The 144,179-nt window shown below is 32.7% G+C and overlaps 6 protein-coding genes across 12 annotated transcripts; 4 read left to right on the plus strand and 2 right to left on the minus strand.

The window, feature by feature from the left end:
- The first annotated feature begins 12,487 nt into the window (after positions 1-12,487).
- On the plus strand, positions 12,488-78,459 carry LOC143048018 (mitogen-activated protein kinase kinase kinase 4-like). 6 transcript variants are annotated; one of them, XM_076221441.1, is made up of 24 exons: positions 12,488-12,567; positions 17,607-18,446; positions 18,946-19,915; positions 20,845-21,123; positions 24,302-24,442; positions 32,759-32,916; positions 33,620-33,883; positions 35,069-35,168; positions 35,676-35,759; positions 43,193-43,468; positions 44,277-44,426; positions 52,831-52,992; positions 53,919-54,052; positions 56,170-56,251; positions 56,834-56,918; positions 57,167-57,337; positions 59,021-59,134; positions 64,107-64,307; positions 69,831-69,901; positions 71,001-71,117; positions 71,586-71,865; positions 73,162-73,268; positions 73,931-74,110; positions 74,658-78,459. In XM_076221441.1, exons 1-24 carry the CDS (start codon positions 12,494-12,496, stop codon positions 74,688-74,690), a joined length of 5,073 nt encoding a protein of 1,690 aa, XP_076077556.1. In that variant the 5' UTR covers positions 12,488-12,493; the 3' UTR covers positions 74,691-78,459. The 6 variants fall into 6 exon arrangements, with proteins under 6 accessions (XP_076077556.1, XP_076077557.1, XP_076077558.1 ...); XM_076221442.1 differs by having other exon boundaries at positions 43,193-43,462; XM_076221443.1 differs by lacking the exon at positions 59,021-59,134.
- LOC143048799 (zinc finger protein 862-like) lies at positions 65,237-67,255 on the minus strand. Its single transcript, XM_076222672.1, has one exon. The coding sequence runs from the start codon at positions 67,253-67,255 to the stop codon at positions 65,237-65,239; it is 2,019 nt and encodes a 672-aa protein (XP_076078787.1).
- Positions 78,460-81,475: 3,016 nt separating the features above from the next.
- Positions 81,476-84,966, minus strand: LOC143048019 (3 beta-hydroxysteroid dehydrogenase/Delta 5-->4-isomerase type 2-like). The gene is made up of 4 exons (XM_076221447.1): positions 84,814-84,966; positions 83,831-83,995; positions 82,692-82,904; positions 81,476-82,418 (listed from the first exon to the last, which is right to left on the minus strand). The coding sequence occupies exons 1-4, from the start codon at positions 84,959-84,961 to the stop codon at positions 81,862-81,864; spliced, it is 1,083 nt and encodes a 360-aa protein (XP_076077562.1). The 5' UTR covers positions 84,962-84,966; the 3' UTR covers positions 81,476-81,861.
- Positions 84,967-94,979: 10,013 nt separating this feature from the next.
- LOC143048021 (protein toll-like) lies at positions 94,980-99,045 on the plus strand. Its single transcript, XM_076221450.1, has one exon. The coding sequence runs from the start codon at positions 96,164-96,166 to the stop codon at positions 98,438-98,440; it is 2,277 nt and encodes a 758-aa protein (XP_076077565.1). The 5' UTR covers positions 94,980-96,163; the 3' UTR covers positions 98,441-99,045.
- A 1,999-nt stretch (positions 99,046-101,044) lies between these two features.
- Positions 101,045-103,463, plus strand: LOC143048020 (protein toll-like). Its single transcript, XM_076221449.1, has one exon. The coding sequence runs from the start codon at positions 101,085-101,087 to the stop codon at positions 103,359-103,361; it is 2,277 nt and encodes a 758-aa protein (XP_076077564.1). The 5' UTR covers positions 101,045-101,084; the 3' UTR covers positions 103,362-103,463.
- Positions 103,464-108,499: 5,036 nt separating this feature from the next.
- Positions 108,500-119,974, plus strand: LOC143048017 (uncharacterized). Of its 2 annotated transcripts, XR_012969714.1 has the most exons (4): positions 108,500-108,666; positions 116,070-116,351; positions 117,438-118,065; positions 118,314-119,974. XR_012969714.1 is itself a non-coding variant. In XM_076221440.1 (3 exons), the coding sequence occupies exons 2-3, from the start codon at positions 116,076-116,078 to the stop codon at positions 117,729-117,731; spliced, it is 570 nt and encodes a 189-aa protein (XP_076077555.1). In that variant the 5' UTR covers positions 108,500-108,666; positions 116,070-116,075; the 3' UTR covers positions 117,732-119,974. The 2 variants fall into 2 exon arrangements, 1 of the variants encoding a protein (XP_076077555.1); XM_076221440.1 differs by having other exon boundaries at positions 117,438-119,974.
- Positions 119,975-144,179: the final 24,205 nt, after the last annotated feature.

Raw genomic sequence — 144,179 nt, forward strand, 5'->3', positions numbered from 1 at the left:
ATACAGCTCTGAATTTAAATTGTGATTAAATAGTTAACACAGCATAGGTTTCTTATACAGAATGAATGGGGTCTAATGAACTTAATTTTTATTTTGCTTTTGAGCAATTCACTATGCTGTTGAATATTAATCCTCTCAAAAAAACAAAAAAAAAATTTGAAGAAATTCAGATTTAATTTCTGAAATCTGAAATGGGAAGAATTGAACCCCCCCCCCCCCCAATTTTTGTTTCACCTCCCCCTTTCCCCTTCCTACTATTCCAACAATGATCTCAATTCAAATTTCTAATGGAGTTTGCAACAATTACTACTCATTTAAATACATCATAAAATATTAAAATATAAAATGTCATACAGTCATGAAAAAAAAATTTTGCGTCGTATAAGACACATTTACTTTCCCGACAATAACTTTAGTTTTAGTTAATGGATCTTTAGGTTCATTACTACTAAAGTAAGGTTGGGATTGATTTTGGGGGTTATGGTCCCAATGGTTTTGGAATTAGGTGCCAAAAAGGGGCCAAAAATAAGCATTTTTGTAGTTTTCAAACAATAACTAGTGTTTAAGTGTATGAATCTCTCTGAAATGATACAAGTTTCCATACCATGAAGGGATAGTTAATATTGGTTTTAAAGGGGTTATGGTCCCAATAGTTAGGAATTAGGGGCCAAAAAAGGGGGCCCAAAATAAGCATTTTTGTAGTTTTCAAACAATAACTTGTGTTTAAGTGTATTAGTCCAGTCGATTTGTGCAGATTTTTGACAAAATTGCTCAGATTGTGGTAAAAGCATGAATTTTGGCATAGTAGTAGTATATGTCATGGACAACATTTTAAGCTATGGACCCAATCTGAAAATCGAAATTGGCGGAAGAGGCGGCCATTTTAAAATGGCGGCCGTTTGATCTCAATAGATTAATAATAGAAAATCATGAACATGATGTTAGAGAAGATATTGACATGAAATCTGGTTGATAGAATAACAGTGCTGGATCCAATTGTCTTGTAGAACAAAAGTTTTGGAAATATTACCCATATTGAATGGCGGCCATCTTGAAAAATCTTTTTGTTAAGCCAAAATATGTAGTCATTATTCGATATAATAAAAAAAAATGCATTGTGGAAGATATATACAAATGTATTTGTTTGAGCTAGATAAACAGGACTAAAAGCTAGCCTATTCCCCTGCCCTGAGTTATTCTTCTGTTTTGTAGCGGGTACAAAAGCATTAAAACGCGGACACGAAGTGGATCATAAAATGAACTATTACTCTGAAAGCATTATTCGTGCAACCGCTTGTTCAACATAGAATAACAGGAGAATTTTATTTTATACGTAGAAATAAAGCAAGAAAATATTTGTATACCCAGTGGCGGATCCAGGGGGGGGGGGGTTCCGGGGGTGCGCACCCCCCTTTATTTTTGCCGATCAATGCATTTGTATCGGGACATATGTTTTGCACCTCCCCTTTGCCCTGGGTGCCCTGGGTTAGCACCCCCCCCCCCCTTTCGAAAATTCCTGCATCCGCCCCTGATACCTGTTCTTTATAATAGTTGGCTGATTACTGGATAATTCGTTTTGTTGATATTGTTGTTCATTTGAAACAATTTTCAAAAACCTTGATTGCAGACATAATGAATTTTATATCATACACGTAATGTTATAAGAACGTCAACTGCTCAAATGTTCTCAATTGACGTTAACAATATCTAACAATAAATGAAATGTACATATACATGTTTTGTCAAACCACACTCTGTTTATCATATTCTATCACATTGTCCTCCACATAAACATAGAGTAGTACAACTTAATACTGCCTTTACACATTTGCAATTCCTTAGTATCTGTGTTCACTTTGACTTATAAGTTAAGCGCTTGCTGTAGGAAATTATTATATAGTCAAATGGTATATTCATCACAATTGACAAGGACTGTCATCTGAGGACTTCATATATATATTGATTTTTTGATAGCCATCTTGAATGATGGCCATTTTGAAAACATGAATTTCCAATATATCATTATTCGCTAATCTTATTAATTCACTGTTTGCATTCGTACTTTTTTTACTAATTTATATTGGATATTCAAAAAGAGGTCAGATAAGGCATGCACATGTTTACAAAATTAAGATATCAGTATCAAAATTTCTGTTACTTACAAGTAACTTTTTAAAACTGAAATTACGTATATATTATATAATTTATGAGCGAAAGCTTTTTTTTTGAAAAGATCAAAATTGTAGATTTCGAAACACTGGAACTAGATATAAGAAAAACATAATGGGCAATTGGAGTGGAAGGAATGTGTGAAACGGCAAGAGAGGACATGTAAGGGTTTGCAATGCCAAGTAGATACAAACAGAACAGTCATAGACATTTGAGCTGGCAATCACTCTTTTGATGCAAGCATACGAAGATGTTGGGTTTTGAATAGGTTTTCCTTTCGCTCAATTCGAAACAGTTGAATGAGGGCTATGGAACTGCAGAAGCACTCAAGAATCACAAGGCAAAATGGCACAAACCATGTCAAACAAATTTTCAGACCTCAAAATATTTTATCAGCAAAAGGGAAAACATACTTCTGATGTTGAAGATAAGTTGCCAATTGAAAGGAATAAGTAACCAGACACTGTAAAGTGGAACTGGATCAAAAAGAACAATGACTGCAATGTATTTTTTTCTGTGGTGATGTATCTGAAGATCTCCATGATACATAGACATTTTCAAATCGACAAAAATAGGGCGAGACTGTGCACTTGTACTACAAGACATATTCCATTAGCCAAAGTAAGAGCTGGAGATGTCAAATCACTAGTATCATGCTTGATGATTGATGAAACTTGACAACATAGCAAATAGGCAGAATAAAAGACACAAAAAGAAAGCCAGGAATCTTTTATCCTTGGAGTTGTGCTTTCCTAAATAATGAAATACATTGATGGCACACGGTCTTGAAGAAATATTGTACCAATCTCCAAGCTTGCAGATCACGCTAAATTGTACAGTAAACGCCTGGAAGATCTTAGAGTTATCATGAAAGGAAGAACTGATACAACGCAGTTAACAAAATTGGAATGTAACTGCTATAGGATATCTATAAGCATACAAGCAAGATAAATTAGTACTCTTGATTTTCAACAAATGTAATCGTGAAGCTCTAAAACAGACCAAATAAAAAAAAGTAAAAATGAAGGCATCACCATAGCCATAGCAGACAAAATATATGCTTGATACTAAGAATAACTTTACAGGGACACTCAATAACAGCTGTTGACACGAATCAGTTCAACAGACATAAGTTTCCTTAGTAAGAATGATACAGGATGGCCAAACATCAAGACACAGTCCAGAAATATCGTTGAGTGGCAGACAAGACTTACCATTTCTCAGCTATAAAAGTTCAATTGTGCAACTCGTCGTTGAAAGGATACAACTGCAACTTATCAGTCCTCAGATAGAGAGTAAGATGTCTCAACGATTGTGGAACTGATTCATTTGGAAAGCCTACATTGAATGTACCTTTTTATAGTAACAAGCTTAACTCTTCAAACTTTTCTAGTTACTTTGACTATGAAGAGGCCTTCATCATCACGACTAAAAGACATGGCCTGTTTCAGAACTTCCCCAACATATTCGTTGAGAATCCGGAGAAAAACGCAACCTTTCATGTGTGCTTGCATATCATCTATGGCAGCTTGTATTAATCATTCCTTCCATGACAACTCATATTTACTAAGAACGTTTACTGTACAATTTAACAATATCATCAATTTCAAATATTAAAACAATATCTGTTCCATAGTGTGAGCTGTCACTGTTTTCTATCAATTTGGCGAGCCCGATTCCATGGATAACAGATTCTTGACTTTTTTTTCTGTGTCTCGACTTCTGTTTTATTGCCCTGTCGTGCAGTTTAAACAAACATTTAGCATGATATCTGCTCCTGAAATACTAATCTCCAGCACTGTCTTGCTAAAAGAACAATGACTAGTAGTTCAAGTGACAGTCACATACTCTATTGTCGAGCCTCCTGATGATAGTCAGATACCTCATCACAATGAAAGAAAAAAATTCCTGCAATCATATTGTTCTTGTTAATTCATCACAACCGTGGCTGGTTATTTTACTGTTATTTTCAATCCGTGACTCATCTTAGACTTTTTTTTCGTTTTTCCTGACAAAATATATTTGTGTATGATTTAATCAACATGTTAATTTATATCTAACTTGTCAATTGCAGTAAAACTTGAGTCAAATGATTATCAGGATAGGATCTACCAACCTTGAAATTTTCAATCAAATCTGGAAACGTGAACATTAAAAAATCATGCAGAAAAAGCTAGAGATTTGGACCAAATTATGTGAGGAAATCCATGTAGTGTAAAATTTATAAATTGCATTGGAGGTTCTAATTCAGCAAGACACATGGCTACAATAGCTGCAGTAAACAAAATATGGGGTCAAACTGCAATTTTGACATATATCTTAAAAGTTTCATTTTTTTTAGCAAGTTTTAAACTATGTGCATGCAAAAATCTCTTTTGGGTCATAACCCTCTGAAGACTACTACCAGTTATTGCACCAGTTTTTTTTTTTATTATTATTTGCAACAAAACTGTATTGCAAAAAAAAAATTAGCACATCCCCAGCTTCAAAACTTGACATTTCATCATCTAACAACTCAAAGAATTAGAACCCTGATATGGTTATTATTTTTATTTTTTCATCACTAGGCTTTCGTTTTCTATCATCCATGAACTTTTACACAAATCTTCTGCTCTGTGGATGCTATAGAGAAATAAACAACTGATAATATTACTTGTGTTGGGCTACAGAAAGACATCCTAGACACCTTTTGGTTCATGGGCCAAATGTAACATGAATGTTGACTCAAGTCGCAAAAAGAAGGCTAATGGAATTTAAGAACACTTTGTAATACATAAAACTAGAATAATCATAAAATTCAATAAAATACCGGAGAATGGGCACCATTAACAATTAAAATGAGGGAACGCACTTTGAGGATATATGCAACAAATCTTATAGAACGCCTGGGTTAGTATTATAATATTAAAACGAAATATTTCACCATGCCTTAATGTAGTTAAGCTACAGGCCGATACAAGGGACTATTCTTTTCAGTCCTATAATATGCCAGCATAGAAGGGATCTTATTAAATACACAGGACAAATTAGAAAACGTTACGAAAATAGCAGCAAAGATGATTCCTAACATCTCCCTTCAGTAAAGAACCAATTAGTATGACTTCAAACCTAAACCAGATCAAGCTAGAACCCCTTGAATATAGTCTATGATAATAAAAAAAAAAAGACCGATTTTATTTTGTTCAGGCATACACCATCCTACCGAGATATCAACAGAAAATCTAAAACAACCAATAAAATCTTACACAACCAAAAGAATTATTGTTCAGAAAAGTACATGCATCAACCCTTTCTTAATATTCCCGAAGAAAGAATCTTTGAATAATCAGCTTCCTATTAAATACAATTATAATAGGAGCCTTAGTGACCGAGTGGTCCAAGTAGAAGACGGAACAATAGTTGTCGAACTAATAGAAATCCCCATCTTTAAAAGAGGGACGAAAGATATCGGAGGAATTGTCGAACTCATAGATTGAAAATAAACTGACAACGCCATGGCTTAAAATAAAAAGACAAACAGAAAAATAATAGTACAGAAGACACAACATAGAAAACTAAAGATTAAGCAACTCGAACCCCGCCAAAAACTGGGGGTGATCTCAGGTGTTACGGAAGGGTAAGAAGAAACCTGCTCCACATGTGGCACATCGTGTTGCTTATGTTATTTCAAATTCGGTAAATGGTAGAATTCGGTAGGTCACATTCGTGAAAAGGGAAGGCTATTGTTGTAACGACATAAGGAACATATCCGATGTCATCTGTGAAACGGTTATTCCATAACGGTCAACCAACTCGTGATGGCGTTCGTAACATTAACGAAGGGATGATTTCAACTTCTCCATTTGGAACTCTTGGTTTAATAGCTTCCTTGTGAGCAGCAATCCTCTATCAAGGAAATCATGATAGGAAACACAAGCCCGGGAATATCGTATCAATTGGGAGATATATACTCCGTATGCAGGCGCTGCTAGATTGTTGCTACATAGAAATTGAAAGCTCACAAATGGGAAGCTAAAATCATCTCTTTTGTCGTAAATTTTTGTTTTCAACCGACCCTCATTGTCAATTTCTAGATGTATATCAAGATATGAGGCAGACTTTACTGTATCTTAGTATTCTTTATCTCTAGTTCGATGGGATAGATTCGTTCAACATAGTCACCAAATTGTGTATTATTTTGTGAGAGAACATCATCTATATAGCGCAACGTAAAGTTAAAGGATATTTTTAACTTCAGATCTTATCAATTTTAATGCCTATGAAGTTTAAACTTTTATTTAGTTGCTTTGGGATGTTTTAATTGACTGTATGTAAATGTTCGTTTGTGACACCAGGTACTGGCTGGTGAATTTTTATCATTCATAATTGAATAAAACTCTATGAGGTATCACTAGCCAGGCAACATCGAATCTCGTACGATACAGGTGCACTCGACTCCAATCTAACTTAAATAGCATTGTCAGTTTTCAAACCGAAGGTCGGTGGTTCTATCCTTGCACTCCGGATTCCTCCACCAATGCATTGTGGATATTATATTTCACAACATGCAATTTCCTGAAGAAAAAACGAAGTTGTTCACAGAAATTTTAAACTACATATACTTGTTAAACGCCAATAAAAACGTTCCGTCCGAATTCCATAAAATTCCCCGAAGGTTTGGCAATGTTAAAGGAGCACTAGCTACGAGATACATAAAAAATCTGAAGTATGATTTTTGGGTTCAATCATTAATGAAAGTTAAATAGTGAAATAATAATTTCCTGTTGTCAGCTAAAATGGTTCAATTTTGTCAAATTAAAGTAATAAACATTGATAATGAATTATTTACTTGCAAGTGAATATTTCGACCTCATTAAATCCGTATTCATGTGAACTTCAAATTAACCCCGTAGAAAGAGATAGAATAACGCATGCATTGTCCGTGTACGGTTATTTAAAGGAAAAGAATGTCATCATTGAAAGTGAAACAAAGGTAAATAATTTCATTGACTGATTCGATCCACAAAAAATCATTCTTATAAAGGTAAAAACGACGATAAACATAAATTTTTAATCTATAATACAAAATTTATCAGACATATAAAAATCCCAAAAAATGTTTTACATTGTTATAAATAAAATATGAGAATTTGAGTCAAATCTGTGAGCATGAATTTGGCAGCTAGTGCCCCTTTAACAGCGGTATCTAAATGTTAATTTAAAATACGGAATAGGTGAAATGGACTATTTTAAAAATTCTGCTCTGTATATCTTTTTTTTTTCTAAAAAAAAAGGGGGGGGGGGCTTGAATACCCAAGTTGAATCATGCCCCTCTATTATAGGACAGATACGGTGGGCATTGGTCAACATAAATCAGTCAGTGTCGGATCCAGAGGGGGGCGTAGAGGGCGTACGCCCCCCCCCCCTTTTGCTTGGACTTTTTTTTTTTTTGGTAAAAAGATAAATAGTTCTAGAATTCGTGAACTTTGCCATTTCCCGTGGATCTAATTTTTAGGAGACAATTCTTTACATATAAAGATTTTTTTCGCAAGTATTTACTGATTATGTCAAAAGTAAAATTACAAAATACTGAACTCCGAGGAAAATTCAAAACGAATGGACAACAACTGTTATACTCCTGGCTTGGTACAGGCATTTTCAAATGTAGAAAAAACATTTCAGAAAAATCTTATATATATTTCAGCATAACCTGTATAGTTTTTCAAGACATGAAATAACCTTAATATATATTTATCAGTCACTGGCCTTCTTTTTCATAGATTTATTCACCTGGATTTTTTTTTCGAAATGCATTTATTTATTCGTGATTATTTCAATTCCTAAATGTGTGTAGGCAAGAACAAAGGTTAGACAAATTGTTATAAATTGAATGCTGAAATATTTTTCTGAAATGTTTTTTCTTTCAATATTTTTTATAATTTTTTGCAAATTTGACATATGTATCTTAATTGCACAAATCTAAATTCATTTTGTATTCTATTTTGTTTTCTTCTTTTGATTTACTCGTGGAAGACATTCGTATATTAATATGTATTATTTTTATTCTTCGTTTTCAGTTAATGCTTTCATCTGTTACAAAAGAACTTTTGTTGTGGAAACAAAACTAAACCACTTAAAGTTCCATCAACAATTATTTATGTCAGGATCTGATAGGTAATCATAGAGATGGAACCAGAAATCATCAAATGAGAACCGTAAGGCTAGAGCATCGGCAGTTGGCCAGAATTACTGAGAGGCATTTCCCAGAAAGAATACAAGATGGTAAACGGAAGAAATGTGTGGTTTGTGCTGGCACAGACAGATTCAAAAAATCCCGTATTCAGTGGTGGTGTGGAACTTGCAAAGTTGGACTCTGCGTCGGCAGGTGTTTTAAAAGATATCACACCAGAATCAACTTTGAGGAATGAGAACACTGCTTTTCAGCTCGATACCGTCATTCAGTGTTGAAAGTTTTTGTCTGATAGATCATCATGCAATAAAATCTTTGAATTCTTTCATAATCGTTTTTATAAAAAAAAAATAATACAAGGATTGGCAACTTCATGATGAAATGTTTGATTTTAAAGGCTTCTCACCATAACAATAAAAAAAAAACCAGTAAAATTCTGCTCTTTATAAATATAATATTTAATGTTCCATATGCGTTCCATGTCTCATGTGTGGTCTAATTATTCAATTAACGTTAACAACGTGCATGTGCGTGTACGTCGCATGTTGACGTTACGTTACGTATAGTTTATAGTAACGTCATTCACATATGTATGGCAACGTAACGTTGTAACAAAACAACGTCCCGGCGCTCAAAGGGTTAATTTTCAATTTTGTTGGGTAAAACATATCAACCAAACATTTGTATAAAAATGGCTTGTTTGTCCTTTTTAACTCGTCTCGCTCGTATTGTAAAATTAATCGAATAGCGCGGCGTGTATCTTGTTTACAACAAGAAATCTGTGAGTTTATGCTTACTTTACATACAACAAGCGAGAATTTTCCATGTCTATTTTTTACTGACAAGTCCCACATCAAATATATCAGTTCATAGCTTTTGACCCATACTATCATTTTATGATAGACAATTAATGGGGAGAATACAATATAAAAAATGTCCAACCCTTACACTTAACAGCAACTATAAAATATACATGCCCCACGTCACGAACAGTTTAAAAAGTGCATTTTACACTTATTTTATGTTTTTAGCCAAAAAAAGGTCCCAAATTTTTTTCGCATCGCTCCGCTCGGCGAATTTAAAAAACTTCGCCCCCCCCCCCCTTTTTGCAAAATCGTGGATCCGCCCCTGATCAGTTCATTGAACATTTTCGTTACCAAAAACTACTAGACGAGTAACACATACCTGAATAGATCTAAAGGTTCTAAACATAAAACGATTCGTTTTTATGAACCATTCAATGCTTTAAATTTGACATTTTATGCAAAAACATATTTTATTAGCGAACTGATATTTATAATAGAAATCGTTAATGATTCTTTTCCTTTTATGTTCGCCTCAGCAGATTTAATTTTAGCATGTATGGTACGTAAGCAAACCTTTAACTGGTATATGTCCTTGTTTTTATAATATAAGATTAGCACCTTTTTTCCGTCGGCAGATGTCCTCATTCATTTTAAATCTTTCCAACAAAGACCTCATATGTGACAGTGTAGCAAAAATGAGGAGACTAAAAGCGCTATTCAGATCTAAATCTTTAACTAGGTATGTTATAACTTGTTATTACAATTTATTTTATTATAATGTAGAATACCGTATATGCATGTTTGTCGCTCATGTCGTCTTCGGAAGTTAAGTGTTGCTATTAGAGACATGTTGTATTATATATTTCTCTGCTTTTATCTTTAGTAATTCAACGCGTGTAAATAAAAGAATGGTGTACGTTCTTTAACATAACATGTAAAACATCTATATATTTTTTTAAATATTCACGCAGTGCTTGTCGTTTTTTATCAGTGACTTTTCATTTAGTAGTAGTAACAGGGAATTTCTATACTAACATAGAAAGTCCCTGGTAGTTTTAAAGTAATTAGTTTATTACAGTGTCACAATCTAACATTATACACAATATATTATACATAAGATAAAATCAGCATAAAAACATATTAGATTCCTGCCGAAAAGACATGAGACACTTTTACCTAATGCTCATTAAATGCATACACATTTTTCAAAATTAAAATAAAATAAAAATACAAAACAATTAACTTCTTAGATCAACATTTTTTCACTTAAAAGAACAAAAAAAGTAGAATCAGAGACATATAATACAATGTATTATATGTATCTGGTAGAATTGATATAAAAGTCTTTATAAATAATATACTAATAAAAAAATAATTAAAAAATTAAGCTCTTTAAAAGATATGAATTTATCTTTCTCCCCTTAAACATCAAATGCAATGTTTTAGCTGAATAATTATCATAGTTACTGATACGGAATATGTTTTGCACGTTGTTGAAGGTCGTTCATTGACCTACACTTGCTTATATATCACATCCACGTCATCTGGTCTCTGGCGTATAGTTGTCTTATTGGAAATCTTACTAAAGATCTAAATATAGATGTTGACGACTATAACACCTTATATGTCTTATATCAGTCCCGGCGGCGTCCGTTGTTCCAATGTACATACATAGATAGGCACTGGGTCGTTGTGAGAAACGATACTGTACACAATAAATAAATTATATATATAACTGAATGGTGTACAATACAACACCAATAATAAAAAAAGGAAACAGTAAATATAAGACAAGGCAGTTGAAAAGGATATAAACCAGATATCATAACAATATAGTACTTCTGTTACTGCACTTATTGTGCAGAAAATAGCATTAAACAAAATAACTATATATGAAGCTAAAATGATGAAGAATAAAAAGCAGTCAGTAAAAAATCACAGGAAAATACAGTCAGTACTTTCAAGCATTAAAAATTACTGATAATGAAGAACAAAAAACAATACCATGCTTGCTACAATAAATATAACTGAAAAATTGACAAGAATGATACTTTAAAACATTTAATATTAGCTGGGTCTAATAGATAAATTAAAGTTATCATTACATATTATTTTCATCTTGTGTTGTTCTATATTCATCACAATCTTTTTGGGGACTGTTATTTATTTTTTTTTGTTATAAATGGATAATTATTCCTCTGATAAATTAACAAAAATACTTGATTTTATCATCTTAATTCCGAATAAAAAGAAACACGTGAAAGGGGCATGCATTAGCTGTCAAATTCATGTTCAACGATTTGACTCAAATTATCATATTTGAATAAAAACATACCCGTATGTCCAAGTTTAAAAAAGTCTAAAATAAACTTATTACGATGATTGGTCTAGTTAATATTTATCAGACTTCGTATACATGAATTCTAGTTCAGACGCCATGCCAAGTTATCAAGCATCGAGATGACATACGAAGACTGCCAACGGCCATATAACCAGATAGAAACATAAATATCTAAATAGAAATAGATAGAAATTGAATTTTTCTTGATCTGCTTGTTTAATTTTAAAAAGATATGTTAATCATCGTTTTTTTACATGTATAAGAATGAATTTTTGTTGGTCGATGCAGTCAATCGAAATGTTTATTCATGTTACACTTTCCTTTGTTTTCTTTTTATAAACTGAACACGTCTACTGATTCATGCATCTGCTAGCCCGATAAAGGGTTAAATTGTTATGTGAATACGGATTCAATGATTTCGAATTATTCACTTGCAAGTGAATATATCATCAGCAATGTTTCTTTGTTTATTTTGACAAATTGGACCAAACTGGCGTAACAGCGATATTTTTATTTCACTAATTCACTTTCATAAATATTAAACAAACATATACAGTCATCTTTATTTTCATGAATACAATATGATGTTTTGTGATGACAATTCCGCTCTTTATTTTATATAGATCTATAGTTTACAATTCAATAAAAAAAAAATGCATGAGACCAAGGACTTGATGACTTGCACAAGCACTTGTCTCAGAATTTTTTTAAATTTTTTTTATACCTTAAAATAAGAGATAAAAAATTCTGAGATAAGTGCCTGTGGTGACTTGTACTTAATAAATCATTGATGGTGAGACTTTAATAAATATTGCATCAAAAATAGGTTTAGGTACACTGAAATGTTTTTGTTAAATTTGTATTCAACCAATGCCAAAATTTCTTTTTTGAAATGTTGGCATAGGTGAATGAACCCCAGAAATTGTTTACATAAAAACACAGCAAATGGGTAAATCCCTTGTGTTGCTAAAAATAGAAATCACGCGTGACTTTCCGTGATAATCTGTCATGGCGGCTGATGGGACAAAGTATCCCAGGTCAGCATCGCCAAATGAGGATTACAACCCTTTGCACGACGAGACGTAAGTGCATTGCTAGTATGCAACCTCTCATAATGATAGTTGAAGCATTTGAATATTTATTTTTGTACATCTTTGAGAATTTTTCATGAATTCGAATGCTTAAATCGTCTGTTTTACCACATTCCTGAACTCGAGAAACGGGCCAGAAATACTACGTATTCTCGTATACTATGTACGGCATAATGGAATCGTAATCAACACATGCATTATCACAATGAATATATAACCACTTTGTTATCAATGAAGTATACTCAATTTGTTAATTAAACGCAAACAATAGCAACAGACATACAAATTACATATACATCTTACAGTGCTCTTAAGATTTTTTGTGCATGGTCACAGGCACTTGTCTCAGAAAAAAAATTCCTATATACCTTATTATAACACAAGATACTTAACTTGCATTTTAGAAAAATGTCAGGTGGTGACGAAGTTCTGTTATATGCCCCTTTAAAGGCTGTCAACCCCGCTAAAACTTGTTATATCGTAAATCTAAATTGATATATCTTTACAATGGTGTATAACATGCCTACATTTGTTGTCGGAATCATCCGTAGCAATCCTACCAAAGTATGTCAATCGTAATAATTTTGCAAACCGCTGAAGAATTGGCAATAAACGCGTCACGTCTCCTTGTATATCTCGGTTTCCGATTGGTCAATTCTATGGGAAAGTCTAAATGATTCTCGGAGTTATCTGATCTTGTTTCATTTCATACGTAATGTCAAGAGAGAGTCTGCAAGACATTGACGTCATGGGAAAATTTGTAACTTATTAGACATACCACAAACAACACTTATTAGATTTTTCACGGTATATTATACAACAGTGTTCCAGCTAGGTTTTCAAAAGGGCAGGGTGCCAATCCTGAAAAAGGGCATTTAACGCGCGATATGATAATATGAAAAGGGCATATTTTAATAAAAGATGTTAATCAAACATTTGTGTTTATTCATTGAATCACAGGTTATGCAAGAACAACATCAGTAGCCCCTATAGAACTCTATCTTTCTACTTTTAAGGCTGAAAAACTTGTCAACCAGCTTGTCACACAAGTTTTTTTATCATTGCTTGGCACAGTTGAACTTTATAAGCAGTATGTTTTGAAAGGTGACCTGTTTTATACTGTTTCTGTGGTCTGCCACATTTTACCAGTTTCACCTTTCTACCCCTGCTGTGCTTAATGGCAATACAGCACAAAACAACTGTGCTCAGTAAATTCACAATTTTAGGATATAAAGCAACAGTGAAAAATTGTATCAAAAATAAAGAATACAGAAAAAGATGACCAAGGCACCCTACCAACACTGTTACTAAGACCCTCTTTAACTTTTCCCATAACTCGAAATAAATACCTAAACATATATATTCTTAAGCAAGATACATGTAGACATATTTTAGAATATGTAAATGGGTTACTCAATGCTAGGAAAAAAAATCAGATTGAGTTATCTTTCTTTATTCGGGTGTGCTCCTTCTTTGGAGGATTATAAACAGTACGTAAATATGATGTAAAATGATCACAATATGGCGGCTGATTTTGTTATTTTCGTACCAAAAATGAAGGCAGTCAATGACAAATACGTCTGAATTTTCTGTTTATTTTACGGAAAACAAGAAAAACAATGTCTTCAACGAGTTTATTATGGTTTTCCAACTTACTGTCATTACGTTTCCTCCATGAAACTACGGTAAACATCGCAAATTATGCCCAAGTTGTTGTATGCACATTTCTTCAAAGATAATTGCCGACTGACCGATTTTATTTGAATGACTTAATGTTGATGATCATTAATGACCCATCCGATAAACGGATTACCTATAACAACAGATTATGACACCAGTTGTAACCATTGATCAGAATGGGGTCGTAAACACAGTCATACACTTTTCCCCAGGTAAAATTTAGTAATAAGCGTATCATATCAATACGCACAAATTAATATGCAATCGATCTTCAAAAAAGGCAGGGCGCCCTGGAAACTGTAAAAAGGGCACAGGGCGCCACTGGGAAAAGGGCGGGCGCCGCGCCCTCTGAAAACGGCCTAGCTGGAACACTGTACAATTTTACTAACTGTATGATAAGTTCTATTCATACGAAAACTAACAGTTTTTTTAAAACAATTTTTATAATAAATTATTTACTGCGGACGTGTATTGTCAATTCTTCAGCGGATTGCAAAATTATTACGATTGACATACTTTGGTAGGATTGCTACGGATGATTCCGACAACAAATGTAGGCATGTAATACACCATTGTAAAGATAATTCAATTTAGATTTACGATATAACAAGTTTTAGCGGGGCTGACAGCCTTTAAAGCGGCATATAACGGAACTTCGTCACCACCTGACATTTTTCTAAAATGCAAGTTAAGTACCTTGTGTTATAATAAGGTATATAGGAAATTGTTTTCTGAGACAAGTGCCTGTGTGCATGGTCTATTCTTAAACTTTAGGGTCCCAACCCATATAGAGCTACAAATGTATACTAAACTATCCTTTACTCCAAACCTTACCCTACCCCATACCTAAACCTAACACTAGCTCTAAACCCTAAAACCTAACCCTTAGTTCTAACCTAGAACATTCCGTAACCTAACAATAACCAAGAACAAACCATAGCTCTGAATCGAAGTATAGTGACCCTTAAAGTAAAAGAAGGCCAAACGTTGATGAGAATTTCACACCTTCATGCAGTCGCCGCATACAGTCTTTTCTGGAACTGTTGGACTGTAAAAACAAAAATCAGGTAGTCCACGGAATCCCTATTGGTGGTCGTGATGATGTCTGACTACCAACTGAGTGAAAGCAGGAACATATATCATGTATATTTTGACTGGACTTGACATTACTTATTGTAGCTAATTTCATCGTCAGGTCATAGTTAATAAAAACACAATACGGAAATGGACATGTGTTCAAAACATATTCGTTATTAAACTTATACATGTTTTAATTTCTGATAAATATCAATAAAATGTCATTAAAATTAATTAAGTGTTACAGTGCTGCAAGTGTATATGTATCTAACTTGTAATCTGTCACTTCAAATTTGTTATAAACCCATTCATTTCATCACAGAATGCAAACAGGATATAAAAAAATGGTGTGGATTGCATTCCCACATTCACAAAAGCGTATCATTTCCATTGTCATATATGGGTAAAACTTTCCTGTTGACTGTGTGAAAATTCGATGAGCTACAAATGTAGCATATTAAAATATCTGACACATGGTCATGATGGTAGTTTCAAAGATGAAAGGAGTAATCCACAAGCATTTAGCAAATTTATGAAAGTACATGCACATTTTACTTTCATAGACAATAATAGGGAACATGTACTGCCTGACCTTAGGCTTTCAGTAATGTGCAAAATTTTATAGAAGAGAATAATTTTCTTTAATATCTATACTTCTGTGCTACATTGTATATAGGGAAGTCTGGCCCTGTAAGCGACTGCACTATGAACTACATGTAAGCTGAAAAATCCATTGTTCAAATTTTGCTTATTCTCAAAGCATTTTTAAGTAGAAATCTAATAAGGTTCACTCTAACAGTTGTGAGTTTAATAGAATTATATGAAACAATGCAGTCTGCGACGTTAAGCGGTAGTCTGAAGCCAGTGTCTAGTTTAAATAAGCTCGGACTAGTCAACATACACTGCTGATAGTCCGACCGGTCTAGTGCTTATCTGTGTGCACTTTCTTAATCGTTACCGTAAGTTAACGCAGAATGTCAATCAACGCCATCAATATTAATAAACTGATACTCTCTTCCTTGCAAAAATTCCGTAAACCAGTTTTGACGGTCTCCCTAATAACCGGTTGTTCAAAATGTTTACAAAACAATTTACCTGCGAAATCAATTACATGGTGAAAACTTCAACCCTGATTGATTACAACAGGTAACATTATTAGATAAAACATCAACCTATGTTTTATGACCCCAATAAATGGCCAACATCTCAAGATTGAATACCCAATAAATGGCCACCATTGGATGTTGACCATGCAAGAGGGTGGACATAATTAAGAGAATGTCACAGGCTGTACTGTACTTAGTAGTACAATTGATTGAGTTAATTAATATCTCGGGTGAGGGTCCTTTACAGCAACACAAAATGTGGAAATTTTTGGGATGAGTTAAACCGCTGGACCAAAAAATTAAAAATAAGTGACATTCAAAGGAAGATCTGAATAAAGTTTATGAAATTGAGGAAGAGAAAAGTATATATAAAAAATTCTGGGGACAAGATCGTGAATGGTTAATCCATCAGTTGATCCATCATCAAAGATGGTTGCCAGGGGGGACAACAGTTAATACAGGATTTTATGGACAATACATACATGTACAGATACATTTTGTACTTCTTTGAGAGAACTACTGAATGGATTGCAACCAAATATGGCATATTATGAATTATGAGGTGCTGACTAAATATTGTTACTTTGAAGCCGATCCATAATCCAAGATGACTGCCAGCTAGGGGACTTCATTACCCAATTTGAAATACATACAAATGGCTCTAGAGGTACACTGAACGAATGAAACCAAACATGGCATAAATGTTTCTTATGCAGTGCTGATTTAGTGTTCAAGATTATTTTTAATTACATTTTAAATTACAGGGCCAATATTAAACCAAATTTGACATCAATCATTATATCTGCTTTGATTTAAATCTATTTTAATTTTTTTACATGATTTCCAAAACCAAAGTAGAATCAGGTGAGTGAGGGGCTCTTGAGAGCTTTTAGCAATGTTTAGTCTAAACAATCGATAACACTGAAACCAATTCTTAGGTGGGGTGTTGACATGTTAATGACATGATGACCTTTAAAAAGTTTAAATTTCTGAGCACATTCATTAAGTCCTTGTTTTACTGGCACTTTTTCAATATATGTCTTTTTACGATGTGAGGTTTGATAACTAAATATATTTGAATTATGTTAGGACTTCTACAATTGTTTACATACATTTTTTTACACATGAATGTACAATAATAAATGATCTGTTGTATTTATATTTTAGTGAAACTAAATTTTTCCACCAACAAAGTCATGATGCAGACATTAGTGAAGAAGAATTCGAAGATCAGTTCAATTCCGTTGAATCTCTACCAGACAATATGTATTCCAATATGGTGTATGGCACAACACCACCCGCCCATCCAAGGGGTGCAAAACTTGAAAAAAGCAAAAAACACTCTAATCAAAGGAAAATGTCATACAAGGAGTATATGGCTACTAAAAAGAAACCTCAGCCAAAAACTCCAGTCAACATTATAAAAGATCAGTATGCAGACAATCCGGTATTTTGTAAACTCAGTGGAGTTGATTCCGATGACAACCTTGAAAGGGATTTCTCACAAGATTCAGAAAAGTTGAACAAAGATAACCGAAGTACTAAGAAAAAAATTCTGAAAACTTCAAGGAGTTATGATAGACATTTGAAGGCTACTTCTGGTGACTTGTCAAATCTAGATACAAATACGGCAGATGTTTCTTTGACAACGTCTGGTAGATTTTCATCGACCAACCCTCCAAGGATTGACTTGTCGGGAAGGTTTTCTTCCTTAATAAATAGACCATCACCTCTGACAATAACTTTGACAAATTCGCTAAATTTATCCAGTAGCTTGAACAGTTCTTGGGGTCCATCAAAGCCTGATAGCAGAAGATTATCTGTAGTCTGTCCAGATTGTCCAAAGGACAGAAGTGATTTCTACAAAATCTTCTCTGCTCTTATTCAGATGGGCTCTCAACCTAAGAAGGAGAAAGATCATAACAGAAAAGATAAATTTGGAGCATATCGTCGACAAATAAGCTCTGAACAAGAACTGTGGCAACAGCATTTTGTGGATTATCTCTGGTTAGTAGAAATGTTACATGTATGTCTATTCAAGTGAAAACCACTATTTCTTTAAAAATGTTGTAATATTGTTCATGATGTACAAAGAAAACATTTAAAGATGTCAATAAGATTAAATTGATAAACTAACCAGTGTGAAAACAATATGTGACTAAAAAAAATGAATTGAAATTTTAAAATACAAATGTTAAAAAACTGATTAGTTAAAATTACCATTCATCCTTTAATTTCTTGATAAGTTGAATTTAATTGTTAACTAGAACTTTTGATAAGTATAACAATGTTACATTGCCCAGAATTTCATGTTTTTAATAGATTTATTTGTCCTTACTACATTTTTGGTACACACACACATCTTCAACTTTGTACAGTTCAAGCAGTTGAAGTTGCCTATGATACATTTACATGTTATTAAATGTGACTTATTTCTTAGATTATCTTGTATAGAAATATTTGCATAGCTTTTTCAGGGTTTTACATGTGCATGAATGTTTTACAGGCTTGAACTACGAATGGAACACTTAGGTTATACTAGTTTTAAAGACTTTGAAGATAATCTAAAATTAGAGAAAGCAAGAATTCCACAAGTTCTGGAAGACATCATGAACTTTAAACTTGACAATAAAGATTTTATACAACTTTGTGATATACCTGTGTATAATAAAGATGCCAGTCATGACCTGTCCTCGCCCGAAATACTTTCATGTGAAAATAATTCTATAACCACGGAAACCATTAGTTTTCAAAAATTGGCAGTTAGCCAAGTGGAAGAATTATTAGACAAGTTAGACCAGTGTGAACAATTATTTCCTACTTCAAGAGCATTTGCCAAAGAATATCCACAGTATGGTAGTAAAGAGTTTACCTTACAGGTAAAATCATTATACCTGTGGTTAAATATTACCAGAGATCTTTGTCATAAAATGAAACAATTAGGTAAGATGTTGGGTGTTCAATACATTCCAGATATTGACTGGCCAATGATGGACTTTGAAAGTCCACGATGGCATGAAACAAAATCAAGTGTGTCTTTTCATCGTGAGAGTATACCAGAAATCCGTGAACCAGATTCTAGTGAAAGTGAAGACGAAGGTATTGCGAACAACAAGTTGTCTCCTGGCGATTCAAGTCATTCCACAAAACGTGTTACATTTACAATGGGTTCAGGGAAAGCCAGTCCCACAAATGATGTGCCAAAAGATACTTCTACCCCATTAAAACCAAGTATTAGATATTATTCTACATCGTCCACTGATTTGTCACGAGTGTCAAGTGAAGCTAGTATAATGGACGATTTTGCAAAGACAACAACATTTGTGTATAGGAAGTTTGTAGATAAAACACTTAAACGAATGGGTATGAACAAAATGTTGTTAAGATTCCGTGAATTGTTTGATAGAACGTTACAAAGGGCTCAGGAAGCTTTGCAAAAACCATCCACACTGTCTGCTGAAGGACAATCACCAAAGGTAAGTCTTATAAGTCAATAGGTTCTCTCCACCTTATCTTCTAATGGACAATATAAAAAAGAAGATGTGGTATGAGTGCCAATGAGACAACTCTCCATTCAACATGTTCAAATAACAATTAAAAAATGTAAACCATTATAGGTCAAGGTATGGCCTTCAACACAGAGCCTTGGCTTACACTGAACAACAAGCTATAAAGGGCCCAAAAAAAAACTAGTGTAAAACCATTCAAACGGGAAAACCAACAGTCTATATATATATATAAGAACAAGAAACTAGAAACGCCTACAAATGTATAAATTATATAAACAAACGACAAATACTGTACATAAGATTCCCAACTTAGGACAGACCTGTGCACATTAGGTCATAGAGAAATCCAACACTGCATGCTGTAATATAAGGTCCAAATTGTTTGCTAAAGGAAATTTTGTAGTTAGATCGTCAAGTCATGCAATACAGTTTATGTGCCCTTCATGCATGTCATGTGACCGAAGTCATAAAAGTTTTAGATAATGCATATTTTAAGGTTTTTCTAGTACGATGACACCCAAGTAAGTTACATGTATACTTAACATGTTGAAGAAATTCCCACTTAATGTCATCGATAAAATGAAATACAATTACCTGTTAATCTTTGCAGAAAATATATAGATAAGATATTTTTGACAATATACATGTAGATATACATTGTGTAGATACAAGTCAGATAATGCATATATTTAAGATTTTTTTTTTGTATAACACACTTTGGAAGATATTCTTTTCTTAGTTATAAGTTTTATCAGTTTACACATGTAGGAATAACAAAATGATTTTGAGTAGTAGTTGTACATGAAGCCACAATAATTCTCTAGCTAGTTGCTTTACAAAATGTACATGTATATTCACAAATTCATTTGTAAATTGTATTTGTTGAACTTTTGCAGTCCTCAGGAGATGATGCAAACACTCAAATGTCCACGTCTCCAGCTGCTTTGGACTTCCTCTGTGTTCAGGACTTTCCTCATAATACACCAGTCCATCGTAGTTCTAGTATAACAGATTGTGGAGTATGTAGTGAACAGTTTCAAAAGATGGGTTTGCCATCATTTAGACCAAGTTATCTTTTTCTATTACAAGTGTTTATGGATGTTATTCATGAGGCCTTGAGATTACGATTGGATCAGAGACCTATGGGTGAGCCTTCTCATCTCAGTATTAGACCGGTAAGTATTGGATCAGAGACCTATGGGTGAGCCTTCTCATCTCAGTATTAGACCGGTAAGTATTGGATCAGAGACCTATGGGTGAGCCGTCTCATCTAAGTATTAGACCGGTAAGTATTGGATCAGAGACCTATGGGTGAGCCTTCTCATCTCAGTATTAGACCGGTAAGTATTGGATCAGAGACCTATGGGTGAGCCTTCTCATCTCAGTATTAGACCGGTAAGTATTGGATCAGAGACCTATGGGTGAGCCTTCTCATCTAAGTATTAGACCGGTAAGTATTGGATCAGAGACCTATGGGTGAGCCTTCCCATCTCAGTATTAGACCGGTAAGTATTGGATCAGAGACCTATGGGTGAGCCTTCTCATCTCAGTATTAGACCGGTAAGTATTGGATCAGAGACCTATGGGTGAGCCTTCTCATCTAAGTATTAGACCGGTAAGTATTGGTTGAAGGAATAGTTTTATGAGTTACTAATACAATGTTTAGAGCTTGAGTGACATCCTGAAACTCTCTTTCAATTTTCAAAGTTTGATTGTACCATCCACAAAAAAAAAACCACAATGACTGTCATGCATAGTACCAAAGTAATAAGTAGGTAATTTTAAATTTTAAATCTACTCTACTAGCATTACTACATGCATGACATGTATGTCTTGTAACATATAAACTTTTTTGTTTTGCATTTTGTAATTGTACATGTAAATAAGATAGTTATAGCTCACGAGATAAGTGAGAAGAAAATATGACCTTTTGATCATACAGGTACATTGTTGTTTAAACCACCAGACTTGTCAGACAATTATCACTTAGCTCAAAGATTAGACCAGGAAGTTTCAATTCAACAAACAATAGCCATTCTACATTCTACATGTTCTACAGTTCTTAATTTCAACAAATGACATTATAACAAAACAATGTATTATTTGTCATTTAGATATATGCCATGAGATTGTTATTTATTTAATAACAGCTATTTATGAAATTATTTTGTGAAGAAATTTGGAGATTGTATTTCATGTACAGTGTAGCCTACATGTATTTTAAAAGTAGTATTGCAAAAAAATCTATTTTTCTGCAACTTATATCATGCATGTAAAACTTTTCAGTTATATTTATAATTAATGAGGTTACTTTTGTTGAGGTTATAAAAACAGCTGATTCTGCATTTTGTATTACATCACTTCATCCATGTGAAATTTATTAATAGGATGTTTTGTGTCTTTTGAAAGTTGCCAATTGCAATGTGTTGCGTAGCAACATAATATAACATGATAAAGACACCATGAGGTTAGTTATTAAAGTCTCTGATCCTTAAGAGTCAATTGCAATTAAATTCATAATGAAATTGTTGTAAATGAATTGAATAATGCGACGTGAGCTAGCTTTTTGTTGTTGTCAATGTCCCACATAACAATACAAAATTACAAAAAAAAAGATATCTGCTGTCAAATATTAAAATTTCTGCTACTCAGATGCTGTTAAACTGACCAATATTTTTTTATTCAAACTAGATCTTTAAAAAATCTTAATTTCTCACTCTTTTTATTATACGACCGCAAATATTGAACATTTTTTGGTCGTATATTGGTATGACGTTGGCGTCATCGTAATCCGAAGACATTTGGTTTTCGCACTCTAAGACTAACTTTAGTATAAGTAAATAGAAATCTATGAAATTTAAACACAAGGTTTATGACCATGAAAGGAAGGTGGGGATTGATTTTGGGAGTTTTAGTCCCAACAGTTTAGAAATAAGGGGCCAAAAAGGGCCCAAATAAGCATTTTTCTTAGTTTTCGCACAATAACTTTAGTATAAGTAAACAGAAATCTAAGAAATTTAAAATAAGGTTTATGACCACAAAAGGAAGGTTATGATATATTTTGGGAGTTTTTGTCCCAACAGTTTAGGAATTAGGGGCCAAAAAAAGGTCCCAAATAGGTATTTTTCTTGGTTTTTGCACAATAACTTTAGTATATGCAAATAGAAATCTATGAAATTTTATAAACACAAGGTGGTTTATGACCACAAAAGGAAGGTTGGGATTGATTTTGGGAGTTTTGGTCTCAACAGTTTAGGAATTAGGGGCCAAAAGGGTCCAAAATTAAACTTTGTTTGATTTCATCAAAAATTGAACTATTGGAGTTCTTTGATATGCCAAATCTACATGTAACCGTGTATTTAGATTCTTAATTTTTGGTCCCTTTTTCAAATTGGTCTACATTAAGGTCCAAAGAGCATGAAGGGTCCAAAATTAAACTTAGTTTGATTTTTACAAAAAATGAATTCTTGGGTTTCTTTGATATGCTGAATCTAAACATGTACATTGATTTTTGATTATGGGCCCAGTTTTCAAGTTGGTCCAAATCCAGGTCCAAAATTAAATTTTGTTTGATTTCAACAAAAATTGAATATATGACAATGTATGGGGTTCTTCAATATGCTGAATCTAACCATGTATTTAGATTTTTTATATTTTGGCCCGGTTATCAAATTGGTCCACATTGAGGTCTAAAGGGTCTAAAGTTGAAAATTATTTGATTTCTTGGGGTTCTATGATATGCTGAATCTAACCATGTATTTAGATTTTGGATATTGGACCATAATAGGTAAATGTCCAATTTAAAAATTTTAAGTTTTTAAAATTAAGTTCTTAGACCACATTCATTCTGTATCAGAAACCTATGTTGTGTCAACTATTTAATCACAATCCAAATTCAGAGTTGTATCAAGCTTAAATGTTGTGTCCATTCTTGCCCTAACTGTTCAGGGTTCGACATCTGCGGTCGTATAAAGCTGCACCCTGTGGAGCATCTGGTTTAGCCATGTATTTACTATTCAAACCAATAGTTATTTATAACCAGAGTCATGATAAGCATGATAAGACTTTCAAAGAATTGTTAAATTTCTTTTATATTGAAATTAATGAATTTTCTTAAAACATTGATTGATCATGTTGATATTACTTTAAATTGGCATGTTTTATGGACAGGGCTCTCACACTACTTCAGAATCACAGGGAGAAGTGACTTTTCTTTTTAAAACTAATAGGAAGAAGTGGTGTGATTTGAAAGAGAAGTACTCCTTGGCATGCTGCGCTTCAATGTTTGGATTAACCTTACAATACTTTTCAAGTGTCACAATAGTTTAAAGTATAATATTCTTTTGTTTACAGCTTTTGAGAGAATGTAAAGATGTTCTACAAGGTGCTGTGATTGTTAAACAGTATTATCAACACATGGTGTATGCTGTGTTTGCTGAAGAGGAAATGATGGACTTGGAACAGTTTGATCAAGACCTGAGAAAAATGCTTGATGTACGTACATGTATATCAACTCGCCTGATTAAAGAGAGATTTCTCCTATGAAAATGTATGAGAGGCATGACATGACTTAAAATTTTTCAATTTACAATCGAATACCTCCAAACAGCCATTTAAGCTTCAAGGAAGTGAAAAAGGGCATTTAAGCTCATAAGTACACATTCAGACAATGCTCAGTAGAGCAAAACACTCATTGTTGATTAAATTACTTTCGTGGGTTCCAATTTCGTTGATTGAGAAATATTTGTGTTTTCGTTGATTTTTAATTTCATGGTTTTAGAAAAGTGCAGATATTCTTTTTTGAAATTTGTAATTCATTGCACATTAAAATTCATGGTTCCCCTGTTACCATGAAATCCCCAAAAATTGGTATCCAAGGAATATTAATTAATTCTCATGTATGAGAGGTGCATAGGGTCTGTCCTCTCTGGCTAAAATTCCCCATTTGAGATTTCCAAAGTTGACATGTATGTGTTTTGAAATATTAAATATGCATCAGATCTAAAAACCCAAATTCAAATACTCTTTAAAAATATTATGCCTAAAAAAATATATGGTAGTTCTCCATTGAATACATTTGTTATAAGATTTTCTTATATATGCTTAGAGGTTACTCAGTATATATTCTGTATATTGAATTTGGTGTACTTATGCTGTGAAAGATCCATGTTAATTAATTAGCACCTAAGTAAAGGTTCATTCAATATTATCTTCTTCATCTTGGATGTGCATGTCTATATTGAAAAAATTATTCCATATCTAATTATTTGAAAAGTTCATATGAAGTTCTTTCACTTCTAATAAATTTTGAAAGCTTTCACGATATAAAAAGTTCACACGAAGGTCTTTCCCTTATAATAATAAATAAGAAAAGCTTTAAAGATATAAAAAGTTCACATGAAGGTCTTTCCCTTCTAATAAATAAGAAAATCTTTCAAGATATAAAAAGTTCATAGATTTGGTGTTTCATATGTCAATGTTTGTTTTCAATCTTACAATATTTATAGTTTTTAATAGTCCTCTGTCTTTTAAGAAGAAAAGTACACTTGGTATCAATGTTGAAAGTTTTATACTTTAGTGTAGTTTTCCATACCTAAGGAATTTATTTTTATTCAGAAACAAAAAAAAATTGAAGCTAATTGTCTATATTGCTCAAGGAACAAGATTTTGAGCAGTATTATTTATAAAAGATTTCATAATTTATTTTTAGTGCTCTATGAAATCCTAATCATACATTGCTTTAATTTCTCCACTTTTTGGTAAACTAAGTTCCTGACTAAAAAAATTTACAATCAATTCAATGAAGACGTTCTTTGAAATATCACTTCTGATGCTTGCATAGGGAATAATTTAGGAAATTTACTCAGTACAAAAAAGGGACAAAGGAACATCACAGACCAAAAAAGGAAATTTACAATAGGAAAAACATCTTTTCTGTTGTAAAGGAGTAGGGGCAATAAGGCCCTTATTTGGCCCAAAACATGCAAAAATTACTGCAAATTTAAAAGTCATCATACATATTCTTAAATAAGTGAAAACTTGACTAAGTTACAAGGTATTCAGAAAAAACAAATTTGACATTGAACAAGTCACCATAGCAACAAATCATGACTTAAGTTGCATATTTTGTAAAATTTCGTGATTTTCCTTATTTTTCATGAAATTTTAAGTATATTTTATATCGAAAAAGTATGTGCGCACCCAAGAAACAACTTATACTTGGTGAGATTATGTCAATAGTTTTAATAAAGTTTTGTTAAATTATTTTGTTGTTTCTTGGCCGCGCACGATGTTTCCATAATAATGATAATGGAAATAAAGATAGTAAACTGCATAAATTCTGTATTTTTAGCTCACCTGACCTGAAAGGTCAAGTGAGCTTTTCTCATCACTTGGCGTCCGTCGTCCATCGTCCGTAAACTTTTACAAAAATCTTCTCCTCTGAAACTACTGGGCCAAATTTAACCAAACGTGGCCACAATCATCCTTGGGGTATCTAGTTTAAAAAATGTGTCCGATGACCTGGCCATCAAACCAAGATGGCCGCCATGGCAAAAAATAGAACACAGGGGTAAAATGCAGTTTTTGGCTTATAACTCAAAAACCAAAGCATTTAGAGCAAATCTGACATGGGGGTAAAATTGTTTATAAGGTCAAGATCTATCTGCCCTGAAATTTTCAGATGAATCAGACAACGCGTTGTTGGGTTGCTGCCCCTGAATTGGTAACTCAAAAACCAAAGCATTTAAAGCAAATCTGATGGGGTTTAATTGTTTATCAGGTCAAGATCTATCTGCCCTGAAATTTTCAGATGGATCGGACAACTGGTTGTTGGGTTGCTGCCCCTGAATTGGTAATTTTAAGGAAATTTTGCAGTTTTTGGTTATTATCTTGAATACTATTATAGATAGAGATAAACTGTAAACAGCAATAATGTTCAGCAAAGTAAGGTCTACAAATAAGTCAACATGACCAAAATTGTCAGAGAACTCCTTAAGGGCATACCATACAGTTACAGGGGAGGTAATGACGTTGCTAACGTAAAATGTTATTTTCGCGACGTCAAGCTGTGACATATTGGGAAAAGATGCATTTTTTGACTGATTTTTATCATTCAAACTGATTTAATTTGAAAGCGAGTGCATGGACCCCTATTTTTTAAAATGACATTTTGTTTCATTTTGCAGGGAGATTATGTGAACCAAATTTTATAAAACTGTAACTAGTGCAATTTTTTTAATGTTGATAAATATACAGCAAAAAAATAGGTTTTTTTCTCAATTCATGACCATTTGATGAATATGAATTACTTTTGAATAAAAAAATGCATAAATTTTTAGGATACTTATAAAATACAGAAATTACAAATTATTTAACAAAAAACAGTTTGTGGTTATCTTTTAAAACAAAAAAGTTACGGCTTTTTTTCGAATGGGAAAATACGGCCACAAATCCGAATTTTGAGCATATATACAAAATTTTGACCTCATTTAGCTCAAAAAGTAGCACATGAAGGTATACTTTTTATTACATATTTGATTTAATCAGGCAAAAAATAGCCTATATGGAAATATTCATCAAACTGTATATACGGGATCAAAACTGTATCCTATGCCCTTAAGGAGTTATTGTCCTTTATAGTCAATATTGAACATCTTTTCATCATTTTTGTAACTTGTACAAAAATCTTCTTTTCTAAAACTATGGGCCAAATTTAACCAAAATTGGCCACAATCATTACTATAGTCTGGCTCAGGGGGTCCTGTCTGCCTTAAAAACGTTATATTTTTTTTACCGCTATGATTTAAATCATTTGACCAAGAAATTACATTCGATAACTGTCCATCCATTCCATTTAACATTATTTATTAACTAAGCGCTCCATTGATCATCATGTACCGCCCACATTCCGATCCTTACGGAGGTTTGACATGGTTATGCCGTCCATTTTCCGTCTCCTGGAAACAACAGGGAGTCGTTATTGTGATTTTTACTTCGACAGTTTCCGCTATTTCCGTACCATTCCGTCAACCAATCAGCGAAACCGTTAACTTCCATCTTCTTCGCGTGGTTTATGTAGCAGACACGCCCATCAAAAAATCAGAAACAGTAACTGAGATTGAATATGCATGTTCACATAAAGTTGTCATTCTCTCTCTTGCTTTCTCCTCGATTTTTGTGCAGAAAAAAAAAAAAAACTCGTGAAATTAATGTAAGTAATCAGATATTAACTAACTCTTATGTAACTTTTAGCATTTATATCTAATTGCATGTGGGGTATATTTTAATGGTTTTCTTATCACTTTTGCAGATGACCTTAATGATGCTTACCTCTTTATTTTTATTTTTAAATTATATATATATTGTAGAATTCGTTCTGTTTATACACACTTTTAAAACTCTTACAGTCCCAAATAATTATCAAAACCCTATTTTTTCGAAGTAAAGTGCATATTTTCCGCATACTCTGAATACACATTCAAGACCTTATATGCCTTTAGTGATGTCTTTGACTTTGTAAACATTAAGTTTACATAGTTGACATTATAAACACATTGTTATTCTATTTTCAAACTGTACCGTTAAAGTATATGACGTCATTAAAAAAATAGTGTTATTTGTGACGTTTATGTCTAAGACGTCGAAATGAAGTAACCTGCAGGTACTTGAAAATACCCAAATAAATGGAGTTCACATCGTATCAAAATCATTACATGTATACGCAACTGAGCAATATGCCGTGAATGAATAAATTGGCGCATAATAATTCATTTATTCATAATTTTATGATTATTTTTATATTGTATTATAAAATGTTTTCACGTTTCACGTATGCCATCCATCCCGACATTTGGGCAATATTTTTTTCAATAAAGTCCAATTATTTTTACTTTGCTAATACTTGAGATTTGTCAGTCGACAGCATGGAGAACATTTCAGGCTGCATGTTGGAAATATCAACCCGGAGGAAACGGTCTACTAAAAACCTTACTAAAAACCTTACTAAAAACCTTACCCAGAATGAATTAGAATACATTAGGCATACATCTTTATAATTCGTCTTAAAAACACGACATAAGATTATTTATGTGATAGGTGTTACATTAAAAACTATTCAACTATCTAAATAAAATCAAACTTGAGAATGACCTACTCCTTGAATTCTCATTTAGATTTCCATGCAATGTTTATTTTTTTTTGGGGGGGGGGATAATAGCAAAAATCAGCGAAATATCAGATGGAGAAAAGAATCTCGGATTTTTCTTTTATTACAAACGTACCTCAATGTGGAATAATATTTTGCCAACTTAAAACAAAGTATCTCCAGTTATTAAGAAATTGACACTGTAAAACAGACAAAGTTGGGATGTAAAAGATATATAAGAATATGTGCTATAATTGCCAATGAGAAAACTCTCCATCATAGTCATAATTAGTATAAGTCAACCATTATGGATCAAAGTACAGACTTAAACATGAAGCATTGGCGCTTCCAAATATTGAATAGACAGTGTTAAACCATTAAAACAGGACAACCAACCGACTTATCTATATGAATAATGCAATTATTTTTACAATTTACTCAAAAACGACCACATTTACCCTACTTTTTTTTATATGACAATTGGCTTGAAGTTTATTTGTTTATTTTAATGAAGAAAACCACCGACGTTTTTTTATAAACCAGATCGATAAACATGCAGCAAATATGTAGTTTTTTTTAAATCAATTGCCTTAAATCAAAATGTACGTGTAAGGGTTCAGCTGATCCAGTGTCCTGCCAACTTTATAAATCTTATAAATTTGTTAAGAACTTTAACGACAGACTGTATGTTATGTTGACTGAAAGAAAAACTAGGTCCATTTATAAGTAACATACAGAAAACAGGAAATATATATTTTTCAAAATTTCCTGATACTAGATACTATTTTTTTATCATAAACAATTAGATTCTGACCATGTTTGGTAGAAATCCAGGATTGTTTCAGAAAGTTATTAAGATTTTAAAAACTTTACAGCCGATTGCATAGAGTGTGTAGACAAAGGTAATATCTTTTGTTAGCTTGCTTTATAACTGAACAGTAAGTCATTATAATGTTAGGCAAACTACCCTCCTTTAAGATTGATTGATTAATTTTTGGTTGCTTAACGTCCAGTGGCAAATATTTCATGCATATTCAGGACGAGAACAAGTTTCACAATAAATACTATAGGTTGGTCTTGAAATAATAGAGGTCATCTGGGATGATGGTCGGGGAAATGTGGACAGCCACTGGAAAATAAGGGTATATTGGATAGGGACAGAAATTTTGCCTTGCAACAGGCCACCTACGGACCCCTCAAAGAGTTGTTGCAAGGGTTCTTAACGTGCAAAGAGCGTGGAACTCTCTTTACACGAGGCATCGGATTTAACGGTCCCAATCTGACCGGAAGTGACTGCGAACTTGATACATCCCGCACAGCCAAACGGACGCCCCACTTCGGCAAGCGTTTTACTGCCGGTCAGAAGAAGACCAAGTGACCATATTTCTATTCCCCAGTCACTCTTGGGGTCCCTCCTTTAAGAGTAGACTAGCCCGACAGATAACCAATCTAATGAATTTGTTTCACCAAATATACTACCTTTGTCTTCACACTCAATGCAATCAGCTGTAACAACAAAGTGAATGTAATGTTAATTGGCAGGAAAACTAAGTCTTTTTATGATTAACATACGGACAAAAAAGTGGTTTTTTTTTTTTTTTTTTTTTTTTTTTTTTTTTTTTTTTTTTTTTGTTTAGAAAATTTACTTCTGGACACTACCTGTATCTAATGATCATAAACAAGGTTGTGTCTAAGTATGGGAGAAATACATGGTAGTTTATGAAAGTTATCAACATTTAAAAATCTTTACCAGCAGAGTGCATATTTGTGGACGTCTCAACCGCCGACAGCAGAATGCATGTTCGATATCTCTCTCTCGAAGGCTCGAAAAAAATGAATTATTAATGAAGAATTGTTACACAAATGCAATTATAATTTTGTAACGAACACATTCATAAGTCTTCACCGAAATTTACATTATTTTTATGTTTATGTTTCGAACGATGCACAAAAATAAGGAGATGTATTACGATTGCCATTGACACAACTGTTCAAGAAAGGCCAAATCAAAAAGATATAAGCGGCAAATATAGACAGCCACACGACCTTCAACAATGAAAAATAGTCGGTTTTAAAAGGTCCCGCCCCGACATGAAAAATAAGAACCAATTCAATTATTGGTATATTAGAAAAAAAAATTATGATTATCGGATAAAAACTAACGTTTTATCAAACAAAATATATTCTATTGGAGTCTCAATTCTTTCGCCTATGTATTCATTCGCAAAGGAAAAGAGTAGCCTCCGTAGCAGAACAACTTGAAAGTACTCCAGTCATTTTCTTTTAAAAATCCTGGAGAGTAAACAAAGTTCTATTGATAATTACTTTTTAGGAATTAATCTTTTAGACATACATATAAAAACGTTGAGGTGGATTCGCAATTATGGACGTCATGAAAAATGCAAATTAATCAGAGAAAGTGACGAATGTTGATTTTTAGATACAGGACTGCAACAGTTATGGTAATCTTCGGTGAAGAAAAGAAGGGGCATTTACTATATACAAGGTGATAGAACGTGCCACTAGAATATATAACAGTTTTATGCTTGGAAATATGTGAATCGCTTGGGAAAACTATTAGAAATATATGATAAGATCAATAAAGTTCCCATAATCTCTTCGTCCGTCATCTTTCTTGGTGTTCCAAGCTGTATTTTTTCAACCAATTTTCTGTTTTTTGAAACTTTAGTACCTGTATTACACTGTTACATTACATACCACATTGAACTCAAACAATATGAGAAACGGTAATATTTTTACGGAATGTTTGAAAAGGTAAACATTTTTAAAATATAAATTATTTGAAAAGGATGGGGTAACAGAATCCTAATGGCACACTTGTTTATTCACAAAATGCCTATACATGCATCTGCCTTTAATTTTCATTTTCTTTGCCAAAACACGTAGTTCATAGCTGGTTGCAAGTCAAAGTCAGCATTTTTCATAAGAGTTATTTCCCTTTGATTACTTTGCGTAACGTCGCGTGAACTTTGATGACGTTAATCTATTCTCCCAAACAAATCATCCGGAAAAACAATGGCTTCCACTGCAATGTTAATTTCCCATAGAGAACTTTTTAATGCTTCGTACACGCATTTAGACAGTTTCGGAATGACAAGAGGTACGTGAAACGTGTTGTAATTTTATTTTCTTTAAGAAAATCACTGTTTAAAACAAATATTTGCTCAAATAAAAAAATAATCGCAATTTTTTGACGGACAGCAAAGCTTGAGCCAGACTATAGTGTATCTCTTTTTAAAAAGTGTCTAATGACCCTGCCTGCCAACCGAGATGGCCGACATCAGTAAATACAGTAACAGGTGAGCGACACAGGCTCTTCTGAGCCTCTAGTTTTCATTGTTTTTGTGAAAACAGTACATATTATGACGTAATTGTCATCAGATAAAAACATTTGTTTTTCATTTATATTTCTTATTTTATTATGCATTTCTAAACATTATGTGCCAATTTGAAATAGTTATCAAACATTTTATTTTCTTTGGCCAAAACCAGGTCTTATTACTCCTTTATTTTATTGAGTTTCCAGTTTGGGTTTGTATTGTGGATATCTATTTTTTTGTAGTACAAAATATCCTTTATTTATGTTTTCCCTGATTTTAGAATAAATATGTATAACGACAGGTATTTACCTTTGTATTTTATAGGAATATTTAACATACCTACAGACTTGGTTGTATATGTTACAAAATCTCCCAGAAGCTTCAAGGAGTCTTAAGAATGTACTTGATACTGAGTGGACATTTACCAAAGGCATTTGTCCTTATATTATTGGTGGTGAGGCTGAGGCAGGAAAGAGGTTTAGGTAAGGTTTGATGAGGCAAGATAAATCAGTAGTGTCAATTTGAAAATTTTGTAAATTCATTCAGAGTAATATCATTATTGTTTTTATGCTCTGGATATTTAAACCCTTTAAAGGGTAACCATACTTTCATATGTCAAACCATTCTACCACCAAAAATATGAAACATAATAAAAATAAAAAATCACGACTAAAGACATTATATACACTTTTTACTTAAAATTTGTGATCTCCACAGTCATTGTACTCATGTGTAATCTATTGTTTATCCAACGATTAGTTTATAATTGTTACAGTAGCTTGTTTATGGTTACCATTAATATTCTGTACATGTCTTGTAGGATTTATTTAACTTGGTACCTCTTTTACTACTTTTTATCCTATTGTGTATCATGCCCTGTTCTAGCTGATGATTGGTTTAATGAAGTCTTTAGGCAGATCCTGAGGGGCCCTCCCCTCTCTCCTTTTGTGGGAAAAATTTTGTTAATTATATTGGGAATCACTGAAGGATGCTCATCCTCTCTTATGTCAGTCAGTGGGCCCATCCTTATAAAAAGTTCTGGATCAGTCACTGAAGTATTTGTATTTTATTGAAGATATAAACAAGATTATTGAGAAAATTAGCATAATTCCATTTGTAAACATTTGTTGCCAACTTCAAAATAGAAAATTATAAAATGATGATGATTTATTTTTAACATTTCAGCACTTTAGCCAGCAGTCTGTTAAATTCTATCGTGGATTTCATGGAGACAGGTATAGATGATTTCACAGCCTCTTTATTATATGACTGGAATATGAGAGACGATGCAGATGAGGATCTAGATGAAAATGGTGACGAATATGCAGATGAAGAAGATGAAAATGCCAATGCACAATTTATTTCACGTGACACAGATGATGACAGCTTAGATCCTTCAGATTGTGAAAATTCTAGGAATGATCATGTTAAAAGAATTCAGGAACTGAGGTATATTTTGGCTCTTTATTCAAAATATTGAATAAGGAAATACCTCAGTCCGTTTGGGTTAATTTGAACTTTTGGGACACAGTACATACATGTTTATCTTATGTGCAGGTAAAGATAGTATCTTTGGTTTGCTTGCTTGCTAGATGAACCATGAAAATCATGAGCTACGATACTACGTTCCTTGGGGAAGAGTCATAAGTGAGCAAAATGTAAGGTTTAACCATACCTAAAAATGATTTCATGGTTCATCTATCAAGCAAGATAGTCAAAGATACTCTATCTTATAAGTTATATGGTTCGCTACTGACCCCATACGGATCCATAGAGGGTAAGTAAAATTCATAGGGGGTGAGGCCGGAGGCCGAATCCCCTATGGATTTTCTTCACCCTCTATGGTTTGTAGGGGGTCAGTAGTTAACCGTAGAACGAATTTATCGCACACTGGACTTTTTCTGCTGCGTTATGTTGAAAAATAAACAATGATACACAACATCGATAGATGACGTTACCATTAACGCGTCATGAACCCCATATGAAATCTACTAACCCCATACGGTCTCATAGGGGGACACCACGTGACGGCGTTAAACCAATCACAACGTGATATTTTACCTGTGGTGTGATATTTACATATATACAGTCAAGCCAATGTGATGGAAACCATTAAAACAACATAAAAACTAACAACTAAACTGAATTAAAACCTAACAAACCATGATCAAGTAAAGTTAATGTAACACCTTTATTGTACAATACCTCCAATCCAATAAACCAGTTACCTTGATATGTGTCTTATTATAAAGCAATTACATACTTCATACACATAAAAAAAAACAATCATCTTTATGTTAATTTTTTTTCAAACACTGCTTAATTAAATACACATTTCATATCAATTCATCTACACTACCTAGTTTATAAAATTTGTACACACACAAGTTCATAAAATTCATACCCACATACACACTCATAAAAAGTACAAATACAGTAATAGGTCAATATCAATCTACAAATTGTTTTAGTCATAACTACAAAATTCATGACCTGTTTAGCATAATGCTTCTGAATTTGAAAACATTGATAAAAGAAAGTCCTAGTATTTTAACATTTATATTGTAAGCTTTGATAGTATTTAGATTGTGTGGATTGTGATATTTTGTATCTTGTATTTTCTGTTGTTTGTAGACATTCATTCCAGCAGACCTCCAGAAACTGTAAGAAGTTATTTAATGAAGCACGAGAAAGAGCAACCAAAGCCTTAGGTTTTGCTAAAATATTAAGAAAGGTAATAAAAAAGTAATGAATAGAAATATACAATAACTCTTTATGAATTTGGTGCATTTAAAGAATTTTCTGGATGTACTTTCATCAGGAATATTCAAACCCAAAAAAATTGAAGACCAAAGATGTTGAAGTAGAAAGCAATGATTATCTTCAGTTAGCTTATGATATCTTTTCACATAGATCCTACATTTTAAAAGTATTGCACATATAGGGTTTTTAGCAAAGTGGAATAATTTATTGTTAAATTTATTTAAAGAACTTTTATAGGTCCATTTTAAAGATAAACTGCAATCAAGGAATCTTATTAACGTTTTATATATGTTGAAAGGTACATATTAAAGGTAGCTGTTCATGAGATGAATTTTAGCTTATTTCAATATTACATGTCAGAGAAAATGTTCAAAGGATTGATTCATTATCAGTTATTTATTATTTCTAACTTGCACCTTTATATACATTTTACTATGTTGGTATACTTTTACATTAAGAGTAATGGTTTATTTTTTAGGATCTTGAGATAGCAGCAGACTTTAACATTATAGTCAACACAGCTGAATTAATGGATAAATTGAAAGAAACAAATCATGCCTTGGTAAGGTTATACTCCATGGAAAATTCTAGGACTGAAAAATAGCATTACAGAGATATTTTAAGTATTGTAGATTCATTTTTGTTGAGCCTGTGACTTTTGTCGCAAAAGTGAGACATAGATATGCTACATTCTGTTGGCGACTGCAGCGGCCACAAATATTTACTCTGTGGTTTAAGTTTGACAATTTTAATAACTTTCTTAAACTATCCTTGGTTTCTACCAAAGTTGGACAGAATCTATGGTAAGTTAATACTCCATAGAAAAATTTAGAACTGAAAAATAGAAATACAGATATATTTAAAGTATTGCAGATTCATTTTTCATAGTTACAAAGCTTTTGTGAATACACCATTTCCTGTTAAAGCATATTCTTCTTTCAAACCTAAAGGAAATTCACCTTTGGTGATCACTTAAATTTCTGGTTCTTCTTGACCCAGGAATCCACAAAAAGTAGTTTCCTATAAAATACATTCAGAATCTTGTCTATCTTTTAGGCTGGACACCATCTAATTAACTATCAATATGACCTCAGAAGACTGATGACGGTCACATAACCAGATATAAATATAAACATAAATATAAATAGACAGCAACTTGGTGCAATTGGATTTTCTAGGTCTGTTTGATTTCAAGTTTTTTCACATCGGTTGAGAATGAGCTTCTTTTATTGTATAAAAAGGTGTCACATGACATTTATTATTCTTCAGTAATAAATTCCATCTGTCATTAACAGAACAAAACCGGTCGTTGAGGGATTTTTACATGATAATGACAGCTGGTGGGGCGTGGTTTCCATCTGTTAATGACCATAGGGACGTGGTTTCTTTGTTAATGACTGTTGGAGCGTGGTTTCTTTTTTAAGATAGATGTCCCTTCAATAAACATGTTCCTATTTTCAATATTATATCCAAGTTGTTGAATTGTTTACCATATGTTTTGGTATATTATAAAATTATAGAGAACTTGATTTAGAATTCATATACTAAAAATTGCACTACAATGAGTGGCAGTATTACTACGACTGGTCTTCGCTCTTTGCCATAGAAATCGTACAACTACTCAAGTTTGCTTTGGACATTTTGAATTTATGAGAATTTTCAAAACAGGGTTCCTCAATGAAATAAACATAATAGTTCTTGAATAAGTGGTCATTATTGTGATATATGGACAGCCTGTAGGACAGTGGTATTGACCGTGACAGCGACCTCGCCTTTGACTCAGTCATTATCACTGTCTTAGTCAATACCACTGTCCTGTGGGCAGTCTATATATCATGATAATGACCAGTTATTCAAAGACTATTATGTAATTATAGGTTAAAATATTAAGTTTATACATTTTTACCTGTATAGAAATGAATTATTCATCAGCAGTGTTTCTATGCTTAAATGACAAAATTATACCAAGTTGGGTGCTAAAAACGAATTATTTCATTTTTCACTTTCATTAATGACTGAAACAAACAAATTCATCTTCTAATTTGTTTCTATCTTATTGCTAGTCACTGTTTAACACATTTTTGTCATTACAACTTAAGTGTAAGATACATGTATGTGTTATTGTTTCTAAGTAATGCTGAATAAGGCTTATCTAACAGATTAAAAATTTCTTGAAGGTCCCTCTTCTGATGGCTTCTTTTATTGTCAGAGGTCATAGGTTCAATCAATGGTCAGGCCAAAGACTAGAGTAATGGAAGTTAATACTGATCTGAAAATGTTTGTTTTATAGCTATAAATACGTTACCATCATAAATTCTGAGTGTAACCCCAATTGCGTCATAGGTCAGATGGAAAATCCCTACTAAAAATAAACGTACTCTCACTGGTCCGGACATATACCCCTGTTTGCCCATATTCTTCCATTCAATTTCCATCTGCGACATCGGTCACACGTGCACATCAAGTTTTACAGATTCAACAGAGAAGTGTTTAGTTTTTTTTGAATAGCTTAATTGCTTTTCATATATATTGTGTATTTTATTGGAAATATATTCCCTTGTTTTGTTTAAATTTCTAAACAAATTATTTGTGTTTTTTTTACTAAAGTAAAATTTATTATGGACTTTAATTTGAATAGTCCGTATGTAAGTATTCCTGGTTCGGACTATCTCTTAGATGGGTCACTACCTTTAAGTCCCCCCCAAACTACCAGTACATTGACCGGAGTTTCGACAACGGTGTCTGGTAATGCTACCTATCCGACCCTTTCACAAGGTTCGGCCATGCATTTTGGGGGGGTACCTACGTCAACTTCGGTGACTCATACTTTATCTAGGCCTGTTAATTCAGCGGGTACTATTAGTTCTGTCCCAGGTACAGCTATGGGCTTGAACTTGCCAGGTTCTAGACCCCCATTATCCTATTGTGGGTATATGCTTCCCAACACGGGCACACAACCTTTACCCTCATGGTCTCAGCCACCTTGGCCACAGTCTTACCCTTATGGTGGGTTTATGCCAAACCAACCTGGTTTTTGGCCTTATAGGGACAATTTCTATGGTCCCCCTTCTGGGGTAGCTACTGCACCACCTTTAGCTCCTGCTCTACCTGTAGCAGTATCTTTGACTTCTGCAGTAGCTCCTTCTACCACCGTACCTGACTCTCAAGCTTCTAGTTCTTTTCATGGTACTCAGGTTTCTGATCATGCATCACCTTTGGATGGTTTACAGAAGTTACTTTTGGACTTTGGTGAGTCTTTCAAGGCTGAATTTAGTACTCTATCCAGTCGTATGACTCTACTGGAGAATAGAGTTTCTTCTCATCAACCTTCTCCAGCTAAGTCTGTAGAATGTGATGAGAGGGAGGATGACGAGCTTTCTGTTTCTCCTGGGAGTCATGAAAGGGCTTTCCTCACTGATGAGGATGTTGAAAGTTCTTCTTCTCCCAAGGTATCGAAGACGGCCCCTGAGCCTTCTTCTAAGTCAGCTCAACAACCTCCCACCAAGGAGACTGAGGATCCTCCTTCCTTGAAGGATCTTAGGGATAAGGTGTATACCTTGATGAGGGATGAAGCACATATCCCTTTTGCCTCTCCTTCCAAGCCGAAGAAACCTTCTTCAACTTTTGAAGCTTCCTGTGGTATTTCTCAGGATACTGTGACTTCTCACAATTCTTTTCCTGAATCTGGCCATATGGCTTTTGCTTTACAATTTATTAATGAAGGTATCGCTAATTCTGCTAGTGAAAAGGTTGCTAATAACAATGTCTCAGGATTTGGAATGTCATCCTTTTCTGATCAGGTTAAGTACAAGGATTTTGATATCTTTGATTCTTCACTGGGTAGACTTGTTCCCAGTTGTGACAAATCTATGTCATCTTTATTGGGAAAAAAGCCAGTAGATGGTCTTCGTCTCACTCAACCTGTTTGGTCAAAGACTGAGAATCTCCTTCGTAGTGCTTCTCAAGTTCTTGGCACAGCCGAACATTTTCTAGCTGCAACCGGACATTTGCTTAACAGCGAAGATTCGGTTGTTCCAGCAGAAGTACGATCCTTCTTACTTCAACTGGATAAAGCTTTAGGTTCATCTCAGTTGCTTTTAATGGGTTCTATTGCTAATTGCACCCTATCTAAAAGAGCAGAGTTTCTTGAAAACATTTCTATCGCTGAGCCTTTGAAAGATTCTTTACTGAAATCTCCACTCTCTGACAAGATGTTTGGGTTACCCTTACAGCGGGTTCAAGAGGAACTCAGCAAAAACCCTCCTCCAGTCAAAGTTAGTGTACAAGTTACTAATGGCAAGAGGTCGGTTAATGCTACATCTAGTTCTACTAGTACTTCTGCTTCAGGTGGTCCTCCTTCTTCTGCTAAGAAAAGGAAGAATAACTACGGCAAACCGCAGAACAAACCCAATAACTCAGGAAAAAGCTCAGGTAAGCCTTCTGGTGGTTTTAAGGGTTCCAAGAAACCTGGGTCTAGTACCTAGGTTCTTGCCCCCTCGTACGTTATTGACAACTTCCCCAGGGGAAAATTTACAACAAGTTCCTCAAAAATCAATACCAGTAGGGGGGAGGTTAAGTTTTTTCCTAAATCAGTGGAAGAAAATTACCTCAGACTGTTATGTGCTGTCAATAATTCGAGGGGGATTAACACTTCAGTTCAAGAACCCACCTCCTCTGTCTGCAGTTCCAATAAGTTTGTCTCATACTCAAGACCCAGTAAAGTGTCAACTTCTATCAGTAGAAGTGGACACAATGTTACAAAAAGCTGCAATAGAGGAGGTGTCGATCTTAACTCTGTCTCCGGGATTTTATTCCCGTCTTTTTCTGGTTCCAAAGAAGACTGGAGGAATGAGGCCGGTCATAGACCTATCTATTCTGAACAAATTTCTTATTGTTCCCCACTTCAAAATGGAAACAAACAGATCCATCAGGGCTTCAATCCTTCCAGGAATGTGGACTACTTCTCTGGATCTTTCAGACGCGTATTTCCACATTCCCATTTCCCAAACTTACAGGAAATACCTTCGCTTCGTTTGGAACAACAAAGTTTTCCAGTTCAAGGCTCTCCCTTTTGGCCTGTCTACAGCCCCTTTGGCTTTTACCAAAATCATGCAGGCAGCTATAGCTCACCTACATTCCCTGTCTATTCAGATTCATTCCTACCTGGACGATTCCCTTCTGAAGGAATTTTGCTCAATCAAATTGAGGGTTCAGACAGATTTGGTCATCAATTGTTTTCTGTCCCTAGGTTTCCTTATCTCTTGGAAAAAGTCAGAGATAATTCCGTCTCAAGACTTTGTTTTCCTGGGAGAACATTTCCTAACCAGTGTAGGCCTAGTCCTCCCACCAGAGGAGAAATTTACAAAACTATGTCAGAAAATACATTTATTCCTGACGGTTCAATCAGTCACAGCACGTCAATTCTTGCAACTTCTGGGTCTATTGAACTCTCTGGCAGATGTAATTCCATTGGGACGACTTCACATTCGTCCGCTTCAGTTTTATCTGCACAAGTTATGGATTGCAGCTTCACAAGAATGGGAAGCATTGATTCCAATCACTCAGCCTTTATTTCCACACCTTCAATGGTGGTTAGTACGGGAAAATGTAATGAGGGGCCTATGTCTGTTCCCTCAAGTTCCCAGTTTAACATTATTCACAGATGCCTCCACCCTCGGTTGGGGAGCATATCTGGAGGGGCTTACAATCTCGGGAGTCTGGAGTCCAGATCTTTTGGAAAAGCATATCAATGTATCGGAAATGAAAGCAGTTCTGTTTGCACTGAATCATTTCCAAATGTCTCTAAAGAATCAGTCTGTCATTCTGGCCACGGACAACACAACAGTTGTAGCTTATCTCAAGAATCAGGGAGGAACTCATTCACCTTCTCTTTATCAGATAGCCAGAGACATTCTCCTTCTGTGTTTTCAACTCCAGGTTCATCTAGTGGTGAGACATATTGCGGGGCACCTCAATATTCTAGCCGACATTCTATCCAGATCCCTTGCTCCAGTAAACACGGAGTGGGAACTACTTCAAGTAGTTTTCAAAGCTGTGACTCTTCATTGGGGGTCACCTCAGATAGATCTGTTTGCGACCAGTCTCAATCACAAACTTCTAACATTTGTGTCTCCGGTTCCGGATCCAAAATCTTTTGCGGTAGACGCAATGAGCCTATCTTGGAAAGGAATGTTCGGGTACGCCTTCCCTCCTTTCAGGTTTCTCTCCCCAGTACTTCAGAAAATAGCAGGGGAAAATTGCAAGATCATAGTTATTGCTCCAGCATGGCCAAAACAGTCTTGGTTTCCAGACCTTCTGCGCCTTTCATGTGCTTGTCCTCTAGTTCTACCTCTGAGACCAGACCTTCTGTCTCAAATCAAGGGCAAGGTTCTTTATCAAAATCCAGAAAAACTTCATCTACACGCCTGGCTTCTCTCAGGGTTAGCCTCAGAAAGAGAGGTTTTTCTGAAGGAGCAACCAAGCATCTCACAAAGTCTGTCAGAGACTCCACTAGCATTGTCTATGATGCAAAATGGTCAATCTTCTCAGATTGGTGTAGTGAGCGGGAAATTGATCCTTTCCAAGTCACTGTACAACAATTAGCAGACTTTCTAGTTTTTCTTTTTGAATCCAAAGGATTATGTCCCTCTACTATTAAGGGATATAGATCAGCTATCTCAAGAACTATTCATATTTCTGGTGGCCCAGATTTTGGAATCAATGAGCATATTTCTCTTTTGGTTCGTAGTTTTAGTCTTGAAAGACCAAGACAAAAAACTTTAGTTCCTAAGTGGGACCTTGGACTAGTTTTATCCTTTTTAAAACTTCCTCCTTTTGAACCAGCAGAAACAATAGATTTAAGGTTTCTTTCCTATAAATGCTGTTTTCTTTTAGCTTTGGCTTATGGACGGAGAAGGAGTGAAATCCATGCCTTCTCTATTTCTGATGCTTTCCTTCGATTTAACAGGGATAAATCTTCTGTTACTCTTTTAACGGATCCTGCTTTTTTGGCAAAGAATCAGATTCCAGATAAGGGTGCAGAACCAGTTGTGATTCCTGCACTCCCTAGCGATTCTATTTCTGTACTTTTATGTCCAGTAAGAATCCTTTCTATTTATCTGGAAAGAACGTGTAGTTTACGTTCTGTTTCTAACTCAAGACTCTTTATTCCTATTAAAAAAGGAATCTCAGATCTTTCTGTTAAAACTATTTCTACTTGGATATGCAAATGCATATCTTTAGCTTATGGTTCTTCTAAGGCAGAACTTTTAAATAGTTTTAATGTTAAAGCCCATGATGTTAGGGGTATCTCTACATCCTGGGCTCTGTTTAACAGTGCATCTTTAGAAGAGGTACTGTCTGCAGGTTTCTGGAGAAATGAGAACTCTTTTATATCTCACTACCTCCAATCTATGGCTACTTTTGCCGAGAGTTTATACTCTCTTGGACCTATAGTTTCAGCACAAAGATTGAACTTTCCTCCTGTTTCTTCTGTTACAGGGGATTCAGCTTTACGTTAGATTCTGTTACTCAGAATTTATGATGGTAACGTATTTATAGCTATAAAATATTCAAATTTTAAAGTAAATTTGGATTTTATTAGATAAATACTTACCATCATAAATTATAGGTCCCACCCACCTCCCCTTCATCCCCTTTCCTTATGTTTCTGTCTTGAGGAAATTGAATGGAAGAATATGGGCAAACAGGGATATATGTCCGGACCAGTGAGAGTACGTTTATTTTTAGTAGGGATTTTCCATCTGACCTATGACGCAATTGGGGTTACACTCAGAATTTATGATGGTAAGTATTTATCTAATAAAATCCAAATTTACTTTAAAATTTGAATATTTCATTTAAGAGTAAGAAAAAAGCATCGTTCATTTGGAGTCAATAAAATGTTTCACAGCATGTTTATCTGATACTGAGCATGGTTAATAGTTATATTAAAGATTTTAATTAATTCTTAAGTATATGTGTTTATATTTATAGGTGATGGCCTCCATGAATCCAGGCTACCAGATGTTTATACCAAACAAAATAATCAACAACCAACAATTGATACTACAATTACTGAATGTTACCTGTGGTCGAGATGATGTTTCAAGGTCACAAGATGACCCTCACAAGGAAGATGGCTACCTGCTGATGGTGAAATGTGAAGGAGGACGAGACCATAAATCAGAATGTCCAATCTGGGTCGGGAACTCTGTCAAAGTGGAACCAACAGCAGAAACTACTATAGCCCTATCTCATATTGAGGTAAAGGTCAGATAAGTTCTTTATATCCAAACAGTGGCAGAACCAGGGAATAGGATGAAAGGGGGTAGCACCCTATGATCTGTGACAAAAGGGGGCACTCAGTTTTACTCTTTTCAGTCTGTACATCCATAAGTCTCTATCTGTCCGAACATTTCAAAATACTGTTCTCTAACTTTAGTTTGCCTCAACCAAATTTTATAATTATACAAAATACTAAAACTAACAGGCACAAATGAAGTTCCAATATGGGTGGCATCATTTTCACTGTTCTTGAGTTATATGGAGCTGCATAATTTTTAACGTTCTTGAGTTGTGTTGATTTATGTGAAGTAAACAGTGATTACAAATTCTGATATAATCATTCAGTCAGCTTTGCACATTTTTTTTACAGTTGAAGTGAACCTTTTTTCTTTCCCTTCTATTCTGATGTTTAACTGTTTACATATGTCTTTATATGTAAATTTGAATATGATGAGCATTAAAAAAACTTGCAGTTCGAAATCCAAGTTATAAACAGAAGGGTGTATAGAGCATGTGGCCTTGCTCATATTTGTTCAGTTTTTATTTGTTTCTACTTTCTAACAGTTTTATCATTTAATGTTAAATCCTTATTTATGAAGACATACATGAAAATTATAGTTTGTAAAGCTTGTTTCTGAATAATAGATCAGAAAAAAAACAAATGAAAACAGAATGATTGATACACCGTTTAAGAATGTTTAATGAAACTATTACAGAGAAACAAAACATAAAAAAAATGTTTTGATAAAAATAAGAAAAGAGATTAATAACACATTGTTTATTTTTTACCAAGGTTCAAGGGTTACTGTTAGTTGTGATCAATGCTGGACATTTAACAACACAGAGAAAGGAGTTTGAAGGTTATGCTGGGAAAACAGTGGAGCTAGTCAATGAACAAACCTCATGTCATCAAGCAATAGCTGAATCTTTAGCTGAGTTAAAGGTAATTTAGAAAAGAGATCAGTGAATAACGTCACGGTACCCAAATTGCACCTATTTAAAATAAACAGCTGAGAATTTCTTAAAAGTTTTCGTTGAGACTAAACAATTTGTATTTTGATTATTTGACATTATATACATCTTACAAAATAGGTGAATATATTCAGATATACACTAAACCTTCACAATTTATATCAACCGATGAAGCTTTCACTGGATAAGAAAAATGAATGAAAACGTCGCCATGCGAAAAAGTCATCCTTTAAAAATGAACAAAAAAAATATATTACAGGCATCCATTTAAAAAAAAGAATAGTGAGCATGTATTTATGTCAAATTGTTCTAAATATTTGAAAAAAATAAAACAAAACATCTGTTATTTGATTTTTAATCAGTGTTCTCCCCAGGCCGTTTTAGCACCGCGATTTTCAGCGCTATTTCAATTTCCCGCTGTCCTATTGCACTGACCGCGTCGCTATCCCGTTCAACCGCGTCGCTATATTTTTTTCGTATTTTTTAAATTTCCCGCTTATTTTTCTTTTCGGGTCACGTGATTGACTGGTTAACGATTTTTGAAAGAATTATTTCCGTTGTATTAAAGTAACTCCGCGGGACCAGTCTAATAAATTTTACAAATTGGCGTCGTTGAGAGATCAAAATAAACAAAGATTTCAACATTGACATCTATTTAATGAATATATAGAGGCATATATGAATGAAATGAGAAGAAATAAATTGACCGCATTTCCCAACGACATTCACAAACTTGTTTAACGAACTTTGAACAAACAGATTTTAACAATGATCAAATTGGCTTCAATGAGCTAGTCTTTGAAGTATTAATTATCACCCAATCGAACTTATACCTGTTTAATCAGCAATTCTACAGTAATGAATTTTACCCTTTGAAAACAATTAAGAGGATATGATTAGAAAAACAAACTCCAAGCTGATACTACTCTTGAGAAATTCACTTTCTCGATGTCCAGCTTGGGTAAAGCCAAGTTAAACGTCGTAAGGTTAACAGAACACTGCTACATTTTTTCGCTTTATAAAGATGCCGAAACGTATGAAAGGAATGGACAGTGCTAACAGAGACATATAATACATGTCTCGGGTGCTGAAAAGATTATTTCTAAATTATATAAGGGAAGTTTTACCCCCTTCTCTGACAAAGTTGTCTCGACCATTTTTTGAACCATCTACGATTATATCATTACTTTTTTTGCGTTTGCAACCGAACTGTCGAACCTGAATTGCTTGAAAGAAGCACCCCTGTTATCAAGGGATTCATTATAAGCCCGTATTTTACGATTACTTGACCATACATGGCTCTTTTTCAAATGGATAAGGGAATAAAACAAAACGAAAATTTTGTGTAAATATATATAAAATATCGATATTTGTCAACCAATCATCAATATATCTTAATTAAATATTGCTTTAAATTTAATGTAAACAGAGGATGGCTTGGATAAGGAATAGTATTTAATGCTAAAAAAAAGACACAGGTGTAAACAGGAAGTTATGTCAGCCAGTAAGGGAGATAATTTGGGAGGGAAAGACCTAAAAGAAGTATTGTCAAATCTTGACAAACTTATCTGGTGGCATGTATTCAAATGTTTATAAAATTATCAAACAAAACCTTTAAAGGTGGTAGTTGTTTCAATTGGCATACATAATGTATTTGATTGGTAATTCACCTTTGAAATAAAAAAATCTCTTTAAAATATTTTTAAAGGATTTCTTTCATATTCATAATTGGAATATTTTAGCCTTTTTTTTAAGCAAGTCTTTGATAAGATTTGAATATTATTAAAAGGGCAATTTCATTTCTTCCTTTGAAATACTATACTCATTTTTATTGAAAAGTTGTACTTTGCTAGAAATGTTAATAAAAGTAAATGTAAAAAATACCAATCTTGTCATTGAAAACTTTCTCACAGAAGCTAACAATGACTTTATTGTTGGTCCTACATGTTCTGCAACATCACCTGTAAGTGATAAGAAATCTTCACATCTAGGCAGTCTGGTATAGACCCACCATGGAAAAGACTTCTCCTTGGGTTTTATAGACAGATGATATGAGGATTATATGTATTTACAATGGAGACAAAAAGACTTTTCTTCTATCATGTCTATATCCAGACAATAACATTAGCAAACAAAGGGGTAACTTCCATGAGCATGATGAGGACATCATTATAAGAGAAAACATCAATAGCATTATATAAGAAAAACACATAACAAATCAATTACAAACCAACCGCGCGCCACGACAAAGTTACTGAGAATTGTCGAAAATCACGCGCTTACCACAGCGCTATCCAAAAATCCTGGGGAGAACACTGTTTTAATGATGTGAATTTAAGAATAGATGCAATTTGGGTACTCCTCATCAAGGAATCATGGATACTTTGAAGGTCTATTCAAACCCATTTTTAGCTCACCTGGCCCAATGGGCCAAGTGAGCTTTTCTCATCACTTGGCGTCCGGCGTCTGTCGTCGTCCGTCGTCGTCCTGCGTTAACTTTTACAAAAATCTTCTCCTCTGAAACTATTGGGCCAAATTTAACCAAACTTGGCCACAATCATCATTGGGGTATCTAGTTCAAAAAATGTGTCCGGTGACCCGGCCAACCAACCAAGATGGCCACCATGGCTAAAAATAGAACAAAGGGGTAAAATGCAGTTTTTGGCTTATAACTCAAAAACCAAAGCATTTAGAGCAAATCTGACATGGGTTATATTGTTCATCAGGTCAAGATCTATCTGCCCTGAAATTTTCAGATGAATCAGACATTTCGTTGTTGGGTTGCTGCCCCTGAAATGGTAATTTTAAGGAAATTTTGCTGTTTTTGGTTATTATCTTGAATATTATTATAGATAGAGATAAACTGTAAACAGCAATAATGTTCATCAAAGTAAGATCTGCAAATAAGTCAACATAACCAAAATGGTCAGTTGACCACTTTAGGAGTTATAGCCCTTTATAGTCAATTTTTAACCATTTTTCGTAAATCTTAGTAATCTTTTAGAAAAATCTTCTCCTCTGAAACTACTGGGCCAAATTTAACCAAACTTGGCCATAATCATCATTGGGGTATCTAGTTTAAAAAATGTGTCCGGTGCCCCTCCCAACCAACCAAGATGGCCGCCATGGCTAAAAATAGAACATAGGGGTAAAATGCAGTTTTTGGCTTATAACTCAAAAACCAAAGCATTTAGAGCAAATCTGACATGGGGGTAAAATTGTTCATCAGGTCAAGATCTATCTACCCTGAAATTTTCAGATGAATCGGACATTCCGTTGTTGGGTTGCTGCCCCTGAAATGGTAATTTTAAGGAAATTTTGCTGTTTTTGGTTATTATCTTGAATATTATTATAGATAGAGATAAACTGTAAAGAGCAATAATGTTCATCAAAGTAAGATCTGCAAATAAGTCAACATGACCAAAATGGTCAGTTGACCACTTTAGGAGTTATTGCCCTTTATAGTCAATTTTTAACCATTTTTCGTAAATCTTAGTAATCTTTTAGAAAAATCTTCTCCTCTGAAACTACTGGGCCAAATTTAACCAAACTTAGCCATAATCATCATTGGGGTATCTAGTTAATATAATGTGTCCGGTAACTCGGCCAACAAACCAAGATGGCCGCCATGGCTAAAAATAGAACATGGGGGTAAAATGCAGTTTTTGGCTTATAACTCAAAAACCAAAGCATTAAGAGCAAATCTGACAGGAAGTAAAATTGTTGATCAGGTCACGATCTATCTGCCCTGGAATTTTCAGATGAATCGGATAATCGGTTGTTAGGTTGCTGCCCCTGAATTGGTAATTTTGAGGAAATTTTGCTGTTTTTTTGTTATTATCTTGAATATTATTATAGATAGAGATAAACTGTAAACAGCAATAATGTACAGCAAAGTAAGAACTAAAAATAAGTCAGTATGATCAAAATAGTCAATTGACCCCCTAAGGAGTTATTGCCCTTCATAGTCAATTTTTAACAATTTTCTTAAAATTTGAAGATTTTCAATAACATTTTCCACAGAAAGTACTGTTATAGATAGAGATAATTGTAAGCAGCAAGAATGTTTAGTAAAGTAAGATCTACAAACACATCACCATCACCAAAACACAATTTTGTCATGAATCCATCTGTGTCCATTGTTTAATATTCACATAGACCAAGGTGAGCGACACAGGCTCTTTAGAGCCTCTAGTTCTACAACTCCGTATAGATTAAAAATCAAATTGGTGTACCTGTATAATAAAGAAGAATAGGGCTACAAAATAGACACAATATGGAAATTTTTGTCTTGATCATAAAAAAAGTAGGTGAAAAAACTGTCAAAATAGGTGCAACTTAGGTACCATCATGTTAGAACTCATGTATCTTAAAATATATCTTTAAAAACTTATGTGCATTTAGAGTTAGCAGACCAGAAGATAAGCAAGTGGGTTAGGAATTTTTTTTGTATATTCAAACTCCTCCTGCAACTTTCAATTGTGAGCCTCGAACTTCTGGAATGTTTATATATGCAATGAAACACAAACACAATTTGAAAATATTTGCAAAAATTTTAAAAGAGGGTACTAAATTTGTTAAGAACTCCCCTAACAAATTGAAAGTAGTAGTGTTATTTACTTTTGAATCACTATTCAAATGACAATCCAAGTATTGTGACCCAGTGTCTTTGGTTCATTTTAACAAACTTTGGATGAATATTTGGATAATTTGTATACCAATATTGTATGTATAATGTGTACCTCATTGCAATAAATAGACATACCACATTTGTACCAGTGGGTTTACTTAAGGAATGACTGTAATATTTTTTCTGTCTATGAAGAAATAACATAAAAAATTTGGTGCACACTGAATAACGCGCGTAGCGGGTTATTTAACAGTGTGCACCACATTTTTTATGTTATTCCGAATAGTAGTACGGTGACCAGACCCAATATTTTTAAAATTTAATCGTCAAACATACTATATGGCTATATCATATATCATTGGATTCGGAATAATTAGTACTTTTGGAATATCGATGTCGTCAAAAAGAAATGTGGTAACAGTTTTGCATAAATTAAGGTCAAAGATCAACATACTGTTTTCTTTTTTTCTTTTTGTTTCTTAACAATTGAAAGATATCAGCAGCATTTTGTGTTAAATTTCAAATCAATTGAAAATGAATTATCTCGAAAATGTAAAAAAAAGGAACATATTACTTATTAATCGGTTAATTCTGAAAAATGGCGTTTTTCAACACTTGTTCTATTATACAAGATCAATACAAATTCCGTTAAAGTTACAGTATTTACCTAGCCGGGTGACATTCAACCTCAGCAATAAAAGATAAATGTTGTTTTCAAGTAAGGCCTTCTACCCTGAATGTTTATTTTGAAAAAGCTCATGCAACCAAAAACCACTTATTAGCTCGAAGAACATTAAAAAATCCAATCAAAATGATCAGAAAACAGATTTCATCCAGGAGTATCTTCTAATTCATCTGTCAAGGAATTTCTACATAATTCTTACCCTTGAAAGGAGCAAAAATCCGTACATGTAAGGTTTTGTTGTGAACAAACACTTTTCACATGAAGATTTTCCCTAACATGAACACAAAAGATCCTGCAAGAATTCTGCTGGAATTATGCCCTTTAAAATAAACGGGGTGTAATGCAATAATTAATTTTCGCCAACCGTATTCTAAAGGTGACGAAACAGCGGGTTTAGCAATGTTTTATGCGGTCAAAATGTCCGCTTCACAGAGAGGTAACCTGACTAAACATACTTTTTTTACTGGTGGCAAGCTTGACGCGAATTTTATTAATATCGTGATGGAATGATTTAAAGAGATCATTCCTCAGATCATACATCTTCGAAACTAAATTCTTACACAAACAAGGGCTTCATCTTCGTCAGTACTCCCAAAACTCTGTAACTACAATAGTCGTGTGTGTCCTTCACTTGGGGCAGGAACATACATAAATAATGTGGCGGGGTGAACACACAGAACAATCACTTTCTACATTTGAAAATGCCTGTACCAAGTCAGGAATATGACAGTTTTTGTCCATTCGTTTTTGATGCGTTTTGTTATTTGATTTTGCCATGTGATTATGGACTTTCCCAATTGATCTTCCTTTAAGTTCAGTATTTTTGTGATTTTACTTTTCACATCCGTATCAGAGGTCTTTAGGATTATTCTGTCGCTCTTTCCCTTTTCTGTTAACTTCATGTCAAAGTATAAGGCACTAATAATCATGCGAGTATTGGCCCTTGGTGAGTGCTAAGCAAGTTACAACAGTCATTAACATTATTGTCTGAAATAACTTCGACAATTTCGGATTTACAAACGTTCCAGCTGAGTAAAGCTCACTATAAGGTGGAATCATGGGGGATTTGTCATAGTTTTAAAAAAGAAAAACTACCAAAGAAATTAGGGAGAGCCTGTTGGTTTTCTTTAACAGAAAGAAAATTCTTCCAGTTAGTATCCTTCTCCCTTCAATAATCTGATACACTTTGGTTGAAGGTGTACTCTTTGTGATGCTTTCCTTTTCAACAGACAACTTTATTGAGCTTTTCATGTCGTAGCGGTAAAAATATGTCTGCTACAGTGTGCGCTAGCGAAAAGCATTGGGTCATATTTTTATAATATTCGCCTGCAAGGTCACCATTTCTTATGCTTTTTTGTTATCATCAATACATTTAAGCAATGCCATACCACCTCTCAGACTGGTATAAGTTGTGAGTGATGGGCCAAAGGAAGGTAGGGAAAGTGCACACGATGCATCAGAATTGAATTGGTTCACCAAATCAGGTTCAACAAACGACCCATACTCTACAACACATTGCTGGCAGATTCCATCTTTAGTCTTTCAACAGAACTTAAGAAGCAACGTTTAAGGTGACTGATTCAGTACTTATTCTCTGTCATACGATACAGTTTTCAAAATTAAAAGCCATGTGTTGCCTTTTTTAACTACTAGAACCTAATCGTAAAGGACTTCCTAGTTCAAACATTTCCCAGATAACTATATGTCCATATTCAGACTTGGTTCTTAAGTTTTGAAATGTATAAAAAGAAAAAAACCCATATCAAATAAAGATACGAAAAAGACATAAAAAGACACGATAACCAACACGAAATGGGACCATAAACTATCCAAAAAAAATCAAATTGAACAAATGTTAGCTATGAAAAATCGTTGTGATACAAAATATAATTTATAGATTAAAATAATAGTATCGGTCCGGTTCAATTTTTTTTACAAGTCGAATTTCAAGTGAAAAACCCGTATCTTCAATTTGTAGTGTACATTTTGTTTCAATGCACAAGTTGAAATAATGCTTCTGAGATAAATGATTTTGAAAGTGTTGTTCAATAAAGGTTTGAAATATCATATAAATGTTGTTTATTTTACATTTTGGGTAAAAATAAATGATGAAAATAAATTGAAACGTACTCTATTAAATGCAAAATATTCGTAGTATTCAATTTTTACAAAAACTCCTCAATAACGGATTAATTTTGCTAAACTTTGTTTGAAATTTTTAAAATAATGTGTTACAACAATGTATATAATAACAAAAAGCATATCCCGAATGTTCTTTTAGAATGTAGGCCAAAAATCTTTTGAAAGTATTTTTTTCTTTAAAGTAAGGGAACGAACTTCAAAGCCCATTTTACAAAAATTGCACCGTTCGATTTTTTGACGACAAGTCAAAATGTAAAGTGTAACCTTTGAACTACCAATACTGTGATTTACAGCCGTATAGTCCGAATGACGATTAAACTCCTTAAATAAGCGACTTTTCCTTACTTGGTCACCATACTATAGACAGAAAAAATATTACAGTCATTTCTTATAATTTAATTATAAATTCCATTTTCAACCGTAGAAAACCATGAAAAAACGTTGATGATGTCACGGTCACATGACTAAATTATGTCTATGGGCTCATAACAAAATAACGTCAGCCAATCAGAAGACGCGTTACATCCAAAATTAAATTATTTACAAATGTAAAAAAATCATGTGACATTTATATAGTCATGTTCAGAAGCATTAAGCACACCAATGACATGAATCAGGTTTGGGATAAGTCAATTAGTTTCTTCATAGTTTTAACATTGTCCTAAATTGAAATATCTTTCAAATGATGGAATACTCAAGTTGATTATTTACCAATGAATATAAACCCATAATATTATTCAATGAGATGCAGTTTACAATATTTCGTTATATGTAATAATTTAGGCCTGACTTGAAAATTACATTTAACATGATTTTTAAATGATGATACTTTTAATTAATCTATATTGGAATTTGAAGTTGTAAATATTTGTTATAAATTTGAAAAACACTGAAGTTTATTTTGTTTTATTTGTACAGTCAGCTGCAGTTGAGTTACAAGAAAAAGTGGTTTTAGCCATCAAACAGGTAGACGAGAAATTAAACTTTGAAGATATAGCAAACCTAGAAGACAACGAAAAATACCATCTACTGAACCTGTACAGAGAAACTATGCTCAAGGGCTATAACTTTGGATTTGAGGTAAATTTCTTCTATAAACAAAAAGCCCTTCTGAGTAGGTCACTTTTAACTATACTGAAAAGTGAAAATTATCGATTTACTTCCTTCAAATAAAAATAAAAGGAGAAGGTTCACGAAGGGTTGAAATTGGCCCTGATTTTTTATGTTTTTTAAATTGGGGCAAAAAATTACAAATGTCACATAGAAATACTTGTGATAATACAACAAGACAAAAATAATTTTTCTGGCACTTTCCTGTACTATTTATGGAGCAATGATCCCTTAAATCAGCATAATTTGTATTAAAAGGTCAATTTTGGTACTTTTTGCCCATAATTTTAATTGTTTTTGGCATAATTAAGCTTGGCCTCCATCTACGATCCAAAAAGTTTTTATATTGATGAAATCTATATCAAAATTGGAATCTTTTGGTTACAACACATTCTGGATCGTAGGTGGCGGCCAAGGTGTTTCAAAAGCTTTTAGGTTTGAAAAAGCTACAAAATCATCATATTTTGACAAAATGTCCAAAATGGGCTTACTTTGGTGAATATCGTGTAGTCTTATGAAAAGATCTGATATATTTAGCATTTATACTTTTGAAATATACCCATTTACAAACCAAATTGAGACCTTTTTGGTGTTTTATGATAAAGTTGATATTTTAGGCCATTTTGTGCCATTAGTGAACCTTGTCCTTTATGGATCACTATGAAGTCAGAGAGATACAATTGAATTAATTTTATTGTGTAAAATATATTTATCAGATTTTCCATTAATTTTCCACATGTTGTTGTGTGCCAGTGGCTTTTTTCACATAAAAAACACTCTATCTAAAATTACTTGTTAGTAATTCTGAAATGTTCATGACTTAGGAATATATTTCATTGTAAAAGTTTTTATGGATTATAGTTGCTGTAAGCTTAAAATTTCTTTCTGTATTACAGTATCTGAAAGAGGTAACTAGGTTAGTTACAGGAGAACCCCGACAGAAACTAGGGACACGTCTTGTTAGCTTTGCCAAACAATGGATGCAGTTTGTGATGGAGAAATGTGATAAAGGAAGAGGAATGAGACCAAAGTAAGTCATAGATTCATTTATTATTTTAGTTATAGGGGCCGTAGTCAGTGATATTGTTTGCCTTAAATTAGTGGAGAATAAAGGCTTTTTCCCCTGGAGAAGAATCCCAATTTGAAAAAAAAATGGCTTAAAATTATTCCCAAAAAGACAACTTTTTTCCCAATCAGTGCAGTCTCAGTAGTAATTGTGCATGAATACAAACTGAAAAACACTCATTTATACATTTTTTATGCCTAAAATGACTATATGTTCAGATTTGAAGGTCTATTTATGTATCATTACTGACAAAAAGGGGTCTTATTTCAAAGCAGGGTTTGGCTCTTGAAAGGGGGTCTGTAAATTGAAATTTCAGTCAAATTCATGGTTTATTCTAAATTTCCCAATTTGATGAAAATTACGCATATTTTCCCAATAAAAAAGGGTAGAGGTAGTTTTGAAAATAGCCAACAATATCACTGGTAGTGGCCAAGTCGTCTAAGAAGTTTGTGAGTTCTCGCCCAACTTGGGGCAACTAGGTTCAACTTAGTTCTTAATTGACTAGGAGAGCCTCCTGCTTGGAACCCCAGCTTCCTCCACCAAAAAATAATGAGCCAAAGCAGTCATGATATAGCCAGACTGCCGAAAGTTTTGTAAAACACCAACAAGTCTATCAATTATTAGTTAATTTCACATTCAAATAAAATCTGATACTTGTCTGTTATTAATTCTAAAAGTATAAGGCTGTGTTCACACCAAACGACATGTACATTAAATATGTTTACAATTAGTTTAATGAAATGTACACTGGTTTCACATTAAATTTGTTCACATCTATACACCTTGTTTATTTACCTGTAAATAAGATTTGTTCACACTTGTAAACTATATGTCATTTAAATGTTCATTACGTAGAACCAAATGCAAATTTTTTGGACAACTTTTCTAGCAATTTGTGAACGACCATTGGAATTTAAAAGAAAAGGGGGGGGGGGGGATCATTTTCCTTGAAAAATAATGTGATCCCTAATTTGATAAAACAATGGTCATACAGATGATTAAAAAAATATTCTAAATCCAGAGCTTCCCCATACATAAAAGTTTAAAAAAAATTTACTGCTAGCATCGAAAAAAACAATGAATAAAAACGCGCGGAATCAATTCTGACTCAGAACCCCTCCCCCTTTTGAAGTTAAGTGGTAGCTTCTGTATGAAAGCCATTTTGATGATTTGCAGTAGTTTAAAGATACTAAAAATGTCTTGATTACACATTAGAAAACGTAGGCTGCATCAGTGTGCTTACAGACAAAGAAAAAGGATTGAGATTTTAAGGATCGCAGCATTTCTATCTTTTCTGTTTGTTTCTTTTTCTTTTGTTGGTATTTTTTTTCTCCAAGGAGTATTTAGCCAAAGAATGGGGTAATGTTTTTTTTTATATTTCTAAGTATATTTTAACAGATCTGACATACTAGAAAAACAAAACAATTTACCTCACACTTTTTTTATAGTAATGCATTTATGAGTGAATTGATTAAAGACTAGTGGCAAATATTTCTGTGTACGTCCAGTCGATTTGGGAAGACTTTCCAAATGAATTATTTGTTTGGAAATGATGATGCTTTATAAAGCTACGTTAAGTGTTTAATATAACAAAAAAATTTATCAAGTTTATACAAATATTTCTTTAAAGAACTTTATTAATAATTGTTATAAATTTCAATTATATTCAAAAATCATTTCTTCTTTAAATATACATGGAAAAATTAATGTTCTAAATGCCTAGTTTTGTGTACACTTAACCTACACAAGGTCTACATTGACTATCGACTGTATGTAGACAAAACATGATTTAAACTACATGTAAACATTGAGTTTTATCAATGGGAACGTAATTATGTTTAGTTTACGTGTGAGTTACACTAACACAACACTGTGTTTAGGTCAATGGGAACACAGCCTAAGTCTTCTGTGCTTAAAATATCATGTAATTTTATTTTCTTTTTTGGAACAATTTTAGAAACGATATGAACAGTGGAGTAAGGTTTTATAACAGTTGTGACAGAACATTATTTAAACTTATAAAAGGATACTGTATCTCGCACTGTTGATTTCTAAAGCATAGTATTACTTATATATTACAGATGGGCTAGCCATGGACTTGATTTCCTCACTGTAGCCTGTCAGCCTGTCGTACTTGCTGGGTTAACAGAACAAGAGTTTCAGGTATCTTATAACATGGAGTGATTTATGTCGCTTTGCTGTCTCATTGACATCTATGAAATAAGGTATGATTGACAATGAGATAACTGTCCAACAAAGTTCATATGAAGTGGATGTAAGCAATTATAGGCAACCTTAAGGCATTCAATACTGAGAAAAAGCTCTACCCTCTAGTAAGTTTCAAAAGGCCCAGATCTGAAAAATATGAAACAATTTAATTGGGAAAACTCTAGTCTTGGAACAGGCACAAAACCATTGTGATAATATATCACAACATTACCTAACGCGAATTGAAGATTGATAATATTTTGATTAGGCCTTTTCTAGGAAAAAATAATGGGCAGATAAGAAACCACACAATATTTTTTCGCTGTGTCATAGAGATGAAAGCAAATACAGTACTGTTGTAAATGAAAATGAATTTTGAGTGGCAGGGTATTATAAAAAGATTGTTCAAATCCCCCATACATTTTTTCATTGAATAGTCGTAAGGTCAATAAAGCACAAAATTTGTACTATTAAATAACATAAAAAAGAAATTGATCAATGTGTTTACAACTTACAAGAAATAACATTATATTACAGGATTTAAAGCATAGTATCAACAACTGCATATCACATGTGATAGGGTCAGCTGATCGTAATATACCTACCAGTCCAACTCATGGTGGTAAGTAAATATTTGGAAAATGGTAAAGTTCATTGTATGAATTGTGTGGTATCTTGATCTTATGACTGACTTTTCCTATAATTGGTAGTTATAACAAAGATAATATTGATATCATCGTCCACATAGCAAACATTTAATTCTTTATTATAACCATTGGTATAACAAAGCTATAATGTCAACAGAAGAACAATACAGATAAAAATTTATAAAAATGTCTGATGCTTTGTATAAACAATTTTCTATTACAGGATCCATGCATTCTTCTAGGTCATCAAGTTCTGATTTTGGAGGTGGGCGGTCCTATATGAGATTCCCATCCTGGCCAACAACTGAGTCACCAATCAAACGTTCTACATCACAGATGTCAACAAAGTCAGCCGATGGAGTTTCCTCCCCTTTATATGCAGGCTCTGACACAAGTAAGAGGAAACATGATATAGTGTTGTTGCTTGCTGTTGCATAGATATAAGGGCCTGTCAGAATAACTCAGGTTTAGTAATCAGGTAGTCTGCTCCTATCATAGACGAAACAATACTTGGATTAGAATTAGATATATCTGAGCATAAACCATGCATGTGTCATTTAATTGGCAGTCAGTCAGTTTTGTTTTAATTGAATAAGAGCTGATCAGAAATGGAGAGATTTTTTAAGAAAATTGTTTAAATGTGTATTGGTTTATACTGTGAAAAAATTAGTATTCAAATAACTGGCCTGTTTCTTTTTGAATTATATGCAGTACATTTATTAAGTTTAGAATAACTAAAACATCACAAGTCAGTTTGCTTTTGTTTGTTTATTTGTTATTTGTATTAGTTTTGATGTCCCTTAACTGTTGTTAAAAACCTTTGCATTTTTTCTGTTCACATTTCTTTGGATGATTTGTTTTATGGTTGCTTGTTATTGTAGCAAATTTTGTTATATAGTCCTTTAGGATTTGATATAAAAGAAATTAATTATTCATCCCTTTGTCTTTTAAGGATGTACTTAGGTGAGGTTAGGTAAAAATTAATAAATTAAGAAATTAAAATTGATACTATAAGCTGGTAGAGCATCAATTAAGGATAAAGATAAGCTAAAAATATTGATAGGTTATGGACCTACTTTTCGAGATATTCGAGATTTAAAATATGGCGGGAAAAGGCTGACTCACTTTTACCTTATGTTTGCATTGGTATTATTTGGGTCTCAAAACAGAAGAAAGAAATGCAGAATCCTATAAAATTTTGGTAAATGACCTTTCATGAGCTATTAAGTCTTATATGAAAAAATAAATGGGTGTTATGGGGCAAAATATTTTACATTGTATTGTATGGAAAAACACCAAGGAGTCCAAACATTTGACACAAATTCCAAAACCTCACCTAAGTACATCCTTAAAGTGTATTTATTTATTGCCTCGTTTTATCAGTTTTTATAATGACCAATGTCCAGACAAAACTATTTATTGGCTATTATTGTTTAAGCATTAAAAAAAAAAGACACATTAGATGATATCATGTATGTATGTACTGGTAGATTCCTCCATTATGTGGAGCACCCCTTGAAAGCTGCAAGGGTACAGAGGAATCCAAGTACACGACTAAAACTTGTAATAATAGTCTACTGAATTTGATCATTCAAAGAAAGCTGAACATAAGTTGTGGCAATCACTGTTTTAAGATGTAATCACAGAGCTTAACTTTCTTGTCTTTTCTCTGTTGTGTATACATATGTCCAATCACTGTTTATTGCATGCTTATACTCACATTTCTCAGAGTTTCTATCTGACATTATACAGAAAAATGTATGGTCTGTTCATGTAATAGAAATAGTTAAATAATTGATAAAAAAAAATATGCAAACAAACTGAAATTCTTATCAGATTTATCACAAAAGATGTAAGACATTATATTTTAACTGGATCCTGCTTCTTATCAAATCATTGTTTTGTTATAAAACATCTGTTTCATCATTAAAAACTTTCAAAGAAATTGCACAGAATGTGTGTGTATATTTATGTAAGTAAACTTTTTCAGATTAGAAATTTGTGTTAATTATTGGTAAATGAGAATTTCAGTTTGGAAAATAATTATATAGTTGAGCTAGCTTTGACTTGTTTTCAGGAAGTTCCAAGCGCAGCTCTATAGAATCTATGCCAGAAGTAATAGAGTCGTGTATTTACGATGGGGAAGACGGTGGTCTAATTTTAGATATATGTCACCGACGTCGCAGTAGAGGTAGATTGCACATTTTTGTTGCTCTTTCTTTTTTTTAACTGTCTTTTGTAGATAATTTATTTGGTTTTGGAGAATCTAGGAAATGGGATGATTTTAAATAAATAAACAAGGGAATATTAATATCTACGCTCTTTCACTTTGTTAAACAATACACTTATTTCAGACTAAAAGGTTCCATTTTCTGAGTGGGGCTCATCTTTAACTGAATATGTTGAGGGATGGCTTTTTTGTGTTGCATGTGCCAGTGTTTGATATATCTTTATCCTGAAAATATCAAAAAAGTGCAATAGTTTGAAAAAAAAAACATTCAAAAATTGATTTAAACAAAGATTTTTTAGAATAATAAGATTTTACGTGTTAGTAAACCTTTGAAATTGTTATTTCCAAGTTTAATCTGTAGTTTATTTCTATACATTAACATAATGAAATACAGAATCCTAGAAATTATATGACTTCCAATTTAAAATACTTTCTTAATGAACTTCAGGCAAAGTTCAAATTTATAAATAGATTGAGGGCAAGCCTGAACATTTTATATCACTCACAAGATTTTGTTTTAAAACTGTGGCTACTGTAAAACACCTTCCTTTGTCATTTGTCTACAATAAACCTATGTTGACTTTATGTTTATTGAATATTTCAGCAAGTTTAGGTAAGAACTGTCCCCACCCTGAGTTATATTACCAAATATATTTGAATGGACTTATCAAGACTAGATGCTTGAAGAAAGTTTTTAAGTTGGTATAAGTCAATATCCTTTTGATATGCTTGTGAAAAAACTGTTTGAGAAAAAAATATGTACTTCTGATATAAATATATAGTGCTATACAAGAAACCAAAAATTAGGGAATATAGAGTTAATGAAAAGATTAATATTGCTGATAGAATTATGATATTTAAGCTTTCACATTTTATTTGTTATTCTGAACCAAGAGGGCAGAAAATTACATAATTTATAAAGTTTTTAGTTTATCATCCAAAGGACAACAGCTTTTTGCAGTGTTGATGTAGCAATTATACAAAGAGCTAAAGTTTTGGAAAAGTTACAATTTAATTTGGTGTTTAGCATGAAATTACTGGGTTAAGGCTTAAGCAGCGTAAGCCCATTTCTATTTCAAATACAATGCAGTGTCCACATTAGTTTTAATATAAGCTTGTTTAATATTCCCATGTCCACAAGGGCTATATCATGTAGGCTGATAAAGCTGTAAGGTTTATGGACTACACATCAGCTTATTAAGACCAGATAATTTAACAAATAAAAAACCCATACAGCATTAATTTGACATATTTTATACAGCAATGACCAAAGTAGTGATTCAATATTTATTTATTCCAGATTCTGCTTTTCAATATATATTTAAGTAAACACGCTATCACCTGTAATGCACAATAATTCATTTTCATTTAATTTTGTTTATTGAGGAAAGGTTTTGCATGATTCAGTTATTTTGTCATACCATAACAATATGTTGCTTAAAAAAAGTGTTTTTAAAAATATACTTGCACATTAACATTGAATAGAAAAAGGGACAAAATTTGGAATGATTTAAATAAGCAATTCCAGAAAAGATCAGATTTCTATAATTATGAGATAATTGTGATCTCCCCTGATATTTCATATAGCATCCTGGTGAACACAGAAATTTGAAATAACATCTATTTCTAAAAATTACAGCAACACATAGATAGCACAACCTATAAGAAAATCAATTCAGATAGCAACACATTCAGTATTGCATTACATTACCATGATGGTAAATGGCCCTGGGGAGAACACTGTATATGTAACAGTACTTGTCCCTTTATCTTACATTTGTGATAGACTAATGATTTTGTTATTAGCTCACCTGGCCGAAAGGCCAAGTGAGCTTTTCTCCTCACTTGGCGTCCGGCGTCCGTCGTCGTCCTGCTTTAACTTTTACAAAAATCTTCTCCTCTGAAACTACTGGGCCAAATTTAACCAAACTTGGCCACAATCATCATTGGGGTATCTAGTTTAAAAAAATGTGTCCGGTGACCCGTCCAACCAACCAAGATGGCCGCCATGGCTAAAAATAGAACATAGGGGTAAAATGCAGTTTTTGGCTTATAACTCAAAAACCAAAGCATTTAGAGCAAATCTGACAGGGGTAATATTGTTCATCAGGTCAAGATCTATCTGCCCTGAAATTTTCAGATGAATCGGACATTTCGTTGTTGGGTTGCTGCCCCTGAAATGGTAATTTTAAGGAAATTTTGCTGTTTTTGGTTATTATCTTGAATATTATTATAGATAGAGATAAACTGTAAACAGCAATAATGTTCAGCAAAGTAAGATCTACAAATAAGTCAATATGACCAAAATGGTCATTTGACCACTTTAGGAGTTATTGCCCTTTATAGTCAATTTTTAACCATTTTTCGTAAATCTTAGTAATCTTTTAGAAAAATCTTCTCCTCTGAAACTACTGGGCCAAATTTAACCAAACTTGGCCATAATCATCATCAGGGTATCTAGTTTAAAAAATGTGTCTGGTGCCCCGCCCAACCAACCAAGATGGCCGCCATGGCTAAAAATAGAACATAGGGGTAAAATGCAGTTTTTGGCTTATAACTCAAAAACCAAAGCATTTAGAGCAAATCTGACAAGGTAAAATTGTTAATCAGGTCAACATCTAGCTGCCCTGAAATTTTCAGATGAATCGGACATTCCGTTGTTGGGTTGCTGCCCCTGAAATGGTAATTTTAAGGAAATTTTGCTGTGTTTGGTTATTATCTTGAATATTATTATAGATAGAGATAAACTGTAAACAGCAATAATGTTCAGCAAAGTAAGATCTACAAATAAGTTAACATGACCAAAATGGTCAGTTGACTACTTTAGGAGTTATTGCCCTTTATAGTCAATTTTTAACCATTTTTCGTAAATCTTAGTAATCTTTTAGAAAAATCTTCTTCTCTGAAACTACTGGGCCAAATTTAACCAAACTTAGCCATAATCATCATTGGGGTATCTAGTTTAAAAAATATGTCCAGTGACTCTGCCAACCAACCAAGATGGCTGCCATGGCTAAAAATAGAACATCGGGGTAAAATACAGTTTTTGGCTTATAACTCAAAAACCAAAGCATTTAGAGCAAATTTGACAGGATGTGAAATTGTTTATTAGGTGAAGATCTGTCTGCCCTAAAATTTTCAGATGAATCGGATAACCGATTGTTAGGTTGCTGCCCCTGAATTGGTAATTTTAAGGAAGTTTTGCCGTTTTTTTGTTATTATCTTGAATATTATTATAGTTAGAGATAAACTATAAACAGCAATAATGTACAGCAAAGTAAGACCTAAAAATAAGTCAACTGACCAAAATGGTCAATTGACCCCCTAAGGAGTTATTGCCCTTTATAGTCAATTTTTAACAATTTTCATAAAATTTGTAAATTTTCACTAGCATTTTCACTGAAACTACTGGGCCAAGTTCATTAAAGATAGAATTGTAAGCAGCAAGAATGTTTAGTAAAGTAAGATCTACAAACACATCACCATCACCAAAACACAATTGTGTCATGTGTCCTTTGTTTAATATTCACATACACCAAGGTGAGCGACACAGGCTCTTTAGAGCCTCTAGTATTGTATCTTCATTTCCAGACAAGAAAATATTCTAAAGAATTTTGTTCTGTTTTGAAAATTGTAGTTTCATGGCCATTTGATTTCACAGATTTGTCAAAGTCTTCATATAAGCCTATAGAACTTTGAATTCTTTGAACACATTAATTTGTAGTTCACCCATATCCACAATCCACAAAATTTGGTATACTTCACTACAATAACATGAAATATTAGCAATTTTCATTTTATATCTAGAGCAGAATTATGTTTTTTTATGGAATTAAATAAAATAAATTATGTGATCACTATATTACATTAAATATTCAGCATTGTTTTGAAACTACAATGATCAATCAATATGTGTTTGTTTGACTTTTATTTGATTTTTATCACAAACATGTATTTATATTTTTTTCCTTTTACTTTACTTTTCTGTTTACCCGAGATTTATTATGATGAAAAAGCTGGAATTGTTTTTTGTTGTTTTTTTTTTTTGCATGATCATGAGTGTTTATTGAAATATGACATTCTAATGCTGAGTTCACACGTAATTCGAATTTGATTCGCATTAACTAATTCGAATTTGTTTAATTCGCATTAGTAACGTTTCACGTCCTAACGTCAATTCTAATTCGTTAACTTTTAATTCGTATTAACAAAAACGTATTTCTAATTCGAATTGGGTAAACATAAGAAATAATTAGATAGTTGCTCTTCTGTTTTAATTCAAATTGATTCGAATTGGCTAATTCGAATTACCCAATTCGAATCAATTTGAATTAAAACAGAAGAGTGTGTGAACACGATTATCAAATTCGATTCGCATTCAATTCGAATTAAATGTCCGTGTGAACGAGGCATAATATGTGAATAATTGTGCATTATACTAAATAATAGATTTATGTAAGATATTATTTATGGAAGTGGTGAGTTTACATATATTGCATGAGCACGGTCTGGCACCTATCTAATTATATCTTATGAATTATATTTTCACATTGATCTTTCATTCATTTTTGCAAATATTGTATAAATGAACTATTTATTGCTTCTTTTTAACAACAGAACCTCTTACAAAGGTAAAACTGATTTTCGTCTTTCTTGGAAAATGTCTGGTGTTTTTTTCTCATTAATTAAAAAATGGGGAGATGAAAAATATATTAGAAATTAAAACATTTTCCATCAAATTTCCTTTTATTATGATCAGTAAATCACAACTTGACCATGAAAGCTAGCAATCATAGACAATTAATAGAAATAAACAAAACTGATAATTGATGGGATGTTCCTATATTTAGCACTTCACCAGGACTACAATATACTGGGTTACAATATATTAATAATGAAGGTTCTAAATGAAAAATAAATCCTTCTTTTGCAGGTGGATCGTGTGATTTTAGCCATGAAATAATACCTCTGTCTGAGAAAGCCACAAAGAAAATAGACAAACTGGAGGAGGACAGGACCAAGAAATTACAGGAACAACGAGTCATTGGCAGGGAAGTCAGTAAAAAGTCTGAGACAGACTACCGGATCAATGTACGAAGGGTTAATTTTAGATGGCAAAGAGGGTTAAAAATAGGTAAGGATTTCTATGTTTAGGTTTTAGCATTTCTAATGAAGGTGAATCCCAAAAAGCGCTTGTACACTTACAGGGCATTCAATAACTTTTCAGTGAACAGGATGTTTACTGTTTTGAGGCGGCTGAACCAAAAGGGGGGGGGTCAGTGGGGGCTTGCCCCCCCGAAAAAATTTTTGACCTTACATTGAAAATGGTGCACTCTGAGGCATTTTCAAACTATTTACAAATGCATGACAAATGGGGTTTCATAGGAATGATATCTGTTTTTTTAGATTGTAAGGTCAATCTTGTGATATTGCGTATTAAAATACGACAAATAAAAATATTTCAAAAATAATCTTGTTGTATTACCAGATTTTGCGAGAAATAAGAAAGCAATGGAGCGTCAGCATTAACCATTCATACCAAGAAACAACATAAATACAAGAAAATATAAACTATCCAAACATATAGCCGACTTTATGGCATGGAGTTTTCTCATTGTTGAAGGCCATAGGGTTGCCTATATTTGATACATCCACTTTATTTGAACTTTAGTAGATAGTTGTCTCAATTGCAATCATACCACTCCTCCTTTTTTATATGAAACACAAGCTGCCATTGTCTGTTCATGTGCTTAGGAAGACCAGGCTAGGGTAAGCAAAACTTCCAACTTAAACCCTTACAATTTCACCCTATATCTAGCATATTCAGAATATGCTGCACATAATTAAAAATATTTGTCAAAAAAAATCACCATAAAGGGTAGATATTATTAGTGTTTTACTAGGAAATTTTGCTTACCCTGGCCATGTTGGGCACATATACACACAGTGACAACTTATTTTAATGTAGACAAACATATTGTGACATAGTCAAGACTTGAGAGGCAATGAAAACAAATTAGATTTGTTAGATTTTTTTTCAGCACTTCAATCAAAACACAAGTATCAGAGAGTCACATTGTCATAGTCAAACTCATCAGAGTCTTCACTTTCATTGTCATCTTCCTCACTGTCATCATCTTGGAAGCCGGTTAGATTGAGCAGCTTTAAAATGTGTGACATTTTTGACCTCACCCGTCCCATTTCTTCTTCATCGTTTTCGTTCAAATTGGCTTGGACACCTGCATCCGCAGTTTCCATCACTTCTGCAGGAGCAGTTGTCACGACTTTAGCAACTGCAAGGCCCTTAAGTTTTCTCCTTGGTTTTGACTTGTACCAATTGTCAACACAATTATTGACCAGCTCTGTTGCCTCTTTCACTGGAGGTCCATTTATAGATACCTGTAGCAATCCTGAAAGTATGTTATCTTTTAATGTACTTCTTAGACGTGTCTTGATACGCTTCACTGCCGAAGCTCCACGTTCAGGCCAGGCATTGCTGACTGGCAAGGATAGTATAATTGCAGCTATGTGGGATAATCTTGGGAAAATATACCCTTTGTCTGATGGATTTCGTAAGTTCAGTAATCTTTTTAAGACAACGTCTGTTGTCTTTTTCTCCTGGCCTGCTTCAAGTACATCTTTTTTAAGCCTTAAAATATGGTACTTGAAGCTCATCCATTCAGCCGAAAGTTCATTCCTTGCCTCCTCATCTCCAGCTAAAAAGTGTGAGCCCAAATCATCTATCTTTTCATCTCCATAATGCTTAAATGTTGGTTCTATTTTATCTGGAAGGAGACAAGGATCAAACACACTAAAAGCAGCCAAAATTGGTGCTGCCTCATCAAATCTTTCATCCAAGTTGTTTATTAAGGCTTCAACATACTTGGCCATCTTTCCTGTTGCTTCCTTTAACTGAGCCTCAGTGGGTGTTAACTCTAAAAATCCAAGTCTTTCAATACCTCCGGTTTCTTTGATAATTGCTGTTTTTACTTTTTCTGTCAAATTACTGTCTTTAAGTGCATCTTTAGCTTCCAGGATGCAAGGTTGTATGCATGCATAATTGATTGTTCCAGCTTGAAAGGTTTTGCTCAGTTTTGCAAGAATTGGCAAGATTTCTTTAAGAATGAAAATGCTTGTAACAAATCTTACATTTTTCATCTTTTTTAAAAGGCCTGTGGCAACAACATCTTTCTCAAGCAATGACAAACATTGCATTATTGATGGAAAGTCATCATAACATCCCTGAACTGCTGCATTAAATGACAGCCATCTGGTTGAGCATGCCTTTTTTACTTTGTGGACAATTGAGATCCTTGAAGTTTTTGGTAGTTGTTCATTGCATTTTGCCATTTCCATCTGGACTCTAACCAAGGTTGCAGTCTGTTTAGGAGAATCTTCAAAAAATTTCCAAAGATATCGAAGTATGTCTGATGTGTCAGCTACAAATTTGCAGTCTTTGTTTGAATCTGTACATGCCAGCGCTAGTCGATGACATATGCAGTGGACTGACACAACTGTTGGATGTTCCTTTTTAATTCTAGCAGCAAGTCCATTCTTTTTGCCTGTCATGGTGCTGGCTCCATCAGTTACAAGTCCACACAAATTGCTTCCATTTATATCTTTTATACAGTCCTTTAGTACTTGGTGAAGAGTTGCACTGTCAGCTGATACAGAATTAGAAAGGACATCACGTGATTCCAAAAAGTTAACAACAGGGCTGCCAAATTCGTCAAGGTACAGGATGAAAACCACCATTTGACATTTAACTGATATATCTGTTACTTCATCAACTAAAATACTGAATACAGGTGAATTATTCACTTTATCTACTATCTTCTTTCTTAATGTGTCTCCAATCAATAAGAAAATTTCCTGCAAAGAACCTTGAGATCTGTGATCAAAAAACTTCATGGAATCAAGTCCAGACTGTTCAATTAATGAAATGAGGGATACAAACTTCTTATTTGGTAGTTCTTCCTTCATAAGCCAATATGCAGCGAGGAAAGCTTTTTTCTGAACATCTTCTCCAACTCTTTCTTTCTCTGTGATTTCTTTATGGAAAAATGACACCCTTCTTGTCATTTCAGTTGCTATGGCTTCCTTGTGATTAGCAGACTTTGCATGGTCATCAACTGCTTGTTTTTTGAATCGCTTGGCTCCTGTTACATAATGGTTTTTTCCAGATGTTAGAATATTGTGCACCTTGCAGAGAAGACAAAACATTCCAACTCCCTCCTCATAAATGAGCCACCAATACCCAGAAGACTCACAGTATGACATTTCTCTACTCAACCATTGATGTTGAAATTTGTCTCGTATACCTTTCTGTGCGTCTTGGTCATTTTTGCTGATATTGACACAGCCTCTTTCTAAGCACAATTGGTGGTTATGAAGAAAATCTAGTCTATCATCATGAAAACAGTTTTTAATAATTGGAATCACATCAGATTGAACACGTCTTAAATTTTTTTTGACTTCAGTGTGTTTGATGTCAGAACTTTGGTATGATGATGAGATTTGTGAGCCAGTTGTAGTTGAACAAGTTGAAGATGTGGAACATGTGGTTGAAGAGATTGGCGTTGAACAAGTGATTGAAGTGGTTGAAGTGGTTTCATTTTTACCATGTTCTTCATCAGTACCAACTGTAATTTGATCTGAAATGGAGAATGATATATATTAATTTTAATTTATATAAAATGATTAATCTTAATTTAATATAATTGTGTTTTAAATAAGGACATAATTCTGAAGAAAAAAACAGTCACAAAATCAAGTAGAATTTTATAGTGTAAAATTTATAGCAAGAGGGTATGATTATTATATGTACACTTAAGAAGATGCATCTACAAGTCAAATATTAATAAAATCTCATGTATGCCCTGCTTTCACTACAGGATATTGACCATAACTAAAACATACGGCAGACATATGGACATTGTTGGACATCTTATAAAAGATATAATGGAGACATGTTTTTTAACAGTCTATATAAAAAAGCGGACATGTAAAAGCTCTGTGTTGAAGGCCCTACTCATATACATCTTCTTATATTTATGTTAATACCTATACATATATGTCACCTGCAAATGTGACGATTTCAAGTTTTGAGAAAAGGAATATTATTTTCACGTGTTCTGTTTCAATAAAAACATGCATACCTGGCCGGGAAAGGACATATATGAGGGGGGATAGGTCCTTTATCAGGACTCCGGGATCAGTATTTTTAAGCCCGGGATTTCGGGATTGACCCTTTCGGGATCCAGGAATTCTTTTTTTCCAATTTCGGGACCTCAGGATTTCGGGATTTTAAGCCCGGGATTTCGGGATCTGGTGTTTTTAAGCTCGGGATTTCGGGATCAGGACCTCTTCTACCCCCTCTCATATATGCTGAAGTGGGAAAATTTCCACCCTCTTCTTAGCCAGCACTTTTAACCAAGGCTTCCGATTAAGATCAGTCTATGTAAAAAATATAAGGCAGGACCCATTCTAATGTTGGTACTTTTTTCCACGAGTGGGCTAATGTCATGATCAGCAAGGGGGAAAATATAACTGGAAAAAAAATAAGAGAGCCTTTTCCTTAGCCTGGACATTTACCCTCTTTCCTGCTTTCTCAGTAAAACTTGAGGAGAAAGGTCCAACTATAATTAAAAAATGAAAAGCATTCCTCCTATCATAGGTGATTTTTTTCGGGGTTCGTATGGATAGTAAACCCAGCAAATTGTAGTAAAACCCTGGGACTCCAAACATACAAAAAAATTGGGCAGCACCCCTCCTAGCCTAGGCACTTTTTTCAACCCCCCTTCCCTCCCCAAGAGTTAAAGGGTAGTAATAATTAATAAATTACTAGTTACATTATATAGAGGGCATAGAAGGCAAGCTTGGGCAGGTCTCATTTATATAAACATGAGACTGTACATACCTTCTTTGAAATTAAATAACTTCACAAAATTTAAAAAGTCTTACCTGTAAATGGTTCCACTGATTTTGACTTTTTACTAATGAAGAAATCGTTTATCTTTGTTCTTTTCATTTCATTTCATTTAACATTCAAAAAATTGCCTCCAAAAACTTTTCTATTTTGGTTTCTCATGAGTTATCCATTGATAACGTAGTTTTTATTTCGACGTCTCTCTTGCTTTTACCATTGACAATCTTGATCATTCAGGCGATTGATTGAATAGCGTATTTGAATGATGTAAAACGTATAAGTGACTCCGATTTTATGTAAACTTTCCGACAGACGTGATGGTCCTGTCTGTTGTAAAAAGGCACCTTCTTTATACAATCAAAGAACCCCAAGAGACAAAGGGTTAATAAAAACTTTTTTTTATTTTAATCTCTTCAAAAATATTTATTGGTTAAGCATTTGAACCGGCGATTTCCGTCTTTTGAAACGGTGACATTCCGCCGGGTGCCGGCTCTTAATGAAAACCCTGCACTTATTCTAGCTATTATTAGCTTTTAAATTGATATGCATGAACTGTTTGATCTAAAAGTTTGAGTTAAAACTTGTAGTATTAATTGGATTAGGTCTGTTTTGTGGAAAAACTATGACTGCTGTTTGTTTAACGTCCAGTAGCAAATAGTTCATGTATATGACGAAGGAACTAATAGAAATTGTACATACATGTATTTATATATTATTCTTCCATTATAGGTGAAGGTCAGTTTGGAAAGGTATATTCAGCTGTCAACATGGATACAGGTGATCTGATGGCCATGAAAGAGGTATGTTATATTTAAGATTTTAAATTTTAAAAACAATAAGAATCACTCTTAATTCGATGATAAAGGAAAGGTTAGTGTCACTACTTTTAGTGCTGAAATCAGTGTTCATTCATTGTACATGATCTTCAAAGGACAAGGTTCACTTATGGCCCGAAATGTCTTAAATATCAACTTTATCATAAAACACCAAAAAGTTCACAAATTGGTTCGTAAATGGGTCTATTTCAGAAGTCTTAATGCTCAATAAATCAATTCTTTTCATAAAAGTACATCATACTCTCCAAATTAGGCCCATTTTGGACATTTTGTCAAATTATGATGATTTGGGGTAATTTTCAAACCTAAAAGCTTTAGGAAAAAATTGGCTACCACCTACGATCCAAAATGTTTTTTAACCAAAAGATTCAAAATGTGATATAGAATTCATCAATATAAAACCTTTTTTGATCGTGGATGGCATCCAAGGCTAATTATGTCAAAAACAATTAAAATTTTGACAAAATTGACCAAAATCAACCTTAAATACAGATAATGTAAGGGGTCATAGCTTCAAAAACTATTAACGAAGTGCCAAAAAAAGTATTTAGTCTTAACAGTATAATCACAAATATTTCAATTTTAAATTTGTAATTGTTTGGTCCGATTTAAAAAAAACATTAAAAATTTAGGGCCAACTTTGACCCTTCGTGAATTTTTTCCTTTGTGCTTTTTCTCAGAAAAAATATTTTCCACAATTGAAGGCAAATCAATAGGGGCAGTGTGTTCATAGAATTGAAATCAGAAACTTGTACATTGCAATTGTTGAACATTGAACAAAAATGGGAGATTAATAATTATGATTTCAAACATAATTCTCCAAAGCGAGATACTATGTTTGGCAAGAAACCTGTTGGGTTGTAGTTTCTAAATATTAAAATCATCACATTATCAGTAAACAGTATCTTATTTTGAAATCTTTTGAAAATTGATGTTAATTAAATAAGGCCCTGATAAAATTATAAATTTTATAATTCAATATCTTGTATTATCTAGCAAGAGGAGAAAAAGTTGGTCAATTGGCTCTTTAGTAAATTTTTAAACTGATTTATATTTATTTTAGATGAAATTCCAAGCTAATGACCACCAAGCCCTGAAGGAGATAGCTGATGAGATTATAATGTTTGAGGGAATACAGCACCTCAACTTAATCAAGTATTATGGTGTTGAAGTTCACAGGGTGAGTGATTTAGGTTATAGTGAACTATTATTTAATATTACTAAGAACTTTGTATCTTTTATAAGTTTATAATTCCATGCTTGTCTATGAAATATTGTCACATTTTCCCCCAGGAAGCTACAAGTACTACATTTAATATATGAGTTTATTGTTATTTTGTGTTTTTTCCTTTGATTTTTTTTGTGACTATTTTCCATATCCTGCAACTCTCTTGAGATGGAAGATTGTTGTCATAAACAAATGGCACATGTTCACCTTTCAATGAGATTGAAGCAGAGAAACACTGTCTTGTTTGAAAAACCATTGATAATCTAACAGTATAAGTAGGAAGTAATAACTCACAGTACATCTAGTTTTATGGTGAATATCAGTTCAGTTTAACTCAGATGGTTTAGAACCTATAAAGTAAAGAAAAGGCCCGTAATTTGTTGAAATAGTTAAAACATTAACTTGTTATTTTTTTGTTAGGATGAAATGTTGATATTTATGGAGTATTGTGATAGAGGGACATTAGAAGAAGCCAGTAAAATGGGACTCCCTGAACATCTCATGGCATTGTATGCCAAGGAAATCCTCAAAGCTATTTGTCACCTTCATGAGTTCAATATAGTTCATAGAGACATAAAAGGAGCTAATGTCTTTCTGACTTCTGAGGGATGTCTAAAGTTAGGAGATTTCGGTTGTTCAGCCAAATTGAAGAGTCAACAGACCATGCCAGGAGAGTTCAATAATATGGTAGGAACCACAGGTAAGGAAGTCATGTGACATGCCAAGCTTGTCAGGAGAGTTCAATAATATTGTAGAAACTACAGGTAAGATAGGCATGTGACATGCAAGGAGAGTTCAATAATATTGTAGGAACCACAGGTAAGAGTCATGTGACATGACAGGAGAGTTCAATAATATTGTAGGAACCACAGGTAAGAGTCATGTGACATAACAGGAGAGTTCAATATGGGAGATGTCCGTTTGCGCCAAAAATGCATTCTTTTGCGACACAACTTTTTTTCTCCCTTGCTACGTTTTCGCCACATGTTTTAAAATTACATGGTATCATTTGCTCCATAAATAAAACATACAATTGCGCCAATTAAAAGAAAAATTACTTCCCTACTCCTTTATTCAGACTTGGAACCGGCAGTTTACACAGCAAATGTTACCTTTTCTGAAACATATCCTCTTCTTACTGCTGCTGCATGGGTTCTTCCCAATTTAATGTATGTAGTAGCTTGTAACTTCACTTTATTGTCAAAAAACACAAATATTGAAGGATAAAAGGCATAAAACAGTTCATAATAATTCCTAATACTAGTAATAATAAAGCCCATACTCATGGTAAACTAAGCACTGTGTCATCAACATATGTGACTAAAACATAATCTGCAAAAGCTTATGTTTACTTCTCTATTGGTATATCTTTATTAAATATTCAGCAAAGCAATAAGTTTTATTTTCTCCCAGAACATTGACTGTCTTAATGCATTTTAATTAAGTAATTTCTCTCCAGATGCGCATCTTCATGGTTAAATATCTCCAACCATATGATACTTTTTAAGCCAAAAATAAGCATAAATATATATTAATCATCAATATTTATGATAGATATGTGTACATGTAAATTGGCGCAAATGAGTTCCAAATATTGGCGCAATTGATACATTTGGAAAACAAAAATTTGGAAAACAAAATTTGGCGCAAATGATACCCCTGAAAAACAGTATTTGGCGCAAAAGGACTGCTGCCAATTGGACCACAGGTATGATAGTCAGGTGTCACACCTGTCACCAAAAATTTGTTGTGTATGAAGAGAATAAAGCTTTATTACCTTTGTTAATGAATAGCTTGATATTCATTAAGTATGAAGACCAGAATATTGGAAATTTTGATTTCGTCAAACAGGTCAATTTGTGGTATGGTTATACATGTACATGTACCATTGAAAATTTGGAAAATTAGTATCTTACAAATACTTAAAAACCACAGCATGTTTTTTATCTTTTATAATCTCATCAAATAGTCATATCAGAGTTTGTTTTTTTTTCAGCTTACATGGCCCCTGAAGTTATCACTAAAAGTGGGTCAGGAGGTCATGGTCGTGCAGCAGACGTCTGGAGCTTAGGGTGTGTCATCATAGAAATGGCAACAGGAAAGGTAAGATAACTCTTAATAAACATTGAAATAGACCAATGGGAGAGCTGTCTTTTATATGATGAACATGTCACTCATGTTTTAATCTGACAGAATAGGTAAAATAAGTTATCACAGATAGTTTATTAACATTCCTTGCAACAGGATGTCAGATTTCTCTGTTCTTTATGATGCCCAAATTTACTATCAAAATGAATTTTCTTCATTTATTTTTTCTCTCCTAAATTGATATGTTATAAATTTATTTAGTGTTTTAATTTATTTATCAACAATTCTGAAAATAGTTTTGATCTCTGCAATTTTTACTATTTTAAGTTCATAGGAATTGTGTAAAGGATATTGAGAAAAAAAATACCATTATAGTATTTTTTCTGTATAAACATTTTCTCAGTTGCATTTTAACACAAACATGTTTTAAAAAAAATGTGTCACTCGATGAGATAATGGAGCTATATTTGCTAGCAAATACCCCGCCCATTACCATGGCACATGGAATTCCCTAATGAAAAAAACACTGGCAGAGAAAAGAAAATTCCCATATAAAGAAATTTTGTGAAAAATACCATTTTGCTCATCTTATCAAAATAAAGTATATTAAATAAGGTGAAATAAGAGGTTAAATTATTAAAATAAAAGTATCAATGATAAATTTTGTTTACTTGCAGAGACCATGGCATGAGTTGGAGAATAACTATCAAATCATGTTTAAAGTTGGAATGGGTAGTATACCTAGCATTCCAGATACTTTAAGTTTTGATGGCAAGGACTTTGTATCACATTGTCTAGAACCAGACCCGGAAATAAGATGGACTGCATCTCAATTAATAGACCATCCATTTGTCAAGGTAAGGAATATGGAATGTTAAGTATTTGTCTACAGTTAACTATAATAATATATTTACTCTCTTTAATTTTGAATGTCTAGATTGACATGGAATTTCACTGGAATTCATAAATATTTAAAGTTTGTTGATGGGATATTTATTTTAAAGGGTAACATATAAGATAACAGATATAAGGACACATTCAAGTTAACAACTATAGATTACTGAAAGCCTTAATCAATTATCGAAACCCATACCACATTGTAAGCTTTTAAAGGCCCTGAAATGACAAATGTAAAACAATTCAAACCAGTCCTGATTGATGTACAAAATGATAAATAGTATACAAATATGATCTATGTAGCAACAACCACTGAATTACAGTCTTCTGACTTAGAACAGACACATACAGAATGTTTTAAAATTGAACTATTTGCAATGGATAAATATTGTAACCAATGGTGATGTGTGGAAACATCTATATTTAAACAATCTTTGTGTAAACAACATTTATTTGTCAGTCAGGCCATTAAAATACAAAAAAAAAAAGCCATTCTCTGTTTTGCAGGTTCAGATGGAAGAACCTGATGGAGATTCATAAAGGGAGATTATACCAAAGGGAGATAATCTAACCAAAAATACATAGGAAACATATTCTTCTGCAGAATGGTAGATCATGCATCATTTCACCAATAAATGAAATATGAAGTACAGTTGTGAAGATATAACCTACAATATAACTGGTACTTTGGCAAAATCATTTTAAAATTATGTAACATTTTAATTTGATATTCTTTTTCTAACTCCTTGAAGTGATGTATACGTAATAGGCTTTAGTTACATAACAAATTGATTTTTTTGTTTAAATGAATTGTTTTCACAGTAGGATGAAGTCCTCATTTCTGTACAACACATGTTCGTTAAAAAACCTGTCCCAAAACTTCAGTCTCATAAACATTAGTCCCTAAAAAAATATTCTAAAAATTGTAAGATTTGATGTTGTTAATTGCTACACATCATTTATATGCACATTGCTGATCAAATAATTGAAAACGCATATTTTCGTGTATGTCTCACTACCACCAATGAAAGGTGTATACACAAGATAGTACAAATTATATCTTCTTACCATGCATGTGGACAGGTAACTGTTGTCTCATATAGTAGACTTGATTTGTCTTCAATCAGTACAATTAATATTTCTGTGTGATATGTCATTTCTTTTGCTCAACCTTTTGTAATCTCTTGCTCATTTTATTTATTGTCTGAAAAGTCCTCCATTTTTATGAAGTTTGACTGCCACAATCAGTAGGATAATTTAGTTGTGGATAAATATTTTATTTTTTTGTTATTTTGTTATTTAATACCTTAGTTTGTTGGAATTTTAAATGTGACAATATTTTATATCTTGCAAAATTATTGAGCCTGAAGTACAATATACATTTTACAATAGTCAGTACCAAGTGTAAAAAACAAAATGGCAGTATAAAGGTAATCAATCATATTAATGCAGATAGCATTTTTGTAAAAAACAAATTGTAAAAAGAATAATCAGTGAATAAGTTTTTTATATCACTAATGTTATCATTTTGTATCATTTGATCTCGCATACGGGCATTTTTGTGTTTATGCTTCAAGCCATAATTAATTTACTGAAATTTTACCAAATTTCTAAATGTATTTATACAACGAAGCAAATAAGTGATGGAATGGCCTTATAATGTCTCCTACAGTTCAGTAATATTCTTTGATTTTTGTATTGATAAATAGGTCTATTCAGTTAAAAGCAATATTGACAATTGTACCTAACTTCAAAATGAGAAAAAAATCAAAGGTAATAAACAGCTTTTTATGTTGAATCTCAAATTAAATCATGCTAGAAATACATCCACCCAAAATTTGTCTCTAGCTCTTAAAAGCTTAATTATTTTCCCAGAATACCTTCATTTGAATGCATTTCTATTGAAAATTTTACTACTGTAAATACTATGAAATAGACACAAGATTTAATTAGCATTGTGTTTGATGTTCAGAAGATCCATAGTCCTTTGAAACAACTTTCTACATTTGTGTGCATGGTAATGCTATCTTTTTTTGTGATGATGATATTTCTATTATTTGAACCTATTCAACATATTTTATAGATGGAACATTTGTGTTTAAAATTTGTATATCAAAACATGGACTTCAAAAGTTTATAGAATTTACAACTATTAAGAATTTGAATGTAAACTGAAATGTTTGTATTTTGCCTATAGTAAGTTTTAGAGTTATGTATGGGTTTCACTGATAGAAAGATGCACACAAAATATTTCTTAAAAAGACGTTATTTTCTTTAGCTCTACCAATACTATATTTTTAACACTTTTATTTCTGATAGTTGTTATTGTTTTTTTAATTTATTTAAGTTAGTGCTTGTTTGTAATTTCTGTGATATAACCAGTTCTCTATAATGACTTTAAATTCAGAAATTAATGCAGTCATTTATTATTATGAATAATATGCATGATTTAATTTATTCTATTGCAAAAAATTTGTGATGGAAAATTACTACTGGAATTATGAATGCAAGTTTTTATTATTGCAAACTTGACTGTCACTTTTTTTGCATTAGTTTACACACTGCAATAATTTCTGAATGTAGTTATTCTTTATACAAATGAACTTGGTGGTCAGTTGCCTGATAATGCCAATAATATTAATCAAAAAATTATTCAAGTATTTTTATTTAACTGCCTTTAAATGTTGTCATAGTGAATGAAAATCTATTGCTTTTGAAGTATATTAGTATAAGATGTTGTCACAAGGTCAGAATTGAAAAGGTTTGTTAACATAACCATTTATATACAGAGTTAACTTTCACAGTGGACACCATTTACATGTGTCTGTTAAAGCAGGATGTTGGAATACTTAGGTGTTGGATTAGGCAGGTTTCACTGTATCTGTAAAATATTATCCTAAATGGCATATTCTCTCTTTGATGAGAGCTATTTTAAGCATTGTTGTTGATGAAACATAAAATTTATCAAGTTCAACTTTTAGATAAAACTACTTGAATTAATATTCTACTTGGCTATTAACAAAGATTTTTTACCCAACAATTGATAGCAAAGACAAAAAAAAAGATAGAATAAGAAACATATCAGAATATAGACATTAAGTAAGTAGAGTATCTGGTTGTGAAAGGTAGATCTTTGTCAGTAAATAGTGAAAACTTTGAAAAATTTGTCAGTATTGAATGAATTTATAGTCTTTCAAAATATCTGCTTGATTTATTTGGTTGGTTTTTGTGCCTTTGTTAGAAGTAAACAGATGTTATCATATTATAACATTTCAAGAGATTGTATTGTTGATGTAGTAAACCAATAACAAAAGTCACTCAACTTATATGTTTAGTTTGTGAATTATGCATTTGATTTTTCATTCAAATTTTTTGTTAATTAACTCTAAAAAAGATGTATTTAGAATTGTTTTTTGAGTTATTTCTCCATATTTTTGCCTGAATGGATAGCTTACTAAATAATAATCAATTTGACCCCTTATTACTTTATAGTTCTATTACTTGAGTATAACTGTCCTGAAGAAGCCATGCTTGCTGGCAAAACATGTCAACTATTTGAACTGCTACTTTGGGGTAATTTATGATTATTGTTGTTTTTAATGTCAATTTGTTCTTACTTTTTGAAAGACAACTGTGAACATGTAGCAGTATCCACACGATTGGTTACATGTTTTTTAGTGTGTGTGTGTGTATGAGATTTAGCATGTTTGATAGATAAGGCATGGATTCTTTCATTAATATTTACATCTTTCCAATGCAGAATAAATGAAATATTAAAGATTTTAGTATTTAATGAAAATCATAAGTAACTTTTTCATGTAGTTCATTATATTGTGGGAAAGGAAAATCAAATAATTCTTTTCCAAAAAATATATTTCCCAACATCATTGTTGATTGCGTCATAAGTTAAGTTACAAATTTTAAACAGATATTAGAATTTACACGAAAAATTAGATGTTCTCCATGTCTATTTTAAGTCAGTAATTGAGTTTGACCATGTCATCTCAGGTTTAAAGAATCGAATGATATTTGTTTGTTGATCATGTGATAATCTGCATTGATCATGTGATAATCTACATTGGTCATGTGATAATCTGCATTGGTCATGTGATAATCAGTGTTGATCATGTGATAATCAGTGTGGAATGTTATTTATTGATGTGAAAACACCTATTTGTTATCCCATGTATATATTGTACATAAATGTTATATTGTGTAAATAGGAGATTTTAATGTAAAAGCTGTTGATTGGTTGTCATAAATGGAAGATATTTGATTCTTATTGAGAATTAAATTAACAAGAAACCTATGTTTTATTGTTGTTTTCTTTTTTTTTAATTCACAAAACGTTTGAATTATTGACATAATTAAGTCAATAAAAGAAAGAAGATACAAAAAAGAGGGTGTCCAAGAAAGAGGAACAGACAAACCATGCACAAAATACAACTTTGAACAAAAAACCACACAGAAAAAAACATAATTGTGCAATAGGAAACATCATATAAACCATGAGAGAAGAATGGTAATCTAGAAGTTTCTGCTCCGGTTGTGACACACATCATATCCTTCATGGCAAGCCAAAAAACTGCTTAAACATCACAATATCACAAAGGATTAGCTGAATTAAATGTAACCTCTGCTTACACTGAAATCACCCCAAGTTTCTGGTGGGGTTCGTGTTGCTTAGTCTTTAGTTTTCTATGTTGTGTCTTCTGTACTATTTTTTGTCTGTTTGTCTTTTTATTTTTAGCCATGGCGTTGTCAGTTTATTTTCTATCTATGAGTTTGACTCTCCCTCTGGTATCTTTTGTCCCTCTTTGTGTTATAGTCATTAAATCATTTTTCAGGTATTAAGTGAGTGTCATTCGTGTATTTTTAACAGAGAATGCATCCTACTAGGGTTAATTTTGTGATTCTTGAGATTTGAAATACTATTTGGAAAGAAGATGTATCTTTTTCTAGATTTCATCTCACTGAATTTGGTTCCAGTCCATGTTGGTGTAAGAATCTCAGTGATCACTACCATGATACTTGGTATATGGTCATAGCAAGAGAAAATTCTCTTTAAAATAAGTTATTTGTATCTACTTTATGACATAATACAAGATTATATCTGAATGATTTTATCATTCAATTAACTTTGATTTGAAATAGATCTATGAGTCTCTTTGCTAAATTCATGAACACATTTTCTAGACTTGAAGTAATTAAGTATTATTTAGAGCTGGACATATTGTATAGATAATGGTCTATTGTTGAAGGCTATGTTAATCTCTAGATGGCTTGTGTCATTTGTAGTAGTTGGGTCACTGTCTTGTTGAGGAATACAGAACATCTCCATATATTCAAATATAAGAAAATTTTTATTGGTTTTTGGGATACGATTGCTTTCAAGCAATCTGTAGACTTTTACCGTTGATTCATTGCTGCATTCCCTCACGTCAGCCGTTTTATTCTAGACATTCAGCAACATCTCAGATTCTTATGATTGTCTTGCTTTAAAAGGTAAAAACAAGCAAAAGGATTGAACATAAACAACTTTCCTGTAATGTTCTTCTCATAATCTTCATGTTTGATATTTCCCTTGACTTATATGCGTGTTTTTAACAACACGGAAAATCAGAATTAAGCAGTATTTATATTTAGTGTTTTTATAAATTTAGAAACACGTCAGAGGGAATCCCCCAGTTTTAATAAATGCGGGAGGTCTCTGAATTCCGATAATTCTATTTCTGTCATATATAAGAACTGAAGTGGAGTTTTTCTATATTTTACCGTTATGAAACTGATATTTGATACTGTACTCTCATAAAGAAATGGAGAACCATTCATCATATCATTTAATAAACGTTCTTGTTCCAAACCACAAGTCGCGGGTTTGTTTATGTATTAATGCGCATGCGTATAGTTTTCTTGATTTCAAGGGGTATCAGATTGAGTGGTTGCTCTGGATTCCCCGCTTCATTGATTAATTTGAAACTCGTGGGATTCTTTCTATGTCTGTCTGCTATTGAGGGTTATTGTTGTTGCATAATTTTAAATCATATGCATCATTTAAATTAAAATAAATGTCCACTTCGGAAAGGTTTACACCCCTTCAGCCGAAATGGTGTCTTCCATATTATCGTTTCGAGTTGTCTCCCTTCCGGAAGTATTTTCCGTCAAAATCGAAATACAATACTACAATATTAAAAGAAAATTTAACTCGTTAGATGTCGATAAATGTCGTATTATGTTAAGAACGATCCCAATTTAAACAGAGAGTGTGTACGGAAAGGAGTCATGCCCACTGACCCAAAGGAAATTAATATTTAAAGAGTTAGAAATGGGGTTCCTCCTAGAATTAACGGTGATAAGATACGAAGTGAAATAAAAATGTACCTTTTCTCACTCTCAGTGACTGCTGTGGAAAGTAAACTGGGAATTTATAGTACAAAAATAAAACACAATAAGTACATTGCTCATACACTTGTATCCGGGATTGGCTATTTTTAAAGTTGAGTGACTATTCAGATTATTACATTTTGCATATGCAGTTGAATTAGTTTTGAAAATAATACTATCCAGCTGTACCAGGGCTGCCAAAAATGCGTGAGACTCATGCATGTTCATGCTTTTTTTTTGCGGCAGTATCATTGAATCCATTGTTTTCCTCTTTAATCTTTTCAATTTTGGCCAAATCTCAAGCATTTGCTTAATGAAAAGTTGGCAGAACTGCTATACATGTGTCAATGAAAACTATGGCAATCGTATCCCTCAGAGCATTCTGCTCTTTGATTGTTAAAAGCAGTCAACATATTTTATTCTAAAAAAATCTTTAGAGAAAAAATACTTATAAATTGTGTACAATTTGGTATCAATTACGATTAACATTTGTTATATCAAGTTTTTTTTTTTTAAAAAAAGACCACCAGGATAGCTTAAAGCCAAACTTTGTAGTTTTTGCTAGTTACATATATTTAAATGAGAATCTTGAAGAGGCAGATTATCTTGCAATCATATTCATAACATATATATCATCTGAAACATGAACTGATTACTGGACTTCAGCTATTGTAGAACTGAGTATAGGTAGGCGTCTTCAGGGGGGGGCTAGGGGCCCCCTTTCGTGGGAAAAATTTGGTTGATAATATAGGGAATCACTGAAGCGTGAATGGATAGGCCCCCCCCCCATACAAATAGTTCTGGAGCCACCACTGATATATAGAGATACATGTTGTACTATACTGTTGACAGTATGCACCAATAGTCTTCAATATATAAGGCACCTTCAATTCTAGATTGGAAATAGATACTGAAAAGGGTAAAAATAATGGTCACACAAATCAGTATCATGATTTTATTTCAAAACTCAATAGAATAGATGAAGCGTTTAACAACTGCAAATGATAATTACGAAAAATTGCATAAAATTGAAGTCTGAATAGTCGATAAAGCAGTGTAGTAAGCTAAATATAAGAATAAGACAATTTGGAATGATTGCCAATGAGACGACTCTCAACTAATGAGACAACCAATAGACACAAAAATTAACAACTGTTGGTTACCATACAGCTTTCAACAATGAGCAAAACCCATCCCTCATAGTCAGCTAAAAAAGGCTCTGTAGTGACAAACGTAAAACAATTCAAAGAGAAAACTAATGGCCTAATTTATGTACAAATTAATGACCGAAAAACAAATATGATAAAGTTTGAATAAACATGAGTTTTCATTTTAATTTGACAGAAGCATAGTACTTGAGACTTCTCGAAATACTTTCCTCCGGAGTATAAACAGGTTCATACCCTAATTGTTCTCGAGCTTTCCTCCCACTGAAATATAGATTCATGTTTATGTACTTAATACTGCAACTAACAACAGGTAGACTGACTTTGTGTATAGGTGCTAATATGTATAATATCCATTCCAATATCAATACAGGATAGTACACTAAAGAGTATGGAATTTTGTACTTTGACAGTTGCAGATGTCTCGTCTCTAAGAAGATTCTCATGAATCTAAAGGTATTCTGAACAGGTGTGTTGTCAGGTATAAAGAAAACTTCTCCACTATTGATTTTATTTTCTCTCAAAGATTTGTCAGCACAGATAAATGCCCATGCTGAATTTCCGACATAAGTCTGTTGAAATTTTGCAGTTCCATTTCCCACTTGGTAAAGAACATTCTTGTTTGTTTTTGCTGATTGAAGTCCATTTGTGACATAGTATGGGTCTAACTCACCATACATGACATTGGCTCTTAAAATAGCAGTCTTTAAATATCTTCCTGAAATATTGAGCTAATGGCAGATTAAAAGGAAAAAGCTATGAAAGAATACTTAGTAAAGTGTTATATACTATAGTAATTGAACAGATAGTCATCCCTAGTAAATCTTCAATACAAATTTAATTGCGGAATCAATAAAAGAAAACTTTACATACGAAACGTTGGTTTCAATCTGCTTGAATAAGAAGACAAGTCGCTAAGATATTTAAAAATAAAAAAAATAAAAACTAACTAAATAAGTTTTAAATAGTTAAAAAATATATGCTTATGTACCGTTTTTACATTTTTGTCCACTGGCTTTGTGAACAAGACATTCTGCTCTATACTTGGACTCTGGATATCCCGGGAAAAGAAATGTTTTCGGGACGGGTGTTGTTTCATCTCCATTGTTTATGGCATCGTGACCTATCACTACATCTACAGTACTACAGAACACTAAACGTTCAACATTAGTATCTAGACAGCTTTTGATGATATTTTGAGTACCTAAAATACAGAGCCAAAACGTTAAACATTACAATCCAGGCAACTACATTCTCTTTTAGATTTTTAAGTTAGAAGTTGTTGTTGATGATGTTTAGTGGTGAGAGCAATTAAACTTTCAAAAATGTCTAGACTCAAACAAAATTGCCATTGATTGGTTTTGGAGTGTGATCGTTTTCCAAGAACATATATATATCGACGTTATATATAATGTTCCCATGTTTTCTAAGGTTTACCAGCTGCAGGTGTTTACTTGTTAAACCTATCCTGCTGAGATAAATCCCCGTTAACATTGAGCTAACAGATTATAGATAAAGTATATTACACCTATTGTTTAGAATAAGAATCCACACAGCATTAAAAGATATATGTTTTTTTTCTCATAAATATATTCTGAATCCCAAATTGAGTGAAAACAAAAATCTATTCAAGCAGACTGAGGACAGAACTTGAAAAAAATGTTCTGAATCCAGATTGTCCCCATACCTTATAGTGTAAAATAAATTTTGAACAAAATAGTTTGATTTGAAGCGTTTAAAAAACTAAATAAAATTGTTTGCGCTATGAGCGAAAAAAAAAATCTGACTCAAACAAAAAACATAGAACCCAAACCACCCATCCCCTTTGACGTTATATGGTTGTCTCCTAAGCAGTATTTTGATTGAAAACTCATCATCTCACCTCAACAATACTGTAAGATGCTTATAAGAAATATAAAAGGAAAATCGACAACATTATGGTCAACATTATTATCAAATTTAGCTTTTGTTTTGTTCTTATGACTTTACTAAATATAGACCATACAACGGCAAACATACAGGCTTACATTATATTGGAATAACATATTTTCTATTGAAATCTTCGAATTGATAATATTAGAGCCTTGTATACAGTACATTTAAACAGCTAGAATACTCAGTCTCACAAACCTTGTACGTTGATTGCTTCCATTGCAGGAGTGTTTGGGAATGTACCAAAGCTTATAAGTCCAGCTACATGTATCACACTCTGACTACCTTTGATAGCTTCAGTGATAGTGTTTATATCTGTGATACTCCCTTGGTGCATGCTGACTGGTACATTTTCCTCATAGCCTGTATGAAACATTAAAATTGTTTCACATCAACTTTCTTATTTAATAATTTTATTTCATCGACCTGGTGACTATTATAACAACTAATCGGGAGTATATAAAACCATATATATATACACCAAACACATTTTTGGTAACAAGCCGTAACCGCATCAATTTAATCCTGATTTGAATTATCATATGCTTTAAACTATAGTGTATAAACAAAATTATAACAGAAAAACATAATTGTGTACCAAAATAGATGCAAATTTTGTTTGCAGAATGTAGTAATAAGATCAAAATTACCATAACGCTTACATGCAGAGACAAATTCAAGAAAGCCGTTGGGAATGTACTTTCAGGATATATCAGCAAAATAAATAAATCATAACTATACAAAACATCAAACGTCTGTTGCAGTGCTCTATAATTAATAAATGTTAAGAAACTAAAACAATGTATTTATTCTTACAATATAATGTGCAATAACCAAAAGCTTACTTAACACTTTCGTTTATCAAAGGTATATTTTTATGACTAAAATATGAAAGATACCAGACTTTTGATTTAGGTAACTAAATATTTGCTCAAAATTCCTGTTTGACTGTATACCTCCTTATGATGTTTTAAATTAAGTGTCCAAAGTTCATCATGTATGCTAAAATTTGAAATGTTCTTGTATGATCGATGATATTTCTATTGTTTTACTTTTGAAATGAGGAATCATTTAGACAAACATCATGCCTTTAACATACACTGTATTACTGTATTACTTCTGTGGTTCAATTTCTTCATATTTTAAACACATCTATAATACTTGGCAAAGAAATATCGTACTTAGTAGGTTTTTATGCTGAACTAAATCTAGTACTCTGATTTCTGACACGTAATTTGTTCTTTCCTGCAACATCTTGACTATGTGTTGCCCCAAGAATCCGGATCCACCCGTCACAGTTATGATGTCCATATTGGTTCTGTTTTCCATGGCTAAGTGCAAAGATCTAGAATAAAAAAAGTGGATAATAAATTTATGCATTTTGGTGATGAACATTCAAAAGCACCTTTAAGTCAAACAATTAATATTCATAGTGTGACCAAATAGTAAAACGGTCCTACATGTATTTATTAGATTTGACCTTTGTCATTACTTTGGTACATCGTCTACTCTGGGAACAGTATATCTAATGTCAATATATATGTTCCTGGTCTACATTTACGTTTGATAGAGTATTTTTCTCCAAAACCAATCTTTGCATAAATGTTACTTAGGGTACATTCAATTATGTTTTTTTTTTCTTCGGATACATCGTTAATGGATATTTTTTAAGCTGGTAGTCAAATAGTTGTCAAAGGTACCAGGATTATAATGTAATACGCCAAACAAATACAAAGTTGAATAGCATTGAGGACTCAAAATTGCCAAATACGGCTAAGGTAATCTATTCCTGGGATAAGAAAATCCTTAGGTTTTCGAAAAATTCAAAGTTTTGAAACAGGAAATTTATAAAAATGACCATATAATTGTTATACATGTCAACACCGAAGTGCTGACTAATGGGCTGGTTATACACTCGGGGACGAAACGTCCACCAGCAGTGGCATCGACCCAGTGGTGTAAATAGTTATCAAAGGTACCAGGATTAATGTGTTTGAAAAGTGTAATATAGTTGAATAAAGATTCATGATACACAAATTTTAAATTCCCGTTGTCAGATTAACAAAAATGACAAATGACCATTTACCTAGCCGTGGTGATATGTTTACCAATTTTGTTCTTTGTTATAATTAAGAAGCAAGGAACGTAATGAAAATGTATATATCAGTACCAAGGTCATTAGTTGATTTCTAATAATCATCAGTTCCTCACCATGTGCGTGTGTTACAGAACCACTCGTTTAAACATAACCATTTATGGAACACGCTATACGATTACACGACCATCCTAATGTCTTTTTATTTACCTACATTTGTAGATTGACCAGAACACTATCAAAAATATCTCGTTCTCGCACTGACGTGCACATTTTGTGTTTTGGTCCGTTTTTTCAAATACTTGAAGCAGAAGGTCTACTATATTTGGTGTATGGAATAATTGTAATGTGTGTATGTCTGTTTGGCAGGTATAATTTGACCGTGGCCTCATTTTCCTGGTTCAATGGTCAATACTAAGTTTTTGTATTTTGGTATGCTTTTTCAATTACTATTGGCAATATGAAGTCTATATTAAGTGTATCGAACAATTGTATATCTCACATTGACTTCATCGTCATGGATCTTGGAAAATGTTAAGTTTATGTGATACTTGTAGTATAATCTTTATCTTTAAGACATTCAACATAACATCAATGGCAAGGCGATAAACTTCAGCATATGTACTCTTGTTTTTTAATTATTTCAAAATAATAAAACTGTAGCTATGTCAAAATATAGTTAAAGGTGGCAGTTTCCTTTCAGTCATTATCAAGTTTTCCTTGAGAACGTTTAATAAAAGGATCGCCATTATCATCATTTCATGTGACATTATCATTTTGTTATAAACAAAAATGATATTTATGATAATATGTTTTTTATTTTGTTGTCTAGTTCCAATATTTTAAATCAATAAAATCTTTGACTATTTTTTTTTGTTTTGTACTGTTATCCTGTCATGTAATGTTGTCATAGCGGTATTTCTAATATTGCCATTTAGAGGTTGTTTGACAAGCCATGAAACCAGGTTTAACCCACCATTTTTCTTAAAAGGAGTAGGTTCAGTAAGACCCCTTTTTGGCCCCAAAATATAGCAATTTTACAAAATTGTTGAAATATAAACTTTAGTTATGTATTGGACAGTCGAATGCTTCATCTACATAAATATAGGCTGTTTTTGAAAATACAATGCACATATATCGAGTACTAGCACCATAAAGTCATGCTAAATTACTGAAATCTTCACAATTCTAGCATTTTAATTAAATTTTAGACGGTTTTCGTGTAAAACGAAAGTGGCCGCATTCGTGTTCATCCTTAATACTGAAATGTAAGTTGTATTTTATGATAATACATAACATATATAAAGGTTGAGGATGAACACGGATGCGGCCACTTTCATTTTCGACAAAAACCATCTGAAAAGCGACATGTTTTGGTATATTTGGAAGATTTTTCATATTTAAGCTTGAATCGGATGGTTTTTAACGACTAAATCAGTTCAAATCTTTCACATAAACTAATTGATTAAAATGAAATAGACACTTAAGTGTTTAAAAAGTGGTCAACATCTTTCGTCAGATGAACTTGAAATTTGAGGCCAAAATCGGTCCTTACCGGACCTACTCCTTTCGTGTACCAAGTCGGTAATTTAGCAGTTGTTGTATATGTATGTTGCTTTGGCGTTTGTTTTTGTTGTGCTTCATGGCGTTCATTATCAATGAACTAGTATATATTGTTTAGGGGCCAGCTGAAGGACGCTTCCGGGTGCGGGAATTTCTCGCTACATTGAAGACCTGATGGTGACCTTCTGCTGTTGTCTTTTCTATGGTCGGGTTGTTGTCTTTTTGACACATTCACCATTTCCATGCACAATTTTATTCAGTGTATCTGTTGTGCCGTTGTTTTCCTCTATAGTTGACGTGTTTCTTCCGGTTTTAGTTTATAACCCGTTTTCTCTCAATCGATTTATGACTTTTGAACAACAGTATACAATTGTTCCCTTTATTTAAGTATGTTTGCCAAGTGACAAACAAAACAAAAGTTGCAGTGAGTGTCCTTTTTGGCTGCAACAAAACGATTTTTTCATTTCTGACTATGTAACCAACTTTAAGTGCTCGAAAATGATAGAACTTTTTAATTTTTATTATTTTTTCCTGAATATTTACAAAAGATTTTCTTACCTAGAACCAAAATTAATAATATATTGCCCTTTAAAAGCAAATAGTTCGTTTTGGTAATGAATATCTTGCAATATGATTTTTTCCCATATTCGTGAATTACTTTAATTGGTACCGTTAATTTTATTATATTCTATTTTGTCCTGCAATACATTGGACTGAATTACATGATGATTTTTTAGAATGTATAATTTGTTTAATTCTATTAAGTTTGTTATACCGGTAGTACTCTTATGTACTAAAATTTCCCTTATTGCAAATTACTTTCGGATTTTAACAGAGCGACTTTAGCTTAATTTCAGAACTAAACTAGTTTTACATGGTTCTGACATTGTCGTTTTTCTGAAAGAAAATATACACAGAGAAAAGTGTTTTTGTGCTAATCTGTAGTATTCTTGAATTTGTATTTTCTCAAATTTTGTATTCACGAAAGTTGAAATGTAGTCTTTTAAATTCAGTAGACACAGGACATTGCCAGTTAACTATTGACTATTGCTCTTTAAATAACTAAAATTTAACTGTCGAGAGTGGAAAAATATCGTAATACACGAGTTATAGTGTAGGAATCTGTTTCTCTAATGATTTTTATCCTTCTTTTTCAAAACATTTCAGAAACTTGTGTTGTTTATATGCGACGTCATCAGAGGCATTGTCGCCTTTTTTTCATGACGTCACAATAGGAAAATTCAGAAGAAAACAAAACATTTAGACGTCATAATCAATTTCGACTAATCATTTGCCGAGAACAGATTTTTCACTAGTGAGGAGAAATATTTTTCTCACACCGATCAGGAAACGTGAAAATAGCACAAATATTAGAGAAGATATGTCAATAAATGATGTATGATGTTAATACCGTTTAAAACAAGAGAAGCAACATGATATTGAACTTCTATTATCAAACATCAAAGATTGTATTTCTTTTGTAGAAATGTCAGTGTTAAAATGTTACAGGTGTCAGCTGTTTCAATTACACTAACTAAATAATAAACTTTCAAGCTTACCTTAAAGAAATTGATTTAAAGGTTGATAGTATAACATTCATACGTAAAATATTCATATCTCAAACACAACTGAATCAAAGGCGCTTTAGAATTAATCACGACCGCTTAGTAGGAAGCAAAGATGGCATTTGTTTTTAATCAGTATTAAACATTTAGACATGGAAGCACCTGAACTCGTTCAAAACAATGACAATACCATACTGTTTATTGATTTAATCAATGTTAGTTACACGAACAAAATATCATGAAATGTCTGTCTAACAGAATATGTTGCAGTTAGGTTAGGTTCATTTAATTACATTTCCTCCTTTTTTGTGGTTCTAGAATTTGTGTTGGGACTATTTCAATGTTTGATAGTTCCCTATATTAGGCCGCTTATTTAGTTCTATATTTTTAATCATCAGAAATTTATGGTTCAAATGAAATAAACACCAAAAAAATTCAGAAACGCTTATTCTAAGCATTTGAGATCCTAGGATGTATGAATTCATAGCATTGTTTGTATCAATTGAATTGTCGTTTTCATCTAGCTCAGAACTGGTGGAGCAAAAAACGCCATGTTGAGCTTAGTAGTATAATTACAAATCAAGTGACACTGGTAAAAGGCCATCGCAATTTTTCGGCGCAAATAAAAAGAAGATCGGTGCAAATGAAAAACGACGTTTAGAACTCCGATGTTTTCCGAATAATCGTTAAATTTGTATTTCGTTTGGCACAGTGTATAAATCTTAATGCTGTTTGATTTTTTATTAGTTTCTGCTCTTATCTGTTCGGATGAAAATTGATGTGGGATGAGTGTAAATTCACAAGATATATAATTGAGAATTTTAAACGCTTTCTTAACCTGTACCGTATTTCAATGCATTTGTTTTCTACATATTGAGATTAAGTACAAAAAATGAAGGTATTTCCGTAAAAAAAACCAAATAATAACAGTAAAAACAATGGAGGTATTTCCGTCAAAACAACAAATAATAACAATACGAGTGAAGAATACAACAGTAACACATGCCATCACAAAAAGGATTAGGCAATTCAACCAAACTAAATACTTGTATATTAACTCAGATCAAAGTTGATTTCATTCATTAAATTGTACTATAAGGTCATGTATAGGATGGCATGTTCTTCTATTATTTACATATTTTTAATATACTTCAATCTAGTATTTTGGAAAACAAGGAAACCATGAATACTGTTTTATTTATAGTTGCTTGCCTGTTTTTCCTTACAAATGGTAAGTCTTTTTATACCTGGTTTGCAAAGAAAATATTGATAATACATACATTTATATAATATCTAGCAGCGAAAAAGACGCCGAATAGAAAATGCTAAACCATAGCTTGTTTATTTCAGTAAAATTTTCTATTAATGAAGAATATTTGAGAATATCCTTTAATCGAAATGTGGATGCCTAGAAATCGAATAGTCGAAGATACGGAAATATTTCACGATATCTTGACTTCGAATTATAGAGATACGGAAATATTTCAGGACCTCATTAAATACAATAAATATATGACAAACGTGACGATTTCCAATTTCCAATTGTCAACTTCCCTTGTCTAAGTAGTCATATACACTATGCATAATAAAGGCGTGTACTAGGTGTTTTAATTGATAAACTGTGTACGATTATTTACACACTTATGGACACCATTCACAAGGGTGAACGTCTAACAGCAATCATTTCAAGTTATCTGATATTTATACAGTTTCACAAACACTCATGGATTTGGCTGTTTATAAAACCTGTCTTCTAATTTCCCAATTTACTGATTGTATCCTATTCTCTACTTGGCATTTTGTCTGATTAAAAATGTTCAACGATGGTGAAACCTACTTTCTTGGAGACGCTTTACTCTGCCGACTTACTTGGTATTAGTCCGTTAGGAGTTTATACGAATTACGACCTGCTGTTGTCTCCTATTAAATATTTTTATCATTTATAAGCATACAATTTTTATGCTTACAATTACTGAAATGGTCCTTATTCAAAACAACAGTATCGTTGCGAATACACGTAAATAAAACGTTTTAGAGCTACAAAAGAAAGGCGGGAGATCGTAAAACAAGCATCGTCCGGGCTCATAATATTTTGTTTACACTACAACACTTTCCCATTGTATATATATTACTAAAAGTGGCTATTAGATTAAGCGTAACCCATTAATACCACAGGAAACAGAAAAGCTGATGAAAGACAAGTTGACAATTAACATTTTCTACAAATTCACGTTTGAATTCCTAAATAATTTTTTTTAAAAGAACAACATATCGTGTTCCTGTTGTTCCTTCGTTTTACACCTATTTTTAACGTGTTTCTCTAGGTTTTAGTTTGTAACCCGGATTTGTTTGCTCTCAATCGATTTATGACTTTTGAACACCGACATACTACTGTTGCCTTTAGAGCTATAATTAAAGGTAGCACATATTTTTTCCAGTAACAAATACAGCAAAGTCATCAAAATGCTTTGGGTCCTCCCTGAAGGAGTGTCGGATAAAATGTAGACATAGCCATTGTAAAGGGATATGTATCATTGGTAAAAAGACCAGATTAAGTTGCCATTTGCTCCGTAAAAGGAAGCATGGTATGTTTATATATGTATTAACTAACAAAAGACTCATTACTTGTTACAAATTGTGATAAGTATTATTTTTAAACGTTCTATTAATGATAACCAATAACTTCTTGAATAAGACGACTAGTAATCGATTTCCGGTGAAATTATTCTTTTCTTTTCAGTCTCGAAGAACCATAATTTTAAAGTAAGAAAAACAACAACTAAATAAAGATGATTAAAAACAATCTAGGCATATACTTCAGATACATATGTGTAACAATGAATAGACTTATTTTTTCAAAAAGATTTTATTAAGATTAATGCATCTTCTCAACAACACTTGTGTATAACACACATTTATCTCACCCAAATACACTTAAAGCACCTTTCCACTGCAACTTGGATAGAACACAAAGTTCTCTCACACAACCACCCTCACTCTGACATCATTTTCCCGTGGCCACCTTGGATAGAACACAAAGTTCTCTCACACAACCACCCTCACTTTGGCATCATTTTCCCGTGGCCACCTTGGATAGAACACAAAGTTCTTTCACACAACCACCCTCACTCTGGCATCATTTCCCCGTGGCCACCTTGATAGAACACAAAGTTCTCTCACACAACATCCCCTTACTCTGGCATCATTTACCCGTGGCCACCTTGATAGAACATACAGTTCATTCAACGAACCATTCTTACAACATTTGCCTGCAACAACTTGGATATATGTTGCACTCTTAAATCTTCTGCACGACTGAACTTGGATAAAACAAGGTTTTCTCAACCGATAAATAACCGCATCTTTCCCTCACTACTTGGATAGAACATACTGTTATCTCACACTACGACCAGAATAGCATTTCTCGCAACCGCTTGGATAATGTTCTCTCACTCAACCACTATAAAGCACATTACCACCACCATTTGATAAAATCACAGAATTCTTTCAAAGTTTCTCTATTGAATTTCACCTTTACTAAAAATTAAATTAAGATATTGCCGCAAATATAAGTAAGAATTAAAACACTAGATACATTTGATTGTAGTGAAAATGTGTAAAAATATTGCCAAATAATTAAGTGAGGAAACATTTACTGTGTAAACGGATACAGTGAAATTACCTTTAAGAAACATTTTTGTAAAGTTTTATTCACATATCTTTTTACTTTTTATTTTTAAGGGAACAGTAGTATATTGTAACCACAGCATTTATGAACTGTGGTAGTAAGTGTATAGCAGTCAACAAATGAGAGAGAAAACACAGATACGTAATAAATTTGACAAACCAATTTGTTTACTTTAAATACAATGTTATGTTTGGCATTTACCATCAACTTCAAATTCTCCGATTAACAAAAAAACATAACATAAAGAAAAGACAGGTATGACATAACACAACCATTTATAAAGTTTTGACTTGTGAGAGACACATGGAGAAGTAGTGCAATTTTAAATCGCCATCTTCATATTCTTATTAATGATTGGAACAACAAAATTAAACAATGAACAGTACAATAAGAAATGTATAATGAACCAAAAGGTACACTTATAAAATTTACAATGAACCAAAATGTACAATTAGAAATATACAATAAACCAAAAGACACACTAATAAATAGATATTGAAAATCAGCACACGAGAAGGGAGTAATTAAAAAAAATTGACAACGTAAAAAAGATAAAATAAAAAGAGTAAAAATAATTAAAACGAATAAATTACAGTCACAATGGCTATTTTATGCAATATCGTATAATGAACTATACTATGCCGCTTCAAAGAATCCTTAAAAAGTAAATTCACAAAAATACTGAACTCAGAAGAAAATCAAATCGCAAAGTCCCTAATCACATGGCAAAATCAAATGACAAAAGACATACAAAACGAATGGACAAGAACTGTGTCATGTTCCTGACTTGGTACAGGCAAGTAAAGTACACGAAAGAAATGAAATCATTTTGTCATTAGATGATAATACCAATAAAGCGTTATATTATTTGCGCAATGAGTATGTATTTGTATGAAATGAACTCATCTTATATACCAGGACTAACATTAAATACACCAGACACACGTTTGTGCTTCAAAAGACTCAATAGTGATGATTGAATTACAAAATTTAAAAAGGTCAAATAAAGATCGAAGTTATAGAGCATTAAGGGCACCACAACCATTACTTTATGTATTGCCCAAAACAGATACGGTTATTTAATCCTAGGGTAGAAAGGTATTGTAAACTGTTTATTCATCATTATTACTATATCAATGATAATTCATGTCAACATAAGAAGTGTTGCTTACTTGTCTGGTTATACCTTCGGGGTAGAAACTTCCACCGGTAGTCACACCGATCAAGTGATTGTAAATGATCTCATCAAAGATACCAGGCGTCTGTAATAGTCTCATCAGTGAAACTCGAATAAAAAAGTCAAAGAGCTTGTAGGATCCGAATAAAAATTCTGTTAGGTGATCGCCAAAAACAGCCAAAGTAATCTATTCATGGGGTAGAGAGAAAATCCTTAGTATTTCGAAAATTCAAAATTATTGTTACCAGTGACTTCATTATCATAACCATATCAATGATATTCATGTCAACATAAGAATTGCCGACTACTTGATTAACGATGCCCTCGGGGAGGAAACCTCCAAAAGCAGTGGCATCAACCCAGTGGTTTGTAAATTTACTCATCAAATGTACCAACAATTGCGTATGCCATGTGTAGAATACCTTATTTCGAGTCCAAAGTTTATTGTATTTTCATTTTTTGAATTAGCATAAAAAATTGATATTACCAATATTTGGCAAATATACAAGATAAACAGTTGTAACTATTGATTTACTACATTAAATGATATTGCTAAATAGTTTTTGTTTTATATTAGTATTATACTAGTCTAAACAACAAAATAGATTTCTTAACATACATTTGTTAGGCTGCACTTCTGATAATTCTATCATAATTGCAACTGTCTTGGAATGTCAATAAATCTTTAACAAATTAACCAAATGAGTTGTTTGAAAGATGATTTGTGAAAAATCTCCCAAAAGCTATAAAAAAAGAAGAATATATAACTAATTGCAGGTTTTTAGATACATTGATCTCTTAGACGAATCAAAACACAATTGTTTTGTATGATGTTGCTATCAAACCCAGATCCAGGAATTGATAATTGGACGACAAAAATAGCTAGGAAGACATGACGAAGATACCTCTATTTGTAAAGCCAACTATTCATATTATTTTACCCTTTTATTTGTCATCTAGATAAGGAAACAGAAATAGCAAAAGAATGAGTATTTAGTAATAATCGTAGCAAATACATTTCTATTTCGATATCATAACTAGTCAATCGTGAAAAAATAAAAATAATTCAAAAAAAATACTAATAATTCACTGAATGAGTTAATAAGGTTATAATGACAACAAATTGGCCAAAAAAGGAGTAACGATTCGAAAAGAGACTACTATAGTCTATTAATCAACAAAACAATATTCACTGGTAAACGCCTGTGCAACATATGTGCACAAATATCTGTGTTAGGATTCCGACATCAAACATGACTATAACACCAGGATTTTGGTAGCAAAAATACTTGGTTGACAAGGAGAACCACATATTGATAACAAATTTTTCGTTGAATAATATAGTTTTACATGAACTTTTAAAAAACAGGTGTGGAAATCAACGAGGAAGACTATATATTTTTGATATCATTTAGTAAAACTGGTGATTTGTGACATTGTATTCATGATCTGGTTTGTTTCAGTAATTGTTCCTTTAATTCTATGGTTATATCAAAAACGAACAATTAAATTTCTAGGCAAAACTGAAAGAAAGGACCTTAATTCTTAGACAATACTGAAAACAAGGTCATTATATTCCTAAGCAATAATGGAAACAATGTCATATTACACAACAAAGACATATCGAATCAGAAAATGAAAGAACGACACATCAACATTTATGAATGGGTTTTGAAGCCCAGAGAAGACCAGCTAATTGTCATTTGAAGAGGTATGAAGTCTACCGTTTTAAGATATTTGACATGAAAAATGTCCGGAGCATGACATAACCATTCATCTAAGCACAACCAATTAAAACGTGTAATCATTTGAGCAATCCTGTTTTTGATATTTATCTAAAACAAATATTTTAAGGCTCACCATTTAATTTTCACAAATTTTAGCCCAGAATGAAATTAAATCAAAACCTGCTCGTAAAATGCAAGTTTGTTTAATTTTGTATTACTGTCTAAACAAGTTTGTGTTAAATAAGTATGCAAATTCACGCATTTGTCCTTATTGAAGTTTATGTTATTGTTATGATGTAAACAAAACCTGTATAAGATATGCCACATACCTAAGATATGATAAATCAGAGTATATGTGAAGTGGAAGGGGATTTTTCTTAAACATTTTATCTATGTACGGATTAATTTAATTTGTTTATCATGTTAATCTCATTTATTCAATAGGACAAACGGATATGCCACATTTGAATAACTTTGTAGTCTTATCTTAAACTAGAGGAGAATCGTAATGAGGTTTGCTGACCAATCAAATTGAGTCTTATTGAAAGCCTTAAGATAAACTCTGTCAAAACATTCAACACATAGAAACCACATTATGAACTATACAAATCACAGCAATAAACGCATCCAAACAGTAGCAGATACCAGAAACTTAAATGATGTTGATATATTGACATTTCTATGGACCAATTTTATTTTTATTGTTTTAATTGGAAATGATGAATTTCATGAAATTTAACCAGTTATTTCTTTTCTTCTTTGGGATATTGCACGTGCTGCGATCTGAAAATTATGAGATGTGGGAACCAAAGCATGCTAATCGGTCAAATTATATGAGATGTCCAAAGAGTTTGTGTACAATAGATCCATTGATAACTACCTGGACTAGAGAGGAATGCTGTGTCTGTAATGCAAGGCCAAAGTGGGAGGTACCATCGGATAATACTGTAAAGTTACAAGTTGAATATATCCGAAGAAATGGGAAAACAGAAATAATAGACAATAATATTAAAAACGATTACTTGAGTGTACACCATAGCCATGGATTTCTGACAAAACTTCCGATAAATATTTGCAAGTTTTCAAATATAGTTACAATTGATATGGAATATAATGAAATAAGCGAAATAGGCAACATTTCTTGTTTACTTTTTCTGGATACTCTAAACCTTAGCTATAATAGGATTCATAACATTGGAAACGATACTTTTCACGGATTGTCATATTTGCGGGTTTTAAATGTAGCTCACAATGGCTTGAAAACATTGGAACCGGCTGCCATTACTAGATCTGATCTGCAAATATTCCATGTTGACATTTCCCATAACAACTTGAAGACAGTTGAATTCAGCAACATGATTTCTGTAACAGATTTTTGTACAATTGATTTCACATCTAATAAAATTAAAGAAATTGTTAACACAAATAATTTCAAAATTGACCGAAACAAGATTTATCATGGCGGTTCTGTTAAACTAACCGGAAATAGTTTCTCAAAGTTCATAGACTTCGAAAAGTTAGGAATTTCAGAAATTTCAATTCTAGGAAAAGTGTTTGACTACGGTTTCATTATGCCTGATACAAAATGGAATTGTGACTGTCATATTGAACCATTTCTAGAACTTGCAAAGAAGGTCATTAAAAACGTCTGGAAGGACTATTTCAATATGTCATGCTGGAATCCTCCAGAATATCGCGGGAAGATAATCACCGATATTGTTAAAGATGACGATCTCGACATATTAATTTGCAATTTGACAAATAAAGACAAATGTCCGAAAAACTGTTACTGTTTTTATCAACCCAAAGAAAAACGAACTGTTGTAAATTGCACAAGTGCTGAATTGATACAGCTTCCATTATATGTACCAGAAGGTAAAAACCTCACACTCATATTGAAAAACAATAGTATTGAAAATTTTGAAAATAGAACGTATTTGGGAAACATATCAATACTGGATATGTCTAATAACAAATTACAAAGAATCAATCCTGGTTCCTTATCTAATTTACATCAAGACATCTCCCTTAATCTGGCGGGAAATAAATTAACAACTTTGCCGCGGGAAGTTCAAACATTAAATCCTTGTAGAACACGGTTCGGAAGAGTGACCATATATTGTAATTGTGAAAATATGTGGATTAAGGACTGGATCACGAATAGAAAAGTACAGCAGTGTAGAAACATAAGCGAGTACTTATGTAGAATAAATAATGACATAATACCAGCCGAGGAAGTATCATTTGATAATATGTGTAAAACACAAACTTCATATACTTTACTTATAGTTTTAAGCGTTTTATCGACATTGATCGTTGTTGTTTTAAGTTTTTTATTCGTGTTTAGGTATGAATGTCTACTACTAAAAAGAAAATGGTTTGCTAAAAAATCGGGTGATGATCTGTGTACTCCAACATATGATGCTTTTATATCTTTTAATGAAGAAAATGATAAACTGCGTCAATGGATTTTAAAATTCCTAACACATGAGCTCGAGGTAGCCGGATATCGCATTTTTGTACCGTGTCGCGATTTAATTCCAGGGACAATCAAAGAAGAACAACTTTTGAAAAATATAACAAAAAGCAGATCGTACATTATTTTTCTATGTGACAGATATAAGATAGGTGGCGATCAATGGATAGACATGGAATGGAAATATATTTGGCATCATTTTAAAACTAATTTGGATCGTAATATTCTCGTTATTAATTATGACTATGTTAACACATATGTTAATATCGATCCAAGACTACGAGCTTTTGTACGTCTCGGTTATGATATCGATTTCTCGAACAGAAACAATAAGTTTATTAGAAAATTAAAGAAACGTTTAGGGTCGCCGTTAATATCACCCCTTGACACCAGGAGCTTTATAAATTTTACAAATTTAGAATTTGTGCATCGTCGCTTAGGTCTTAATAATGGTAACACTAGTAACAAAACAAACATGGAACAATTCGTTTTACCAGGAGCTGTTGGAGACGAATAATTTTGCACAGATGAATTTAATTATTAATTCAGCTATAATTTCGAAAAGCACTAAACGTATCCAAATTATCCATTTTTCTGCATATAGATATTTTTGAATATCCCCTCTGAGAAGCGTTCAGTAGGGTTATCACAGAGAACAAAGCAAACACATTTATGTTGAGCATGAGATATTCATAACGATATCAATATGATAAAAATCTGATATTAGAATTCTCATTTTGTATTTTTATGTTTTCACGGAAGTCAAAATATTTCTTATTTTTGTTTTTACCGCTAATCATACGAGTATTTGTATTTTATGAATTAATAATAATTCGACTTTATGAACAATTATTCCTATTTTTTGTGAATATTGCAACGTTTAAAACTCCATTCTGCACAATAGTACCACATTATGTTCTGACGCACGAAATGTATTTCGGACTTGATTTCTTGTTTGGTCCTTACATGAGCATTGTCTACTTTAAAACTTAAATGAGTTTTATTCGCCACATGAAAATTCATTCATATAATTCGAATGTCTTTTTTTCAAATTTAAAATATTTTTTTGCTCCACTGTATCAAATTTTGTAGTTTTCTCTTGTTTCCCACCATGATCTTATCCGCGACTATGAATGATGTATCTGAATGTGTTACTGCATCTCTAATTTTACGTTAACATGTTTACCTAAAATATAAGAGCAAATAGTGACCTTTTCGTATTAAAGAACTACAAACACGTGGTCTTAATAGTAGTTTCAATTGTCTTCTTTATATCACATGCCAATAACATCCACTTAACCAGGGAGTTTACATGAGGCATAAATAATACTATTGTCAATAGCTGATTGAGTTATAGTAAAAAGTCTATCATTTTATTTCTTAAAACAAACAACGATTCTAGACCCATTTCGTTTTGTACATTTGCTTTTTCCGACATGGAAATCAATTGTTTGCGTTGTTATTCCACAACTCGAGAATAAATAAAGGTAATAGTATAGTATACCGCTGTTCAAAATTCAAAAATCGATTTAGAAAAAAACAAATCCGTGTAATAAACTAAAACTGAAGGAAACACATCAAATAGAAGAGGAGAACAACGACACAACAGAAACACTAAAATGACACACACACACAGAAACAAACTATAAGATAACAATAGCCATTTTCCGGACTTGTTATAGGACATTTGTAGAAAAAAAAATGGTGGGTTGAAGCTGGTTTTGTTGCTAGCCAAAGAATTGCTACCAAGATTTGCTTAATCAACCAAAGAGGGAAATGGTTACAGCTAAAATTTATTCAGTCAAGTCTATTAACCTAAGAAATGTATATGTCCATTCTGTACGATTGAGAAATTTGTCGGTTATTCTTTTCCTGTAATCCTATTTATAATTATCAAACTGTTTTATTCCTCTTCCTAATGTTAATGTTGTTGAACTAGCTGGATATTTGTGTATATGTTCCGGACCTTATGATACGATCATATTCATACGATAAAAAGTAAAATAACAAAAAATCCTGAACTTCGAGAAAGTCCGTAATCAAATGTCAAAACCAAACGCCCAAACACATCAAACGAATGGATAACAACTGTCATATTCCTGGCTTGGTACAAGCATTTTCTTATGTAGAAATTGGTGGATTTAAGCTGGTTGTATAGCTAGCTAAACCTCTCACTTGTAGGACATTCACATACAATTTCATTATATTGACAACGGTGTGTAACAAGACAAACAGACATAAAAGATGAAAACGTCAAAATAGGGGTACGATGTTACAACATCAGTAATTAATACGTGATGTTCCTCTATTGATAGAAAAAAAATGGAAGAATAGAGGGCAGCATGTAGTAACTTCTGTTATTGTCAGTCAATGTCATATAAAATTAAACAAGCACACTCTAATTAGGTGAAAATACGTAAAATTAGAAAAAGAATTGATTTAAAAAAAAAATCATCTAAACTCCGGTGAACAATGAAAAAAAGGTTCATTTCCAAAACGCCGGTGGTTTCAATTACGGACGAAAAAGTACTAAATAATTATAGCATGTATAGTTTAATTGACTCTAACGAAGACGAAAGAACAGAGTTGTATATTTCTTCGAAGACGATTAGAATGCAAGAAAATAAGGAAAATCGAGGTATATTCGGGTGTCTAAGATCCTAGACTATGAAATGTCGCTAGAGAGTTGATACATATATAAATTTTATCGGTCGAAAAATTAACTTATCAAGTTCAGCGATTTAACTATTAAGTTTTATATACAAAGGAGTAATAAATAACTGGAATTCTAACTAAGTTCAGTGATAAATAAAATATTTTTGTTTTTTGCGACACATTGAATCGATTTCACTCTTTTTAAGTAACTCGTCATTAATATAAATCATTCCAAGGTTGTGATAATCTACACATACTCAGTATATACGACAATAATGTTTATCCAAAAGCATAAATTTGTTATGCATGTGTATGAACAAGTACCTTAAAATGGATCAATAATAATGTTTGTTGATAAAAATAAAAGATTATTTATTATAGAAACCTGTTTTAGTTTTAGGTTTCTTATCTCGTCCAAGGTAAACTACCTGTCTTGATATAATTCCATTCGCTTACAAACGTTTTGATGCAATAGCATTCATTAAATTTACGGAACCGTCTTAATTATGAAATACACTTTATTAACTGTTTTGGTTCTTGCTGGAATTTCCTCCGTTCTTACATACCCCTATATGTATTGGAATGATGAGTTCGTACCATGGATTCCTAAGTATTCTAATCTGACAAATATGAAATGTCCAAACAAAACATGCACACCAGATCCACTAAAACACCAATGGACCAGGGAAGACTGTTGCGTGTGTAGAGCTAAACCATTATGGGAGGTACCAGTCGATTCAACAGTACGCCTTCAGCTCGAGTACGTACGCAGAAATGGAATTGCGGAGGTATTTTCTGAAGAACAAAATAAAAGCCAATACTACAGTTTATACCACTCACAAGGATACCTTTCGAAACTACCTATCAACATTTGTGATTTTCCGAATATAGTTCGCATTGATTTGCAGTCGAATGAACTGACTGAAGTTGGAAATTTATCATGTTTGTCCATGTTAGATATTTTGGACCTCAGTTATAACAAAATTCACTTTATAGGAAATGATTCCTTCCTAAGTCTTACAAACTTACGGGAGCTACGGGTAACTCATAATGGGTTACAGACATTAGCGCCTTCAACTCTTACTTCACTTTCATTATTTAGGGCGGATTTTTCTCATAATAATATGTGTTCAATCGAATTTAGCAACATGATTTCGGAATCAGATTTCTGTGAAATAACATTTGCATCTAACAATATTTCAAACATCGTTAATACAAATAATTTTGAAATAGATCCTGATAAGAATTACCGAGGTGGAATAGTTGACCTAGTTGGTAACAGTTTTACAACGTTTATTGATTTTGAAACACTTGGTATAACCGACATTGCTATTCTTGGTAAGGTATTATCTTACGGTTTTGTTATGCCTGATGTGAAATGGACCTGTGATTGTCATATGGAACCATACCTTGAACTAGCGGAAGACGTCATAAAAAGGATTTGGAGAGATTATTTTAACATATCCTGCTGGCTTCCTCTAGAACATAGAGGAAAAACTATTCCAGATATAGTGAAGGAAGGTCGTCTTGATATCTTTATATGTAATTTAACCGTTGAACAAAAATGTCCACCAAAGTGTAAGTGTTTTTTCCAACCCAAAGAAAGACGAACTGTTGTTGACTGTAGCGGTGTAGGTCTTATAGAATTGCCTCCCTATGTACCGTCGGGAAACCGATTCAGCAATAATCTTACATTGATTTTTAAAGATAATAACATCACTCATTTTGGTAATAGGAGTTATCTAACGGATGCAACCGTGCTTGATATGTCAGGGAATAAGGTTTCGACTTTTTCTCATGAAGCGATTGAGATGTTACCAGACGACATAGAACTTAATTTTGCTGGTAATGATTTTAAGAAAGTTCCACGCGCCTTTCAGACACTTAATCCGTGCAAATCAAAGTTTGGAGATGTAACAATAGATTGTGGTTGTGATACGGAGTGGATGAAAACCTGGGCTAACAACAGAGGGTTAAAGCAGTGCAGTAATATGAGTTCCTTAGTTTGTGAGACAGATAGTGGTCTTATTCCAGTTGATGAAATCTCAGTCGATGATATTTGTAAACAAGAAAACATAATGATTACCATATCTATTATTTTGAGTATTCTATCTACACTCATTATGATTATTTTTGGTATAGCCTACCTTTTTAGGTATGAAATATATTTGTTGCAAAGGAAATATTTTCTCCGAAACTCAAATTCCAAAGTAGGATTTCTTCTAAAATACGATGCTTTCGTTTCTTTCAACGATGAAAATGATGAGTTGCGTATCTGGGTTTTGAATGTATTAGTAAGACATCTTGAGGCATCTGGATATCGACTGTTCGTACCGTGTCGTGATTTACCGCCAGGTTCTATCAAAGAAGAAGAAATTTTAGAACAGATTATCAACAGCAGAAAATACTTGATAATATTATGTGATTATTACCAACAAAACGATATAACCTGGACACAAATTGAATGGAAGTATATCTGGTGTCACTTTAGACAATACATGGAAAGAAATATAATAGTCATAAACTTTGACCAGCTTGAAACATCTGAGCAAACGGATCCAAAACTACGAGCATTTGTACGTCTTGGGTATGACATTGACTTTTCTAACCGAAAACATGATTTATTTGTCACAGTGAAAAGTCGACTAGGGGCTCCACTTAAAAGTTTATTTTTTCATGGAAATAAAAAGACCAAATTCATGGCCCACAATCTGATAACTAATAAAGGATTGTTTGATCCTTTTACTCTTGTCGACAGCACCAAAATTAAACTTGAACTATAAAAGGATATTTGAACAATGTTTGAGGTAAACTTTTTTGTACATATTTTTATCATACTAAATATCCAAGATTTATTTAGATAATAATGTTAGTGCTATTTGCAGTGTTGTATTTAATTTAAATCAAAATGAAATGTACATGAAGGCAGTAAAACAGAAGCCACTTCAAATTTTGAGATACTGGGTGAAAAAATATTAGCGACCGTTGCACTAGCACTGACCATTAGTAATATTTTTCTTTTAAATATAGACAACAATAGTAAACCGGTGATCAAAAGTAATAAATCGATTGAGAAAAAAAATCGGGCTACAAACCAAAACCGAGGGAAACACATCAACTATAAGATGAAAACAAGGAAACAACAGGAACACCGAAGTGCAACAAAACGTTTGAATTTTTTTAACACCGCAATCGACCTTGACTGTGCATCAATATTTCTAGCACACCCTACTAACATCCCTCAAACCCCAATAGAAACCTCTCATGTTCCAACGAGAGCCTTTTACATCCCAACAAAGGCCTCTAACACACAAATGCACGCCTCTCACACCCAAACGGAAGCCTTTTACAATCGTTAACAATCGTTAACAAAATTTGTATCAATGTCGAAAAATAGCTTTTGCGTTGATATATATTTTGGGAGTAACCTTTCTAACAGTTATAAAGTTTTATCGACTGATGAGTAATGTTCATTGTGGTTATGATCTCTTCAATGCTAGTATGTTTGAATAATATGAAATATATAATGTGCATTTTGGTGCTGATCTTTTCAATGTCAGTATGTTTGGGTATAACTCTGAAATATATAATATGCATTTTGGTGCTAATCTTTTCAATGTCAGTATGTTTGGGTATAACTCTGAAATTAATAATATGCATTTTGGTGCTGATCTTTTCAATGTCAGTATGTTTGGATATAACTCTGAAATTTATAATTTGCATTTTGGTGCTGATCTTTTCAATGTCAGTATGTTTGGGTATAACTCTGAAATTTATAATGTGCATTTTGGTGCTGATCTTTTCAATGTCAGTATGTTTGGGTATAACTCTGAAATTTATAATGTGCATTTTGGTGCTGATCTGTTCAATGTCAGTATGTTTGAGTATAACTCTGAAATATATAATGTGCATTTTGGTGCTGATCTTTTCCACAGTGCCCATAATGAATGTGCAAACCACTTATTCCTTTATCGGTCATATATAGATATTGATTTGGTATAGTACTTCAAAGATTTGAGTTGTCAAATACAAGGGTGTGTGGTAATTTAAAGGTTTATATTATATGCTTTAATGTGATTATTTTTGGATATATAATATGATAAAATGACACAACAAACGAAATCAATCATGACAAATTCAATCGATCATTGTTATCTTTTTTCAATGTTTGTGATCGTGTTAATGTCGCAACATATAGATAACCTGCAGATAAATTCGTCTACCCGTCTGGATATATGCCCGTTTATCTGTTATAAACTATGAGTACCCGACCTTTTGTGCCCTAGAATAGAAAATAAAGATTACATTCGTTGAACTGATTTACTTCGTTGTAGCAACGATCAGGTGCGTTAATACAATGACATTCTTGTAAAAACGATCCTGTCCATTATTATGAAGGAAAGCTCGATTGCAAGTTCAAGAAAAGGATCCATATGATAATAGTCGTGCCATTTAGCGATCTGTTGGTTGCGCCCAAATAATTACAAGGCCAAACCTATAAGAAAATTGAAGTACATTAAAGATACGAATTATCTAACGACAGCACTATAGATTTAAGTAAGTGTCGGTACTGACAAGGCAATTGTATTATCCTATACTGTAAAACAAAGTTCGCCTTTGACTATATCATGCACATTTGAACCAAATGACAATACGATGGTATTAATATCTTTCACACATTTTCTATTTGGGAAAATTGTATGAGTCTTACTGGTTTGGCCAAAAGAACATCAATAAATGCAGTGTACCTTTGCTTTTTGGTGTTTTTTGCTGTGCGTGTACTGATATTATGTCATTTATGGATACCACGTATCCTTTCTTTTCTATAACTTATAAAATTGAGAATGGAAATGGGAACTGTGTCAAAGAGACAACAACCTGATCAAAGAGCAAAACACAACCGAAGGCCACCAGTGGGTCTTCAACTCAGCGAGAAAATCCAGCATCCGAAGACGTGCTTCATCTGGCCCCTAAACAAAAATGTGTACTAGTTCAGTGATAATACAGGCCATACTAAACTCCAAAACGTATAAATGAACGTAAATTAAAAATAAACAATAATAGACTAGCAAAGTCGCATACAACAATACGTACAGTAAAACTCAGTTTAAAAGAGGTCCGATTCGGTTTCATAATATCTAGACTACAACTATTATTGAAAAAGCAAATATAAAAAAGACTCTTCACATCTTCTACAGATAATATTACCTTCCCATCAAGTTAGTATGGGGTGTAAACATAGCAGGTGTAAACATAGCAGGTTGTGGGGATTTTTTATTGTCACAAAAAAACAATAAAAACAACAACAAACAACCCTCAAAAACTTGAGTATTTATAGTCGTAAAAGTAAGATAATTAATTTGTTATCGGTTATGACTTACATTTAGGAGACATGTTTTATATCTATCAGCATGGTATGAATATAATCATCTCACATTGATAACAATGGAAGGTTAATAAACCTTGACTGAAATTGTGTCACGCAATTAGAAAAGTTTATGCTGAACAAGCAAATTTCCTTTACCAAATGCTTATTTTCAAGTTAACAAAACTAAACGATTGTTTTCTGTGACAGCAACTGACTAGGTGATCTTGTCATATTATGTGTTCAATAATTTCAGTAGAGATTCACATTGGGCAAGTGTATATTATAAGTATTCAATTAAAAGTTTTTAAAAAATATTGCCAGAAATGTATAACAGTAAGAAAAGAAAGTTAAATTAGCAACCACGTGTAAAATAAACAAAATCATAGAACTCAAATGGAATGCAAACATTGGTACTTTTTTACTATTTGTCTATCTATCTTGGTTTGGCCAAAAGACATTTCTTGCAGTGGCGTGAGAGATATGGCTCTGAGTTTAAGGTCCCACTGGAACAATAACAAAAGCGCTGTACCTTTGCTTTTAGTATTGTTTGCTGTGCATGTACTCATATTGTGTCATGGATGAATACCACGTTTCCTTTCTTTTCTATTACTTATAAAATTGAGAATGGAAATGGGGAATTTGTCAAAGAGGCAACAACCCGACCAAAAAGCAAAAAACAGCCGAAGGCCACCAATGGGTCTTCAATACAACGAATAAAACTTGCACCCGAAGGCGTAATTCAGCTGGCCCCTAAAAAAGTGTACTATTGGGGGCAAGCTGAAGCACGCATCCAGGTGTGGGAGTTTTTTTCGCTGCATTGAAGAACAATTGGTAGCCTTCGGCTGTTGTCTGCTCTTTAGTTGGGTTGTTGTCTCTTTGACACATTCCCCATTTCCATTCTCAATTTTATAGTTCACTGATAATGGAGACCTTATAAAAAAACTACCTTAACCAAAAACTTTAACCTTAAGCGGGGCAGACGGTCGGACGAACGGACGCATAGACCGAAAAACATTATGCCAATAAAAGGGGGTATAAAAACAAATACACATGTCCGATGTCAGAATATCTAGACTACATCCTCTAAAGAAAATAATACCTTCCCGTCATCTGCAGGGAATTTTATAAATCCCCTTGATATCACCTGTAAAAATCCCGTCTACGTTCTCTACAAATTTTATAAATCCCCTTGATATCACCTGTAAAAATCCCGTCTACGTTCTCTACAAAATTAACATCGACACCCCTGTAGACAAATAGTCTTTCTAATGACATAAAAAGATCATAATTTTCTACGTTATAAACTTTTCTAGTTATATACAGTTTTTCCTGTTCATTAAGGAAGTTTAGTGATGTCAACTTTGCAGGATCAGGGGATTATTTCATAATGCAAAAAAAGAAATCAGTCTGATGGCTCCTCGAGTATTTATAGTCGTCAAAATAAGATAAATTAAATATATTTGTTATCGGTTTTGACTTACATTTAGGAGACATGTTTTATATCTATCAGCATGTTATGATCATTATCATCTCACATTTGATAACAATGGAAGGTTAATAAACCTTGACTGAAATTGTGTCACGCAATTAGAAAACTTTATGCTGAACAAGCAGATTTTACTTTTCAAAGTTCCAAATGCTTATTTTCATGTTAACAAAAATAAACACAAAAAACAGATCATGTTTCTCGGTAAAAAATAAGAAAACGTTTAACGTATATGCTTCCCTTTGCTGTTTTCATATTGGTGTTTTGTTTATTACATGTGTATTGGTTTGTTCTGGCGTTGTGCTGTTGTCTCGCTGTTTGCTAACATGATTAGCCCCGCTATATATATACTGCATGTTTCAGTCCCAAGTCAGGACTTTTCAAAAAGAGGTTTTCGTTTTGTTGCTGTATTTCATTCGTTGTTTGTAAATATATCAGGCCCTTAGTTTTCTCATTTGATTTTTTTTCACGTTTGTCATTTCGCGGTCTTTTTTGTAACTTGCTATGTGGTATTTTTTTTTTCTCATTGTTGAAAGCCGTTTGGTGACCTATAGTTGCTAACTTCTACAAAATTTGGTCTATTGTGGAGAACATAGTGATTGTCTCATTTGTAATTATACCACATCTTCTTGTTTTTATTTATATTTGTAAAAAAAAATCATATAAAAATCAAGTATATAAAAAGTATATAGGCCTAATGCATTTAAAATTTAAAAGAAGAAAAAAAAATTAAAGAAAAGAAAAGAAATACGGTAGTCGGTAATTTTTCTTCCATGTCGACTGATGTAGAGGAATGCAGATATGCAGTGTGAATAAGAAGTCAATTATATCATATAAAGCAATATAATCTATATCGTTATTTAATTTTTAATACCATTTAAATCTAATACCTTTAAAGCATGACACTTGCAGATTTTTAAAAAAGTAAAACCTGATCTTTTTGAAATGTTAGGTCCATTAGTAATGTTCTTCAACTGATATAAAAATCCTCAATTAAAATGTGATCATTTATGACAAGATTTGTATTCCATACATTTTTGACCTAGATGTAAGATAGTATGTGACCTCAAATGACGTTTACAGGACAAATCCATTGATCTGGTGTACGTGACCTTTTCCTGGTCGATATTGGCTAATAATTAGGTCAAATATTAAGGGATTTCTTTGTTGATGTGTAGCTAAGAGAGTTTTCGGTTGAATTGTGTCAATAATCAACACGCACTCGAAAGAAGAGGTAAGCATACATGAAATTGTTATTATTTTGGTTTGTCATTTTTAGTAAAGGACAATGTATATAATCCTATTACTGTACGTTTTATATCACTATAATATGTATGAATGAATTGATCGATCACCACATTATCGTACACCCCTGACATTAATATTGAATTTCATCCTTTTGTAATGAAAATACATTATTTTAGGTGTGAAATTATTTATCATGTATAACATTGGACCACCATCATCATTTCCTCAATACACACCAAACAAACAAGCTGGAATAGGTTTGAGAGGTATAAAACTAGTATATTTTTTTCTTGTGCTGATTTGAATTTGTGTAAAGTAAAACGGAAGTTGAGTCATAATAATGTTTCAAGAGAAACTGCAAAATCCTAATTGCCTCAGTGGTTGGGAGTGTAGTGTGAGGTGTATCATAGGCAGATCTAGGAGGGACCTAGGGGGAACGGGCCCTCCCTTTCTTGGAAACATTTGGTTGATTATATAGGGCAGTGGCGGATTCAAAAAAGGGGGGGGGGGGTTCCGGGGGTTGGAACCCCCTTTTTTGGCCGATCAATGCATTTGAATGGGGACATATAGTTGGAACCCCCCCCCTTTATCCTGTGTTGGGAACCCCACCTTTTAAAAATGGCTGGATCCGCCCCTGTAGGGAATCACTGAAGCATGACTGGAGCCCCCCCTTTTTTTAGGTCATTCAGCGGGCTCCCCTTATAAAAAGTTCTTGATCCGCCACTGTGTATTAGTTTTCTTTATTAATTTTTGGGGCATATGATGCTCATTCTCCTAAAATTAATTCACTAGATGTATTTAAAAAAAAGTAAAAAAAATAATGGATACACCCATGAGGGCGTTCGAACGATTGGTTGTATTTTATTTACACCACGATATTTTTTAGATGATTAAGGCAAACAAGATCATAGATTTCGAATCTTTCAGCAATGTGGTGTGACTTTATGGTAAAGCATGGTAAATGCAATGTCATGTAACTGTTGGTGTAAATACAGATGTATAAATACAAATGTATCAGGAATTAACCGTGTTGTAATGATCGATCGTCTTCTTTATCGACTAATTTGATTATATTGAGCATGTAAACATGTAGTAGAATAAATAATTAATTATGTTCTTTATAGTTACAAACGCCTCTTTAGTGCGGTGACAGAAGTGTAAAAAGTCGCCTAGATCGCGAGTTTAATCTCCCCAAATAACACACGGCTAAAAATGGTCTTAACTTAAAGACAAATATGTCTTCTTTAGTTTTTGCCCTGTCGTCAGAATTTCGTACGGTCACATTTTTCTAAAAAGTCGTTTTAATGACTAGTAGTATATTGGAGAGTTTCAACCCCGCTTTTTCAAATTGAAAAAATGTGTATGTTTTCTCACATTTAATTGAAATAGTTTTTCCTGAAGCCATTTTTATATGTCAAAATATTCTATTTAGTATTTTATTTTCTTCTAATCTATAAAATTTGCGAAGTTTGGACTGTTTAAAATTGAGGTAATTTTAATTGCAAATTCAGGCACAAACTTTGGTTTCTTCTTCATAGCAGTAATAAAAATTATCCCATGATATTTTAAGCATATAGTATTTCATAAAACTAATAAGTGATAAAATTTTCGGAACCAAAATATGAAAAAAACCTCAAGAAATCAATGGAAAAAGAATGGACTAAAAACTTCAACTTCAACACGGAACTTAATCACTTGCCTTCCGTCACATTTTGTGTATTAGTCAATAATTTGCTCTCAACTGATAGATGGAATTACTACCTTTTTCGCTATTATATACACATATTTTCAATTAAAGTGCACATATATGCCACATACTTTGTTTGTATATGTTTATATTCTATGTTTTTTTGTTACAAAACATCAAATATACTTGTCAGAAAAGTCTTATTGTAAAATCAAAATAATTGACGGATAGTTTCAGTAAATATTCCGTGATATGTGAAGTCCGTTGCAACTTGCTCCAATAAGTCCAAAAGAAAAGAATAAAGTCGTTCAATTTTATGCTGTGCTTAATATGCCAAAAAACAAACTCGACTGGAATTTTGAGTCAATTTAACCATATAGGGAAGTCGATTTTTGTATCTGCATCGAAAAAAAGATTGGATGAGGTGAACATGTTTCATGAAAAGGCACTTGTTTCTGTCAATATGGGTTTACTATCCATACCCGTACGAAAAATCACCCGTACGGATATGGATAGCAAACCCCATATTGACAGAAACAAGTGCCTATGATTTCATGCGATAGCTGTTAATTCGAAGAACTCCGTGCAGGCAGTTTACCATCGTTCATGCTACAAAAGTTACAAAAGTTAACATATTTGTGCCCCCTTTTAGAGCTAGGAAGCTTCTTATCTGATATTTAATGACGACATACAATTATCAGACTGTTGTCCCACAGTTTCGAGTATTTGTATGCGTTCTAGAATGCAGTCGTTCAACTGGAGCGCTTGTACATTTTGTTGCAACAAAACATTTTAGAAATATCAAAAACACTACGCAAATTTGAATCAGATGAGCGTATGAAGAATGTTTTATCCGTGTCAGACAAAGTTAAAATTGAAATAGTTTTTCCGTCCATCTTTTAAACTTCAAGCACTCTGTCATTTTGGTTGCATTACAAATCATTTGCTAAAAACGAGAAAAGACCCCAAAAAAATCCAAACCCGTGGAAGCAGATATCTCAGATCACGATACTGCTTTTACTAATTTTATTTTGGCTATTGACAACGATTTAATGGTCATTCCTCGTGACACCGTTACTTGATAAATACAGATCTACTCTAATTTAAAATATTCTACTTTTAACATGCGTTCTAAACTATTGATTTATATAGAAATTCAGTTGTCAAACAACAAGTTCAAGGCAAATATAACATAATATATAGTAGCAAAATAACTATTTGAGATGCAATATCAGCTGCTAGGCAATTGAAAACTGACCTCAAAATCTCAATGTCAACGGTAATAGACACACATAACGGACAGATATTTCATTCCGCTGCAAGTATACTTAGAAAAGACATCGAAACTCTAAAGAAGAATACCCAACTTCGGATGAATTGTCTCTTCCTTCTTCAATTCAGTCAATGCCTTCGTATTTATTGCAATTCATTTTATAGTTACTCGAAGAAACTGCATACAGCCAAGACTATTCTCAGGAAATGGCACCAGAGAAATTGCGTAAATGCTAAGAAATTGTTAAGTCAATCGTGTGTGTGGCCAATTTTGTTTTACTCTTTTTTATTTAGGATTGGCTTTACAAATGTACCATGAGTTTAATGCCAATGGACGTTATGCTTCTTAAAGTAAAGTGCGACGCTATCTAATGTATTGCAAACCATGAAATTGAGCGAATTCAAGATAGTGTGTTCATCTCGTATAATGTTTCCTCAGCATCTTTACAGACACGCATATGGATGTCATCACACCTTCCTAAACCCCCTTTTAGATCTCTGTTAAATCTTGGATGAATTGATAGGGATGGTTTGAAGCTGGTATTTTTTTTTAGGAACAAATGTCTTCGGACTTCCTACAATACCTTGTCTATACTTGTAAAGAAAAACTCAAAATAACGTGTTTGCTGTGATCAGAACCTTTCATGTGCAGACATGTGGCCATGAGTGAAATGAGTAGAAATATTAAAACATGTCTTGTGACGGTTTATGAAAATGAAGATGATGAAGATAACGGTTGATTTGGTATAAAGCTTGTTGCACTGGTATACCCAGATTAGGGTAGTGTTGGTGCGCCCTTAAAAAAAGTTTAACCTGGCCACATTCTGTATGTGTCAGTTTCAAGTCACGAGATGGTAATGCAGTGTTTGTCGTTTGTTTCTATTTGTTTCTTATTCATTTTGTACATTAATCGGGCCGTTAGATTTTTCGTTTGTTTTACATTATTTGTTTCGGGAATTGAAGACTATGCAGTATGAATTCAATTCTTTACTCATTGTTGAAGCCCGTACGGGACCTATAATTGTAAGTTAATTTATGTCTCATTTGCAATCATATCACATCTTCTTTTTTTTATATGGAATACTTTTGAAGTTTGTGGTACGTTGCAAGGAAAAACGGGGGGATATATAGGTACAAAACCTATAATGTAATAGATTTTAACCAGAGTAAAATACACAACAACAGATAATACTATGGAAGCAGTAATAATTGTGAAAAAAAACCAAAAGCAACGAGTAGTCTTTAAAAAAAAATAAAGTATCCGCAAATTCAATTTGAGGTCATATTTGACTGTAGTGTTCTATTGCTTTGGTTTCATACCTCACCCAATATGATGGTTTAAAAAATAATTTTAAAGTATTGTCCTGCATGACACTTGATGTTTACCTGAATTTGAAATTTGTCATAAGGTTAAGGTGCTCTAAACATTTTATAAGTTGAAAACTTGATTTTTGAAGTTTTGTTTATAAAACGTCGTTTTATGCATTTTTTTGATAACAAAATCTCAATGATTAAGGTTTTTGTATAATAACAAACATTACTAAAGCCAAAACAGTATCATTTGTATTTAGGTAGAGTTTAGAAATGTAAAAAAATGTCAAAATTGAAACCCTCCCAAATTTTCACAGATTTTTACATATGACCTTTGACCTCAATTTTAAAAAAATGTGACCATATCAAGTCTTGACGACAGGCATATTATTATAGTACACGATTTCCTCTTTCCAATGATATATTATATAGGTGTGTGTTCGGTGGGGAGATTAAATTAAAAAAAATCTGCCTTCAGTCACCGCACTACTTGTAATATAGTTACCACAGCAACAAATCAAAAGATCACACTTATTTTTAAACCATTACATATTTGTAATGTAGGACGTTGACACCCCAACTAACTAATTTATACATGTCCAATAAATGTTCATGGCATTTGTTATGTATTTGACTTGGTCATGGTTATTTAACTCTCAATAGTTTCAACGCGTGTTCCCTACGGATAGGTCCTGTTCTATGATGCATTATTACATACTGTTAGATATATAACCGTCGCTCAAATAAGTATATTTAAAACTTTAATGATATGATAATCTATAATAGATTCGATCTTTTCTGACAATTAGAAACCAACAGAGAGAGTTTGACGCAATGATATGAATGTGGTCCTCGAATTAAACATCGAATTACAATAACATTTGATACTTGTAACAGTAACGCCGCCTTTATGCACTTTAGTGAACAATGGATAACAGACCCATAGAACCTCTACTACTAATGTATACAACATGCCAAGAAATCCTCGCTCAAAACTCTGGTGGACCTCCTACGGCTTCCATTAGTAGTTTTAAGATTTTATTTTATTCAAAGAATTAATGTGTGACCTGCATGTACGTGTCGCTAAGAACACGACCATGTACCAAATGGTCAATATTAATCATTCATCTGTGTAATTTGATTTTTGGGAGTTTTTATTAAATTTTAACGTAGGCAATATCTTGGCATGATATTGCTTCTCCGGAAACTATATATTCAATTTCGCAATCAAAACTCCTGGGGGAAAAACACTGAGAAAGATTTTTTGCAATGGTCCGTAGGTGACCTATTGGAAGACATGATTACTGTTCCCACCAAACATAAAAATTATCCTATTTTTAGTGGTAGCCCAATTTTCGTAAAACTTACCTTATTCGCGTATTGTTGGATTTTTTTCTCGTATAGGAATGGCAATAAATATTTGCCACAGGACTTCAATCAAATACTGTCAAATACGTCAAGGTTTTAGGCAATGTTCATCATGTTCCATCCAGCTTGACTTTTAAATTATCGCGCAACCTCTAAAATTACCAATTCACCAAAACGTTGATCATATATGGTTTAAGCTGTTCAAGTAGCTATGATTTCATGTTGTCAAACGTCTTTCAAATAGTCTTAGTCAAGAGCATACAGTTTGTTAAAGGATTTCCACAAAATACATTCATAAAATACATTTTTATATTTAAAAGTTAAAATGGCCATTGTCACAATATTTTTTTTTTTTTTAAAGTTGTTTAATGGTGACATTCATTGTACCAGTTGTTCTATTTGATAGCACTTGTATACAAGTACTGGGTTATGGGAGTTCGACCACCTTTATCGTGGCAATTACGAATTATGCACACTATCTATACCCTATACCTGCTATCACTGGGGGAAAGGGGGGGGGGGGGCGATAAAAGATTTGTATTCCCGATGGGCATTACAATTGTTTTTACTAGATCGTTTGCAGTATGTAGATTTTCATCTGCTGTTCGATTGCAATATTGATACAAATTAAAGGACGTTGCAATCGTGTACAACATACTTCGAACTGTGTTTATACCTATTTGCAGTACCGATAACTGGTAATATGATACGCTCTGTTGATCCGTTTTGAAATTTTTATTATAATCTTCTCGCAGCATCTCGGGGAGATGATTTGAATAAAGATCGAGAGTATTTTTCGATCCTTTTGACCAACTTTTGCCTTTATGACATGGGCTTAAAAAATTAAATAAAAAAAAGTACTTGTCCGGAATTATTGTTGTAATGGCTGCTTATCTGGAACTGGTTTTTGGTGCATTCTGATATGTAACTTGCTGGTCGAGTTAGCGTTATGTTCCAGTTGACCACTTTTTTTAAAAGATTTTAATGCTGGCGGGGGAATGAATGTGTTCCATATCGTTACGTATCGAAAACATTAATTATTCATATAAAGTTTCTGAACTTTATTAGTTACATAGTGTGCTAGTGACCTAATACGGTATATATGGGGTCGGCAAATTTCCATGTAATTTACTGACCCCATATATACCGTATTACGTCACTAGAACACTATGTAACGAATTAATCTTACCGACTATCTTAACGTGTGAAATTTAGACTCTAGATACCTATCAAAACGAGCAAGTCTTCAATACCGTTAGCATTAAGAAACTACTTCATTGGTCCAACAAAAACAGATGCCAACAATAACAACTTGTTAAGTTTAAATATGTTTAATGAATTTATTTCAATCTTCATCATCAATTTCTTCGTCTGTTGAAACTTTTAAAATGTTTTCTCAGTACCGTTTTGTTTTTATAAAGAGACGTAACTAACCGTGTATGAAATAAGCCCGCCTCCCTACTTCTAAGTAACCTAATATGGAATATACACGGTCTCCACGCGGACGCTTTTAACCAATCATATTCCTGGAAATGTATAGGAGGTAAGATAAGTAAACTTACATACAAAATACCTTATACTAATATCAAAGCATCCAATATTTATCCAACAAGACATTCAGGGGTGGGGGGTCGAAAAATTGAGCATAAGTACATAAAAATATGCTGAGGGTTGGTCGTTTTGAACCAAGTTCATGTGATGTTAAAATCAAAGAGTGTATAACAATGTATAAATTTGTCTTATATTTTCAGGTAATCATGTTTTCCTTAGAGAGTTTCTCGAATGTTCTCACAATCATTTGTTTTTGTATGGAAGCATACCACATTGTTGGACATTGTGCTGTCTTGTTTAGAGTGCGACTTTTACCTCGAAAAGACTTAGTACGGATTAGGTATTACTTCTTGATAGATCTTATGACAGTTTTTGTATCATCGTTTGTGGTTCTTGGAAAGTTACAGTGGCTAGCTGTAATTCAGATGTGCCAACATATGTATTATTTCCTATACTGGGAACAGACAGGTCCTGCAAAAAAGGTAATTATATTTATATAGTTATAAGAAGATGTGGTATGAGTGCCAATGAGACAACTCTCCATCCAAGTCACAATTTGTAACAGTAAACCATTATAAGTCAAGTACGGTCTTCAACAAGGAGCCTTGGCTCACACCGAAAGCAAGCTATGAAGGGCCCCAAGTGTAAAACCATTCAAATGGAAAAACAAGAGGTCTAATAAATATAAAAAACGAGAAACAAGAAACCCTTACGAACCACATTAACAAACGACAACTACTGAACTGAACATCAATCAGGCTGCTATTTTCCTCTGCTGAACATCAGGTTAAATCTGTATGCTGGTTTTTATGACACACTTTTCCCTGGAAATAGATAAAATATTCATTTATCAAAGTATTCTTGTTTTTTGGCTTTTGTTCATCTTGATATTAGAACCCTCCAATTGTGTCCTTGCGAAGTAACGTTTACAACAAGATCAAAGTGTCTGAGCATCGATTTTTACTCTATGAAGTCAAACGGTTACCATTCTAGAAGCTAATGATGTTTATGACAGTTTTGACATTGATGCTTACTTATTGTCAGTCGGATTGTGTCGGACACCGCTTTGCTACCATAACCAAATGAAAAGGAAACCAGAGCAACCGATTGATTGATTGGTTGGTTGACTGGTGTTTGCTCTACGATGCATCAGTGCAAAAAGGCTATATATATCTTGGCGATAGAGTTTAACATGGTCTTAATCAGAATAGTTGTCTTGATAAATGATTGGTTGTTTTGAAATTGGTTATGACTATATAAAAACAAATTTATAGAAATGCACACACATACACTTAATTTGTAATAAATATTTTTTTGTCGATGTATGTAAAATATGCTAACTTGTATATAAAATCCTTTGTCACTTTCATTTTTAAAATTTACATCATTAGATCCTGCATTTAAGACAGACAAATCATCGCATGCGTGTGTATATGATTCGATTTTATCAAAACAGAAGTTTAATGGCGATATTTCGTCAAGAGAACTAATGTTGATTGGGAGTACCAGTATGTACTAAACGAATTACAATCTTATATTAATGAGTCAAGGGTACATTTCTTTTATAGATAATTAGTTGGAGTTCGATAGATTGGACCAAGAGTAAGTTCTATAAAGAATGGCATCTTGACTCCATCCTGGGAACAGCGTTCGATGTTGGTGTCCATATTCTAATGGCATTCATGCTTGGCCAGCGCATGACAACAGTTCAAGTTATAATTGGCCTCGTTGTGGTACAGTGTTCATCCTTCACCATCTTAAATGGACCATGGCTAGCCTGGAGTAACCCTTGGGATACCCCAAAATGGATTGAAAAACGGATCAAACCTCTCCAGACCTATTACTCTTCATCACAAGATTGATGAAAATTATATTAATAGTTTAAACATTTAGTTTCATTTTAGAGATTCATTTACTGTTATGAAATGATATAAGAATACGATTTAGCTATGCAAATAATAATGTGCCCATATCAGAACAAAAGTAATAAACCAAGAACAATTATTTCATATATTGTAATAGTGTAGTAGGGGATGGATGATGTTGTATGTCTCTGAAAACCTTAAAACGAACTAAAATAAATGTTCACTTTTGAGCGTAAAATACAAAGTATAATTTTTAATCAATTAAGTATCATTATTCTTACCATGAGTTTATTTAGTTCCATTGACCAACAGATTAATAGTATAGAGGTTCGTCTGTCCATTAATAATTTTCCTATGCCATCGGCCCAGAACGAAACTCTATTACAAACATCTGATAAAATCACGTGATTACAGGTCTCGAAAGCCGACCAAATAACATGGCGTATGTTTCTGTGAAAGTACAAAGCGCAAAGCAGAATTAATGTTCAACCCTGTCACATTCTATACTTGCCTGTCATAAGCCAGGTGTCTGTCATTTAAGTTTTGTCTTTTGGTTTCCGAAAATTAAATGATCGAAAGGACCATCATCTAACTTTTTCTTTTTACATTAAAAAGCTTCAAGGGATCAAGTTTTCCTCTGAAATCCTTTTTGAGTTATGTTACAAAGGACCAATGTTACAAAGGACCAAATAATCTAAAGTTTAAAAGATACAAAACCTTTAAACATACTTTTAAATTTGCACTGTTACAATAAGTTGTTTGTGGTTCTTTTGAAAATTTGTTTGAAATAAGACCCATGCTGACTTTAAATGCAATCACTTCTTGCTTTTCTTGTTGTAGTATTTTATTTGCTGTAAAATTTAACATAAATTGTTTGTTTACCTTCGTTTGATCTGATCAGAAATGTTATTGAAAGATTTTTTTGTATATTTTTGTCAATCCGGTGATTATGGATATGTATTGTTAGTGTTGACGTTTCTAATGTTTCTTTTTGTTACTATTAATTTTATCGTTATAGTTTATGCTTTATTATTTACAATAGATACGAGACATTTTAAAACAGAGTCAGTTTTCTTGTGTTTATAACTCCTTTAAAAGTGACAAAGCTACAGCTATAATCTTAATATATTCTCCAAACTAAATTAAGCCAAGGTTTTGAAATGTTAACATCTACTGCACTTGTCTGTTCATGGACTTGATAGCAAGACAAAAATTTAAGCTTTATGCCTTTCTTAAAAAAAAAATAAACTTATGCATTTCTTCAGAATGTTTTAACTTTATGCCACTCTTCACAATATTGTGATTTTATAACATTCTCAAACTGTTTGACTTAAAGACATTATTCAGAATATTTTTACTTCATGCAATTTTTCCGAAATGTTTTGCCTGTCTTCGGAATATTTAAACTTTTCTATTCATTTATTGAGCAAATTTTATTCATCCATATATACAAACCACTACTATGTTGATGATAAGTTCTACCACTATATTGTGTCTCACCAATTCTACACGTGTGTTTGTGTTGTCTACTTGGATACCTTTAACACTTTAAATTTAATAATATTGTTAAATGAGGAGAGAAAACAAATGTCATAAGTGTTTGAAAATTCATGTTTATTTAGCATTAGCCATTTTGATATTAGTCAAATGTTTTCTGCTGTGGATCACCATATTTTAACACCAAAGTATTATTTATATATTAGCTATTTTAATATCCTATATACTTGTGATACAAATGAAGTTATACATATTGATTATAAAAGAAGGTACATGTTGATCTTATGTGTGTTTTCTCTAGTTGACTTTAAAATATGTTCAGATAAGCATCTTGTAATTTTGATTTTACATTTACACTGCTAGAGAACGTTTGATCATGTTATTGCTTATCCATGACTTACTTACTTCCAAACATTGAATAAATAATATAAGAAAGATATATTTGATTGAAAGGCAATTATTATGTTTATGAGTTATCTTGACGTCTAGTTATATGTTGTAATTTCAATATAATAGAAAGACATTTTAGTAGAGATAATGATGTAGAATATCACAATCAATGCAATTTATTTTGTAGTATGGTCACAAATTTTATTTTTTATTAATTATTGTTGTTTTAATATTTTTATTATCATTTGTCAGAAGAGCTTGTGTTCTGTAATAAAATTAAAGTGCTATTTGAATTATGTCATTTTAATTGTTATGATTGTTACAGTTTCGTTTATTAAAAGAATTTTGCTGTGTTTATTGTACTTGTACTACTTTTGGTAAAGTTTTTTTTCTAGAACAAACAATTCCTTCATAAAATCTTTAATACCTGCTCCCAAATTCACTTTAAGCATTTCACGATAACATGCCATTTATTATTTTATATAATGCTGTATCGTCGGTGTTCGAGGATCCTTTATATCTTAACTGATTAAGTAATATGAGCAAAGTTTCAGTAAATGTAAACAATTCTTAAACAGTCATTACTGCTTTAATTGTTTCATGTGTCTGACACATTTAAAGATCTTTAAAGGCATCAGGCAGTTAAAGCAACATCAGTAATGTTTAAGAAAATTTCTATATCTTTTATATTCCGTGAAGGAAGAAAAAGATGGGCAAAATGCTCGACATTTTCGTAAATTCCTTAATCCCTAACATCAGTAGCTGTGTGCTAAGTTATATTAAGTTATATTAAATTAGAAATTTGTTTTAGGGAATTTGACCAGTAATTATCACTTTAACGATCACAAGATTAAGACACTTGCCTGGTATCGTTTGCCAAACCGATATCAATGGTTGTACATGTTATATTATGCTATGCTGTTGATTTAAAGGGATATATACGCGAGTTTTCGAAAAAAATGTGTATTCGACATAACAAGAAACTATGAACTGGACAACTGTTATCTTAAATATTTTAGTAACCTCTGACTGAACTTTAAAGACCTGTGGTAGTAGATAGGGCTGTTGATTTAAAGACCGAAATGGTAAATCTCGTCATCGTTTGAATTTAATCCTGGTATCTATGATGAGTTTATTTTGAATCACTAAATGAATTATTATATTGATACAACACACTGATATTTATTTTGTATTACTATACAAATCCTTGATGAATGCCTGTAAACCTTTTCATCGATCGTGAAAAAATCATAAACAGAATTCAGATCGACAGAGAAGAATTCGTTAACCCGAAGAAAAAAAAACGTATCCATACTGGCATTTATCAGTCAAGATTGCACCCGTTTGGTCCGAAAAGAAAAAAAAACCATTCTAACATTGATATTGGAATGTGACATACAATAAATGGCCAGACAAACTAAAGTAATGACATAATTATAATTCAATTTTGGTTTATATTTTTCCGTGCTTACGCATCCGTGGCTTGCAAATGATAAGGTTTGGGTGTTTCTGATTAAGGTGAGTCTAGAGTTTATTTTTTCATTTACAGCTAAAACATTGTTTATAAGTGAAGCAAAACATGTTTCTTCGCAATTGCTCACTTCATACGACGATTTGAAAAGGGAGCTAATCGAAATCAACATGGTTAGATCCTTATGAATATCATAAATGATAAACAAAAGTTGAAATGAAACTTACAGATCTTTCATGGTCCGAATTATAAAAAATATCATAGATTTGAAGAATAATTTATTAAATTGTTTGAACACCGAAATCCAGTGTTAACAAGAGGACTTTTCTTAAAGGCTCTACTATCAGCACACACACAATGAGTTAGAAAAATTGAAAGCAGCGAATGTGTAGTATAAAGGCAGAATAAAGTAAAACAATAAAATTACCGAACTCCTAGGAAAATTTAAAACGGAAAGAACATAAGCAAACTACAAAGTCAAAAGTTCAAACGCATCATACGAATGGAAAACAACTGTCATATTCTTGTCTTGGTACAGATATTTTCGTATGTAGACAATGGTTGATCAAACCTGGTTTTATAGCTAGCTAAACCTCTCACTTGTATGACAGTCGCATAAAATTCCATTATTTTGACAACGATGTGTGAACAAAACAAAAGGACATAATTGTGTGACGTACATTTTCACTGAAATGTAACACATTTTATTAAGGGACCAGCATAGGACTACATAATACCAACAAGGAATTGGAGGTATTTATCCATAGGGTTGTTTGCGTATCTGGAAATAAACTCATCATAGATACCAGGACTAAATTTAGTATATACGCCAGACGCGCGTTTCGTCTACAAAAGACTCATCAGTGACGATCGAATCCAAAAAAGTTAAAAAGGCCAAATAAAGTACGAAGTTGAAGAGCATGGAGAACCAAATTTTCTAAAAGTTTTGCCAAATACAGCTAAGGTGATCTATGCCTGAGGTAAAAAAGCCTTAGTATTTCAAAAAAATCAAAAATTTGTTTAACGGTTAGAAGTTTCGCATGAAGAAACAATTCTTTTGTCGTTCAATTTGCTGTATTGTGTGCAAATGAAATCCACAGTTTAGTTTTTGAAAATGTGAATACAATACTTGATAGTTTGGCAGATATGTCCGAAATTAAGATAGGAAAATGTGTAGCATCGTGCAGAAAAAATAAAGGCAGTCGCTATTTGATAGTTAAAAGTTTAAGTGATTATATGAGTAACAGTAACAAAAGTTTTTAAATATAAAATTTTGATATTTAATTATTATTCTTCCATTTTAGTTCCAGTGAGATATGATTTAATCAGAGCCGGCTAAATAGCAAATTTGCTATTTTGCCGGTGCCGGTCAAATAGCCACTGCCAAAAATAAAAGCTTGAAACGACATGCATTTCTTACAGAATTTCAGGGTGTTGTAAATTCGGAATCAGGACTTACTGATATATAAACAAAAGATGTTTGAACAAACAATGAATTTCCGATCACACTCAAGTCGTCTCGTATTCCACGTGCCATTCGTGGGCCGATTTGAAACGTGCAATTGATAAACAACTAAAGGAAATCGTTATCGAGCCTTCAATAGTCCGGGAAGTGATCCGATAGTTCCCATAGGGATACATGTTGAAACTGCAAAGATATGTGTAAATTATCGCTATTTTGTGCATTTTCCCTTTGATCTTTTTTTGTGATAATTTTCATATCATTCTACTCGCCTGAGATGGAAAATTATCGCTGGAAACTACGCATGCACCTGGCGTTGCTAACGAAATTGACACGAAATTGACATGAAATTGACACGAAATTGACTTGAAGTTGACAACGTCGTCATAGGTAAAATAGCGATAAAAAGATTATCATTGTTCATCTCAACTCGATTGTCTTTCGCTGTCCCGGCTCAAGCGAGAAAAGCAATCTCGTTGAGATGATCACCGATAATCTATAATTATCGGAAATTTAACCTGATAACTTTTTGACACGTTTCCACTTCTAGTCTAGATGAACATTAAAACAAATTAAAAGATGCTTAGTATATATAGCAACTTGATATGACAAAAGGGTATTTTTTGCCAAACATGCGCGTAAAAAAATCCGAGTTTGTGACACATGTTTCGTGTTATGCAATTTAGCTTGAAACAATGCTGAGATACTATCAAGAATTTGATTACAAGTGTTGTGTTTTATTGTTTTATGTACAGCTATGTTTATTGGATCAACGCCTTTTATCTTGATATCTATTTTCGAAAACATTTCTTCTCATAAAAAGGGAGGTGTTAAAAATTTATTCTTACAACATTTCAAAGGTTTTTGATTGGTTTTTAAGACATATAAACGTTTTATTTCTAAATATTTCCTGTATACAATTACACTGTATCTAAACCACACCGGTAAAATTGACGAATTGAGTGAACCTTGCCTCGAAATTGTTTAATTTCTCGTTAAATTGTTCACATTGTACTAGAAGAAAGGTTGCAAAACTAGTCATTATGAACATCTCAATACGTGTATCTCTGTGTATGGAACGAAAGAAATGGGTCATGTCAAAATGGAACTGACCGGTTTCGTCAATGTTTACCACCCGGTTTCGTCATAGATTTCACTATGCATAACCCGGTTTGGTCAAATAAAAAAAAATCATAATTGCATTACGTTATAATTGATTATTTAACTTCAGCGTTTAAAAGGAGTTTTGTGGGTCGTTGGAAAACAAGTTCTTTAACCGGACAACGGCTTATTATTTATATGAGTCTCAGATTCAAATAAATGATAAGCAAACACTTGAATTCCTACTCTTATAGAACACAAATATTTTAATTTTACTTTGCATTCCGAAATTTTTTAACAGGATATTGAGGTTAAAGCTCTCTAAATATGCGTTTTCTATATGAGTTATGGGAAAATATGTTGAACATGTTTAAACTTGAAATTAAAGTTTACGGTCTTAAAAATCGAAACACACAATTGATATGTGATTTTCTCGCACAAAAGGATGAGCACCTTTATAAGTAATCTAATCATTCTATGAATGTGATCTTTTCTATCATCGTTAAAAATAAATCTTCTTAAGGATAAACGTTATATAATTAGACAAATAATAATTATTTTGTTAACATTACTAAAAAAAACCGGGTCTGTACTGTCGCCATTGTGTTATGATGATCGTACAGTGACGTTGGTCAATATATTTTGACAATATATACGGACAGACGGATTCAGTTTATTTCAAAGTGGACGTAATTCGAACAGCTTTTACATACCGCCGAGTTGAACAATATTTTGATTATTTTTTGCTTTACAAAATCGTTAAATACACGAATCAATAGTTTTGGCAACCAAAGGTGGGGTCGGGGGCGTGCAACCTATACGTCTTCTAGATTCGCTACTTATCTTATAAAGTGTATACCGAATTAAAATATTGTAAGAAACAGTTAGAAGGTTTGACCGGAACATATACAAGTATGGTACACAGATCTAACGATTTCTTTTTTGTTTATAATAAACATAATCCAACTCACATAATCCAATTTCGCGGATGTCCCTGTTTTCTTATTTCTTACAATATTTTAATTCGGTATACACTTTATGAGATAAGTGACGAATTTCAAGTTCTTTTTGTCGATTTCTATACATTTTTTTTTCAAATATATATAAAAGTTATATAGCAAAAATGATAAGGAAGACAAAATATACAAATAAGTCGACTTGGCCGACTCCTAATAAAACTTATTGACCTTTAATTACGAGGTTTTTTTTCCATTTCGTTGCGTTTTTACACGCCTGTCACAATTTTGACAGGACGTATCATTGTATACACCCGTCTGTCAGTCTGTCTGCCCACCTGTCCGTCCGTCCTTTCATCCGTCGGTTCCTCCATCTATCAGTCATTCGGTCCGTCCGTCCGTCTATCTATCCGTCTATCCGTCTGTCTAGCATAAACATGTCGCACCGTAACTTGAGGACAGCTTATCTTATTTTCTTAAAACTTAACATAGTTATTTCTTATAATGGTCAAAGGATCTGTAAACCTTTTAGTGAAAATCAAATTGAATCTTTTTGAGTTACAGGAAATGTAAGTGAAACAGGAATGTGGGTTTTTTTTTAACATGTCGCGCCATATCTCAAAAACGAAGTATTATAACTGCATCAAACTTTACATACTTCTTAGTTATATAAATCTTTTAAACTTCTGTTAACTTTTTGGTGATGTTTAAAATTTTGGTTTAGAGTGATTGAATTTTTTTTGGTAAAACAAAAAGGGGGGGGGGTGTCACTTATTGCGATGTATCTCAAAACTTATTTATGATTATTATTTAAATTTTACTCACTTCTTATTAATATTAATCTTAAGATCTTTATACTTTTTGGGGATGATTCAAACTTTTACTTTAGAGTTATTGAGTTTTTTGTAAAAAAGAATAGCGGTTTTCACATGGTGCGCCTTATCTCTGAAACTATTTCTGATTATTGCATATAACTTCACACACAAGACGACGGGCGTATCATGCGGTCATGGCGCAGCTGTTTATTGCTAATTATGGTACAAAATTCCCCTCTTGAACAAATTTGAAATTAGTTTGAATTTAAGTGAAATAAGGGATACGCCTTTCATTTAGAAAATGTGTATTACCATAATTACCTATGTCCAAATGTGCCCGTTTAAAATAGATTTTAACACGCCAAGTTTACTTTACAATAAATATATATTTAAATACTCGAAAGACAATGTTCAGATCCGTGTCAACGTTGCTTTTTATTAATTTGTTTGTTTAAAAAAAAAACAAAAAAAACCGGGTGATATATGACGAAACCGGGTGATTATGTAGTAAACAACATTGACGAAACTGGTGTATTTTAATTTGACATGACCCTTTTCTTTCGTTTCATACACAGAAATACAAGTATTGAGATGCTCATAATAAATAAATTTGCAATCTTCGTGTCAGTATCTATCCTCCTGTACCTTTCTTTCCGTACAATGTGAACAATTTAACGAGAAATTAAACAATTTCGAGGCAAGGTTCACTCAATTCGTCATTTTGACATGCATTTTTACTTATTTCTCCGTTAATATAGAACGGTTGTAGAAAATATTGCATCTCACAATAGAAAATAGTTGCATATGTATATATATTCTTCCATATCATAAAAAAATAAAAATAATAAAAAATAATAAGGAGAAACCTACCTTTCTTTTGTCTATTCATGTTCCGTCATTGTGCCGGATGTTAGATACCATCGAGTCCGAGCAATTTTTGCCGGTGTGGTTCATCTTATAAGAAAACTTAGATAGTTTATTCTTACATTAAAATTACATGATAATTATACTATATCTTTGCAGTTTAAATTAACGTTAAGCCTAATTAAATAATGTAACTCAACATCCAAATTAGTCATGCTTGTGTTTTATATTGCATTGAAAAGCACCTGTTTAAATTTATGAGTCTGCGAACATGTAATTTAGCTAGTATATCTCTTGCCAATTTAATTACTTCATTACTTTAAAAGTCCCTATATTAATGCTTATATATAAATTCACGACTTGTTGTAAATACACTGGTTTTTATGGTGGAGGATGCTGTTCATTCATATTTTACAGAGGATTTATTGAGTTTTAATGTACATATACTGTTAACATTTATCGGTCTCATCCGAGTGCTCCTAAACAGGAGGGAATTACGAAAGAAGAAGAAGAAGGTGGCACGGTAGTATTTCCTGGCCCATAGGGATAATGATAGCCTTTTTAGAATTTTCACCACTTTCTAACACTGCAAAAAAATCTACATTCACACTTAACTGAAGTACTTTCATTTTACTATTCAGAAATGAATTTGAATATGTATCATGACCGTTTACTTTTTTTGCTATTTTTAGAAACCTAAGGACACTAGTAGTTTTAGGTCTTTTATGGTGCAGTGAATACAAAATTTAAAAAAATTCTCAAAAATTCATTTTCATCTGTATGTAAAATTATTTCATATTTTTCTACACCTGATTCATCCCTCAGTTTGGGAAAGTATGTTCAGTTGATACTGTATTTTTTGTCCAATCACACTGTTTAGATACATTTACCTAAGTAGGGTACACAAAAGAGCAACCTAAATTCTGGAATGCAAATACTACCGTGCCACCTTAAGATACAGTGAATTACCTTAGTCGTCCAGGAGCATGCTGAAAATGAACCATCTTTCCAGGGATAACAGAAGGCAATAAAAATATAGTGTACGTTTTACCTTGGATTTACCATTAGTGTAAAAAATTTATCCATATAACGTAGAAGCATCGTTCAATTCTATACCTTAATTTCAAAATAGTTAGCAAGTAATAATATATCCATAAAAAGATGTTCATTTACTACAATAAAAATGAGAGGCTATAACTTTTTTTATCATTTTTTTAGCTCACCTGGCCCGAAGGGCCAAGTGAGCTATTCCCATCACTTTGCGTCCGGCGTCCGTCGTCGTCGTCCGTCGTCCGTCGTCGTCGTCCGTCGTCCGTCGTCGTCGTCCGTCGTCCGTCGTCGTCGTCCGTCGTCGTCGTCCGTCGTCCGTCGTCGTCCGTCGTCCGTCGTCCGTCGTCGTTAACTTTTACAAAAATCTTCTCCTCTGAAACTACTGGGCCAAATCAAACCAAACTTGGCCACAATCATCATTGGGGTATCTAGTTTAAAAAATGTGTGGCGTGACCCGACCAACCAACCAAGATGGCCGCCACGGCTAAAAATAGAACATAGCGGTAAAATGCAGTTTTTGGCTTATAACTCAAAAACCAAAGCATTTAGAGCAAATCTGACATGGGGGTAAAAATGTTTATCAGGTCAAGATCTATCTGCCCTGAAATTTTCAGATGAATCGGTCAATCGGTTGTTGGGTTGCTGCCCCTGAATTGGTAATTTTGTGGAAATTTTGCTGTTTTTGGTTATTATCTTGAATATTATTATAGATAGAGATAAACTGTAAACAGCAATAATGTTCAGCAAAGTAAGATCTACAAATAAATCAACATGACCAAAATGGTCAGTTGACCCGTTTAGGAGTTATTGCCCTTTATAGTCAATTTTTAACCATTTTTCGTAAATTAAAGTAATCTTTTACAAAAATCTTCTCCTCTGAAACTACTGGGCCAAATTAATCCAAACTTGGCCACAATCATCTTTGGGGTATGTAGTTTAAAAAATGTGTGGCGTGACCTGGTCAACCAACCAAGATGGCCGCCACCGCTAAAAATAGAACATAGGGGTAAAATGCAGTTTTTGGCTTATAACTCAAAAACCAAAGCATTTTGAGGAAATCTGACGGGATAAAAATGTTTATCAGGTCAAGATCTATCTGCCCTGAAATTTTCAGATGAATCGGTCAATCGGTTGTTGGGTTGCTGCCCCTGAATTGGTAATTTTGAGGAAATTTTGCTGTTTTTGGTTATTATCTTGAATATTATTATAGATAGAGATAAATTGTAAACAGCAATAATGTTTAGCAAAGTAAGATCTACAAATAAGTCAACAAGACCAAAATGGTCAGTTGACCCGTTTAGGAGTTATTGCCCTTTATAGTCAATTTTTAACCATTTTTCGTAAATTAAAGTAATCTTTTACAAAAATCTTCTCCTCTGAAACTACTGGGCCAAATTAATCCAAACTTGGCCACAATCATCTTTGGGGTATCTAGTTTAAAAAATGTGTGGCGTGACCTGGTCAACCAACCAAGATGGCCGCCACCGCTAAAAATAGAACATAGGGGTAAAATGCAGTTTTTGGCTTATAACTCAAAAACCAAAGCATTTTGAGGAAATCTGACAGGGATAAAAATGTTTATCAGGTCAAGATCTATCTGCCCTGAAATTTTCAGATGAATTGGTCAATCGGTTGTTGGGTTGCTGCCCCTGAATTGGTAATTTTGAGGAAATTTTGCTGTTTTTGGTTATTATCTTGAATATTATTATAGATAGAGATAAATTGTAAACAGCAATAATGTTCAGCAAAGTAAGATCTACAAATAAGTCAACATGACCAAAATGGTCAGTCGACCCCTTTAGGAGTTATTGCCCTTTATAGTCAATCTTTAACCATTTTTCATAAATCTAAGTAATCTTTTACAAAATCTCCACTGAAACTACTAGGCCACAATCATCTTTGGGGTATCTAGTTTGAAAAATGTGTCCGATGACCTGGCCATTCAACCAAGATGGCCAACACGGCTAAAAATAGAACATAGGGGTAAAATGCAGTTTTTGGCTTATAACTATGAAACCAAAGCATCTAGAGCAAATCTGACAAGAAGTTAAATTGTTAATCAAGTCGATATCTATCTGCCCTGAATTTTTCAGATGAATTGGACAACTGGTTGTTGGGTTGCTGCTCTCCAATTGGTAATTTTGCCGTTTTTTGTTATCTTGAATACTATTATAGATAGCGATAAACTGTAAACAGCAATAATGTTCAGCAAAGTAAGATCTACAAATAAGTCAACATGACCTAAATGGTCAATTGACCCCTTAAGGAGTTATTGCCCTTTATAGTCAATTTTTAACAATTTTCATTAATTTGGTAAATTTATGTAAATTTTTACCAAATATAGTTCTCTGTTACTAATGGGCAAAGTTCATTATAGATATAATTGTAAGAAGCAAAATCGTTCAGTAAAGTAAGAACTTCAAACACATCACCATCACCAAAATACAATTTTGTCATGAATCCATTTGTGTCCTTTGTTTAATATGCACATAGACCAAGGTGAGCGACACAGGCTCTTTAGAGCCTCTAGTTTTACGTTTGTATAAATTAATAGAATCGATATTCTTATACAATAAACCATAAAAAATTAACTTTGACTCAAGCTTATATATAGATATAGGAAGATGTGGCGTGAGTGCCAATGAGACAACTCTCCATCCAAATAACAATTTAAAAAAAAGTAAACCATTATAGGTCAATGTACGGCCTTCAACACGGAGCCTTGGCTCACACCGAACAAGAAGCTATAAAGTGCCCCAAAATTACTAGTGTAAAACCATTCAAACGGGAAAATCAACGATCTCATCTATATAAAAATAATAAAAAAAAAAAAACGAGAAACGAGAAACACGTATAAATTACATAAACAAACGACAACTACTGTACATCATATTCCTGACTTGGGACAGGTGCAAACATTTGCAGCGGGATTAAACATTTTAATGGATCTAAACCTTCTCCCTCTTTTCTGAAACAATAGCATAACATCACAACTTAGAAAAACACATTATAAAATATCAATTGGCAGGCTTAACTCAATCAAAAAACGTACATTTATAATACACTATAAACGAATAAATTTGATCTGCTATTATATTATGCTATATTTACTGTCTAAATTTTCATTATCACAGACTCCAATTTTGTCTTATCGATGATGTCAATGCCTTTCAACAGAAGAACAAATTTAAGATTACAAGTTATGTTTCAAGATAGTATGAATATCTTGAGGCGGGTCATGCGTTTTGTTAAATTTTTTTGAATTCCTAATTTTCCATAGAGTACATTTAGAACATATGATACTGATGATAATGTAAAGAAAATTATCATATTTTAGTGTTTCCGTGTTTTTAACTAACATAATGTCCTTTTCAATAGGATTATTCACTCCTATGTTGATTTGATAAGTATTTCTTTGAGATTTTTTAAAATCAATTGTGATGTACTACAACTGAAAAAAAAGTGTGGCAGGGTTTCTATATTATTGTCTTTGTAACAAATGTGGCTTTTTCCATTTGATATCTTTTTTTATTTAATCGTTCTTCAGTTGATAAAATATTGTGCATGGATCTCCATTCAAATTTGTTTACTTTATTTTCAATTGTCAACTGTTTTAATCCCGACCACATATATTTTCCCAAAGTATATTGTTTCCAAATATTTCCTCCCATTTAATTTGACATTTTGGATTGTGATTATTGAGTGCATCTTTCCCAACAACCTTGGAAGGAATATGATTCCATAGAGACCGACAGGTATGGTGCATATCTCGGCTCACTCCTAAATTGACAATTAAAGATTGATCACGAGAACTTTACATTGCGATGAAAGAAATGGTTTCAAAATTCCCATTGCGAAATTTCAATTTCTATGTACCAACACTACTGTGTGTCTGTTTCATTACACCACTGTGTCGATGCCACTGCTTGTGGACGTTTCGTCCCCGAGGGTATCACCAGCCCAGTAGAATGTGTAGTCAGCACTTCGGTGTTGACATGAATATCAATTATATGGTAATTTTTATAAATTTACTGTTTACAAAACTTTCAATTTTTCGAAAAATTAAGAATTTTCTTATCCTAGGAGAAGATTACCTAAGACGTATTTGGCACAATTGTTTTGGAATTTTGGGTCCTCAATGCTCTTCATCTTTGTTATTGTTTCGCTTTTAACTGTTTTGATCTGAGTGTCATTGATGAGTCTTTCGTAGACGAAATGCGCGTCTGGCGTATTAAATTATAATCCTAATACCTTTTATAACTATTTACACCACTGGGTCGATGCCACTGCTGGTCGACGTTTCGTACCCGAGGGTATCACCAGCCCAGTAGTCAGCACTTCGGTGTTGACATAAATATCAATTATATATGGTCTTTTTTAATAAATTTCCTGTTTACAAAACTTTCAATTTTTCGAAAAACTAAGAATTTTCTTATCCCAGGAGTAGATTACCTAAGACGTATTTGGCACATTTTTGGAATTTTGGGTCCTCAACTTTCAACTTTGTTTTTGTTTGGCATTTTAACGGTTTTGATCTGAGCGTCACTGATGAGTCTTATGTAGACGTAACGCGTGTCTGGTGTATTAAATTATAATCCTGGTACCTTTGATAACTATTCACAGATAACTTTGGTACTTGTCGTCGATTGTGAAATTTCACTGGAAGGGTATATATGTTGTGTACAAGATGTAAGTTTGTACATATTTTAATTTGTACAGGGTTTTTGTACAAGTTATAAGTTTTTTTTACACCTTCTTTCTTGCAACAAGTGATAAAAGTGTTTTTTTTTCTAAAATGTATAGGTTTAATATCTTAAATTAAAATTTGTATACTTCAACTTAACATTAAATGATGTTCTCATTGTGTTAAAACTGGAAATGAAGATACCTAAATGGTTTAAATTCTATTTTTTTCCCTATACCCAAATCATATTCATAAAAGTCTTTTTGTGTTCTTATAATGATTTTTGTATCAATGCTCAGTATTATACCGTATCATGTAGTTGTGGAAATATGACAGAAATATGCAATACAAAAGAATTTGTGCTAGCATCATTCGTTTGTGTTAAGTGGTTCATAAAACACTGATAACTGGTACATGAAAAACTGTACAAATTATAATTTGTACAACATTACAACTTGTACGCAACATATATAACAAATAAATTAATAGTTTTCTCGTTTAATTTGTTTTACATTGTAATTTCGGGGTCTTTTATAGCTGACTATGTGGTATGGGCTTTGTTCCTTGTTGAAAGCCATACGGTGACCTATAGTTGTTAATTTCTGTGTCATTTTGGTGTCTTGTGGAGAGTTGTCTCATTGGCAATCATACCACATCTTATTTTATTTTTTTATATTAGACGTGCATGCATGAGAATCCGAAATAATAATAAGTTTTATATATGTTAAATCAACTGAAGGGAATATATGGTTCACATATCTAGCTGGCATGTTCTTGATTTGATGTCTACACATTTATGAAAGGTATCGTATAGGATGCAGTCACATTAAATTGGAACAAAGGATTTTCTCTGTTCTTATGTACAATTCATTCATTCGTTATAACACATAAGCATGTATTATAGATATATATATAGATCTTAAACTTGTTAAAAATTCAAAGATGGATTTAAAATCACTAATTTACCGGAAATTAAAACAGAAATATTCTTGTATCTGGAAATCTGAACTTTACAATGATAGACAAAATAAACAGCATGGAAATAAACTAAGAACTTACAGATTATTTAAAGAAAATATTTATATGGAAAAGTACTTATTAATTTTAAATATGGATGAAAGGCGACTGCTCACTAAGTTCAGAGTCAGTGCACATAAATTAGAAATTGAAAGAGGCAGATATGTGGGGCTTCGAGTGGAGGATAGAATATGTAAATTATGTAACACTAAAGTTAAAGATAAAATTCATTTTCTTCTTCAGTGTCCTGTTTTATAAAATAAAAGAAATAAAATAAAAGATCTAAATATATATATTACTTAAATAAGGTTAACAAAAACTTTAAAAGCCTCCCAAATAAATCAAAATTAATATGGTTAATGTCATCTGAGGATAATGTTATAATTAAAAAAGTAAGTTTATTATTGTGTACTTCATTAAAAAAAAAATAATAATTCTAAATACAGTTTAGTCACCGGTAATTTGTCCATCTATATTATATTGTAAAACTATATATATATATATATATATATATATATATATATATATATATATATATATATATATATATATATATATATATATATATATATATATTATATTGTAAAACTATATATATATATATATATATATATATATATATATATATATATATATATCTTTTCTGAAAGACTTGACTCTGTTTAATTGTTAAATAATCAATGTAATCAATATGTAATCACTTGTATGAAATTGAACTTAATTGTACTGCTCAAATTATTGGGCGTCATAATTGACAATAAAAAACTTTGTATTTGTATTGTATTATTTGTATATGTTGTGTACAAGTTATCATTTTGTAAATTAAGATTTGTACAAAAAAATTGTACAAATTATAATTTGGATTTTGATTTTGTACAAAAAGTGCCTGTACAAATTACAATTTGTACAAAATTGACGAAAACTCACTTATAACTTGTACAATATTTTATTATATATATTTTGGTGAAAAAAAGCATTGATACACACAACAGAATTGCTAATAAATGACAACACAATTCACCATATTTATCAAATACTAAATTAATTCTGTATCTTTCATTTGAGATGGCATCGGGAATTGCACAATATCTTTTGACTTCACATTTTTACATTTAGTACTGTACCCGCCTATGCATTTACATGAAAGAAACCCCTGACAACCTGTTTTTTCAAAGGCTGTTTAACTGCTTCACATAGCGAAAGTTGAAGCTCAAGAACAGTTGCTGTGAATAAAATATGTCTTTGTGAGCTTCAATTGAACTATAAGACATAAACATCCTGTTTAGATTTGTACCGTTTTTCTGATTTGGTAATCAAAATCTCAAGATTCAACAATTACGCCATAAATATATCGAGGACAGGTTTGGACATGAGCATACTGAGGAATATGTATAATAACACTAAACCCAAACAACAAGTTATGATAGTTACTGGTTGCTTTCTTGGTAAGATATTAATCTTGGATCTATTGTCGACACAGTGCACAATTCCTTGCAAGAAAGATAGGTATTTCAATATCAGTATCGTTTTCAATTCAAGTATGAGCCAATTATGCTTGTCCTTTGGGTACACAGAATTGTTCTTTTGTCTATCATTCCCTGTTAGGTTCAGAACGTTTTGCACAAATTTCTTCTTATGATCAACAATGCCATCCATGTTTACACTATTACATCAATTGAGTAAATGACTAAACACGTAAAAGAGTGTAAATAATAAATCCTATGATATATAGTTTGGCAACTTATTAAAACAATTGACCCAAAGAAGTTAGCTGTTGCTAAGTGTTTAAGAAGAGATGAATTTGAAAGTCAAAAGATGCAATTTCTGAAGCCAGAATTTAATCACCTGCCCAAACGAATCCTAAAAAACAATTCTGTATTTTGTAAATAAGATGTACTGTATAGTCATTTAATACCAATTGTGTGTATCAATGCTTTTTTCACCAAAATCCATACTATGAATTATTGTACAAGTTATAAGTGAATTTTCGTCAAATATTGTACAAATTGTAAACAGGCACTTTTTGTACAAATTACAATTTGTACAAAGTCAAATTACAAATTATAATTTGTACATTTTTTTGGTAAAAAATATTATTTGTACAAAATGATAACTTGTACACAACATATATAAACAAATTGCCGAATTAATAGCTTTGTTTTTTAATGATTAGCAGTTAAAAAATCAAGAACAATGCATAGGTATAGGAGCTTGATTCTCTACAGGACACAAGGTGATCCGAGACCATCTGTACATCAAGGTTAAAATTGCAAGATATATGTTTTGGTCTTATTTCAATGCTTATCTTGTCTTTTTTTCTACATGTGTTTGTGAGATATTCATACTTGAGAAAGTCTAGAAAAACCCCTAAGGGTTTTCTCAAAGCAGGAAAAAAATTTCACTAAAATTTTCTGCATCTTCAAAACAAAAAATATGGAAAGTAAAATCCCTTTTTCTCTATTTTACCAATTCAAACATTTTATTGCACTTATAGTTGTTAACAATGTCCATTAAATTTACAATGACGCTTTTTATAGTATTTCATTTTTTCAAAGGATTCAGACATGAAAGAAATGTGTATATTTGTAAACATAATATGATCGACTATTTCTGATACGTACATACAAGAAATCAAGGAGGGAGCTATTGATTCCCCCTTGATCGTTTATTGATTATTGTTTCTTGCTTAAATACTAGCAATTATTTATAGTATTAGAACTTTCATACAAAAGATAGATATAATCAGTTCTAAATAAAGGCAACAGTGATATACCGTTGTTCGAGATTCACAAATCGATTGAGAAAAAAACAAATCTGGATTACAAACTAAAACTGAGGGAAACGCATCAAATATAAGAGGAGAACTACGACACAACAGAAACACAACATTAAAATGTAACACACACAGAAACGAACTATAATATAACAATGGCCATTTTCCTGACTTGGTACAGGACATTTTTGTGGCATGACAAACCTCCAGCTTTTATGGCAATATTAAATATAACATTAAAATGACATCATTACATGACAGGACTACAATACAAAAAATGGGAGAACATATAGGACAGAAAATATTTTTCTCTAACATTTTCTAAACCAGATGCTCCGCAGGGCGTAGCTTTATACGACCGCAGAGGTTGAACCCTGAACGGTTGGGGCAAGTATGGACACAACATTCAAGCTGGATTCAGCTCTAAATTTGGATTGTGATTAAATAGTTGACACAGCATAGGTTTCTGACACAGAATGAATGTGTTCTAATGAACTTAACATTTTTGTTTTCTCTTAGAGCAATTCACTATGCTGTTGAATATTAATCCTCTCAAAAAAATGTTTGAAGAAATTTTCTTTTTTATTTATGAAATTTCAAATGAGAAAAATTGAACCCAATTTTTTTAATCACATCCCCCTTTCCCTTATTCCAAAACTAATCTCAATTAAAATTTCTAATGGAGTTTGCTACAATAACTACTCATTTAAATACATCATAAAATATTAAGATGTAAAAAAACTGCTTGTTATCACTGAATGGTAAAGATTATTTTAATTTATCAGTTGGTAGTAAAAAGTGAATATACATTGTATATTGTATATAACAAAGATTTAAGTTGATTCTGGACAAAGAAAGATAACTCCAATTAAAAAAAATCTTGCTATTGCACAATATTTTGCAATTAGATATTTCTTGCTTACTATTCTGGACAAAGAAAGATAACTCTAATTAAAAAAAAAAATTGCTATTTCACAATATTGTGCAATTTGATATTTCTTGCCATTGCGCAATACTGTGCAATTGAAAAGACTTGCTATTGCACAATACTTAATATAATAATTTTAGATCCTGATTTGGACCAACTTGAAAACTGGGCCCATAATAAAAAATCTAAGTACATTTTTGGATTCAGCATATCAAAGAACCCCAAGATTTCAATTTTTGTTAAAATCAGACTAAGTTTAATTTTGGACCATTTGGACTTTAGTGTAGACCAATTTGAAAACAGGACCAAAAATGAAGAATCTACATACACAGTTAGATTTGGTATATCAAAGAACCCCATTTATTCAATTTTTGATGAAATCAAACAAAGTTTAATTTTGGACCCCGATTTGGACCAACTTGAAAACTGGGCCAATAATCAAGAATCTAAGTACATTTTTAGATTCAGCATATCAAAGAACCTAACTGATTCATTTTTTGTCAAAATCAAACTAAGTTTAATTTTGGACCCTTTGGACCTTAATGTAGACCAATTTGAAAACGGGACCAAAAGTTAAGAATCTACATACACAGTCATGACAGTTAGATTCGGCATATCAAAGAACCCCAATTATTCAATTTTGATGAAATCAAACAAAGTTTAATTGGACCCTTTGGGCCCCTTATTCTGTTGGGACCAAAACTCCCAAAATCAATACCAACCTTCCTTTTATGGTCATAAACCTTGTGTTTAAATTTCATAGATTTCTATTTACTTATACTAACGTTATGGTGCAAAAACCAAGAAAAATGCTTATTTGGGTCCCTTTTTGGCCCCTAATTCCTTAACTGTTGGGACCTAAACTCCCAAAATCAATACCAACCTTCCTTTTGTAGTCATTAACATTGTGTTTAAATTTCATTGATTTCTATTTACTTAAACTAAAGTTATTGTGCGAAAACCAAGAATAATGCTTATTTGGGCCCTTTTTTGGCCCCTAATTCCTAAACTGTTGAAACCAAAACTCCCAAAATCAATCCCAACCGTTCTTTTGTGGTCATAAACCTTGTGTCAAAATTTCATAGATTTCTATTAACTTAAACTAAAGTTATAGTGCGAAAACCAAGAAAATGCTTATTTGGGCCCTTTTTGGCCCCTAATTCCTAAAATGTTGGGACCAAAACTCCCAAAATCAATACCAACCTTCCTTTTGTGGTCATAAACCTTGTGTTAAAATTTCATAGATTTCCATTCACTTTTACTAAAGTTAGAGTGCGAAAACTAAAAGTATTCGGACGACGACGACGACGACGCCAACGTGATAGCAATATACGACGAAAATTTTTTCAAATTTTGCGGTCGTATAAAAAAAGACTGGATGATATGAAATTCCTGTTTCAATTTCAATTTGTAGTACTGCCACAGTCACAAATATAGTTATCTTTTCTAATGAATAAAATTAGTTTAACCAATAATTTTAACCCATTTGCATTCAAAGAAAAAATGGTTATAGTTATCACGTTTGAGACAAATCTCACAGTTTGGATTATTGGATACTTTTCAACGATACAAATTATGATAAATTGCTATAATGATAAACAGTAGTTTCCATCTGAACATTTTGATTCTATTACCTTGAAAATAAAAACGGAATGTAAAAGAACGGTTCTTCATTATAGCATAGGAGAACTTTTCAAATTTCAAACGCAGAATCCTTCTGGAAGCTCTTTCTTATATTTAATTATAATATTATATATTTCTTTGAAATGTAAGAAACCCGCTGGATTTGTTTGCACTTGTCCTTGTTAGGAAACTGAACTTGATTTTTCCAACTGTTTCTTTATATTAAGTGTATGACATTCTCTCTTGTTTCAGAGAGCTGAAATAGATATCAAGGCGTTTTACGTTATCTTTCTAATTAATGTTTTCATTTGTCTCTGCTCTTCACGTTTACCTAGCCATATGTCATCTATTGAGTTTAAGTCCAGAGAAAGATCCAAAGGTATCAAATATGTTAAGTGCATGCTTTATTTTATCTTCAGAATTTGAAAAAAAAGAGTTGTGTCGTCTGTTAGTTGTGAGATTTTTAGACTATGAGTTTTTTTAATTTTTTTTATCGATTTTGATTTGTATTCCTTTCATATCATTAGTCTTTTATTCTGCAAGAAAGTAATTCAACTAATAAAACAAACAATAGAGTGCTGACAGGACATATTTGTCTAATTCCGCGTACAATGTCAAATGTTTCTGAAATTTTGTGTGAAATATTTTAACCCCCTCCCCAGAGGAAAAATAATGAACGTTCCCTCATCTCTACTTCTAAAAATATTTACAGAAAAATAATATCCTAATACAATAATCAAAACTGACTATGAACACTCTAAAAAACGTTTTGAAATTCGTCTTTGTGTGGAATGTGTGGACATTTCATGTTCCACCGAAAAGATCTTTCGACGTGAAATTCAAGTTGAATATGTAGCAAACTTCCAAGTTCTTGTCGTGGTAATCGGCAGATTTAACAAGATCGTTAACAACCCAGACCATCTTGGACCCTATCGGAGTGTAGTAGTCATTTCTGACTGGAACCATTACATCATGCAATGTAAAGTTATTGTAATGCAGGTCTGTCATATGAGGAACAAACATTCGCCCAACTTTGATGTCAGACGCGTTCAAATTATAGGTGTTGTAGGTGGTCAACCAACTTGGATGAAAGAGCTCACGGGAACGATTTACAGTTATGATATATGGGGAGTAATTGAAAAAATTGTTAACAACGGTTATTTCGTAGTTGCACCTACCGTTAAAAATCATTCTGCTGCAGTTTTCCCATTTGACTCGCTTGTGTAAAGTCGTGTTAGTCAACTTGACTGGGCAAGATTTGGCAACACCTGTAGACGACAATCGGAATCCGAGAGGACTCCGAAATCCGATGCATTCCACTTCCGGCCCTACAGCCATTTCAATTGTTTTGGTAGAGTCTAGTTTCATCTGGTATATGACTGCATTCCATGATTGAGAAAGCACGATTTATTCTGTCTTCAAAGCATTGTTGAATTTCAAAATCCACGGAGAATTCTCAAGTTCATGAAAATAGTCACTTTTGCAAATTGCGTGACACATGTACATACACTTTTTGTTCAACTTTGTACGACAGCTGATACTCGAGTTTTCCTTTTGGCTTATTTTCATTACATTTCTTGTTGATAGTGAAAAAGACCGAAAGCAGAGCGATACATAGAAGAACGATGACGACCACTAAAATAACAATCGTCAAAATCAGTTTTCGTCATTGAGAGAAGGACAATTTTACGACTTCGTCCGGATCGTTGTTGTCTGTCAACAGTTGGAACTCACTCACTGAATTGTTCTGATTTTGCATTTCGTAACTGTAACACCAGGTGTTGTAAGTACTCGTATACACGTCTTCAAAATCCAATTTCTTAGATAAGTGTATCCTGTTGTGTTTTATTCCATAGCATACGAAACCCCTGAGCAGGAAGCAAGTCAACTCGTACCAATGCAGAGGGAAGCCAGTGACATTGAAGAGTTTCTTCCGGTGGTCACGCGCAAAAAGGGACATAATTTTAAAATGGCGTGGTGGCGCTGTAATCATCTTGTTCACAAACAGGCAACAATAAATTATCAAAACACCTTATCTTTTAACAGTATTTGTGGTTTAATTTTCATCAGAAAGATTTTACCACACTACTGCAAAAACATATTTTGAAATAATTGCTTTGTTATCGGATATAATAAATCAAGTGACTTCCAAAATACTATGACGGACATAATTGCATTCTTTAGATTATCATAGGTTGAAAAGTGGCTGAAATCTTTAAGTAAACGTTTCATTGTTTACCTAATTTCTGTTTTAATTTCACCACTTTCATAACTACCTAAATGATATACAAATTATAAGGCACAGATAGAATAAAGTCGTCTGCACAGATAGAATAAAGTCGTCTGCACAGATATAATAAAGTCGTCTGCACAGATATAATAAAGTCGTCTGCACAGTTTCATGGTTTTAATATAACTGACAAACCAATAGAAATACCACACATCATACGACGCTATTATATCGGTCTGCATCTGTTACAGTAATTAAGTTGATAATTAATTTCAATACATTGTACTAAGTGCGATGAATCATTACTATATCTTTACACTAGTATGTTCAACATGTTCAAAGTGACATAAATTTATTAATATGCGTACAGCCATGCATTTTTTGCATTGTTTTTAAAATACATAAATTAATCATGTTAACGTAACCACGTATGTGCTTTCATTATAAATAGTGGCAAAATCAAAACAAGAAACAAAACCTTTCTATTTTTCATACATGTAGATGCTCATTACTGATATAATCTAATGAAATACGTGTAAAGAAATAAGAATACACATTATAAGATTACTTGACTGTATGTTGTACAACTAGATTCTTTACTGACCATTTGAGTTACAGAACAATTTGTATTGTTAACTGTAAAATAAACCCCGACATTATTTTATTTTATTTCAAACATTATTTTAATTTATAAAATATACATAACCATGATCTAGATAAATTACTAGACGAAGTAGAGAAGTGTAAAGAATTTAATGAACTAAATTTAAAAATTTCTAAAAAAAGAGCTTTTGGTGCACTGAATTCGTTGAAAAAAACCAAAAGCCCACTGATTTGACGGTGTAAACGTTTTTTTTTTAACTTCTTGACATACGTCAGGTGGTACCAAAGAACCTAGTAATAACAGAAGGATTGTTATAAGTAGTAATATTGGTTAGTTGTTTACTAGAATATTTAGTAACAGACTTGAAAAAATATTTAGAAAAACGCAGCATTACATTCAAAAGAACAAATTAGTTTCTATAAAGGTAAAAATGCCAAGCGGTCATCCTTTGGTTTAGAAAACTACGATAAACATACAAACACATACAAAAAGGTCGAAACTTTCGATACTGTTAATCAACAGGATTGTTCTATAAACTTTGTAAAATTGAGTAGAAACCCATTTCTATCATATAATAAAAAGTATGTATCTAATAACATAGAATGTATGCTGTGTTGAAGACCCATTGGTGTTTTATGCTCTTTGGTCGGGTTGTACTGCTTTCTAAATAAAAAGGCTTACAGAATGCATTAGATAAGCCAGAAATATATTGTGAAAATTGGGGTTTAGAATTTACAAAACTAAAACATTTCTTTAAAACTTTAATAAATTTAAAATAAAAAGAAAATAAAAGAAAACTTAATGCCATGTTTTAATATATTGGTCCTGTAAAACTTGTGTTTTCAAATATTTATAGTCAGAACTATCTTGATTGACAAAAACATATCCTAATCCTGTATCATTAAATATGTATTAAATAAAATTCAACCATTTGGAAGACTGACTTCTATTTTTCTTTTAACCAAGTAATACTAGTAGTCTATACACATTTTATTTAATTTTTCAGCCTTCAATATTTTTAAAAAAAATGATGCCATTCTTATTTTAACTTTTATTTCTAATCGAAATCTATCTTATTCTCCATAAACCATATTATTAGTTTTTTAGGGCTTAGTTTTAAAATTCGTTTACAAAAACGAAGTGAATTTGTTTTAAAATTTTCAAGCTAGGATCAAATTTGAAAAAAGGGACGGACAGGAATTTTGATTAAAAAAAGGCAGGATGACAATTTATGTAAAAATAGTCTATACAAGTTACTTAGGCGACTTTATAAAACCTATCGATACTGAATGTTAATATGCATTCTGGTTCAGAGTTGACAACGCAAAAGAAACCGGAAACGTTGACGTTAAGACGTTATTAACACGTACAGAATATGAGGTGTTATTATACACAGATTTGACAGCCTTTAGGATTTGCCGTTTACACCAAACGTTTGTATTTTAAATAAAGGCAACAGTAGTATACTGCTGTTCGAAATTCATAAATCGATTGAGAAAAAAACAAATCCGGGTTACTTTAAACATACTTTATTTTTGAAAAAAATCATGTACATGACATACACATATAAATACAGTGATACAATAATACTTAGGTAATCGGAAACAATGTTTCCCTAATATTGATCCGTCTCCCTGTTACAAAATCCGGGTTACAAACTAAAACTGAGGGAAACACATCAAATATTAGAGGAGAACTACGACACAACAGAAATACAACCATTAAAATGTAACACACACATAAACGAACTATAATATAACAATGGCCATTTTCCTGACTTGGTACAGGGCATTTTAATAAAAAAAAATGGTGGGTTGAACTGGTTTTGTGGCATGCCAAACCTCCCGCTTTTATAATCATAATAATGTTAAATATAACATTAAAATGACAACATTACATGATAGGATTACAATACAAATAAATGGAAGAATATAGAGGACAGAGAAACACACGAATAATTGCTAACAAAAGGTGCCAGGATTAAAAATTTAATACGCCAGACGCACGTTTCGTCCACACAGGACTAACCAGTGAACTCTGATGAAAAAAGTTCTAAAGCCAAAAAAATGTACAAAGTTAAAGAGCATTGAGGACCACAATTTCCAAAAAGTTGTGCAGAATACGGCTAGGGTTTTCTGCCTGAGATAAGAACATCCTTATTATTTAGAATAATTCCTACTCTTGCATGCACCAAACAGTATTTTTTTTATAAAATGACTATATAATAACTACAAAATAAAAACGGATAGATAAATAACCTAAACCAGCATATAAAAATTCACAGCCGCGTTAGACATATCGGTAAACGATCAAATTTACTCGACGTCACATTTGAATTTTTTAAAAAAAAATTCCCAAAAAATAGGATAGAATTAGGATAGAATTCAAGATTAAGTTTGTAATGCTGATATAACATTAATTAATAACAATGAAAATTACAATACTAATTAAGATTTTAAATCATGACCAATCCCGACATTGTCGAACGACTTCTACGTGTCAATAAAACAGGCAAAGTTTGGAAGACGTACGTGACAATTTACGGTAATTGATAATTAAGAATTATAATATGACGTTCTTCTTTCGCTTTGGAAACAAAGCCATGTTATAATTTCAATAAAACATGGGCTGCACGTGATTGATGTCACAATTGAAATTACAATGTCAGTTGCATTTTGAACAACACCAGAGATTAAAATCGACATTTGTGTTGGTGTTGCTCGGTAGGAAACTAAAAAATAAAAAACTTTTTTTTTATTTCCAGCGTGGTTGTGACGTCAAACACGTGCAACCCATGTTTTATTGGAATAATGACATGATTTTGTTTCCAAACTAAGCGAAAGAAGAACGTCATATTAGATTATATAAGAAAAAGCTCAAACTATATATATTTGATCAAGGCAGCTTCGTTTTCTACGAAATCTACATTGTTTATCAACCAGTACATCATAATCTTTTATCCAGTCTTTACTTACAAATG

This window comes from Mytilus galloprovincialis, chromosome 10 (assembly GCF_965363235.1).
Source record: "Mytilus galloprovincialis chromosome 10, xbMytGall1.hap1.1, whole genome shotgun sequence".
In the NCBI taxonomy this organism is placed as follows: Eukaryota; Metazoa; Mollusca; class Bivalvia; order Mytilida; family Mytilidae; genus Mytilus; species Mytilus galloprovincialis.

Coding starts and splice junctions, on each gene's coding strand:
- LOC143048799 (XM_076222672.1), bottom strand. CDS start 67,255: ATGACAAGAAGGGTGTCATTTTTCCATAAAGAAATCACAGAGAAAGAA.
- LOC143048019 (XM_076221447.1), bottom strand. CDS start 84,961: ATGGAAAACAGAACCAATATGGACATCATAACTGTGACGGGTGGATCC. Junction 83,996..84,813: donor TCAGCATAAAAACCTACTAA/GTACGATATTTC, acceptor TGTTTCATACAG/GCTATGAGGAAAATGTACCA. Junction 82,419..82,691: donor TGGACAAAAATGTAAAAACG/GTACATAAGCAT, acceptor TCAATATTTCAG/GAAGATATTTAAAGACTGCT.
- LOC143048018 (XM_076221441.1), top strand. CDS start 12,494: ATGGCGGCTGATGGGACAAAGTATCCCAGGTCAGCATCGCCAAATGAG. Junction 71,118..71,585: donor ATGGTGTTGAAGTTCACAGG/GTGAGTGATTTA, acceptor TTTTTTTGTTAG/GATGAAATGTTGATATTTAT. Junction 71,866..73,161: donor TAATATGGTAGGAACCACAG/GTAAGGAAGTCA, acceptor TTTTTTTTTCAG/CTTACATGGCCCCTGAAGTT.
- LOC143048020 (XM_076221449.1), top strand. CDS start 101,085: ATGAAATACACTTTATTAACTGTTTTGGTTCTTGCTGGAATTTCCTCC.
- LOC143048021 (XM_076221450.1), top strand. CDS start 96,164: ATGATGAATTTCATGAAATTTAACCAGTTATTTCTTTTCTTCTTTGGG.
- LOC143048017 (XM_076221440.1), top strand. CDS start 116,076: ATGTTTTCCTTAGAGAGTTTCTCGAATGTTCTCACAATCATTTGTTTT. Junction 116,352..117,437: donor AGACAGGTCCTGCAAAAAAG/GTAATTATATTT, acceptor TTTCTTTTATAG/ATAATTAGTTGGAGTTCGAT.